General features: G+C 43.5%; 1 protein-coding gene across 2 annotated transcripts; it reads right to left on the bottom strand.

Annotated features, from left to right (window-relative positions):
• Positions 1-29164: 29164 nt before the first annotated feature.
• On the bottom strand, positions 29165-107551 carry Cab39 (calcium binding protein 39). Of its 2 annotated transcripts, none has more exons than XM_036173321.1 (9): positions 107143-107551; positions 73465-73621; positions 52868-53032; positions 50951-51069; positions 45001-45169; positions 38515-38574; positions 36004-36069; positions 32239-32382; positions 29165-31639 (listed from the first exon to the last, which is right to left on the bottom strand). In XM_036173321.1, the coding sequence occupies exons 2-9, from the start codon at positions 73576-73578 to the stop codon at positions 31451-31453; spliced, it is 1026 nt and encodes a 341-aa protein (XP_036029214.1). In that variant the 5' UTR covers positions 73579-73621; positions 107143-107551; the 3' UTR covers positions 29165-31450. The 2 variants fall into 2 exon arrangements, with proteins under 2 accessions (XP_036029214.1, XP_036029215.1); XM_036173322.1 differs by lacking the exon at positions 107143-107551 and adding an exon at positions 68453-68545 and having other exon boundaries at positions 73465-73512.
• Positions 107552-142183: the final 34632 nt, after the last annotated feature.

The following is a 142183-nucleotide window of genomic DNA, read 5'->3' as shown; positions in this document are numbered from 1 at the left end:
ATCTCTTGACATCAAAGCCCTGGATCTTTTCTCACTGTCCCTACTCCAGGCCGTGATAGCACCTAGCATGCGGTACTTGGTGTCCATTCTGCTATGGTTGCAGATAATGGAAGGCAGGGCATTTTGCCAGCTTATTGAGGACAGTTCAGTTCCGCTGACCTCACCCACCTGTCATGGCTTGGACAGTTGCCTTAGGCCTTTGGTGCCCAGGTGCTAGAACAGTATATCTTGGTTTAGATCTTGTATAAATCAGACAGTCCGGAAGACAGACTGCTCAAGGCAGTAGAATATGGCACTGGAGGAATTGAGAAAGAGAATGGAGAGGTGTATTACATGCAGGAAAGGCAAATCCATAACCAGAATAAGTATCTACCCCAGTAAGGACTAAACATTACCCTTTCCCACGAAGAAAGTTGTCCAATGTAATCAACCTGCCACTGGGGTGCTGGCTAGTTACCCCAGGCAATGGTGCTCAATGTTGGTCCCTGCTGCTAGCATATCTGGCATTCAGCCACAGCTCCAGCTAGATCGCTTTGATGAGCAGAAGTCCATGTGGCCAAGTGCAAGCATAGCCTCCATCTCTGTCACCATGGCCACTTTGTTCATGGGCCCATTGGGCATTGACAGGTATGTCTGGGTGTTGTAGAATATTATTTAAGGTGTGTTACTTTTATTTATGCTTTGGAATGTTTGTTTAATGAGGTAAAGATGTGTTTGATTAACTAAAATTCACCTATGGTCAGAAGGTTGAGTCTGCAACTAGCTAACAGGAAGTGGTAGGGAGGAGCCAGGGGAAAAAGGGTTTATAAGGAGGGGTGAGGAGAAGTATGAGGGCTTTTTGGAGGATGAGAGCAAGGAGAGGAGGTGAGCAGAATTCCACCTTAACCTTTGAATCTTGAGTTCTTTAGAGGGACAGAGGTTAAGTTCCCTTCATAGCTGTGAAAGAGCTGGAGCCTGAGGGAACAGAATTTCCTCAGGCTGTGGTTTTTACAGCCAAACCGCTGCTGGTAGCTTCTGAGTTGCAGTTGCTGATTTGGACAACCGTGCCTTAAAAGGCAGCAACAATTTAAAAAAGGACAGCAGCTGGGGAAAGAGGCTGACTGTCCACAGAACGGATCATCCTATCCACTAGATTACTGAACTCCTCCTCAGCTGAAGTCACCTTTTGATGAGCATTTACACAGAGCACAAGTATCTTCACATACTTTGTCCATTTGGAGAGATCTATCTACATCCTTCTTCCCCAGATGTCTTTCTCACCTATTTTCCAATCATGCTCTTTCCAAGTCCTTAGCCATGCAGCCAATCCACTGGCTACGGCCCATGAATCAGTGAAGAATCACACATTTGGCCTTTTCTCTTCCCAAACAAAATGTATGACTACTATGTGCACTGCCTGAAGTTCTGTCCTCTGTGAAGATTTCCCTTCCCTGGTATCTTTCAGAGTTGTCCCAAAAGGAGATTGTAATGATGCAGCTGCCCATTTCTAGTGCCTTATTTCGTGGAAAACTGTCTGTAAACAAGACTGTACTTGTCTCTCCTCCGTCTACCTGTCACAGGACACCACTGTAACTTGAGTAAGTTTGCCCTCTGGAGTCCACGCCAAGATTAAAATCACTAATGATGCATTTTCCAGGTGTGTTCCTATTGCTATGTGTGGCCTTCTGCGTTGCCTAGGGCTGGTGTAACAAAGTACCTTACCAGGAGACAGAGAGCATTAACAGACCATCCTCTTTCTTTGTCACAGCTTGTGCTCCAAGAGTAACCACTATGCTCATGCTCATCTCCTGCACATTATGAGCCTAGATTGTTTTAAAAACGTTTCATACACATGAATCTCATGGTATATGACTTTTGTGCATGTGTTTGGATCTTGAACACTAGGATTGTGGGAGTCTTTCATGTGGTGGGAATCAGTCGCCAGATCATTCTCATTGTGTGATATTCTATTGTGCTCCACAATTCGTTCCTCAGTTCCAGAACTGGGGGGGGGGGGTGTTTGGATTGTATCTAGGTTGAGACTACCACAAAAACTCTATCACAGACAGCTGTCACAGCTGGCCCTGGTTATCAATGAACATTTGGACAACCTCGCTGTGGGGCCCTTACCTGGAAACTGAGCCTCACTTTGTGACAGATGACTGTTCCATGCAGGTTTCCAGGCCTGAGTGATAGAGCAGGCCACTCACACTTCCCATTACCATCTTGTCTTGGGGCTAATCCACAGAGCTAGGCATGTGACTCTGGACTATCTGGTGAAAAGGCTTTAAAGAGGCGGGTATGGTGGCTGCCTGGAGATGGAAGATCAGATCTCTAGCCCCACCACTTCCTCACACAGGGGCCTCCTCACGAAGTTTCTTAATCTCACCGGAAGGCTAGCCTGTAGCAGTGATAGGCAACAGTCCACAGACCCCCATTGCTCTGAGGGAAAAGCCCCAGGCAAACAGTTCCCTTCACAGTGGTGACTACAATGTAACATTTCTTAGAATTGTTTTTATTTTATTTTATTAATAAGTGAGTGAATGGGGGGGGGCGGCTGTGTGCACACGAGTGTGTGATACATGTGTAGTATGAATGTATGTAGAAGCCGAAGATTGACCTTGGATGTCTTTCTTTATTACTCTTCCCTATTCTTTTAAGATGGGATCTCTAACTGGACCTGAAGCTGGCTGGTCAGTGAGTTCCCAGGAGTCATCTGTCTCTCTCCTCCTCCACTCAAATACTGGGTTTACAAACACATGCAGCATTTCACACGTGCTCTGGGGTTTTAAACTCAGGTCTTGATGCTTGTATAACAAGTGCTCTTACCCACTGAGCCATCTCCTTAGTCCAGTAATATACTTTATACCTAAGTTTTTTTTTTTTTTTTCTTTCGAGACAGGGTTTCTTTGTGTAGTTTTAGAGCCTGTCCTGGATCTCACTCTGTAGACCAGGCTGGCCTTGAACTCACAAAAATCTATCTGGCTCTGCCTCCTGAATACTGGGATTAAAGGCATGCACCACTGACTTCTAAGTTTTGTTTGTTTAGGTTGGTTGGTTTTCTTGTTTTGTTTTAGATTTTGTTGTTGTTGTTGTTGTTGTTTAAGACAGGATCTCTCTGTGTAGCTATGGCTGTTCTGGAACTCACTCTGTAGACCAGACTGGCCTTGAACTCACAGAGAATAACTTAAGTTTTTAAAAGGTGCAAAATTCCACCAAGGGTTTATAATTCAAGTGGGTGGAGAGACACCACATTCTTGGAAGGGAAGAAAATAAAATTGCTAGCTCTCTCTCTCAAAATAAGCAGATATGATCAAAACTCTAAAGGATTTGGGGGGGACAGACAAAGGGGAGAATGGGAATTCTATCTTGAAAAGCCACACACAACAGTTGTCAGGAACTGAAAGAAAATAAATTGTGGTGGCTATTCTTGGTCATCAGATTGACTACATCTGAAGTTAACTAAAACTCAAATGACTGGGTATACCTGTGAGGGATTTGATTTCTTCATTAAATCACTGGAAGGGAGAAGACCCATTTTTAACCTTGATGTTTTGAGGCAGGAAAATCTACCTTTAATCTGGGCTACACTATCTGCTGGCAGCCTGTATATAAAGGATAAAGAAGAAGGAAGCTTGCTCTCTTTGCCTGCTTGCCCTTGCTCTAGCTGGAAAGTTCATTTTCACTGGCCTTAGGCTTATTTCTTTGGGATTTTGGTGTGTACTGAAGACCAGCTGAGACATCCAGCCTCATGGACTGAACAACTACTGGATTCTTGGATCTTCCATTTGTAGACAGCCATTGTTGGATGAACTGGACCCCAACCTGTAAGCCATTTTAATGATTCCCCTTTATATGTGCACACACACACTCATACGCGCGCGCGCACACACCCACCCACCCACACACACACACACACACACGTATGTATGTATGTATCTATACATACATATAGATTTATATCGTTCCATTTCTCTAAAGAACTGACTAATGCAGAAGTATTAACGGCTGGAAATGCTGAGACAACCAAAGCAACAGTGTGAGAAGGAAATACCAAGAAGATAAAACACACACTGGGGACTTCCCAGTTTTACCAGAACTCATGATGGACACTTGAAATCTGAAGATACCGTGAATGACAGCCTTGCATTCTACAGGAACATGGTTAATACAGTGTACATGTAGTTTAGTGGTTCATGTGCTGGAGGCCTGGTCCCCCGTGTGGCAATGTTGGGGGGAGGGATAGGAATTTTAGGAAGTAGGGTCTGTGGGAGGTATTTAGGTCCTAACTGGGGGCATTGCTCTTTGTAGCTGCAAGTTTCTCTGGTGTCCCCCTCACCCCTGGTCCTGCCCAGCACCACAGTCCCACCCAGACCCACAGTCCCACAGCCATCTATAAAATAATCACTCAGAGGCTTATATTAATTACCAACTCTATCCTATGGCAGGCTTATTGCTAACTAGCTCCTTCATCTTAAATTAACCCATTTTTATTAATCCATGTATCACCACATGTTCTGTGGCTTTACTTGCGTCCCATTACATGTTGCTACTTGGATGGCGGTCTGCTGTCTCCCCCCACTCTTCTTTCTCCTCTCACTGTCTCTCTTGGATTTCCTGTCTGGCTCCATCCTGCCCTGCCATAGGCCAATGCAGCTTTATTTACTAATCAATGGGAATAGCATATATTCACAGCATACAGAAAGACATCCCACAGCACTTTCCCTTTTCTATCTAATAAAAAAGGAAGGTTTTAGGCTTTAATATAGTAAAATTATACATAGCAAAGCAGCTATCAAGTAAGAATTACAGTTATGGGGTTGGGGATTTAGCTCAGTGGTAGAGCGCTTGCCTAGCAAGCGTAAGGCCCTGGGTTTGGTCCTCAGCTCCGGGGGAAAAAAAAAGAATTACAGTTACAATATCTAGTCTATTTATATTTGGCAAAATTAGAAAATATTTTACCATCTAAAGACCAAAGTTTAGCGAACAAATTAAGGGCATTGTTCTGGAGGGCCTGGTAGACACAGGTGCAGATGTGATTATAATTACACTAAAATCATGGCACCTGAAATGGTCTCTTCAAGAGGTAGATGTCTAATTTCTAGGGATTGGAACCTTATCTCAGGTAAAACAAAGTTCGAGATGGGTTGACTGCATAGGGACAGAAGAACAGAGAGGAAAGCTGAAGCCATATGTGGAAAATGTAACAGTGAATCTTTGGGGCTGAGATCTGTTACAGCAATGGAATAGCCAGATTAAAATTTCTCCAAAATCAAAAGTAGAATACAGACCAATTCATGTTTCTTGGAATAATAGTATAAGATTAAAACAACAACAACAACAAAACAAATCCAGCCACCAACCATTCAAGCTGTATATAAACAGAGCACAACCATTGTGGAAATAATGTTGATTCTCAGAAATACTAACAGCCTTACCTTTAACATGGCTAACTGATAAACCTGTCTGTGTTGGACAATGATCTCTGACAAAAGAGAAGCTGCAAGCTTTAGAACAGTTGGTTCAAGAGCAGTTAAATACTCAACTACCAGTCCTTGGAATTCTCCTGTATTTGTTATTAAAAAGAAGTCTGGTAATTGGAGAATACTGACAGATCTGAGAGCCATTAATAAAGTAATTCAGCCTATGGGCTCCCTACAGAGAGGGATGCCCTTGCCCTATTACCAAAATAATGACCTGTTATAGTTATTGACTTAAAAGACTTTCTTTACCATACCTTTACAAGAAAAGGATAGAGAAAAATTTGCCTTCACAATACCTAATTATAATTCTCAGCCAGTCAAGAGATATCAATGGAAGGTCCTGCCACAGGGAGTGTTAAATATCCCTACCCTGTACCAATATTTTGTGCAAAAACCATTGGAAATAATTCATGTGAAATTTCTATAATCTATAATTTATCATTATATAGATGATATCTTATTAGCTGATCCAAAGTTAGGTACCTTAGAAAGCATGCTTGAAGAAGTAAAGAAAGTTTTACCTCACAAGGTTGTAGCTAGAACAGCTACCCACTACAGCTCTTAGGGGAATTTAGGTATGTCTTATGGGGCCCTCATCCTTTCTCAGGAGAAGGCTGTCAGGAAAGCCGGAACCTGGCTCTATTCAGTCTCTCTGGCTTTGGGTTTTCAAGATGCCTGGGTGCCCAGGAAGCCCTCACCATGAGCAATGACAGTGTCAGTTTTGATCCTCCAAAACTATGAGTTCAGTAAGTCTCCTTTCTTTGTGAAATTAGTCTGCCTCTGGTGTTTTGTTATAATAATAAAAAACAGACTAACGCAGTGGAACACTGGAAGAACTCATAAGTATATTGGATATGGAGTTCTTTTGAAAGAATCAACAAATGAGATAATCTCTAGAAAATATAATTAATAATGAGAGAAAATGTCAATACAAAGATAATGATTTTAAACCATAGGTATGGTTTAAATTATAAGGTCCTTTTACATACAGTCCTCTCTAATAAACATGAACATTGTAAAGTGAGTGATTCTTGTTTCAGAAAAGTATAAATGGCCAAAATGGAGCAGAGAAGAAGAAAATCATAATGGCTTATAGTAGAGGAAACTATTGAAAAACATTCTCAGGCAATTGTCTCTCCCCAAATGGCTCTGAACAGGCAAACCATTTAGCTGGATGCATCTCTCAGAGGGGAGGAACAGCTAATTCTTCTGATGTGTCAATTAATTTTAGGCAAAGATACATCTGACAGAAAAATCTGACAAATACAAAAGAAAAACACCAGCCTGTCTCTGTAGTGTGACACAGTCCTTGGACCAGGCAAAAGCATTAGGCAGGTCTCCTCCAAAAATGGCCACACACTTCATGTTTGAGAGTCTGCGTGGGGAGAAGTATTAGGATAAAACCCACAATAGCACTGTTTATAACACCTCATTGTTTTCCAATTAAAATTAAAATATTTTGAGACAGGCTGCATTTGCCCCAGCTGGCTTCAAACTTGCTAAATAGGGTAGAATGACCTTGAACTCAAAACATTAAAAGAAATTTTTTTACTGTTTTATGTGTGTGCATGTTTTGCCTGCACAAGTCTGTGCATCATGTCTATGCATTGTCTGAAGAGGCCAGAAAGGGATGTTGTATACCCTGGAACTGGAGTTACAGACCATTGGAAGCTACCATGTGGGTGCTGGAAATTGAACCCCATCCTCTGGAAGAGCAGGCAACACTCTTTGTTTGCTTGTTTGTTTGTTGTTTATTGTTTGAGGCAGGTGGATTGCTGTGAGTTTGAGGCCAGCCTGATCCACAGAGCAGCCAGCACTCTTAACCACTGAGTTCTCTTCAGCCCAAACCTTGAACTTTTTATCCTCTTGCCTCTCTACCGCTCGAACATTCGGACAACAGGTGTGCCACATATCCAGGTTTTATGTATGTTAGGGACTGAACTCAGGACTCCTGCATGCTAGGTAAACACTCTGCCAACTGGGACATGTCCTCAGCCCTCTAGGTTTTTTGTTGTTTGGGTTTTTTTGTTTGTTTGTTTTTTGTTTTTTTGTTTTTGTTTTGTTTTGTTTTGTTTTATTTTTTGAGACAGGGTTTCTCTGTGTAGCTTTAAACCTTCCCTGGAACTCACTCCATAGCCCAGGCTGGCCTTGAACTCACAGAGATCCGCCTGCCTCTGCCTCCCGAGTGCTGGGATTACAGGTGTGCGCCACCACCGCCCGGCCATCCTCTTGGATATATTTTTAAATATATTTATTTATTAAAATTTTTTTCATTTTACATATCAACCCCAGTTCCCCCTCCCTCCCCTTCTCCCACCTCCTCACCTCCCTCCCACTCTACCCCCATCCACTCCTCAGAGTGGGTAAGGCCTCCTCCCATGGTAGTCAACAAAGTCTGGCATACCAAGTTGAAGGAGAGCCTAGCCCCTCCCCATTGTATCAAGGCTGAGCACCTCTTGGATATTTTTAACTCTTCCCCATCATCATGTGTTTGTACACTGTTTTTAATAGAATTTGTGTGTGTGTGTGTGTGTGTGTGTGTGTGTGTGTGTGTAATTCCCCATCTTGGAGCTATTTTGATCTCCCCCATAGAGGACACTTAGCAATATTTAGACATTTTCAGTTGTCTCAGCTGGAATGTACCATGAATTAATTATCTCTCATGGGTAGTAGCCAAGAACATTGCTGAGCATCCTATAACGTGCAGGATGGTTCCCAGAGCAAAGAATCATCCAGTCTAAAATGTCAATAGCTCCAAGGCCAAGGTACTCGAGTCAATGTCTTGGTCCTTTCCTCTGTAAGATGTCTCAGCCTCACCTGTATCCCTGCCCCACTCCCCTTCATGCTCGGCAGGCTCCTCTTCCCATGCTGTAGTCTCTGGAGCATGAGAAAACTGCATACGTCATTCACTCATGAAATTTAACAGGAGGCGAATAACCTACTGTAGCCAGGTAGATTCGCTCTTACCACACACACCCCTGAGGGCAGAGAAGCTTCTCTGGCCACAGTGAGGGACTAGGCAGAAGCCAGAGTGGAGAAGCCTGAGGGCTCCATGCTGTGTCACCTATATGAAGATGGATCCAGCAGGTGAGAGGATGGAGACACAATTGGCCAAGTGTGACCAGAAGTGACTCACTGACTCCTGGAAACTGGGGATCCATCACAGGCTTTTAAAAAAATATTACCATTTTTATCTTCAGAAATCTTTCTTCTCATTCGTTGTTTTAGCTTATCACCATATTTGAGTGACATAATTTAAAATACACATTTGTTAGGCATAGTGAGGCATCAGTAGTTCCACTGCTCCAGAGATTGAAGTAGGAGGATTATTTGACCTGGAGCTCAGGTATGAGCTCTGAATCTGCATCCATGTAGTGGGGCTTCCCAGGAGCAGGGACCCCCAAGTTGCCTAAGGAGGGGCGATTAAGTGATACAGTCAGAAACAGAGCAGGTCAAAACATGCCCTTCAATCTGACAACTTAAGACATACGTTGCTGTAATTCCAGCTAGTTGGGAGACTGAGGTAGAAGGACTGAAAATTCAAGGCTTGTCTGTCCTACAGAGTCCAGAGCCACCCTGGCAATTTAGTGAGATCCTAACCTGTGCACACCTTTTAAGGTGTGAGCCTCAGTGTCACAAACAAACAAACAGACAAACAACAAACACCCCTATCAATATTATACTACTTTTGTTTTGTTTGTTTTAGAGATAGGGTTTCTCTGTATAACAGCCTTGGCTGTCCTGGAACTCACTTTGTAGACCAGACTGGCCTAGAACTCACAGAGATCTATCTGCCTCTGCTTCCAGAGTGCTGGGATTTAAGACATGCACCACTGTGCCTGGCTGTGCTTTGTCATTTTTTTTTTTTTAATTAAAATTATTTAGCAGGGCGTTGGTGGTGCACGCCTTTAATCCCAGCACTCAGGAGGCAGAGGCAGGTAGATCTCTGTGTGTTCAAGGCTAGCCTGGTCTACAAAGCGAGTTCCAGGAAAGGCACAAAGCTACACAGAGAAACCCTGTCTCAAAAAACAAAAACAAAATCAAAACAAAACAAAAAATTTAAAGTGCCAGATATTTACAGATTTTATATATATATATATATATATATATATATATATATATATATATATATATATATATATATATATATATATATATATAAAACCAGTTTGGGGATTTATTGATTTTCTTTTCTGTTTTCTACAATTACTTCAGTTCTGCCATAAAATCTAATATTTTTTTTGTTCTATTCTCTTTTCCTAATTTAAAAAATTGTTTGGAGGGATGAACTTAAAACAAAAAATTAATCATATATACACAACAAAAAAACATGTTCACTAGGTCTCTGTTTACAGTCTGAAGAAAACATTTCTTATTTCATGAAATAATAGTATTAGCATTAAGCAAAAATAATAAACACCATTACAAGATGGGTCATCAGGTAAAGCACCTGCTGCCAAGCCTGAGGACCTGAGTTCAATCCTCAGGACCCACCATGGTGGAAGGAGAGAGCTACTGCCACAGGTTGTCACTCTCTGTGTTCCTCACAACAAACAAATAAATGTAATAAAATGTTCCACAAGGAAGGAAGGAAGGAAGGAAGGAAGGAAGGAAGGGAGGGAGGGAGGAAGGAAGGAAGGAAGGAAGGAAGGAAGGAAGGAAGGAAGGAAACGGGCATTAAAAAAATAAACAGCATAGAACTTGGAGGTTTAATAAACCACATAACTTCCTGTGTTGGTGTCTGGGCAGTTTCTAGATTTCACTATTGTAAACAACATTGCTATGGACGTCCTCATTAACCTTCACTGAGAGCATCCTGGTCAAACCCCCGTGCGGCGGCTGCTGGTCTCATTTCCTTCCTCTGCATCCCTCCCTCTCCCCGTAGTCTGTGAGTCTTTTTTTTTTCCACCCAATTTGAAACATTTAAAAAAACAAAAAAACCTGAAAATTTTAAATACTGCTCAGAAAACAAAAAAATATCACCCACAGGTATGGAAATTTAAAATACATTTTGAGGCAAGTGGTATTTTGTTTTTTTTGTTTTGTTTGTCTCCTTAAGTGAAATCAGAGGACTCAAGTTTAAATTAAAAATAATATTTAAATGGAAATAATTTCTTTTTCTGTGGATCGATTAAATGAGTGCACAGAACAGACTTTTCAGACTATGTGGAAGTCAGCTTAAATTGCTGAAGGCTCATAGGAGGGAAAGCCCACAAATCTGCAGATGATTTGTCTCTGAGCTGCAGTGTAAGCAGGGCAGGTCCTTCTCTTGCCTCTGGGGAGCCTCTCCCCGGCTTCCTGCTGCTGCTGCTGCTGCTGTTGCTGCTGCCGCCGCCACATTGTGAGTCCAGTGTTGCTGTGAAGCAGAGACACCTTGCCTCCATCGTCATCCTCCCAGTGTGTGTCCGGGACCCACTTTCTTAAGAACCTCGGTTGGGTTCAGGCTTTCTCTAAGAGCACTTTTAAAGCAAGGGCATTCTTAGGGCACTCAGAAGTCCTGGGGACTAGGACATCAGCATAGGAGCTGGGTGTTGAGAGAACTACACAGTGAGCATATTGCCTTACTCCCAAGGATGGCTGCTGTCTGCAGCCTCCTTCACAGATGCCGGGGTTTCTGTACACACTTCTGTCCACTTAGTTAAAAGAAACTGTACAGTTTCTTCCTCCCTCCCCTCATTTCTTCCTTCTCCACACCTTCCTGGTTTTTGTTCGTTTTCTTTTGTTTGACACAGAATCTGGCTATGTAACCCAGGCTACCTCAAACCCACAATCCTGCCCCAGCCTGCTGAGTTCTGGGATTACCGGCATGTGATACCAAGCTTGGCGAAGTTTCTCCATCTGCTTTTGTCACTTAACACAATGTTCTGAACACTTCTGTGTCATCAAATGTGACCTCTATTTTAATGAGCGTTCAGGCTTCTAATTTTTGATATGCTGTATTTTATTGACTTGAAGAATGCCCCTCGCAAATGCTTTCTCTGACAAGCGGAACAGCTGCGGAGATACCTGTGAACCTGTCATGTTCTTTTTTCCTAGCCTGCAGTTTTCCTAAGGTTTAAATTGCTGTTCAAGCTGGAGAGACATGCCCTTTAGATGTCTAGGAGTGACCCAGAATAGAAATGAAGGTTTGATTATCTATAGGTCCTGGGGTGCAACCGTGCCCATCCAGATGCTTCGTTCACATGTGCACACACAGTAAGGTCAGAGAGTACATGGGAGAGATACCCTGGGCTTTCCTGGGGTCCAGGAGGGAGAGCATAAGCCAAGGGAGCCACCCAGTGGCTTGAAGCAAGCTGACAGAAAACCCTTTCCTGCTAGGGCTGTTATCTTGAAATCCAACTGGCCTTGAGGCTGAGCATGTGAGTTCAGAAAGAGAGAGATGGAAAAAAAAAATCTAAGATGATAGCTCAACAGAAAGCAGATGTCAGTTCAGTGAATGTTCCAGAAATGCCAATGCAAGGCACATCTTGCAAAATATCTGACTGGTGTTGATGGTGTGTTCTTCAGAAGCCTTGGCTCGCCACACTTGCCTCCACTAAAGTCTTTCCCTCCACACCTGCTCCTGTCTCCACCTTTCCTATTTTAGGGAGCCAATTTAGTTGCTCTAGCAAACCTTGACATAGTTCTTGCTGCCTCTGTCTCCCACTCTCCACTCAATCTCCAAGCCTGTTTCCTGGACTTTGCCTCTTCCATCTATCCAGAGCGCCCACTTCTCACATCTTGGTCTTACTACATCATCTCTCTTGGACCATCTTTGCTGTTGTAAAACATCTCCCACCCAAAGCCTGTTCTTCTTGAAGCCGGGGGCTCATTTTAAAATGTAATTCAGCTCTGGGCAGATAGCTCAGTCAGAAAAGCACTCACCTGGTGAGCATGAAGACCCAAGTTTGGATCCCCAAAGCACACCAAGAGCTGGAAGTAGCACAGACTCTTGATATTCCAACAATGATAGGGTGGGAGGTAGGTGGACAGATCCCAGGACGCCCACTGGTCGCCTAGTCTAACCTAGCTGGCAAAGTCTAGGCCAATGAGAGACTGGGCCTCACACAAAAGCTAGCCAACGCCCAGAGCCACGTTGTCTTTTGACCTCTGCATGCACACACAAACCCACCTGAGGGGAACTCCTGCACATCGGGGACTCCCTTCCAGACCCCGGATTAGACACAAAACACACCCAAACACCTGTTTTCACAGAGAGATCGTTTATTAAGCAGGGAAGAAAAGTTGAAGTGACTGCTTTCTGACTCAGGCAGAAAACAGCAGCCAATGACCTTGCAGGTGTCATTCTTGAGGAGAGGAGAAGGGGAGTCTGTGGTAGAATGGGCTGGAGTGCAGTGGTAAAGGAGACAGAGGGTGAGGGAGAAGGGGAAGGAGGCAAGGGAGAGGGCTCAGGGATGTTTGTCCCAGAGGGCCAAAGGGCTGTCTCTGGATAGCAAGGAAACAGATGTAGCACATAAGCAAATGGCGGTTTATACAGGCAAAGGGGGAAACCCCATGATAGGATGGGATGTTTAATTTTGATCGGGAATGTTAATTAGGGGAGCCAAAGGGGCTTCTGATTGCTGGACTTCCAAAACTTTGGTAGCTGAACCTTGGTCAGCCTCAGAAACAGGAAGTGGCCAAATAAGGGACGAGGCCTTGGGGGCTAGCCTTAGGACTGTGATCTAACAGTTTTTAGCAAGGCAGAGGGAATGGGGGGAGAAGGGCAAGGCCGGTCAGAGCCACATGCTCAAGTGGGCTAGTGTCCCTTCATCACCCACAGGAACACAAACATACATTGATTGATTAATTCATAACAAAAATATGTTAGGCCAGGTCAGCCCTTGCCTCTGCCTAAACCCCACTCTATCTTTTCCTTTCCTTCAGAATAAATCCTAAGCCCCAGCCAGAGGACCCCAGACGCCACTCTGTCAGACCTGCTGACCCCAACCTTCTTCCTACCACCTTCTACCTCTGCACACTCTGGTTCCTCCTCTCCTGCTCAGGCTTGGCCCTGGGTCTGTATCTGGGCCTGTCACACCACACGGGGCTCTGCCTCTCTGGCTTTTGAACAATTTCTCTCTTCCATCCTGCAGCCCCCAGGGTAATTTCCCTTTAGCACCCTTTGTGCTCTAATGTGTTAATTTATTGACTTGGTTTCCCGTCTCCCTGCTGGACCTGCGTCTTTGGGATGTAAGCCCCTACAACAGGGCCTTCATCTTGCATGTTCTCACTGCCACCTCCCTGGTTTCTGATGAACCACCTCATGGCAGATGCTCATTAGAAAGGGGGAACTCACTATGTAGCCCAGGCTGGCTTTGGATTTGGCTTAATTCGGGGGACAATTAACATTTTGCAATTATCTCATTTAGAAATATGGTTTGTCTCTGTCATGGCTACTGTCATGTGTGCGTGTGTCTATATGTACATGGGGATGAGTGTGTGTGTGTGTGTGTGTGTGTGTGTGTGTGTGTGTGTGTATGTATAGGTAAGCATGAACGTGAGTGTGTGACTGCTGTGTGCGTGTGAATGAATGTGTGTCTGAGTTTCCCCTTGAGAAGTGCCTAGGATATCAGCTGAGTTCTGCTCTGGCTGTGTCTGTGATGGTGTTGCCAGAAAGAACAAGATCACAAGGGCTCTGATCTAATCAACAGTTTAATCTACCAGCAGATTCAGAATCAGATGTCATTATCAAGAGTTGGGAAGTGGGACCGGAAGTGGTAGGTCACTTGGGGCTTGTCCTTAGGGGCTGTGGCTGTCTTGGACTCTTCCTGTATCCCTCTCCTGTTTTCTTCCACCAAGAAGCAAACAGTTTTGGTCAGAACTCTCCTTGTCATGATGTTTTGCTCACTTACATGGGGCCATGGGACCTGTGAAACCATGGTCCATCCTTGTTTCTGTCAGGGATTTTGGTCAGCGACACAAAAATAATTAATACAGTCTATTGATCTTTAACCCTTGGTAAATCTTTGTGGCTTTATTTATTACAGTATATTGTCATTATTATTGACTTTTGTAATTTATCAGGGCACCCAGATGGTGCAGACACATCTGCTGACAATGGACTTGGAGACAGGGCAGGCAGCAGGAGACCTGGGCAGCACTGGGGTACCAACAGGATTTGCCTGCAATTGTTGGGTATCGCCCCCTTGTGGCACTTCTGGAGCCTGGCTTCTGCTAAGCTTTACGTCCACTCATTTCCTCCCTCCTTTCTGAGATACTCGAGTCACCTTCTAGGGCAGGTGGATGATTTTCAAGGCTTTGGATTCAGAAAACTCTAAACACAGCTTGAAAGATGAATGTTAAAACGGCCACTCGGAGGTCAAATCTACTCTTAGATACGTGGAAGTTTTTCTTCATCCATCCAACAGGCCTGGTACATCTGACCAGTCAGGCCTGTGGCATTCAGACGTGAACACTGACAGATGAAGAGTTCTACTGAAGGGAGCAGGTAAGCACCTTGGCCTGAATACTGCCATTTTTACTTCAGACTCTATTTTACCTGCAGGGTGAAAGAAAATTCAGGTTTCCAAGCCCTAGGGGAGCTGAGAACTTTCTAATGGCTGATCAGCCTCCTCCCTAAACCAGAGGAATAGTTGTTATACATCTTTAGTTCTTTAGAAACATCATGGCTGTTCCTGACCACAGAAGGAACAAATGAATCTGATGGGTTGGACTGAAAGGCTTGCATTGTATGTCGATTGACAGTGATGGAACGTTCAAGGAAGCCCCTAATCTCTAAATCCTGGTTGACGAAAATTGTAACCGTGACTTGGCAACAAATGTTTGTGAATTCTATGCATCTAAACCCTGCTTCTGCCCCTGCTCAGGGCTGTCAGGAGACACAAGGCTCCTGAGTCCTTGTCCTGCAGCTCTGCTGGATCAGCGACCCGCTTATGTGGTGAATTATTAAAATCTTTGGAAGCTGGAAGTGTTGAGTCTCTCCTTCCTCGTGACCTATAACTGGTAGGTGTGCCACCTCACTCCCTCGAGTTTACGTCCTAGCCAAAGAGTAAGCACACGGACAAGTGGTGTTGAGAGTGGCCTGGAGGGCAGACAAGAGTGACAGTGACAGAGGTCTGATGGTAGCGGCACTGGCAGCCATGGTGGGGTTGGCCTCTCTCTGGGGAGAAGCAGGAAAGTGGTAAGCAGAGGGAGGAGCCGGCATTTGAGGCGTGTGCAGGAGGGGAGCAGAGGATGCCCTAAGTGAGTGAAGTCCTGGGTGAATGAGTATTTTGATCTGGGCAAGACCTGTCAAGGACTCCAAGACCAATTGGCCTAGGGTAGGAAATTGACAAAGGCATTACCCATGCGGGCCAGGCTTGAGAGGAATGTCAACACTTTCCTTGGTGGTCTGAGTGTGGGTGTTTATGGATCAGTGTGGGGAAAGACTAGTGACTATGGCTTCCTGCTCCAGATGAGACGTCCTACAGAGACCAGCTAGCTCCTGTCCCTCTCGCACCTAAGGAACAGTAGAACCCCACCCAATCCTAGCTTCACTGTGTGTTTTCGGTGTGTGCATGTCCTTTTACATTCCCTCGTCACCCCTAGTCAGGGTTCTGGAACCCACCCACAGCGAAGATGGGGCTTCCCACATCAGCTAAGGTAAGCGAGACGATCTCTCACAAGCATTTCCAGCGGACCCAAGAACTCAGGTGCTCCCTGAGACGATGCATAGAAAACTTTGAATTTCAGATATGCAACAAATACTTTTTAGTATAAATGTCTTTTTGTTGTTTGTTTGTTTGTGACAGGGTTTCTCTGTGTAACAGCTCTGGCCATCCTGGAATTCACTCTGTAGACCAGACTGGCCTTGAATTCACGGAGATCTCTCTGCCTCTGCTCCCAAGTGCTGGGACTAAAGAAGTGTGCCACTACCACCCAGCTGAATATTTTCCTTTTTAATTGCTTACCAGTACTCAACCTGGCAACCCAACTGGCCTCTACCCAGAGACTATTTGGAGCATCAGGGATGCTGGCACTCTTAATTTCTTCCTTCTCTCCTCCTCCTGGTTCCCTTCCTCCTGTGTGTATGTGAAGGTCAGAGGTCAACTTTTGGTGTTGTTTTGTCTTTCACTTGGCCTTGGACTTGCCAATCAGGCTAGGCTGGCCATTCAAGCCAGGGATGCTGTCTCTGCCTCCATAGCTCTAAGATCACATGACATAGACCACTACACTTGGCTTTATCTGTGGGTTCTGCAGGTTGAATTCATGTCTTCCTGCCTGCACAGGCAACATTTTACCAGCTGACCCATCTCTACAGTGTTGATCCCACTGGGCAAGAATGAGACTACTACCACAAATTTTGAGCCAAATTCAAAGCAAGTTTTATTAAATACTGGCCAAGAAAATGGACACTTGCCAGGTCTGTACCAAGAATTGTCAGAGAATGGCTGCCAAATACATTAGTCAGGTGCTTATAAAGGCAAAACCCACAAGACTACCTACTTCCTGCCTTCATCCAATTGGGGACAAGCATACATCCTGCTGTCCTTCCTGTCTATGTGGTTCCTGCCTATGTGTGATCAAGTACATCCTGTGCAGTTGGGGCAAGCAAGCTTGTTTACAGAAGTGAAACACGGGACTTGTCATCTAACATGAACAACAGCCCCCAGAATTCCAGGAAGCTATCTGTCCTTGGGCAAGTGAGGCTTACAAATTAAGAGGCATTTTTGTTTTCTAGATCTCTTCATTTAAACTTAAACATAATTTTGGCCTTCACAGAAGCCCTTTTTTAAATTTAAATTATTTGATGTGTTTATTTAGTCCTACCGCCTAGCTTCTCTTCAACGACCAAGGTTCCCTGAAGCCTGAGGGGTTCACAGTCCATTCTCATGAGTTTTCTTCTCTCACAGGAAGCAGGCTTGCTTCAGGCACAGCTCATGCTTCATCTGAGTTTTCCTGACAGAACGTTGGATTGTGCTCTCGGGGTGTCCAGCATGGTTAATCTTACCATCTGCTTTGGAACTAGTCTCCTTCAGCATTAAAGGGTAAATTCTCTCTCCCTTGGGTATCTGGTGAGCATTCCATGCTTTTTTTTGAATCCAGTAAGGACTTGATGTTCCTGATGGAGCTGTTGCCTACCCCCACCACAGCCTCCCTCACAGACTTTACATAAGGCATCAGTTAGCTCGGCTGATTTCATGTTCGATTGGCGCCTTTTAAATTGTTTTAAAGGATCTCTTTGACTTGCATGTTCCTTCAAACGCCTCCTAGGAGGCATCCATTTTTGAACTGGCTACTTATAGCTGGTTCTAAGCTCCCACCATCTATGCTGTCTTTTCTCCCCCGCCAAGGCCTCCCAGTTGCTTAATACTTCCTTCTGATTTCTATCCCTGCTCACTCTCTCTTTGGCTGCATCCCTGGCGGTCACCCTTTCCACACCAACCCTTAACCCTAAGGGTCCTCTTCCCTTCCCCATACACCACAAAGGCTGTTCCAGATGCATTTTCTAAAGGTTTTGTAAGCTCAGGTTTTTTGTTTGTTTGTTTGTTTGCTTTCGGAGGGGATGGGGCTTCTCTGGCGCTCTAAAATTTGATCTCAAATCTGGTTTCCATGAAAGCTTTTGTTATTGTTTATGTTTTGAGACAGGGTTGTTGGTTGTTTCTGTCAACTTGACACAAAGAGGGAGAGATACCTGGCTCTATGGTTTAAATAATAATGTGCCCCAGAACAGTCACTAAGTAGCAGAGGATGCCCTTGAACTTCTGATCCTCTGCCTCCTCCATCTGAAGTACTGAGATTACAGGCATGTATCACCACACCCAGTTTTTAGTTTTCACAATGCTAGGCAAGCACTCCACCCATTGAGCCACACCCCCGCCCCATTAATGTTGACTCAAGGACTTTTTAATCATTTTTCACAAAATCGGCTTTGCAAACATTTGGTGTCTTTTCCCTAGGAAGGCAGAGACTCCAGTGGCCAATCTGTCTCTACCTGCATAATTAAACTCTATGACCCCCAGCAACTCTACCATGCCCAAAGGTCCCTGAGGAGCAGAGCCTGATCAAGGTCCCTTTGCACTGCTGCTGACACAGTGTGGGACTACACCTTTAGGATTAGTGTGATGCGGAGCATTATGGCCATCTGAAGAAACTATGTGGCCTTGTGTCTACTTTGGAGACTCACAGGACTCACAGGACACAGCAGATTGGGGTGCAAAGAGTGTTCCACATAGACCACACCAGCTGGTGTGACAGTGGCTGACTCCAATGGAGGAGAGACAAGAGATGAATAGAATGAGTGTGACTGATGCTCTGTCTTCTCAGGAGCCTCTGGAGGCCTCATCTTGCCCACCACAGATCCTGTAGCACTCCTGAAGCTCAGTTCCACCTTGGTCTTGAGGCAGCAAATCCTGAATATGTAGGGAGGAATGCAGGAGGGGCTGGGTGGGGGCCTTATAGTGGGTTTTGTTTCACATCACCAACTTCCCATTAAACACTAAGAAAGAAGTAAGTGAAATGCTCAATTTTTCTCTTTCAATAATGAACAAGGAAGAAATGAAATTTAACTCTGGTACAGTTCTAAGTCTGTTTTAATGGGTGCTCATCTGGGTAATTAGCATATAATTAGCATATTCTATTTAAGCCCTTTGCTTTAACTTCTACACATATCTGTCTATATAGTATTGTATGTGTACATGAGAATGCATTACATGTGACAAAAAAACAATGTCAACATCAGACTTTGGAACTAGAGCTGCAGCTGCCTGTGGTGCCGGGAACTGGACCAGAGTCCTCTGCAAGAGCAGCGAATGCTGCTAACTGCTGAATCTCCATCTCCACCCTTGTCTGTGCCTTTCTATTTAAAGGGCAACCATTGTACACAGAATAGAGCTGGGTCCCGCTTTGCCACCCTTGAGTGGAGTCTTAAGCGGCTTTCATCTGATAAGTAGTTGTGGTGGAGTGTTCGGGTATCGTCTTGCTAGGTGATTCGCCATCCATCTTTGGCCCTGGCCTGTAGTGAGAGTTTTCCTGCCTGGCCCACAGTCAGGACAAATCTCTCTTACACGCCAGGCCCACAGTCGCTCAGACCCAACCAAGTAAGCACACAGAGACTTATATTGTTTACAAACTGTATGGCCGTGGCAGGCTTCTTGTTATCTACTTCTTTTATCTTAAATTAACCCATTTCTATTAATCTATACTTTGCCACGTGGCTCGTGGCTTACCAGTACCTTATCTCTTTCTTGTCATGGCGGCTGGCTGGCAGAGTCTCTCCCCATCTCCCAGAATTCTCTTCTCTCTTGTCCCGCCTATACTTCCTGCCTGGCCACTGGCCAAACAGCATTTTATTTATACAGAGCGATATCCACAGCACTTCCCCTTTCTTTTTTTTTTAAAGGAAGGTTTTAACTTTTATATAGTAAAATTTTAGATAACAAAACAATTATCATGCAAGAATTGCAGTTACAATATTAAAGAAGATATCCTATCTATCTTATATTTGTGAGTCTAAAGTTTTATATCTAACTTATTTTTTATCATAATTGAGGAAATTATAGTTATCTAGTCTTCAACCACAACAAAGACCTCAGAAGGATATAATATTACCTAAGAAATGGGAGAAGTATGCAAACAACTTTTGGGAGTCCTGCAGGGTTGACAGAGACAGCTGGCAGCCTGGACAGTCACCCAATGTTCCTTTGTAAAGTTGGGGCATTTGTCTTCAGCCTACAGGGCTAGAGTCTCTCGGTGACTTCTCTCAGTGTCCTGTAGAATGTCTGGCAGTTTCCTCTGTGAAGCAGGAACCTAAAGGACCATTTTGTCAAGCAAAGTTCAGTGGTCACCTTTCTATGGGTCCTGCATGTCCAGTCGATCAAGCAGTCCAGGCAAGAACAGTTTCTTGCCCAAATGGCTATTTTTGCCAAGGTGAAGACAAACTCCATAAGAAGTGTCTTCAATGCCCATCCTCCTCTCTGAAGTAAATCAGTGCTGCCAGAAGCAGACATGTCTCACTGTCCAGAAAGTCTAAATTTTAAAAATATTTTAAATGCCATATTCTGTAGGTCTTTGAAGTATTTGAAGAATACCTATCTATCTGAAATATCTCTATGTATACCTAGAAGATTTAACTAACATGGCTATGAGTATGATTATCATAGATGACTAATTATTAATCTATTTTAAATTATCCATTACAATTTTAAATGAGCTGGAGAAACATAATACCTTAAACAAGCGTAGAAATATTCATACAGTATCACAAAATTAACTTTAAATTTGTATCAATAGACTAAAATCTATACCAATGTAAAACATTTTCCACATGTTGTTGTTCTTTAAAAGTAAGTTCACTAATCTACCCTTTCATCCTATTATATCTATATCATATGCCCTTTTTTATTTTAGAAAGAGATCACATTTATAATCAATGTGATTTAAATAAAAATATTGGTTTTTCTCTGTCCCATATCAGAGGGCTCTTCTGATTTGGGACACAAGAATCTCTTAACCATTTTTTTTTTTTTTAGCAGTATGTCTGGATTTAGAGCCAATTCCATCTCCAAAGCCATCTTGATAATTTTGGGAAATTGGGTGTAGTTTTTTTTTACTACTTCCTGCTGGAGGGGGGCGCTGTATCTTATGGGGACACAAAGAAAATTTTAGGATTATGGAGTAGTCCGTGAGGGTAAACCTCTGAGCCAGTTGCCTTGAAACCATTCTGGATGTTGGATCATCTGGGCCATTGTGTCATTGGAGACCTTTCAGGTGGTCTTGGCTGATCAAACCTGATGTATTTTAATCTGGAACAAATCCACAGCCTCTGACTTTCTGTGGAAACAGAAGCAGAGACTCTTTTCCAAAGCAACATATCCTTCGATCCAAATTTTGAAGTAAAGGTACCTTTAAAATTTATATATTTGTTTAACTCAACAGCTTTTACAATCAAATATTTTTCTGCAGTTAAAAATCCCAAAGACAACACAAACCAGATTTTCTGTGTAATATCCATCTTTGTAAGACTGAAACGCTGCTGTGGCTGCTGGCTCCGCCCACCTCAGCTTCCCAACATGGCGGTGGTACAGTTTACCGCCGGCTCTGGGTCTGGAGCCATGTGTACCATCAACTATCAGAAGCAGTTCTATCAAAGCAGCTCATAGCCCAGAAACCTTTTTTTTTTTTTTTTTTTTTTTTTTAACTAGCAAAGGCTAAATCCACCACACAGCAGAGTAAAGTGCCGCTTATAGACTCCTCATTCCACCACACTGCAGGTCAGACGCACAGGCCAGGAACCCGCCATAGTAGCTCAAACCGGCAGGCTGCCGCTAACTTGAGAGAGACAACTAGGAAGCTGTTTTTAGCTCCGTTTTAGAATCTTTTTTCTCAGGTTTTAGGTGGAAACTCTAGCCAACACATAGGACGCCATTTGTATTTAGAGTTTTCCTGCCTGGCCCACAGTCAAGACAAATTTCTCTTACCCGCCAGGCCCATAGATGCTCAGACCCAACCAAGTAAACACACAGAAATTACATTGTTTAGAAACTGTATGGCCATGGCAGGCTTCATGTTATCTACTTCTTCTATCTTAAATTAACCCATTTCTGTTAGTCTATACTTTGCCACGTGGCTCGTGGCTTACCAGTACCTTATCTCTTTCTTGTCATGGCGGCAGCTGGCAGTATCTCTCCCTACCTCCCAGAATTCTCTTCTCTCTTGTCCCGCCTATACTTCCTGCCTGGCCACTGGCCAAACAGCATTTTATTTATACAGAGTGATATCCACAGCACTGGCCAAATATAATTCACCAGCACTATGCTAAGGAAATACGTTATCATTATTAATTTCTCAATGAATTACATTTAGTCAATAGAAAAAAAGTACAAATTTCCTTTTTATGCAAAAGTGTTACCAGACCGAGACAGATGGGTAAAAGCAAATGAGTCTGTTAAATCTTTTAAAAAGTTTCAACTTGATGCTTTTTATTAAATTTGTAGAATTGAGAAACTATTTTTTAAATTCATGTTTGGAATGTCTTACTTGCTCCAAAATTTCTTCTCCCATCGTTTGTAGTTAATTTCTGGTTCTGCCCTCCAGATGCAGGCTCTGTCATATGAACGGTGGCTGAGATACACGGTCTCTGGCACCAAGATTCTCCCTTCATGCAATGCTTTTCAGGCCCCTCCATGTGGCAGCAGGTAGCAGTCACACAGTGTTCGCTGTAGGGACTGGGCACACTACAGTCGTGTGTCATTAGCTGTTGGACTCAGGACTGCTCAAGCCTGTGCTTCTGAAGAAGGCTGCCGCAGACACTCGGCGCACAGCTGGGGACCCAGCTTCTGTGTTCTTCAGCAGATCTCTTGGAATCTGGCCCTCCTAACCAACTATCAGCTAAGGGAATGCCCTGCAGAGGTCGCCACAAGCCAGTCTGATGGAGGTCCTTCCTCCCCAGAGAGCCCTCCCCCAGGTATGTATTGGGTGCTTGTCTGTTGCAGGCCACAGAGAGTTCCTGCTTCACTCTTTCCATGTTTCCCTTCCTCTATCATCCTGTTTGTCTTTTTTAATTTTTTTTTTTTTTTGAGATAAGGTCTCATTCTATAGCCCAGGTTGGTCTGAGACTGTTACATAGGCCAGATTGGCCTTAAACTCCATCATTTGTGTCTTTGGATCTGAAGAATGACTTTTTTTTAAAAAAAATAAAGATTTATTTATTATGTGTACAATGTTCTGTCTGCATTTATACCTGCAGGCCAGAAGAGGGCACCAGATTTCACTACAGATGGTTTGTGAGCCACCAGGTGGTTGCTGGGAATTGAACTCAGGACCTCTGGAAAAGCAACCAGTACTCTTAACCACTGAGCCTTCTCTCCAGCCCGAGGAATGACTCTTATGGGCAGAATATCATCACCACATCTGGCTTATTGGTCATGCCTTTCAGCTGGGGCACACTTTAAGACTGTTATTGATACTTGCTGTTGAGAGACGTTACCCCTTGTCTCTCCTCATTAGAAGCATCGTCTGTTTGCAATGGTTTTAGTGTCATTTTAACTCTTGACTTTTAAACAGCTTTGTTTGTTTGTTTGTTTTTTGGTTTTTCGAGACAGGGTTTCTCTGTGTAGCTTTGCACCTTTCCTGGAACGCACTTGGTAGCCCAGGCTGGCCTCAGACTCACAGAGATCTGCCTGGCTCTGCCTCCTGAGTGCTAGGATTAAAGGTGTGTTCTACCATGGCCCGGCTAAACAGCTTTCTTAAAAAGTGGTTACTGTAGATATCAGTATGCCTTTTACAATTTACTGAAGTTGGATGCTAACTCTATTGGGTCGAAATATGAAACTTTGCTCCACCATAAGTCAGCTCTGCCCCTTTCCTGTGTGCTATGATGTCATAGACACTAAACCTGCATGTTAACAAAACACTGCATACTCTACTTGTTTCTTTTGGAAGTTAGAGGAAAAGTATATTTATCTATTTCAAAACCTACATATTTGCCGGGCTGTGGTGGCACACACCTTTAATCCCAGCACCTTGGGAGGCAGAGGCAGGCAGATCTCTGTGAGTTTGTGGCCAGCCTGGTCTACAGAGTGAGCTCCAGGACATCCAGGACACAGAGAAACCCTGTCTCAACAAACAAAAACAACAAAAGCCAGAAAAACCCAAATATTCACCTTGGCTGGGGTTCTCCTTCCAGTCATTTCCTTAACACCTGCTTTTCTTTCTTTGGTCTAAAATCTCTCTCTAGTATTTATTTCTTCTGAGCAGTAGTCTCTATTGATTTGAAAATCTCATTTCACCTTTACTTTTAAATTGTTTTCAATTCCACTTATTTGCCTGTGCACGTGTGATCAGTTCCTCCTACCACCCTGTGTGTACCAAGGATCAAACTCAGCTGCCTTTACTGGCTGAGCCACCTCACTGGTTCCTGGGCATAGAATTCCTGGTTGATTGTTCTCTTTGCTTTGAGCTTTAGCACTCTAGGCACATTATTATTATTATTATTATTATTATTGTTGTTGTTGTTGTTATTTTACCTCCTCTGGCTCCTATCCCTCTAATTGAGAGAAACAGTTGTATCATTGTTGCCCTGAAACTTTTTTGTTGCTCTTTTTTTATTTTTAATTTTTGTTTTGAGACAGGATCTCACTATTTAGCCCAGCAGTCAGATCTGAAAGTCTCTCTCCATTCTCCTGCCTCAGCTTCCCAAATGTTGAGATCACAGGCAGGTGCCTCTGGCTCGTTTCTCCTTTTTGTAGCTCTGTCACAGTTGCAGGCCTGCTCTGGGGACCTCCGCACTGATCTATCTGAGAGTCCACTGAATGTCGTGGATGCGCTGAATAACAGTGTTGTTACATATGGGTGACTGGGGACCGACCTTCAGGTTAGAATGCAATCATCTAGACTTGGCTGTGGCTGTTAACTGTGCCCAGTGCCTGATAAGCAGTCTGCAGAGCTCCAACCTTGTGTTCTAGTTGAACCTGGAGTTGACCGTTTGCTATTTTTACCTCTTCTTGGTCCACCTTTGGATCTGATTCTGGCAGGACGGTAGGATCTACTCACCTCAGGAATGTTCTGGATTCTAAACTGGATGTGGTGGCATACATTTGTAATCCCAGCATCTGGGAGGCAGAAGCTGGAGGATGATGTAAGTTGCAGCCAGCCTGGATGACACAAGACCCCAAACAAACAAAACCAACAGCCAAGAATGTCCAGGATCTGCATTTCCTTCTACTGCCTGACTGCTACTTGCTTGGTAAAATGTGGAGGAGGCTGTTTCTAGGCCAAGTGTCTATTCTTTTTTTTCTTCTTCAAAGATTTATTTATCATGTATACAGTGTTCTGCCTGAATGTCAGAAGAGGGCGCCAGATCTCATTACAGATGTTTATGAGCCACCATGTGGTTGCTGGGAGTTGAACTCAGGACCTCTGGAAGAACAGCCCAAGTGTCTATTCTTATATTCAGGGCTCTTCCAGGCTCTAACCTGTCATATAAACCCACTCTGCTCCCTAGAGCCCAGCTGATTTTCCCTGTCTTTCCCAACTTCTCTATGCTCAGATAAAGCATTCCTTCACCAGGTGAAGCATTCAAGTGAAAGCCTCTGCCATTATGGGAATTCATTTGGCTCCCTTTGCCTCCACTTTCACTGGGTGAACAGACATATGTTGCTTGGGTTTCTCTTGTGAGCTCAAGACCAGAGCCTCAAACCGTCTGAACAGTGCTTGGAAGAGAGGCAGAATCCGGAGCTTCTTGAGTACAGTCATTCTGGCATGGTGATGTCCCCACTTACCTGGGGACATCTGACTCTGGGCAACAGTGCGACCCAATGAGCCACTGCAGACACTGTCTTAGTGCATTGACATGAGTGGCAGGTGTCGGTGTTCAGTCAACAGTACATGTCGCAGTGATAACAAAGCCATCACAAATGGCCAGTAAAGGGACTGGCTTTTTTGTTTTGTTGTTTGAGATGGGAACTCATGATGTAGTCTTGGCTTGCCAGGAACTCACTCTGTACACCAGGCTGTCCTTGCACTCACAGAGATCCACCTGCCTCTGCCTCCTGAGTGCTATGATTAAAAGCCAGTGTCACTGGGCTGGAGAGATGGCTCAGAGGTGAAGAGCACTGGCTGTTCTTCCAGAGGTCCTGAGTTCAATTCCCAGCAACCACATGGTGGCTCACAACCATCTGTAATGAGATCTGGTGCCCTCCTCTGGCCATGCAGACATAGCACTGTATACATAATAAATAAATAAATCTTAAAAAAAAAAAAAAAAAAAAAGCCAGTGTCACCAGACCCAGAAGGATTCATTTTTATCTCTGTAACCAGAGGATGAATCAAGGGAATATTCAAGGGTACTTGAAAACCCCACTGGGTTTTCCTACTGCTGGGCACTCTCCTCAGCCCCTCTAGAAAGCCCAAGAGTTGGCTCTTACCCTTCTCCCCATCTTGAACAGTCACGTGGCAAGGAAGGCCAGCAGCGGGGAGCAGAAGTGCAGCTAGGCAGTCTGGCTAGAGTAAGAAAACCTGTCCTGCCATGGCGCTTCACTTTTGCTCCCGGGTGAACTTGACATTTTGTCTCCTGTTTTCACAACCACAGCCAGACTTAAACTGACAGAACCTGACAAGTGAGACAGCTCTTAAAACCCTCACAACCGTAAGTCTGGGTCAAAATTCCACATGTTCCATGGGGAATAGAGGCAGTGAGTTGGAGGAGCTCTACAGATGCACCCTTTTGTGCCCATGAAGAGCAAACTGCCACCCAGATAGCCTGCTCTCACACCTATGGTTGCCTCCTTCTCTACAAGGATCCCAGGGACTCTGGGGGCTATTATTTAGATGCACATAAGATAAACTGCTGTGGATATCGCTCTGTATAAATAAAATGCTGTTTGGCCAGTGGCCAGGCAGGAAGTATAGGTGGGACAAGAGAAAAGAGAATTCTGGGAAGCAGAAGGCTGGGGCGGAGAGACACTGCCAGCAGCTCCCATGACAAGATGTAAGGTACTGGTAAGGCACGAGCCACGTGGCAAAGTATAGATTAATAGAAATGGGCTAAATATAGGAGTAAGAGTTGGACAATGGTACGCCTGAGCTAATGGCCAAATAATGTGTCCATATGATTATTTTATATGTGGGTTGTGGGACCGCAGGGGCTTAATGGCACCTGGAGAGAAGCTCTCCAACTATGGCTTTTCATAAGCCTCCTAGGGTATCAAGGCCTGGGATGTTTCCCCTGCTGTTCTTCAGTCCCTGGAGCTTTGTCTTCTATGTGTCGGGAGTAGGGCATAGGGACTATCCTACCTCCACAAGCAGCAGGCCCTGGCCTGTGGGGACCAATCCCAGAATCATAGCAGCCCAGGCTAACCTCTTAGTGTGGGTGCCATGAGACATTCAGAGAGGAGAGCATGTCCAGTCTCAGATGTTGTGGCCTTGTCCTCAGCCACTAGTGTGCGCTACAGGAGTATGTCCACATGTAGCCCACAGGAACACAGGCTGTTGGTTCCCTCTGCACTGCCCCAACACACTTGGAAAATGAGGAGGGCTTTCAGGGTTTGCCACTCAGACTCTTAAAAACCAAAGAACCATGTGGAGGCTTGACCCACTGCGAAGCCCATGTCAACACCACACACTCACTCAGGGCTTCCTCCACCCTGTTTCTATAATCCTGCCTACTCTCTCTCGATTGAAAACGCTGTTCAACCAGGAAGCTCCAGGCTGCCCAGCACAAGACTTCCCCAGGCTTCTGGATCTTTTCAGTCAATGCCTAGGTAAAGCAGCAGCAGCAAACCACGGAGCTACACTGCCCTCCAGTGGGTCTCAAGTGTGAAAGCAGCTCTGCTTGGGTCAGAGTGAATCAAAGCAGGTTACTATGGTGGATGCTGGGGCTTCAAACTCCAGAGGCAGGTGAACACTTCTGAGATTGAAAAGCTCTGGGTCTTTCTTTTCCCACCAGCCACAGCTGTCACCATCATTAGGACAGCTGCTAGGTAGTTACTCCTATACTTGGGGTCCAGAGGAGGGCTCTGTGACCATCACAATACAGGGAAGTACAAGGTATTGATGGTCCTAGACAGGTTGGTATCCAGCCCTGCCCACTGACTAAACCCAGCCAAGGAACTGCTGGAGAATGGCACCCGGGAGTTTCCAAGGGCTTGCCCTCATTGGCCACTTCACCTTGGCATCTCAACTGAAAGGAAGCCCCAGCCACTACACAGTGCATTCATTCCACTCCGACCTATGCGTCAGCTCCGGGGACCAATGAGATGTAGGTGGTAACAAGCTATTGCTAAGTTTTAAATTTAATTTTGATTAGCCAAAATTATACAACCTACCGCTTGTGTAGAAACGTGGAAGCATGTGTGGTGTCTGTAGACACCAACAAAAAGGGCACTTCTACGGCAGAAAGAAAAATAACTAGAGGATATAACCTCTTGTCTAGGAAGCTGAGGGGTGTGTGTGTGTGTGTGTGTGTGTGTGTGTGTGTGTGTGTATGTGTGTGTGTGTGTGCGCGCGCGCGCGCGCACATGACTGGGCTCTCCAGGACAGGCACAAAGGAAAATCAGACATTTAGGGTTCTGAGGTCTCTGTGGGTGACGGGTCACAATCACCTGGCCCCTCCAGGCAGTGTGAATGCGAGGAGACATCTGTGGAGGCCCAGACCTTCCAGGCCTTAGCAAATAGTCTCGGCCTCTAGTGCTGAGTTGGAGGCATGTGGGGAAGAAAAAAACCTTCCGAGAAAACGGATGGTCACACATGGCAGAAAGTGGAAGTGGACGTGTTCACACCACTTCCGAGGTCTTTCTAGCAGTTGAATTTTGGGGAGGCAGTTGGCTTTGGGAATCTTAACTCGTTCCCAATGGTCAGGAGAGGCAGTGTATCATGCTGTCCTCTTCCTCTAAAGGACCTCACTGGCATCTGTGCATCTGTGGGGTGACTATGGAACACTGCAGCCGTTGGGGACTCCATGATTATGAGCTCTTCTAGTTCTTTCAGACTAGGATGGAGGTAAGCAGCAGAGGGTGTCTGGTCGACCTGCAGCGTGTGTGTGTGTGTGTGTGTGTGTGTGTGTGTGTAACAGGGAGAGACAAGGAAGGGTGATGTGACGTGAACATCATGCTGTACAGAGGAGCAAGCTGGGAAACTGCATGGCGGGTGCATCAGCTCTTGAGTAGGCAAAGAGTGTGACTTAACTGTTTCCTGCCCAGTCTTTAACAAAATGTGTGCTTGTGTCTCTTGATGGGACTCTCCACAGTGACATAATGTGACTGTCTAAAGGACATCACAAGGCAGTTTCTCCAAAATTTTATTTTAATTTAAATTACAGGGCCAGCCAGATATTCTGATAAGAAATTCACTTTTCCTCAGGAGAAAGAAAACACTTCCATGTCATTAACAATTGTATACACCTCCCACTTTTTTTTAAAAGGGTTTTAAAAAAATTACATTAAGTAACTGCCTTAAGTAAAATTAACCCTTTATAACACCAAAGAAACCATACCCAGGAGAATTGTTTTGGTAATAGGAACCTAGTAAATGATCACACACCAAATTCAACTTTTCAATTTTGAATGTTTTCACATTGTTTTGTTTTAAAAACAATCCAGAAGTCTTCTCTGCCTCCAGCTTCCAATGCATTGGTAACACACATTTCTTTGACACACCGCACTTCATCTTGCACACCAGGGCTCTAGCACTATTTCATGTTTGCCCAAGTGGAAAATTCTTTTCTGCCTGAAGTTCTAAGAGCTAGCTGGCAAGGAGACACCCTTCCACTTGGTGTAAGGACTGCTGTCACACTAAATCCTAGTTCACAGCATTGGAGGGCAAGGACTGGGTCAGCTCGGCTGAGTCTGCCTCCTGCCAAGGATTTCTTTGTCCAGGAGATTGAATGCTTTCCCTCTTTCTACCAACATGAATTCTTCCTCTCCTCTCCCTCTCACACACACCCTGGTGGAGAGAGCCTTGGACACGCTTCATTGTAGACTGCCATCTCAATGAAACAGAACACACCTGTACCTTCTGGAGTGGTTTTCCTGACTTGTGTTCCTTGAAGGAAACCTTAAAACCTGCTAAAACCCCAGCTGGGAGGCTCCTTTTACTGGTCAATGAATCAGTTAGTAAGAGAGGCTAGCAAAGAATAACGATGTCAATTATTTAGTCAGCTACAGCCATGCTGCACTGGATCGGGCAAACTCTGATTTTAAGTTGTTAGTTGTGATCTGTGTGTCACGGAGACACCATTCTAGTCACTTTATGTAGATAGAGTCTAGGAGATATTGTTCTGCTGTGGTCACAGTCACAAAAAAGTGGTGCAAAATCAGTTGCTTTATAAATACTGATAATTTGCAGCATTAAGGAAAAGGACATTAAAACAATCAGTCTCCCCAGAGGACACCTAGGACTAGGGCTCTTCTTTTCCTAAGAGAAGCCAAAGTTTTAATTATTCAGTTTCATGACTACTGTACTGGATATTACTTACTCTAAGAAAGAAAGGGTGCTCTACAGAGGCCCCTCAACCCCACAAAGAATCAGCATTATTAGCATAATCTGTATCATTCATACATATGGCAATCTTAGGACTCATTTTAAATGAATAAGGCCAATATTCTGCAAGTCCATGTAGTGGACCGAGTTCCAGGTCTGTAGTTCCACCTGACAACAGCGCCCTACTGGTTCTTTTTCCTTTAGTGCTGTGATCCTTACATGGTAAAACCAGCATTTTCATGTGATCTCAAGTATTCAATTACATATGAGCATTTTTTTTTTTTTTTTTGCAAAACTCAGGTAATAGTTACATACTACTACAATAACATTCCTCTGCTGTACAAATTAAACGATTTAAAGGAAATGAGCATTCTAAGAATTATATACAAAAGGAACCTATAAGCAGTGTTGAAATGGAACGTAGGTGTCGCTGCTAGCTCTACTGTTTAAACCTCCTTTCAACACATCCAGGTTCACGAGTCTCAAGAAAATCAAATGTCAAAAAGTTCTAGAAAGCTGTGAAAAGCATATATACACTTTCCTTATGACCTTATGAAGCTCCACACTTGAGAAGTTGCTAAGTTTCAGTATCAATTTATTTGCATGTCAACTTTATGTTCCCCAAAGCTCACACTGGATACAGTTCCCCTCTGATCTCCAAAAATCTCTGTACACGCCATGTTCCTTTGGCGATGGTGGATGATCTGGTTCTGGGATGCCAGGTGTACCCATGCCATACTGCAGAGATCTGCAAAGAGCAGTGCCGATGTACAGGTGTCAGCTGATGTCGCTTTCATTGTACATTTGCCTTCATGAACCCAGCCATGTTTAGAACTCCTGGAGCAAATGGAGTCTGTGAGTTCTGAAATGACACAGAGATCAAGGGAAAGGCCACGTGCGCTCTAATGTGCAAGCAGCAGCAACAGCTACGTTCTCCAACCTGGACTGAAAAACAAAAAGGTAAAATGAAAACCGTTCACTTAACAGCAGATTAGCAGTAATGTTCCTCATGAATCGATAAGAGTGCCTGATGCTGAGTAGCTAACAGCAAGTGCTCAAGTTGGATGGGATACTGAAGGTGTTTATTGGAATTAGGCTTCTTGCTGAGCTGGTCTCTTCAAATCCCTGATCTGTTTGACTAAATAGGTCTTCTCATCGTTGAACTGCTCATCCTCCGTTCTGTCGTTCTGGAACTTGCTGAGGAACTCAATGAGTTTGGTCTGGTTCTTGAGGAGGATGTCTAGGATGGGCTGTGTCTTGTTGGGGTTGGCCACAAACACCTGTGTAAGAGAAAACCATGTCTGTCAGAGAAGCATTCAGGGAAGCATGCTCCTGGGCAGACAGAAACCTTACCTGGGCAGGTAATTGGTTTTTGATTTAGAAGAGCTTATTTTTACACGATACAGAGGAATAATAATGATTACATGTTTCAGCACAAAGACTGCCAAGCTCATTCTGCCAACGTAGTTAGGGAGACATAATGGCTTCGATTTTAAAATCAAATAAATTATTTCTGGGCACAAGACGCTAGATTAGATCTTAAGAGGAATCCCCTTCCATCCCCAAAGCATTACACAATACTTCTGGCTTTGCATTTGCCCTCAATCAGCTGCAGATAGCCTGTGACTGGGAGAGCAGCCTCAGATGGGGTGAGTGGGGGAGGAGGGCAGCAAGGGAAACACTTCTCTGAACAACCTTCTGTGCAAGCTGTTTCTACTCTACTTCCTTAGTCTCCAGTCCAAACGGCCCGCCCATTTCCAGGTCCCAGCTTCTGTCTAGACTCTGAACTGAGTACCACACTGGTCACCATCATCAGGCAGTCCTTTAGGAATTGTGATGAACAGCTTTGAAGGAGAGCACTGTTGGCAGTGTAGCCTACCTTGAACACGTGAAAGGCCTCAAACTGGATGTTTCGGCTCTTGTCTCGGAGGAGGTTCATCATTAATTTGAGGTTCTCAGGTTTACTGATGTATTTCGTCATAATTGTAAAGTTGTGTCTATCTAATAGCAGTTCACCAAGAAGCTGAGAACACATTTATTAAATCAGTAAGCCTTAAAGCAAATAAAAAATTGAACAACCCATTTTATAGTAATAGACTAGAGACAGGTTTCAAGAAACAGCAAAAATAAAAATGAACACCACAATAACCAGTACCCAAGAAAGTGGTCAGAACAAAGGGTACTAGGAATTTCTGTTCATTAATCTTAACTAAGCCCCTCTCCCAGACACATTTTAAATTATATTTAGCAGGGCTTTCCAAGAGGAAGGATGATGTCTGCCTAAACACATGCTAAAGTTTTCATTTTCTCACATCTGCCTCACAAAGCTGTATGTCCAGCGGAGGCTCCTCAACAATCCTGACTGTTAAGGAACTACAGCAGCGAGCTGAGACTATCTCTACCTGTTCCAGTGCTTCCTCGATAGACCATGTAAACTCACAGCGTGCCAACAGTTACTGCTCAGTTGAGATTTTCCTCCATGTGGTCTCATGCTGAGCTCAAGCTGAGGCCCAGTGTGTCCAGTGCTGTGTACCCTGCTAGGAGCAGGCATCAGCATCATCTTTGTGGACCGAGGCAGAGAGTAAAGCATGTCCTGTGCCAGCCTGCCTGGGTTCAGACATGTAACCTGGAGTGTTACTTGCCTTCTTTGTGCGTTATCTTCACTATGTATACAATGAGGTCGGGATGGTACTGACCTCTAGAGAATGCAGCCAGACACTCAAGTGTGATCATATGGGGAACATAAACACAGAACTGTGCCTCATGGCAGCTGCTTTTTTAGCAACCAACCTGGTTCCCAGATGAGCTCTAGATATTTGACATTTCCTAACAACTGACCTCTAGGTAAACAGCTTCTCATCTTACAAAAGACAAACACCAAAAACCAAGACTCAAAAACTGGGGTGCTGGAGACATGGCTCAGTGGTTAAGAATACTTGCTGTTCTTGCAGAGGTTCCTATCACCCATGTGGGCTGCTCATGACTGTCTGTAACCAAAGCTCCAGGAGGATTTCACATGTTCTCTTGGCCTCCCCTCCAGTACCTGTATTCATATCCCCACCCCAAATCTGTTGGTCAGGAAAACAAATCTATGCTACCTGAGATTCATAAAGAATTGATAAATGGCTCACTGGGTAAAGGCGCTTGCTATCAAGGCTCTGACAGCTTGAGTTCCATTCCTCAGGACCCATGTGGTGGAAGGAGAGAACTGACTGCCTAACTTGTCCCTGACCTCCACATGTGCCCCATTCCCCACATAACTGAAGTGCGGAAGTGCAGTGTGATAATTCTTGTCCAAGACCTCATTCTGTAGACCAGGCTGGCCTTGAACTCAAGAGATTCACCTGCCTCTGCATCCTGAGTGCTGGGACTAAAGGCTTGTGCCAGCAATATAATAATTTTTATAATTAACAACTAACTTCAGGCTTCATATCACTCTGAGTCCTATAATCACTAATTTTCAATTATGCCTGCCTGCATTCTATGAAGACTCACAGTGGGTGTTCCGGATGTGGCTTTCATTGTGTTCACAATCTATCACAGAAGCTATAGGCATTCTGAATCAAGACTAGCTGAAGTTTAATTATCTCAAACAAGATGACTGAGAACTCAAAGGCTTTGGACACTGAAAATGAAGTTTTATCCAGGGATATAAAGTTGCTGCCAGCAGGGAAGGAATAGTGTCTCATCAATACAAAATCAGGTACTTTTGAGGAATTCTGAGCAAAATGGAATTAAAAATATATCCAGTAAACATTTCAGTGAGATTCTAAATCCTTGGAATTCCACCTCCAGTTCCTGCAGAACTAACTTTCTGACAAAATTGGATGTATTGCTACATAGTTAATAACCACCATAAGACATACAGAGGTCTGCAGCTGTCCTGTAGAGTCAGACAACACACATTTTAAACTCTGTAGGCCATATGCTCTCTGTGACAACTACTCAAATCTGTTGATACAGTTTCAAACAGCCAAAGACGATGTATAAATAAATGTCTGTGTTCCTATAAAACTTTATTTACAAAAGCTGAGTTTGGACTATAGGCCATAGTTTGCCAGCTGTATGTGTGCAGTTTACAAACATGCTGATGTGTGTAGGCACACGTGTGGCTGTATATGGATAGGGGTGTGTGTGTGTGTGTGTGTGTGTGTGTGTGTGTGTGTGTGTGTGTAGGCCAAAGACCAATACTTGTGTCTCCCTTAGCTACTTTTCTACTTGCCATATTGACAGAATGCCTTACTCGAACCTGGAGTTTGTTGATTTGGTTTAGCAAGCCGGCTTGATCTAGGCTCCTGTCTCCACCACCCAAGCACAGGCTGACTGCCATGGCTGCCCAGCATTCATGTGGGTGCTGGGAATCTGACTCTAGTCCTCATGTTTGCACAGCAAGTGCTTGGCCCACTGAGCTACATTCCCAACGCCTTAGTTTGCCAACGATTCAATCTTACATTTAGCAGGATTAAGGTTCAAATGGAATTGTCCATATCCTGTGTTGATAAAAGCAAGCAAAGCTACGCATTTCAGTTTCACTATTCACATGCTGGCCCCCAACCCTTACTGACAAGTCTATACCACATGTGGTGTACGCCCAGAATGCTTTATCTAGTTGGCACGAATCCACTTAAAAGTATGTTTCTGCAAGGCATGATGGTCCACGTTGTGGGATGTTCTCTATGCTGTGAATGTATTGCTATGGTTGTTTGATAAATAAAACACTGATTGGCCAGTAGCCAGGCAGGAAGTATAGGCAGGACTAGCAGAGAGGTGAATTGGGGGAACAAGAAGGCGGAGAGGAGGAAATGCTGCCAGCTGCCACCATGAGGAGCAGGATGTAAAGTACCGGTAAGCCACGAGCCTCGTGACAAAGTATAGATTAATAGAAATGGGTTAATTTAAGATAGAAGAACTAGATAACAAGAAGCCTGCCACGGTCACAGTTTGTAAGCAATACAAGTCTCTGTGTGTTTACTCTGTTGGGTCTGAGCACCTGCAGGACTAGCGGGTGAGAGAGATTTGTCCTGACCGTGGGCCAAAAAGGACCGGAGAAAACTTCAGCTACAAGTCCATGCTTGTCATTTCACTAGGAGGCTTAGACAGAAGGATTCAAGCTCAATTTTAGTTATATAGCAGGACTCTGTCTCAAAACCAAAAATCAGCAAAAATTTCTTTTCTTGGGGGGTTTTTCGAGATAGGGTTTCATTGTGTAGCTATGGCTGTCCTGGAACTCAGAGAGATCCACCTGCCTCTGATTCCAGAGTGCTGGGATTAAAAAAGGCGCATGCCACCACTGCCCAGCACAATAAAAACCTCAATCCCTATGTTTCAGAATCTAAAACACTGCACTGTTAGGAGATAAAATCCTCCTCCATCTCCTGTCATATTCTCCTTTGATGCCTCTGCCTTACATGTGGGCATTTACCCCATATAGACTACTAATAAACCCCAAACTTGTGGGCATTTACCCCACATAAATCACTAATAAATCCCAGACTCTGCAAAAGTCCTGACTACTCGCAAATCACAAATGTATTTTCTCCTAAAGGTCTACAACCAACATTAGCATGTCCCTGATTCTCCAAATTCAAGTTGCAAATACACAATGAAGAGAAACAAATGACACAAGAAAGAGAATCAGACATACCTTCAGTGACTGTCTCTTTGTCACATAATTTTCTGAATGAAGTAGCTTCTCATATTCACTGAAAAACTGAGACCAGAAAACATACATCAAGGTTAAGGAAAAGGAGGAGAGATAACATTATAAAGTTCAGGGCCGGCTCTGAACATCAACAAAGGCCCGCGCTCTTACTGACACTGGTGTCAGACCTTCCTTCCTCTGTGCCGCTCCTCTATGCAGGGAGCTCAAGGGACTGGTCCCTCCAGGGTCTAGCAAGATCCAGAGACTGCTCTGACAAAGTCCTCCTCTGCACCCTAAATCATCTGCATAAAGCACTAACTCCTCCTCACAGTTTCCACACTCATTGCTCCGTGTTAGACCAGAAAATTCCTATTTATTTTATATACAGGGACTCAATTCATCTAAACAACAAAGAGAAAAATAACACTGTTCTTTCAAGGTATAAAGTTGAGGAAACCCCAGCAGTGTGTTAGGTAGCGGTCTGGGAAGGTGAGAACTGGGTTCCAATGTGAATGAAGCAGCACTGCTTAGAAACAGGCAGAGGAAAAGATATTCCTGGAAGAAACACAAGGAAGTCATCGCTTGAGAAACTGGAGAGTGCAAAGCTGTAAACCAGAGCTGACAAGAGCCCACCAGGTCTTCAAAGTGGCAACACCAACAAGAACATGTCACCAGGGTAGGAGCCATTAAAGCCAACCCATGCCAGGCAATCTGAGTCCCCTTCAAGAATGTCAACAGAAAATTTGGAGCAACCAGTACACATCTTTTGGTCTTTTAACTAATTGCTCTCCCCATGTTTTAGTCATTAAACAAGAACAAAAACAAAAACAAAACAAAACAAAAAAAAAACAAAAAAACCTAAGTGGTCAGATTTTAGGAGCATGTACTTTTTGTTGGGACTTCACATTCCTTCTCCCTCAGATCTGACTGTACTCCAAACACTTCTGCTAGTTGTCTCATATACTTCTTTCTAAAATCTTACTAGCTGATGTCACATCCACTAGGAAACTATTTTACTTCAACATTAAAACAGACTTCATCGCCTATAGGAAGTTTCTTTAAATAAGCTAGTCTGTGTGGGAGGTTTTAAATTAAGATAGTAACATGTAGTCATAAAGGTACTAATTACTAACGACTATAATGTTCTAGCATGAGCTTTCGCATCAGAAGGGCACACACTCTCAGTGGGCAGGTGCTATTCTGAGGTTAAAGAGGCCAGAGAGAGAAGAAAGCAGTTGCCTTTGGTCTTACTAGCACCTGAAACCAGACTCAGGCAGTTTGATAGAGGGAGAGCAGTGTTCTCAACCTTCCTAATGCTGTGACCCTTTAATACAGTTCCTCATGTGTGGTGACCCCCAACCATACAATTTTTGTTGTTATTTCATAACTGTAATTTTCCCACTGTTAGGAATCATAATGTAAACATCTGATAAGCAGGATATGTGGCAGCCCACAAGTTGAGAACCACTGTGTGAAAGCCTGTAAGTCCCCAATGCAATGAAGGCTGCTGCCTCAAACCAGACACACACAAAAGGAAACACCCATGTCCAAACACTCATGGCAGAAATAAAGTGCTGTCAATGTTTCTGTCATTTATTTATGAGGCTGCTTGCTCAGCTACCTGCCATGATGCTGCTGGGAGAGCGGGAGAGGCAGAAGAAACACACGAGGAAGCATGGACTCTGTCTCTAAAACCTTATCATGGAGTGGACTAGGAAAGCAAATGATGAACCATCCACAGTATTTAAAACAGCAAAGATTTAACTACTAGGAGAATTAAAAAACTAAGGCAAGTCTTGTGGGATGGACAAGAGGTTTAAGTGGACAGGTGTTCTAAGTCTCTAAATGCCCATCAGCTCTGGGAACAACTGTGGCACACACAGGGAGACGCCCTCCAGAGGGAGGCAGACGAGTAGGCATGAACACAGGCACTGTAGCCCTGGAGCAGCCGTGGGGCTGAAGGACAGGAAGTCGTCCAAGCACCTGGGATCACTGACAGCTCTCTGGAGGTCACTGGTGCTGCGTCTGACGACACTGACAGAGCTGGAAGCAATGTCCCCATTTTATGAATGAGGAGGATCTCTAAGCCCCCAAGCAGTAAGAGCCTTGGCCATGGCCACAAGGATTGTGCAGGGAGACAGGGGCAAAGCTGCTGTCCTGCCAACTCAGGCCAGCGCTGCTCAAATCCATCAGCTGCCGCCTCTTTCTGTTTGTAGAGAGTAACTGATGGAAGAAAAAGTTAAAAAAAGTCAGACTACATTCTCTGTGCATCTTAACTAGATTATCAGTCAGGAGCAAAAATGACCGTTTCCTCTTCTAAAATAAGAAAAGACGCAAGGGGCAGTGTATGAATCAAGACTTAGCCAGTACTCCACGTTGTTTCAGTAAAGCAGTAATTACCATTTACAAACACCGTAGAGTCAAATATTCTGATACAAAACCTACCTCAAATCTTCAGTTAATTTCTGTTAAAAAAAGGTTAGAAATGTTATTTAAAATATTTCACATACTTACTCTATCATAATGCTGTTCCAAAAATTCTGCACTGAGCAATTTATGTCTTGTGAGTAAATCCTAGGAAAAGAAAAAGATGTATTTTTATAGTTGTTCTCCATCAATGTTTTCCTAGCAAAGAGAATTCTAAACTATTCTGTGTCAAATTGTCTGAAAAACAGATGTTAAATATTAGTAGACAGTATTTAATATTTCATTATGAATTTTACTCAGGACCATAAAGTTAGCCCTGATACAACCTTGGTATCCCTGGGTTAGATACCTCATTTCGGCTCTCTGGAGCTTGCTCCAGCACATGGACAGCACTCCAGCTTGAGTTCCGTTGTGGAGATGTACTGGGACTCCTGATCTGCGGAGAACTAACTCATCTGTCGCTCACCTCCTGCTAACCTCGCTTCACAGAGGCTTTCTGCGTATCCAATCATCTGCTCCTGACCCCGAACTCTGACTTGACATCACTTCCTCAGAAAACCTTTGCTGACTGGTCATAGATGTGACTCTACATTTGTTTGTGGGGTTATTTAGAAAAGCCTGCCCCCCTTAATTAGACTGTCACTTCCATAAACACAAGGATCACGCTGATTTTTACAAGCTTTAAGTTTCTGGCACCTAAACACTACCCAGTAATAGCAACGGCTTAGTATTAAATAAATCAATGAACGAACCAGGAAAATCTGAAGACATGTCTGGGAAAGCATGACATTGAATGTTTTTCACAGTATGCTTTTTTTTTTTTTCTTCCCAAGACAGGGTTTCTCTGCACAGTATGCTTTTTAAGAAGGCTTCTAACCTCACCCCAAAGATTTACAGCTACTCAAACTGCTGGATAGGGTTTGTGCTGAATTCCCTCATTTAAATAAGGATGTTTAGGAAACTTTGGTCATTTCCCCCAAGTCTCCCATGAGAATTAAACAGGTAAAATAAAAAAGAATTCAGTTCCAGCATTTTTGGAGATGCAGTAATCACTTTATAGAGACCTTCAGTAAGTACACATCTGCTGCTCAGCCTGATTTTACATACAGGACCTCCACTTGGCAGATACCACAAACTCTGCTGTCATAGGCAAAACGGAAAGTAGTAGTGTGGCCAGTACTTTAGCAAGTACCAAGGGCAGCAATGAAGAAAGGAACACAATGACATCAAAGGGAGGTATTAATGGAGAAAACAGAAAGCCTGCCTGTCAAAGAGCATTCTCCACCCCTTAGCCTGCTACCATGCTTGGTACCACAAGGTAGGTAGGTACCACAGTGCTTAAATATATGAGCCACTGCTGAATCCCCAGACCTCAAAACAATACCTAACAAGGCAGCACTTAGAAACTGGATGGATGGATGGGTGAGTGTAAGAAGAAATTAATGTGTCTGTACACAGTGCGTGCGTGCGTGCGTGCGTGTGTGTGTGTGTGTGTGTGTGTCTGTGTCTGTCTGAATAATTCTTGTGGACAATTTGAGTAAGTGCAGCCAGAGCCCACTGCTCTCTGGTCACAGTCGACAGAAGACTAATGGAGAGGGCATCTAAGAGGTGCTGACATTCAACCCAGCCTGCTTGTACTGAACAGGTCAATACAAAGTATTTGCTCTAAGATGCAAAGGTCTAGAGTATAGAGGAGCAAGGGATCGACAAAAGGGCCACATGGCAGAAAGGGAGATCCCCAACATCTCTCTACCCACATGTTATCATCTGGGAACTCAGACTGTGGCCAATCTGGGAAATAAATTTCTATGGTGTCAGGGTGGATGGGACCGAAGGGGGTACTTTAGGCAGCTAAGGCAGGAGTTGAACCTTACGTATAACAGCATGAAACCCTTCTGTGAAGACGTCCAGGGCCTGAGGTGGCAGAGGATCTGTTGGAAACGAGTACTTGCTAAGAGCTGGCTAACATTACGGGGAGAAAGAAAGAGTCTCTGGCAGTACCTCCATCTCCCGGAACGAAGAAGGAACCTTAAACTGGGGTAAGATTAGGTGGTAGCAAAAGTGAAGGGAAAAGGACTGGTGGTCAGCGTGGGTCAGCATCTTAGAAAACTTGGTCTAACCTGAGGTACAGAGGGCGGTGGCGCACACCTTTGATCCCAGCACTCGGGAGGCAGATGCAGTCGGATCTCGGTGAGTTCGAGGCCAGCCTGGTCTACAGAGGGAGTTCTAGGACAGCCAGGACTGTTTCAGAGAAACCCTGTCTTTAAAAAAAGAACCGAACCAAACCAAACCAAAACCCAAAAAAAGAATCCATCCCCAACATAACTTGGGGAAAAGGGTATGTGGATTGTGTCTGGTGTCTTGCAGAGAAGAGAGAGCAGGCAACTTTTAAGATGGGCTAAACCACAAAGCGTCCCTTAACTCCAGGCAGCAGGTGACAGAGATGATCCTGGAGCTCCTGGAAGAGCTGTTACTTCCCAGAAGGGGTGCTTATTTTCAAAGAGCCTTGGCAAGTAAGATGGCCCTAGGTCCCACTTAATGCTTGACTATGTCCAAGAACATGGAATTCAGTTCTACCTGTGCAGTTCACCCCTTCGAGGTCACAGGGTCATAAAGTTCTCTGAGCTAGGGTTAAACTTGTCCCTGCGTTATTGTCAGAAACTGCTGGAGCAGACAGACTGAGTGTACTCTACTTTCTACAAGACCCCACTTCAAATACAAAAGCGTCTCATGGCAGGTCCCCATTCCTTTAGCCACTCCTTGAATGACAGGGTTCTGAGTCCCTAATCACTTTCTAAAAGTCACTTATTTGTCTAAGCATACCTGGGAATAATGTGGAAAGAAATATTTATTCGAAAGTGAGACAATGGACTGCTCCTGATGTCATTCACCTGTGGTTACTCTGGGGATGCCACCACATTGTATGATTTCACTGGGCATATTCAGAATTTTTAAAAGTGGGTTCTGCAGTCTACGTGGGTTCAAATTCTGGCCTCTGCACTTACTGTCTGACTACCACTATTTCCAGGTTCAGTTTTCTCACAAAGATGATAATACTCTTGTCTTGATAGGGGTAACTATAGTCTCGTTACAACCGTACTTGGTAATTATTTCACTTAGTACTACTACTATTATGCTTTACCTCTCTGGGTCAAGGAGTGAGCAGTGTAAGGAAAGCCATAGAATGGCAGAAGACCCTTAAAAATGTCTATTACTGCAGAGAGTACGTGGTTTGTGCTTGTTTGGCACTGCTTTTAAATGCTTTATTTAGTATAATGTTGAAATAGCAGATTTTACTCACAATTCTGAATCTCTGACTTCTCTAATAATTTGTGTCTGTATTTCTTGGCCCCTCAGCTGGTGCAAAACAACCACCAAGTTTTTTATAAGGTTAGATACTCAAGTTATCTGCAAGTTTCATCCTGGTCTATACTGGCTTCTCAAGATCTTCAGCAATCTTAGGATCTAGTTTCCTGCCAGTGTCTACATACTTGATGAGTATAGTCACCCTTTGGTTATTAACAAAGTTCAGCTGAGTCGGGCGGTGGTAGCGCACGCCTTTAATCCCAGCACTCGGGAGGCAGAGCCAGGTGGATCTCTGTGAGTTCAAGGCCAGCCCGGGCTAGAGTGAGTTCCAGGAAAGGCACAAAGCTATACAGAGAAACGCTGTCTCAAAAACCAAAAAAGTTCAGCTGAGCTGGATGGCAGAACCCATAGAGATGTTACATAACTCACCTTGAGTGGTAGCGCTTAGTTTATCAATGCTATGGACAAGCATTTGCTCCGTTAGTTGTAAGCTTGCCTCCCTATCTATCTCCTTAGAACTCCTGTAGGGCTAGTAACTACCCATCATGCCCTCAAGCTTCTCAGGAAGGAGTCAACAGCAACTTTCTTGCTCTCTATACACCACGGCAGTGCTATGTACTTGTAACTTTTAACTAGCAAATAAAACCCCTGGCATTCTTGACCTGGGGGCTCTTAGCATTAGCAGACTAAACTCCCTCTTAGTGAGCCATGCATGCCATCAGCAAATAGGTTCCCTTTCAATGCTTACAAATCATCTCTCTGGAAACACTCTAGACCTGTCACAGGTGTAATCTCAAGCTCCAAGCTCTACTGTGTCTTCCTGTGCTCCTTTAGTCTGAAAAATACAAGTATCTGTCAGCTTCAAACATCTCTCTCCATCTCTTTCATCCCCAAAATAAACCCCTGCTGGTCATTAGCAGGTATTTGGCCACCTGGTTTGCTAGCTCAGTACTCATTCAAGCTCTGGATCCTGGACACTTTTAGAAAGGATGGTTTTAAGTCAGGTGTCGGTGGCACATGCCTTTAATCCTAGCACTCAGGAGCCAGAGGCAGGCAGATCTCTGTAAATTTAAGGCCTGCGTGGCCTACAAAGAGAGTTCCAGGACAGGCTCCAAAGCTACACAGAGAAACCTTGTCTCAAAAAACTGGGGGTGCGGGGGTGGGATGGGGTTGGGGGATGGGGATGGTTTTAGGGTGAAGACACAGCACCTGTTACACAAGCTCCATGTCTGAAAACTGTGTAGAGTATCTTTTCTCAAAGGACAACATGCAGAAAGCCACCTCTGCAGAGGGATACCCACAAATAGGAAAAGGAAAAGCCCTGCTCACTTCTCACAGGCACCTTCGCTGGGAAAGTGCTGGGCTGTCCCTGAGGGAGGGGTTCTCCTGCTCTGACCAGAATTATCGTCAGGGAATAAGGTAGCTTGGATCTGTTTGGTACTTAGCTAGTCTGAGATTAGATGGTAGGTCTCTCTCTTCCTTGCAAATATATGGTCTTGCCTATAGGCTATGCTCTGTTCACTATTTAGAGCCTCTCATGAGCTCTCTCTTTCTGTGTTACCAGGAACACTGGAATCTAGAGCCAGACTGGCTCAGAGCTGTTTTCTGGAGTGCAACCTCTGAATCCAAAGTGGTTTTTGAAATTTCTTTTCTTCTAGGAGGCACCACCTGCCTGGCTCTGCCAGACCTTTCCCTTTCTTGCTAGCCTAACCTGAGAGGGCTGTGTTACCCACAGTGGCTCCATCACCACCTTCTCCTTGAGGAGAGTTAAATGGAAGAAGCAAACCTAACTGAGATGAAATGACCAGCAAGGCCACACAAGACCGTCAGGTTTCACACTTCCGGCATGTAGCCAGCACATTATTTCTCACCTTGGAGCCAGTTTGGCCATCTATGCCCGGAGCATGTCATCCATATCCTCCACGTGGTCAGGAGGCTGGCTGCATTCGCCCACACCACCGCTGCTCCTCAATCCTCTTCCCTTACCCTCCTGCGCCCAGAGTGCTGCCACTCTTGGGATCCTGGCTGTCTTTCCACACTGGGTACTCTCCTTGACACAGGTGCTGCTACTACACCTCCCTTCATGCTGGGTTGCTGTTTCTGAAAGGGACACTCCCTTCCATCGATGCATTCTAATCACGAGTCCTATCCTACCACTGCGGTGACACCTAAGACATCATAGTGACCCCTCCATGTTATGATCTCAAATTCACTGCATTTTGCTTTGTACATGACAATTACATATATGTATCTGAGGTCTTACCTAAAGCTTCTGTAGAAGTTGTACTGATTCTGGGAGATAAACCCTTGGCACCACTCACACTGTGACACTATTCTCAGCCAGGGTGAACCCTACTGGCCAGTTCCCAGGCCTTCATCCTGTCCTAATGTATTCATCACCCTCACACATGTACTTTACCCAGAGCCCAAGTCCTTACCTCAGGTGCTCTTTATTAAAAAGCTGAGCTCTTACTAGGGAAGTGAGCTTTTCTCACTGTCTAAGTGTTCATTGGCTTCTGAGTGTGGGTGAGCTACAGGTAAGTATACTAAACACGAATTCAACAACTGATAAGGTCATTTAAGGGGATATAATATATCAAGGGGAAAAAAGAAAATACAAGATTGCTGCTTCATTTTTATACCATAAACTACAGAAACTGGTGTGGTCACACACATGCATTCAGTATATGAAAAGGCATAGGGAGGTAAGTAAGGCAGACGGGGACAGAAGGATCAGCAGAGATGATCCTGCTCCTTTGCTGTGACTCAGTTATGCTCTGGTGTGAGGAAGTGAACCCTGCCGTGGGCCTGTCAACAACAGTGGGTTTCTCCATCCGGAACGTGGTTCTTATATTTAATAACATATATTCCAAAAAACATGGCCTCTGAGCAGAGGCAATCACATCACCTCATCTAGTGCTAACCAAAGGGAGTACTGCAGAGAATTCCCCTATCACAAGAGAAAGCCTGGCTGTTGGGTATTCTGTGTATTATCCATGCCACATTTAGTGGATGATTTAACAGGAAAGTGCAATTTTTGACCTTACAGGACTTTTGCCTTTCCAATAAGATTTGAGAATTTATTTTTCCACCTTTTTAGGCTGTTCTGGTTTGTGTGTAAGGGGGGGGGGGGCGCGTTTACTACAAATTCATATAAAATCATTTTTTATTTCCACTAGAGGGCAGTCGTGTACAGAGTAGGGAGACAAAGACTGGGAAACTGCAAAGCTGATCTGACTTGCAAGGGTATTTAGAATTCAATGTTACCTTGAACGTGGCAAATGCATCTGAAGCTATGTCAAATGTTGACATTTCAACATATCTGAAGAAATCATAAAACTGTTCCGACCACAAAATGATTTTTGCAAGTGGTTCATGTCTGATGCATTCTCTTAACATTATTCCACAATTAAGAGCTATTTCTGGAGATTCATACCTGTAAAAACAAAACAAAGCAAATAAAAGCCATATATGATTGATCTTTCAAAACAGCAAAAGTGAGCATTTCAAACTTTCTCAACAGAAGTTTCAGACACTCCTAACTAAGTGACCACACAGCAGGTTACAAAAGGTATTTCTCTCAAGAGTACACATCAGGGTCACTTAATCTGGACCCTGTAGCTGTGTGCAAAGATGGACAGCTGCCTTCAATGAAGAAAAACCAGCTATGGCAGAGACCACAAGAGCAGAAGTTCTGTGTCTGAAAATATCTGCCTGGACCATTCGATCCATGCGCTTAGCGCTTAGCTTTTACCTACTGTGCTCACATCAACCAGAAGAACCAAAAAACTGAATAGAAGAGTAATACAGACTACTCTTTCCAAATTCAGGAATTCAGTATAAACATAGGTCCATCAAATATACAGCATTAATACTTCATTGTTTCAACACTCAAAACAGTACTTCCAGACTCTTATAAACATGTAAATTCTATAAAACTGCAAGCCTCATTCCAAGAATTTTACAGAGCATCTCCACCACAGAGAACCTGGGGACCATAAGAATACACAGGGGACCCCAAGACCCTGGAGCCTCCTCAACAACTCTCCAAACCCAGCCTTTCCCTTTCTTCTCAGCTCCGCCTCGCCGTTCCTTCTTCCTGCTCAAGCACACCGCTGCCTTCCGCAGGCTAATACCTGCTCAGACAGGCTGCTCTCATCTTCCATGCTACACTCACTGGCTCTAGCTCTTTGCCACTGACAAGCTCCCATAGGTTTTTTGTTTGGTTGGTTTTTGGTAGTCAGCATTTCCCAATGCTCTAGTGAAATAATTATTTGGCCAGCAGAGACTTCCTCTTGGCTAAAACAGGACTAACCAAGCTCCATCTGTGTAATGTCCTGATCTTTGCTTGCCTTTCTCTTTTTGGTTTTGGTTGATCAAACCCAAAGACCCGTGAATGCTGGGTAAGTATTTATTCTATCACCAGGTTACCCCACCCCCACCCCAGCACTAACTATTCCACCTCTGAAAAAATAGGATAGAACTCTTCCCAGTTCTCCTTTTTATCTCCCTGATGGTTCCCCTTTCTTTCTGCTGAGGTCTTCCCCTGCTAAGGAGCACCCACAATGTCATGGCCCCCACCACCACGATGAGTCTCCTTCCCTCAGTCCTCTCTCTGAACAGTGGCTGGCTATTTCCCAACGTCTGTCTCTGACAGCCTCAAGTAAAGGTCTACACAAGCTAAATGTATCTAAATCTCATCCCTCCATTCCAAACCAAGACCCACTCCCCAGCCCCCAGGTCTCATTTTGGCAGCACTGCTTTGTCACTAACACCTGGTCTAATAGACCGTCCACGATGGTGGGATGTCCATTATGTTGGCTACTAAGCCATGAGCATTTGAAATGTGGCTAGTGCGAAAGAGGGATGGAATTGCCAAAATTTAAAATTAAGTCATTACATATGGTTAATAACTACTCCATTAGACAGTGCAGTTAAACTTCCTTTCTTCCTATCCTAGCTCCAAATCTCCAACTTTCAAGACTTCCTATTTTTGCAATCATCTGGACTCTTCATCCTTTTTTTAAAGTCTCTTAGTTGTATTTCCTTCTGTCTATTCCCACTGCTGCCTTCACTCAGGAAGGTTCTAACCAGCCGCACATTTGCTCAAGTGCTGCCTTAAATCACCCACCCAACAAACAAGTTTACCGCCAGCATTTCTAGTTTAGCAATTCAAAACTACAGCCAAACAGACTGCTGGGCTCACTGTCCAGTCTTTCCCCTCAATGGATCCATTGCTCTGGGACAGGCCATCTCCTAGCCTGGCATAAAATGCTGCTGATCACATGGTATTCATTCCTGCCCTGGACCTTTACACCAGAGATATGCTATCAGGATGCTTTTTTCTTTCTACGTAAACTCCAATTGTAAGATCCTTTCCTTTTACCGACCCTTGCAAACTCACGGACCCTGAGATCCTGCAGTCTTAACTTGTTGCCTAGCAGCCCTACCCTTGTCCTTTTATTATACATATGCTCACGGATCCTCAACCAGAGCAGGCCTGCCTTCCTCTGCCTCACTTAGGGTACGGTACTCAGCATGCTGACTGGCTCTTATTTGATTGAAATTTCTGTTCACAAAATAATAGCTGATCACACCATTAATCTTGCTTATCTCTAATAAACAGGAGACTAGCAGGACAAGTAATGCAGTCGGGTACAAGTTTGGCAGGTTTTGATGGGAGTTTGTCAAGCTTGTCTCAATGATTAAACCATAAGCCAGTGAGTACAAGGCAAACAGTTACTCTGTACAACCTGTTAACATTAGACTAGAGATCACAGTAGATTAAATAGCCAGTAAAATTCTACTGTTTCCAAATCCAGGCCAATGCTGGTATGCACACTAGAACTAGCAGCACAACCAGCCAATGACAGGTATCTTAAAAGGTGGCTTACAGTGCTGCTTAAAGAATGCTACCTCCCAGGTCTGACAGGAATCATATAAAATGCGTAAGGGAGCAAAAAGCAAAGAAGTCATCACAGGACAATTGGACTCTACCAAAAGAACAAAGAGCCAACCAAATGAGCATACAGTGGCCTAAGATGAGACAACTTAAATTTAAAAAAGTAATGTTCACAATGGACCACATGTTTGTGATGGTTAATATACTGACAGTCCACAAGAATCATCTAAGAGGCAAGCCTCTCAGCATACCTGCGAGGAACAATCAGGTTAGTCTCTGGACATGCTTGTGAAGGAGGATTTTGATTGTGTGAAGTGGGAAGACTGCCTCAGCTATGGTCAACACCATGCTAGGAGCTAGGTCTGCAGTCTTGGACTAAATAAAACGGTGAAAGTGAGCGAAGCATTTGTCACTTCCTGATTGTGGTGCAACGTGACCAGCGGCTTCCAGCTCCTTCCACCATGGCTTCCCACTACATCCTCCAACTGTGATCACAAAGTCAAACCCTTCCTTCCTAAGTTGCTTTCATCAGGATTATTTTAGTATAGCAACAGGAAAGTGCCTGATACAACACCCAATATCTATTTTGAGTTAATAACAAGGCTTATCAAAGAATGGCACTGGCTTTCCCCAGACAGACTGTATCAGGAGCTAGCCAAGTCATCACTGTCAAAAGAGGTTCTACTTTATGGGGTTTGGGGTGGGGGGGAGACATGGGACCAAAAAAAAAACCCAAAAACATTTAATTAGAAGAAACAATACCAGAATCTACAGTGAACTCTCATTTATTTATTTACTTATTGATTGATTGATTGGAGGCAGGGACTTGCTATAGAGCCCAGGCTGGCATCAAACTCATGGAGATCTACCTGCCTCTGCCTCCCAAGTGCTATGATTAAAGGCCTGTGACACCACATCTGGCATAGTAAACTGGTGTTTTAAATCAGGATAATATCCTTGGTAGATATAAAAATCATATAAAAGTCCAAGGTGAAAGTTTGATAGCAAATTTCAAAATGGACAGACAGGACCTGTATCCAACCAATGATTACTCCCAATTTCATTTTCAGTGGGAGATTGGGTGCCTGTAACATGTGACAGGCAGTACATGGCATCACCCATGATGCTTTGCTCAACGTGAATCTAAATCTTACCCATCAGTTCCAAGGGATAAGAGATGGTGAAATATGCTAAATAAAATCATAGGACTGGGGCTGGAGAGATGGCTCGGGGGTTAAGAGCACTGGCTGCCTTCCAGAGGTCCTGAGTTCAATTCCCAGCAACCACATGGTGGCTCACAACCATCTGTAATGAGATCTGGTGCCCTCATCTGGCCTGCAGGGATACATGCAGGCAGAACACTGTATACATAATAAATAAATAAATCTTAAAAATGTAAATTTAAAATATAAGACAAAAATAATTTTTCAGAGACAGTCTCACTATGGAGCTCAGGCTGACCTATTGAACTTTCTATGCAGCACAACAAAGTGACTGACCCTGGGGGAGCCTCCTGCTTTTGCTTCCTAAGTGATGGGTTAGACGTGTCATCACATTCAAGTAAAATAAGTAGCTTTCCACAGACCAAATGACCCAGTTGCTTAAAAAATGGCATACATTTTTTTTAAATGAGGGGATTAACTATTATAGATTAGCTAAGAGTTTTATCTATAAAAATTCAGTTTGTAAACCTTGTTTAAAAAAAAGAAAACCAATTTAAACAAACTCATTTTGTTAAAATCAAGGAAATACAGAAGCTGAGCCCCGGGTTGTAGCAGGTATATAGAAGGTACTGCGGTTTTCCCAGCCTGCATGGTACACACACTATATGTGCATGATGGTCATGGATGAACATGGATGAACATGGATGAACTGTGTGTAAGGAAGAAAGAGTGAGGACCATAGCAAGCAGGAATGGCGTAAGGTTAATGGCTCTGGTGAGGTGTTCTGGGTGGGAAGGTCTGCCGTCTTTTCTTTATGGTTATATGTTCAGTTCCCTAATAAGTGCAGTGGAAGGAATGCGGGTGTGGGTCCCAAGCCAAGCTCCACTCTTAGGTCTGTCCTTGCTGAGGATTCTGCTCTGACCAGCTCAGGTGAGAGCTTTAAACTATCCTTCAAAAATCTTATTTTAGCTTAGAGTAGCAGATCACACTTTTAATCCTAACATTTAGAAAGCAAAGGTAGGTGAATCTTTTAAGTTCAAGGCCAGCGAGGTTACACAATGAGACACTAGTTGTGTGTGTGTGTGTGTGTGTGTGTGTGTGTGTGTGTGATTTAAATTTTATATACTGTCTAAAATCTATTTACATCAAAGTTGTCATGAAAGAATAGGAAGTGGTAACTAATTCATAGATTTTTAATAAACCTCTGGCTTTTATGGCAAAGGAAATTCTGGCTTCAATAACACAGTTTTAAGAACACCCAAATTTCAGGCTACTCACACAGCACATTTCCACAGGGACACTGGACTCATACAACAAAAATTCTGTACAGCAATATATGAAGAAGCAACATGGATGGGTAGAAACAGAAAGGAGGAAGCAGGACGCTGGCATGTGACATGCCACTGACTCATGCTTTGTCTAAGCAAGTCTGAACTTGGGAGAAGTGTTAAACCATGGAGATACAAATCCTCATGAGGTAAGCTGTAAAGCTAGAGGGATGGGAGCAAGCTGATTCACGCCAGCAGTCATGCCAGGAACATGCTTGCCCACTAGTTTAGCTGAACACTGACAGTGCTGGGATGGTCCAGAGAGCTGGCAAGCACTGCTGGTGTGGAGCAGGAGACTGACTACCTTGTTAGCCAGGTGGGCTCAGTCCTGAGAAAGAACTTTCACTTTTTCTGAAATGGACAACTACCCAAATCAGATGCCTGCATGCTTAGTGCAGGATAACTCCTGGAAGACGCGCAGTGATGACCCATAGCGCACGCTCTGCTGAGTGAGTGAGGAGCAAGCGTACCCCACCTAGGATTCTTTTGCTGCTGCCAGGTGCAGAGGAGGCGTCTTTGGACTCAACTTGGCTGGGATTTCAATGGACTTCAACCATTTCAACATTACAGACAGAAATAGGCTCTATGTCTTTCCTAAGGGTTCACAATTCACCCAACTTTAAGCTTACATCTACAGGGCATGTTTGTGTTAGTTTACAGGTCAAAACTTTAAAAGGGCAGTATGTTCAAGAGCTACAGCAAAGTGAGCTAAAACTATACAGAAAAATCTTCCCATACTCACCGGCCTGGTTATCTATCCCCACCCAAACCATTTTCCTTTTCATTTTCAACTAAGAATATAAACTTTATCACATTGTACATACCCTTTCAATAACATGAACAAAATATTCTGTTGGGTGCAGATGTATTCAACAGTAGGAGTTCTTGTACCAATTTGTCTTCTGAGAATATTGTTGAAAATTTGAGCCACGTCTTTTTTGCCCTATTAGGAATACAATCATTAAAATTTTTACCTGTCTAAATATGAAAATGTCCATCCACCCTTCAATATAAAGTCAAAGAGCCATTGTGTATTAGTTATGACTGAGTATCTGACTTTACAACATTTGTAGACATTAAAATTCTTATTGTATCTAGTTATAATCCTGAATTTTTGGTTTTAATAGTGTACAATTCTTAAACACAATTTTATCGACAATGTGAAATCTCATTACAATCCATACGTAATGACAACCACTAAGGCTCAAAAGCACACTGACTCATTATGGAGAACAGATGTTGATAGTACACTTACAACCTTACACAAGTGGATACTTCTGTTGTGAATAATACAAAGTGTACATTTTCTTCTACAGAAATGGAAAGGGAAGAGATTGTACTCTCAGTGTAATGACTTCAGAGAATTATGTAAAAAGCTGTTTTAATAGCAAGTAGATAATCTCCTCTATTAAGTTCAGTCACTTAGGAAACACTTAAACTATATTAATAAGGAAAGCACTAAGTTCAGAGATGAGAACTTTCCAACACCACTGCACAAAACAGACAGATCACCTACTGAACCTTAACAATCAGAAAGCTGCCTAAGAAATTAATCATGGACAACCGGTCTTCAAGATGTTTCAGAACAGCCACTGTCACAAGGCTGAGAAACCCCAGAAAGCACTGAAGCCCATGGACTTGGGGCCTGTGTTGGCTCCGGTGCAGTAATGGTAATTTCTCCAAATCAGTCCCATGGCACACACTTCAAACAAACAAACAAACAAACAAAAATCCTTGGTGTCTCTAAAGTCTCAAATGGGGAACAAAATGGGTAGAGACAAAGGAGAAGGATCAGATATCCCAAGTGCACCCTCAAGTTAGCAGAGAAAATAAACTTAGAATTTGATGAACTATTAAAAATACATAAAATCAGATGTATAAATACATAAAATCAGTTCTATCTTCTCTATAGTAGGACAAAAATGTTTTTCTTTATTTTAAGGATTACTGAAGTATCCACCCTTCCCTTCTTCAAACTATATCATATCACCCTCTCCCCGACAAAACCTGCATAGACATCTAGTCACTTGGGCTGATAGACACTGAGACTTAAAGCACACTCATGATGGGCAAAGAGGCTGCTTGTGACCATGTAAAGTTCTTTGTATGTATGTTTTTCAGGCTGAAATCAAGGGCTATCATCTTCATGAATTCACTATATACCTAACACACGTCATGATCCAATTGTGTAAGTTGAGGCAACAAAACGGGGTGGGGAGGGGTAGGGTAGGGTGGGATGGGGGGGTAAAGTAGAAATGGCAAGCTGTGCTGTCTGCTGCTAGACCAAGAGTGAATGGCTTGTGGTTGTTCTGCTCCAGCTGAGGGCTAATGAGTACAGACAGACCCAATATTACCAGAGACAATTTTACAGAAGTCAAAAATGCAGAATTGTCAATACAATCTGCTGTTTCAACACTATACTAAATATTTTAAAATAGTGCCAAGCAAGCACAAAACACAAAATACATGATCTCTGCTCTAACAGATGTTTTTTTAGGCTCTTCTAACATTCTACAACTTTCTTTAGACTGCTCATTCCTTGGCCCAGAAAGCAGCTGTTCATGAAATACAACCTAAATGAAAGGGTATCACAAACACCCAAGAAACTTCACATACACTGTGGTGAAATGTGAAGGTCAGGAGCCCCTGGGTCAACAGGGATCTTAAAATGTCCCAAAGGATAGACTGGACAGAAGGGGACCACAAACATGCTTCTGAAAACCGAGAAGCAGATTTCTTACCTCAAAGTCAATGAGCTGTAGGTCAGCCACCAGAGTGCTAAGGAGTCCACTATTGTACAGCTCTTGAGCCAGCTGGGCTACCGCTTCCGTCTGAGGCTCTTTTTCATTGGTGCCGTACAGAATTTCTTTCATGGCAACCAAATTTTTGGAAACTTCTTCTGTAGCCTGATTTTGGGAGGAAGGTACAGAAGAGAAAAACAATTCATTTAACAAACAAATAGACATCACATCTGTGTTAGCTAAAAATCCATTTTCTATACTATGTACCCTCAGACCTATGTGCAAGCTCCATCTCTGTCTTCAGGAGCTGGATACTGTACACGTGTAAATGAAAGAGAACAGCGTGCATTCCCCATAGGAAGGACGATGTGTACTGAGTATAAAATGGAAAGCCAACTAATGTATAGTAGAAACAGGGATGACAAGGCTGGGTTCCTCCTCACACTCAGAAAATACTGCAGAGAGCCTGTGAGCTGATAGGGTGGGGTGTGTGACTAACAACCACGTGTCAGGGAGCATGAGCAGTACAGGGTAGAGACGAGGAAGAAGAAAAAGGACAGGGTCTGTAGTATTATAGTTTGGATCTCAAGTATCCCAAAGACTCATGGGTGGAAAGCTTGATTGTAGTTGGTAGGCTTTAGGGTAATGACTGGATCAAAAGGGTTCTAATCCCTTAAGAAATCAATCCACTGATAGATAATTTGATGGCATTTTTGAGAAACTAAGGCCTACTTGGGGGTGGGGGGAGGTTACTGAGAATGTGCCTTGTCCCTAGACCCACCCCTCTTTTCTTACTATTTATGATTCCTGACTGCCACAAGGCAGATTTCCACCAGGGTTATGTTTCTGGCTTGCCTCAAGTCTAAAAGCAATGAACCTCTGAAACTGTAAACCTGTCTGGTTAGTTTTTGTCAGCCTTATACAAGCTGGAGTCATCTGGGAAGAAGGAGTCTTAATTGAGAAAATGTCTCCATTAAACAGGCCCTTGGGGACATTTTCTTGATTAATGATCCATGTGAGGGCCCAGCCCACAGAGGGTGGTGCCACCTCTGGGTGTGTACCTTCGTGGGGTGTAAGAAAGTAAACTGAGCAAACCATGAGAGCAAGCCATTAAGCAGCATTACTCCATGGCCTCTGCATGAGGTTCAGCTGATTTCCCTTCATGGTGGACTGTGAGCTGCAAGATGAAATGAAGTCTTTCCTTTCCAAGTCAAAGGGCACCAAGCAGAACACTTAAGATGGCTTACCTCAGTAGTTACACAAAAGGAGCCTAGCCTACATTCTGCTTTCATCTCACCCAACAAAGTTTAACATCCAGTTCGGAGAGAGAAATTAGAAATACAAGCAACCAAAAGAAAGGACAGATAATAGACTGCAAAAGAACAAAACAAAAATTAACTATAGCCACACATTCATGAAAAACCAAGAATATTAAATAGAGAAATTGAAGACATAAAGACTTAGAAACAGAAACTGTAATATTTGAGGTTAAAACTACAGTGGATATTAGCAGCAGATGAGACATTGAAGAAGAAAATGTTGCTAAGGTGAGTAGCTATCCAAAAATGAATCATGAGAGTGAAGTACCGGGGACGTCACATTTGTGACCTGCAGGGTAACTTTAGTAATATGTATAACTACAGTCCCCAAAGCAGGGCAAAAGGCAGACAAAATATTTGAAAATGTGATGAATGAAAACAATTCTGAATTTGCCAGGTGCACACCTTTAATCTTAGCACTTGGGAGGCAGAGCCAGGCAGATGTCTGTGAGTTCGAGACCAGCTACCTCTACACAGCTCCAGGATAGTGAGAACTATATAGAGGGATCCTGTCTAAAAAAACAAAACAAAAAGCTCTAAACAAACAAAAAATATGAATTTAATTAAAAACTGTCAAAATAAATATTGATAAAAGGTATATAAATCTCAAGTGTAAGAAATAGGAATAAGGTGGCTGGAGAGATGGCTCACCAGTTAAGAGCACTGGCTACTCTTCTAGAGGACCCAGGTTTGAGTTCTAGCCCCAGTCTGGTAACTCCAGTTATAGGTGATATGATGCCCTCTTCTGGCCTCTCGGGCACCAAGCATGTGTGTGGTACACAGACATACACACAGGCAAAACACCCTTACACATTTAAAAAAGTAAAAAGAAATGAGACTATATTTAAGATTACAGGCTAAAGAGATGGCTGTGGTTAACAGCATTTGTTTTGCAATAATGACTGAAATTCAGATCCTACCACCCACCCACATTATGCCTTTAGCTCCAACTCAGAGGGCTCCAACACATTCTTCAAGCCTCCACATGTACACATGTGTACGTGTTATAGGGTATTTGTACATTGTGTGAAGATGTATTTGCTGTGATTGGTGTAATAAAAATCTGAATGGCCAATAACTAGGCAGGAGGTATAGGTGGGATTTCCAGGGAGAGAAAAGAAAAGATGAATCTAGGCATGCGAGACACCAGGAAACAAGGAAGAAGCAGGATGCAGATTACTAGAAATGGATTAATTTAAGTTATAAGAGCCAGGTAAAAACCAAGCCTAAGCTAAGGCCAAGCTTTCATAATTAATAATAAGTCTCCGTGTTATTATTTGTGAGCTGACAGCCCAAAGAAAAAAATCTGTGTAAACACATGTACTGAGACACAGATACAGACCCAGAGGTGTGCACAGATATGCAGAACAATGCAATGTTTTAATGTGGTGATAGAGAAAATCTTAAAAGTAGCTGTGTGGGGGTGAAGGGAGTGGTGAGGGGAACCACAGACAAAGAAAAGCAAAGAATGACAACAGACTTCTTGGCAGAAACACGTAAGCTAAAAGATAGTGGAGAATTGCTTGAACTATGGAGAAAAACATACAACCAAGCTATCATCCTAGAATTTTATACTCCAAAGAAAATGTTTCAAAAATAAAGATAATTCTACATAGTGAGTTCTAGAACAGACAGAGCTACCTAGAGAGCCCATTTCAAAATAAAACAACAACAAGAAAATAAGTTTTTGAGATGTATTAAAGTTAAAAGATACAAATGAGGAGAAGAAAATGTGAGTAAGGGCTGGAGAGATGGCTCAGAGGTTAAGAGCACTGGATACTCTACCAGAGGTCCTGAGTTCAATTCCCAGCAACCACATGGTGGCTCACAACCATCTGTAATGAGATCTGGTGCCCTCTTCTGGCCCGCAGGCAGAACACTCACTGTATACATAATAAATAAATCTTAAAAAAAAAAAAAAAAAGGCCAGGTGGTGGTGGCAAACGCCTTTAGTCCCAGCACTTGGGAGGCAGAGGCAGGTGGATCTCTGTGAGTTTGAGGCCAGCCTGGTGGTCTACAGAGCGAGATCCAGGAAAGGCGCAAAGCTACAGAGAGAAACCCTGTCTCAAAACAAAACAAAACAAAAAGAAAAAGGAAAAAAGAAATAAAGAAAATTTGGTTGTTTAAAGCAAAAATGGTATATTCTAAGGTTACTGCATGCAGAACAAAAAAGAACGACAGCGATAGCTCGAGAGGTATGACCAACGCAGAACCCCATTTCCTATAGACGGGTTGTTACAAGCCAGAGATGTTATGAACACATGCCTTAAAGCAAACACTTAAAGAAAAACCCCACACAGATAAAGGTGGTAGCAAATGCTTATGATCCACTACTTGGGAATCCAAGGCGGGAGGATTGAGGGTTCAAGACCAGCCTGAGCTACAGTGAATTCAGGGCCAGCTTATATTGTTACATGGGATGAAGCTGTCTCATACAAACAAACAAGCAAACAAACAAAAGCTAAACCCACCAAAATATAGAGGGCTTGCTATAGATCAACAAAAAGGCCCCTTAAATGGATTGAACAGTAAAAAGCTACATAAAAAGAAACTAGAAATAAACCTCAGAGGTCAAGTTAATTCAGATTTATAAGACACCAGCCTGTGACAGTATTCAGAAAACTTATCCAGTCCCCAGGAATCCCTTTACAACCAACCATGAAAACTTCTTACCAAATGATCACACAACTTCACCGTGCCTATTGACTGCCTCCGGTAATGCTGTATTAGCAGATCTCAGAACCAGACAAACATGGCCTCAGTATATTGTCTGATGTCCCAAGCAATAACCTCTCTTCCACTCAAAGGTCTATTTGCAGTAGTATGCCCGTCTTCCTTTAAATTATCATCTCCAGAAAACCTCTTCTCTACTTTGTGAATTACTCTTCTAAGAAAGGGAGGGTAATGAACATCCCAACCCTGGCCCCGATGAAATGATACAGAAGATCTTGCACATGGCACAGCACGGCTTCCCTGACAGATGCTGACCCAGCTTATGGGCATCTTTAAAACTCTGGGCAATCTCATAAAATGCAGGGAAGAACTTAGCATGGAGTGAACCTCTTTGCCTCTCATGGCTGCTACAAGTTAAGGCCGACTGCAGTCCACGAGACTGCACCGTGAGGCTTCCGTTTTCCCCACGGCACCATTCAGCTGCAGTACCATCAGCCCCACCCCGGCTGCGAAGACACCTCTGTTCTGAAGAACACTCAGTAAATTGCCTATTACACTACTCTTAGAGTTGAATCATCTGTCTAGTTATGCCTCTGTGGCCTGCCTAAATTGCTAGCCAAAACATCTAGAAGGAAAGAACCACAATTGGGCCTATTATCATATCTTTGAACTACCCGCTCTTTTCAGTAATGATTTAATAATTTAGGGGTATGGCTACTCAGCACTATTTGCAAATGGTATTTATAAAGATTTTTGTTAACTATCTTGATAAAATGGCATTTCTTTCATATTCTGACTGCAAGAAAATAAAATGAAGCTAATGTAATAAAATCTTTGCACTAAATCATTTTGACCAGGTGCAGTGGTTCGCACCTTTAATCCTGGCAGAGGGAGGCAGATCTTTTTGAGTCCCAGGCCAGCTTAGTCTACATAGCAAGCTTCAGGCCAGGTAGGGTTGTATAGTGTGACTCTGACTTAAAAAGTAACTATCAAACCTATCCTGATTACTAAGGCTTTCCTTCCCCTGTAAATGCTTACAAATTGCCCTTCATCAATCCTACTATGAAATCTATGTATCTATGTTCAGTTTGGTCCGGTATCTACCTTACTATCTACAGTACTTAGATTTCTGAATAGTTCAACACCTCATATGTAATAAGGAACCCTGCTGTGGGATGTCTTTCTGTATGTTGTGAATATGTGTGGCTCCCACTGGATAATGAAGCTGTTTTGGCCTATGGCAAGAAATCTTACAGCCAGGTGGGAAATCCCAGCAGAGATACAGAGAGAAGAAGGGTGGAGTCAAGAGATGCCAGCTGCTGTAGGAGGAGCAGCAAGATGCCAGCAGACTAGGAATGCCATGGCCATGCGGCAACATATAGATTAATAGGAATGGGCTACTCAAGAAGAAAGAGTCAGCTAGCAAGAAGCTGAAGCCATCCACCATATTGTTTGTAATTAATAAGCCTCTGAGTGATTATTTTATTAAGTGGCTGTGGGACTGCAGAGCCAGGCGGGACCGAGAAACTTCTGACCACAGAACCCCAAATGTAATTTTTCTGGACAAAGAGAAAATGTTTAACAGCAGGACTGACTCTATTGTAATCTGTTTATATGCCTTTTCAGTTCCATCTCATTAACCTTTATTCCAAGTGATTCTCAATGACAAGGAAAAAACCTGCACTTACTAAGGTTTCTGAATGTACTCCTTGGTAGTTTTATGCCCGTGATCCTAAATGGCAGGCCTCCTTTAGCCTCCTTTGCTTTCTGGTTAGACTCAAGTTCTAATGCTCTTTCTTAGAAACTCTTAGTTCGTCCATTTTGAAATCATTATGATTTTAAAATTTGAATTCAGGTCAAATCCCATACTTTCTTCTGACGGCAACAGGTGCCTAAGAAAGGAGTAACAGTTAAAGGGCAATAGTTTCATTGTGAGGTGATGAAATGCTCTAGAATTGACTGCAGTTATGGTCATATCTATCCATAAATAAACTAAAAGGACATGGAATTATATACCTTAAATGGGTGAACTGCACAGCATGCAAATTCTATCGCAATAAAGCTGTCTTTACACAAGAGAAGAAACAAAATAGGAGCTTCTGAGCCGAAAGCTCCTTCCTTTTCAGAAGACACACTACCTGCCACATGGTGGGTGGGGAGCCAATGACAATGGAATTGCACCTGTCCACCTCTCAATGCTCACTTGCTTTTGGATTCTGATGCCCTCCTGCCCTCTTGGGACAACCTGTTTTATCTTTTCTTCTTAAACACCAATTCCCAGTTCATCCACTGTTCAGTTTTTACACATGGTCAAGCCTCCCTTAACAGAACCAAGCAAGCTCTTCCTGGACACAACTCCTCCCAGCTACACTCCCCATAAGTAAGTCTCTCAAATGTTTGTCCATGTTTGCCACAATCCACATCTCTTTCCTTATTCACTCTCCTCCCAATCCCACATGACTCCTACACCTAATACCCGAATGCTTTTGGCTAACCCGACAGTGACTTACACACCCGTCTTCATTATGCCTGGCCTCCTGCAGCATTTGTGCTTGATGCTTACTAAACCCTTCCCCATCTCTCTAGTTGCTTCTCGGTCTCCTTTCCAGGTTGTCCCCCTGAACTAATCCCACGAGGCCAGGTATGAGGCCTTCCTTCCTTGTCATTCTGCAGTCTTTCTCCAAATGATCTCATCTACACCCACTGCTTTAATTCATTCCTAAAGGCAGATGCTATCTCCAGTTCTCCCAGGCGTTGCCATTTAGCAGTCTATACAAAATGTCTCCATTTAGATGTCTTATGGTACAGTGCCTACCTCAAACCCAATGTACCTGAAACAACTCACGCCGCTGTCCACTGCCTGGTATTCTTCCCTTGTCCTTAGCTCAAGTAGCAATACAGGTGCTTCTGCACATGTCAGAAACTTAAGGGTCATTACCAACCCTTCCTCCCTCCGAACTAACCCAATGGCTAAGTCTCTAACTCCCCTAGACCCAGGGCTGTTTCCTGTCGTCACCATCGAAGCCCTGTGAGCTACCCCACAGCCTACTGACTGACTGCCTTGCATTCCTGTTGGACTCCACATGCTTTTCCACATCCTAACACAAATGACAAAGATATTCTATTTAAAATGCTCCAATGACTACTCTTCTTAGAATAGTGTTACAAAGTCTGGCCTTACTGTCTAACCTAATTTCTCTCCCATCTACCCACAATGTTCTGGACATAGGTGTCTTCCCCTCAGAGTCTTGTGTATGTGGTTTCACCTAGGCTCGTGTATCCTTTGCACCCACCTCTTGGCCAACTCCCTTTCTCCTGCAGTGTTTAGCTCGGTATGGTACAAGATCACTTTTTCACAAGTTTTCCCAGGTAAAGTCTGTCACATACTCACCTCCTATCAAGTTTTCCCACATATTCTTTCCCACAGCTGTGTGATTCTTCTGTTCCTTGTAATTTCCCAGTTACTGTTCCCTTTTGCTACACTGAGAGCTTGTAGGTGCTCCATACCTGCAGCAGATAGATACAGGACCTCAAGGGCACAGCAACCCTGTAAAACCCCACTGAGAAGGCATAAGGAAGAGTGCGTAAAGGCAGCAGCCTAGATTGTGAAAAACTATTTAGCTGGGGGGGGGGGGGCGCACCTTGTTTGGTTTACTTCTTCAAAGAATCCACTAAATTCAGGCGCCCCCACTTAACTTCCCCAGCACTACTGTTTCAACAAATAGGCAAAGCAAGTTAACAGTTAAGCTAATCTTTAAGGAAGAAAGGAAGACAGTACTAAAATTAGGAATCAAATGCTGTCTGGTACTGGATGAGAACAGACTTGACTTTAATGATGAACAAAGAAACAAATCATCTGTGATGTGGGGGGTAAAAAAGAACTGCAATCAATGGAAGGGAGTCAACAAATTAATTATAGCAGTATCTGCCTGACCAAGTTACAGTGTGATCAAGGACCAGACATGCTGACAACCAGGCTGCCATTTCGCTTAAGGACTAAGTACTCTAAACTTGGCTCCTGGTGTGCATATACTCAGTGTGGACACCTCCCCAAGCTAACCCCAAGGAAAGCCAATTTCTGTATCTGGTACTCAACTAACTGAAGAAAGAACAGTTTGTTTCCATGCTGGCTGTTTTGGAAATCTTGAGTCACAGCACACTCACACTGTGTATTTCTCTGTATGAGAAACCAGTAAGTTCAAAGGTAAGTGTGCCTTTTGCCCAATTTACAACCTAGTTCCTATAACTGCAGTCTAAAACAATGGTTCTTAACCTTTGGGTCATGACTCCTTGGGGATCGAGTATTAGATACTCTGCATATCAAATACTTACATTATGATTTATAATAGTAGCAAAAGTACAGTTATGAAGTAAAAATGAAATAATTTTATGGTTGGGGCTCACCACAACCTGTATTCAAGGGTCATGGCATCAGGAAGATTGAGAGCTACTAGTCTAAAGGAACACACACCAAGTTGAGTACCATCTGCCTCCTCTACTTTTTACTCACACACTCACTCTTTCAGACTTCTGCCAATTTATCACTTATTTATTTATTTTATCTATTTATTGTTTGAGTATTCACTGATGCAGTGGGGATCAAAGCCAGGGTCTTTTAATTATTTCAACTATGTTTGGTTTCTTGAACAATTTCCAACTGATTAAAAGAAACAAGCAACCCCGGTCCTCACTCCATGGTAATGGTGTTTACAAGGCTAGGTAATTCAGCAAGCATTTACTTGTCTTAAGATGCCAGAGAGAAAGCTGGCAGTGGTGGTATGTGCCTTTGATCCCAGCACTCAGGAGGCAGAGGCAGGTAGATCTGAGTTTGAGGTCAGCCTGATTTACAGAGTGAGTTTCAGAACAGCCAGGGCTACATAGAGAAACCATGGGGGCTAGGGGGTGCCACAGAAAGAACTGGTTGGTCATGTTTGATCTGACTGGTGTCCTTATTGTGGCCACACCCAACTCTCTGGAGGGTTTCCACTAGTCAGTATGTTGTCTGCTTTTCTCACCACATCTCTCTTGCTCATGTCCTCACACTTACAGAGAGTAGCTATTCATACTTGCAGCACCTCTAAACACTCCCTGCTTCAAGCTGCTGAAATCCCGTGTCACCTAATCCACTGGCCCCTTACTGACTGCATCACCTGAGTGCTAACGCTGTGTTTCAATGCTGCCCCCCCACCCCCCCCAAGAGATCATTGCCTCTGGATCCTGGATAATTTACCCACAACTTTCCTGCCCCAGGTTCCGGAGTTGTAATTGTAAAGGTGATGGAACCCATGCATATTTGGTTTACTAATGATTTGTGCTGCTTGTCTGACTTCAATCCAGCTCAAGCATTCCTGTCAGCTGGACTGATTTCCAAGTACTTAACTCTGAGGAGTAGACATTTCAAAACAGCTGCACTTTCCTCCAGAGTTTTATTTAGTATCCTACTCTGGATATACACACCTAATGCAGTGAAAAGGGGCCAGCCAAAGAAACCCACCCTAGCCCTGAGACCTGAGCCCTGAGCCAGTGAATGAAACACGTTAGCCCTGAACCCAGAACCTAAGAAACACACACTGACCCTGAAACCAGTGCCAAAGAAACACACTTTGTCCCAAAACCAGAGCCAGTGAAAGAAATACACCTTGGTCTTAAAACTAGAGCCAAAAGGCTGAAAGAACCAGTGAGTGAGTATGCTACCTTCTTGTGTGCAGCCACGTGTACTGGCGTGTACGTGGGGGGTCTGTATTGTGGTCTATAACTGGAGTGAGTAAAATAGGTCTTACCTGTTGGGAAAAAAAGAATAGGGCATTGGACCCCTAGAACTGGAGTGGTTTTGATCTGCTACATGGATTCTGGGAATCAAACTCAGGTCCTCTGGAAGAGGAGCCAGTACTCTTAACTGGGGAAACATCACTCTAGCCCCATTAGTAGATTCTCAAACAAAAAGTTCAACAAATTAATAAATTTGTCCACTTATTTACTTTAAAAAAAAAAAAAAAAAAAGAACCAGTGAACAGTTTGGCGCTGACATCAGGGCCATCTCTGCCCCTGACCAACTGACCAACAAAACCAACTTATCTCTGAACAGGAAAACTAACCAATCCTTGAGCAGGAAGTCTTCTCTCTGAAGACACTCCACCCCTAAGAAGCCCTGTGCTTTCCCACCCTGGCAGGGAGAACCACTCTCCTGAACACCCCCTTCCCAAATAAATCTCTTTCTCAAAAGAGTCTTGGGTGAAGTTCTTCATTTATCAGCACAGAAAAAAAGAACCTTGCTGAGATGTCCCTTAGGGGAATGAGTAAGGCGGAGCAGAAAAAAGTAACTTTTCACTGGAGCCAGGAAGAAGCAACATCTTGAGCCAGAGAGAAGCAGCAGATCTGCTGGGAAGCCCCCTTAAGGGGAGGGGGGAGCAAAGCTTCTCTAGGAGAGGAGCAGGATTTGCTATATCCTGCTGGAAGTCCATCCCCCACGGAACAGCACCCCAGCTTCAGATATTGCCTGACTTCTGAGACAGTAAGGATACCTCTCCCTCCGGGACTGACCTCCCCTATGCAGCTCCAGCCCTCCAGAGCTGCCCTACTGCAGATCCAGCCTCCAGAGCTCCCCTATGCAGCTCCAGCCCTCCAGAGCTGCCCTATGCAGCTCCAGCCTCCAGAGCTTGCCCTACTGCAGATCCAGGTTCTAGGGATAGCCTGGCTTCCCGACAAGTACGGATCCCTTTCCCTCCCAGAGCGGTAACTCTCGCACCTAGCTTTACTCCTCTCTGATGGGACCTTCCCATGGAAACTTTCCAAAGTGTGTTCCATATTGATACATTCCTTTTTACTCAGTCCTGAATACATGCTGTCCTCACAAGACTCTTTCTTGTTTTGAGACATGGCCTCACTCTGCAGTGCTGGCTGACCTGGAATATATAGTCTAAATAAACTTAAAACTGACAGCAATTTCCTGCCTCACCCTCCTGGGATCATAGGCATATACCACCATGTTTGGCCTAAAACACACAAGCCCCACCTCCAGTACGAGAGACTGAACCCAGTTAAGTACTCTACCACTGAACTTATAACCCCAGCATACTTACTAACTACAAAAACAAAATAACAGTTTTACACTGTGAAACCACTTTGACCAAGTGCTGTTATGAACATTACCAGTTATAAAATATATTGGATCAATTATCTCCTAATAGGATGCCCTTCACAGGGCACATTAGTTCTGTGGAGCTCTTGCTAAACTGTCCAACCTACACTAGATCGTGAAGAAACACCAGCAAGACCAAAATCAGTGATCATTCTATAAACATTCAAATATTTAAGTCACAAAGATTAAAGAAAGACTGAGAAGCTGTTACAGATTGAAGCAGCTGGGGAGATACAATTAAATGCAACATGTGACCCTGAACTGGACTGTGGTCCAGAAGGTTATCTGAAGACTGCATCCATTAACATTACTGCATCACATTACTCTGGATTTCTGTTTCCTTCTGTGGTGATGTTGAATGTGGCCTTCATGGAAGTGGGAAGAGTCTAACAGATTTACTGTCCTCTCATTTTGCGTTTTCTTCTCAGGTAGGGGCATCTCATTTCAGTCCTAAAATCTATGGCTCTGTCTCTGTGTGCTGCAGAAATGGCTTTTAAACAGGGGCCTCAAGGATATCCTTTGTGCCTTAGAGGGTCACCTGATCCAAATGACTTCAGAACGCAAATAAAGATCTTCAATTATTTTTTAAAGATATAATTTATTTTTATTTTATGTTCACTGGTGTTTTGCCTGCATGTGTATCTGTGTGAGGATGTCAGAAGCCCTGGAACGGGAGTTACAGACAGGGATGAGCTGCCATTGGGTGCTGGGAACTGAACCCTGGTCACCTGGAAGAGCGGCCAGTACTTTCTCCGGTCCCCGGTCTTCAATTCTTTTGTGCTGCCATCTACTTTCATTCTCACCTTGGACATCTTCATCTCTTCTCCAGGTTCACACTCTTCCCTTTCTCTTCTAGGTGTGTTCCAAGGCTGCCCTGCTCGCTTGCTCGCCCTCCCTCCCGGCACCCCCTCCTTCCTTCCCTCCCAGAGCCCCATTCTCCCCTGATATCTACCAGCAGCTGTGTCTTCCTCCAGTTGCCAGTCTTGCAGGACTGTTCCTTGTTACTGCCTCTCATTTCCTGAACAACCTGAGAGTTTTGGAAAGGGCTCACTCACAGTCCGAGCTCTACCTGCATTCGTGTCCAACAGCAATTCACACATGGAATGACCTCTGATTTTGTTAGCTGTCAGAACACTCTTCAAGTGTTCATCAGTTGGACATGGTGTTCCAAGGCACAGATGCTACTCCTGCATGACCAGGGAGCCTCATATTAGGTTTCACAGGCAGACTGCTTTATTAACTGTAGCCAACTGTTAATACCTAGTCAAGAATATCCCTTGTGACAAGCTACTGGAAAATGAAGTCACACGTCCCTCACTGCTTTTAGCGCCTTTAGTCTCAGCCCTTGGGAGGTAGAGACAGGCAAAACTTTGTATGTTCAAAACCAGTCTTGTCTACACAGCAAGTTCCAGGACAGTTAGACCCACACAGAAAGACCCTGTCTAAAAACAGAAGGGGTGGGGCGATCAAAGTTCTTATATAGAAAGATATGAAGATAAGACAAAGATGTAAAATGGGATCTAAACATAAACTAAGGTTAGCAAGGCGGCTTATCACATACAGAAGCTTGTGCGCAGGCCTGAAAACCTGAGTTGAAGCTCTGAATCCCACAATTTGGCAGAGGAACCAACTTCTGAGGCTTGTCCTCTCATCTGCATGGCATGTGCCTTCTCTCTCTCTTACACACACACACACACACACACACACACACACACACACACACACACACACGAAATTGGTAGATGGTCATGAGTGATTTATTCATGCATCTGGTTATTTCCTGATGGGCTATTACACATAAAACTTCTATAAACATTCACAAGTCATTGTACAGATATATATTTCATGTTTTCTTGGGTATATTCTTAGGAGTAGAATGGTTAGATCATATGGTTGATATAAATTCAGCTCTTTAAGAACCTGCCTGTCGAGGCTGGAGTGATAGCTCAGGGGTTAAGAGCACTGCCTATTCTTCCAAAGGTCCTGAGTTTAATTCCCATGGTATCTCACGACCACCTATAATGAGATCTGGTGCCCTCTTCTGGCCTGCAGGCAGACATTCAAGCAGAATACTGTATATATAAAAGAAATAAATCTTTAAATCTGCCTGTTTACTAAAGTGGCTGTACCATCTCATACTTCCAGCAGCTCCATTTGCTTTGTATTCAACATCTGCCATAGTAAATATGTCCCATATTAAACATTCTAAAGCTCTCTGGTAACTAATTTTTCTTTGGTGTCTGATTTCATTCATCCATAGTTTTCTATTCTCCCTGTCAATCAAACTACTAGTTACAGTTTTGATTCCCCTCAGATAAATTAATCACAATTTAAATTCAGGGTTGAGGTCTATATCTTGCAGAAGATCACAGGAACCTTGAGATTAAACTCTGATTCAGAGTTACTGGGCATATTATTCTATATATCTAATCATGAAAAATATTTTCTGATCATCCTTAACTACATACAGGGAGAGAAATGGACACTGTGGTGGTCTCAATGAGAACACCCCCTCCCCGCCAAAGACTCATATATTTGCATGCTGGTAACCAGTTAGTGGAACTGATTGATAAGGATTAGAATGTATGACCTTGTTGGAGGAAGTGTTTCAACGGGGGTGGTCTTTAAGCCTTTAAAAACTCCTAGTGTTGTTCTCTGCTCCTGCTTGGGGATCAAGATGTGAGCTCTTAGCTGCTGTACCAGCCACCTGTCACCATGTTTTCATTCCACCATTATAGACTCTAACTCCCTAGTATCATGAGCTCAGTTAAACACTTTCTTTTGTAAGTTGACTTGACTGTGGTGTTTTGTCACAGCAACAGTGAAGCAATCAAGACAGGGATAGAACTCAGCAGAGATACTAGCACAAGACACAGCTCTCGGTGGCAGCATATTTCAAGAGAAATATGGCTCTTGGCCATCTTTAATTGATCCAAGGAATCACTTGCTTACAGCTCCTTATTGTTAGTTACACACTAAATGTGGGCATTTTATCACATTCAGCAGTCACTAAAGGCTACATGAGAGAAAGGTGGTAGCAGTTTGCTTTAACTCTGTTTTCTATTTAGTCTTCAATAAATACAAGTATTTACTGAGGTCTATCTTTGGAAGGCTTACATTCTACTGAGGAAGAAACATAATTACATATATTATACAAGAAAGAGAGAGCAAAGTAAGACGGCAGGGTTCCATTTCAAATAGTAAACTGGGTGAAAAGGTGAGCAAACAAGGAAGAAGATCCTTAAGAAAGGGAAGAGTCAAATGCAAAGGCTTAAGGCAGGACTGTGAGGAGATCAAGAAGGAAAGCGACTAACGTGTGTGTGTGTGTGTGTGTGTGTGTGTGTGTGTGTGTGTGTGTGTTAGGGCACTAAGCTCAGACCTCAGTGTAATAGGTCAGGGACAGCATTATTTTCTGTAAATGTGAAAGTGTTAACCTTCAGGTTTACAGGACACATACAAGTTCTATGTCATGTACTTGGCTTTGTTTGTTCATTCAAGACAGATTCTCACACAATCCTGGCTGTCCTGTAACTCTAGGCTGGCTTCAAACTCACAAAGATCTGCCTGCCTCTGGAGTGCTGGGAAAACAGGCTGAATTACCAATTCTTAAAAATGTAAAAACTACCCTTTGTTCAAAAGTCTTATAAAAATAGATTTAGACAAGATATGGCTGCAGAAAATAATTTAGGGCCATGTAAGGACTTAATTTAAAATAAATATTATTCAACTTACTTTGAAAAGATCACAATGGTTATAAACACTGTAGAAATCCTAAACAGAGTGAAGGATGGCTCACATAAAAGATAGGATTAGATTCTGGGTTTAAAAATTATTTTCATCATTGGGGCTGGAGAGATGGCTCAGTGGTTAAGAACAACGGCTGCTCTTCCAAAGGATGAGGGTTCAAATCCCTGCACCCACCTGTCTGTAACTACAATTCCAGGGAATGACACCCTCACACAGATAAGACATTCAGGCAAAACATCAAAGACATAAAATAAAAATCGATAAATCATTAAAAACAAATAAAAAAACAACTCTTTAAAAATTATTTTCATCATTGGGGCTGGAGAGATGGCTCAGAGGTTAAGAGCACCGACTGCTCTTCCAGAGGTCCTGAGTTCAATTCCCAGCATCCACATGGTGGCTCACAACCATCTGTAATGAGATCTGGCACCCTCTCCTGTATACATATTAAATAAATAAATCTTTAAAAAAATTATTTTCTTCAAACAACTGATTTGGGAAGAACAATGGGTGCTTTTTGACCTGTGCCTACAAGATGGAGTCATGCACAAGGACTGTGAAAACTAAACGTAAGAGCGTTGGGAGCATGCTTTCTTTCAGAGTGGAGTCTATTTGTCAAGTCTCCAAAAATTCTGTTATGATCTGAATAAAACTGTTTTAGACTCAAAAATGGCATAGGGAAGAAATGGCATCTGAAGTGCATCTCACCTCCTTATCCGTAACATGGATCCAGCATTCTGTGCTTCTGAATAGGGTTCAGCATACTTCCTGATTAATGTATTCCTGGACAGTCTGTACTTTCTGTTATAGTGAATGAGACAGACAGATGACACTGATATGGACATACACACACTCTTTTCTGCAGCTAACATTTAAAGAAGGCTGGATAGTCTACTCACTTAGCAGTCCTAACTTTTCCTACCATCTCTTGCATTTTGTTTGTTTATTTGTTTGAGACGGAGTCTCTCTATATAACCTGGAATTCACTAGGTAGATCAGGCTGGCATCAAATAGAGCCTCCCCCATCTGCTAGTATAAAAAGGTGTCTGTTACCATGCCTGCACTTCTGGCCTAGCTCTTCTTGCATTTTGTCAACATTTATTAATAGCTTACTATAGTTAATGCCCCATCTTTATCTGCAATAGTTATATTTTACATTGGAACACCATTTCTTTGTGTGTGGCCTAGAATCTCTAGTACAATGTTGAAAGGTTCCATCCAGTTCCCTAGTTTAATGCCTCAGCATTGTACTAACAGTGTGTTGAGCTCACAGTTTTTTGTTTTTTTGGTTTTTCGAGACAGGGTTTCTTTGTGTAGCTTTGCGCCTTTCCTGGATCTCACTTGGTAGCCCACCCTGGCCTTGAACTCACAGAGATCCGCCCGGCTCTGCCTCCCAGTGCTGGGATTACAGGTGTGCGCCCCACCGCCCGGCTGAGCTTGGCTTTAACACTCAGCACTCATCTTGCTCTACTTTCATGTCTCGGTTCTCTCCTTCACCACGTGCACTAGTTGCCATTTCCTTTTAGACACTGACAAATCAGTTGGAAATCTTACGGGTTTCTCCTCTACTCTTAATCTGTTTCACAATAAGTAATTTACATGGAGTTATTCTTCAGAAATCCCTATGTTTGTTTTTAATCACAGCAGGTCTATTCTTGTGTAATGCTGGCTTACAGTGGGAGTGCTCAACCTCCACACTAATGACATTTTGCTGGGTAATTCTTTGTTACTGTTCTAATTTTAGCATCCCTGGCTTTACTAACTGAATGCCAGTAGCAGCCTTCCCCTCGTGCTATCAACAAAAAATGATCTGGGTATTCCAACTATTCTCTTAGAGAACAAAACAGTCATTGAGTCAGTCATGCAGAGGCTATGGATTCCATCACTTTCTTCTACTACTTCCGTCAGACCACTGTCTTGGTTAACATTTTTCTCTGGAACCTTATCTACATTAGGATAGCCCCCATCTCTGTAGCCAATTCCCTCCCTGCCATAATTCCCAATAACTATCACAGTACATTGTGACTCTTGGACTCCACGAGACCATCCCACAACGTCTGAGGTTTTCACATCAATGATAAGATACCATTTGCCTTGTCCCCAGTGCACTGTTATTGACATTAAAGGGTTAATACTCCAGCACACAGCAAGGAGGTGCTAACAAAATACAGTAGAGTTACTTAAACCTGCACGAATACATACTTAGTCAAAAAAGATGTCTGGTTTCACTCAAGAATGCATAGGAGACCTGTGCACAGAGGCATATACTTGTAATCTTAGTGCTAAGGAAGTCTGGTGGTGGAGGGTCACAAGTGTGAGGAAAGTATAGGCTAACGAGGAAGGTGGAGGGAGAGAAGGAAGAAAGGAATACCGATGAAGTATTACAAAGTCATTAATGCTATTTAATTTTGTCCTTTAAGTACATAATTTGGTATGAAAGATGAGAAATGTGTTTGGTTCTTTATAAATATGACAGAGTAATAAGGAAAATTAAGCGGCAATTATCAAATTCTCATGTGGTATCAAACATTCAAAATGATCTGAAATGCTATTAAAACAGCTTTCTCTCTTAAAATTTTTCTTTTAAAAAATGTATATTTCATGTATGTGCATGAGTTTACCATATGTATGCAGGAGCCCACAACAGAGATCTGGAAGGGGTGTCAGGTCCCCTGGAACTGGAATTACAGATGGTTCTGAGATGCCAGGTGAGTGCTGGGAATGGACCCTGGTTCCTCTGCAAGAGTATCAAGTGATGAGCTAACCCTAGGCTTCTCTTTTTCATAAGCGGTTTGATACCTATGTAAGTCTATGAGGGGATAGATTTTTCTTTATACTTAAACCAACACAATGTGTATGCGAGCAATGCCAGTCCAAGCATGGGGATCCAATGGCTTTCTAACGGCACAGTAGAAGAGATTTTTAAAAACTGCTTCCAAACAGTGCTACTCTTCTCCCTGAATTTTTCATTTCAGATGATATGGTTTATTTCCATAAAAATATTATTTGTTAAACTGGAATGTGTATATTACTTTTGAATTGAGTATTTAAAACTTTCTTAGCCTGGTGTGGTGGTACACACCTTTAATCCCAGCACTCAGAAGGCAGAGAAAGGCAGATTTCTGAGTTCAATGCCAGCCTGGTCTATAGAGCAAGTCCTAGGCTACAGACAGGGTTTTGGAAACCCTGTTTAAAAAAAAAGAAAAACCCAAGAAAACAAAACAAAAGAAATAAAACAAAAACTTTCTTGATTTTAATTTCTAGTGGGGTAATATCAATATCCCACTTACATGAAGTTTTTTAAGGTCTTAATAATTTAAGAGTATAAAGGTGTCGAGAACAAAAAGCTTAAGAACTATTAGTCTGTCAGTCCATCTTATTGCTTTTGTGAAACGTATTTCTTACTACTCCTGAAATTCTGGTTTCGTATGTGTCCATCATCCATCCTTCTTAACTAGAATGGAAGCTCTAAAAAGCAGAGAGACCTTGCCCATCTTGTATATACAACGTTCCTAGTGCAGAAAATGGAGTAAGTTTGATGAGAGGCTGTAGTGTAGCTCAGTGGCAGAGTTACTTGCCCAACACTTGCAAAGCCCTGACTCAATCCCCAGCATTACATGCACGCACACACACACTCAATTTGATGAACAGAATGAGTTTAAGGAATGGACTGTATCTTTAAGGAACAAACACAAGAAGAATCATTTTATGGAACACACACATACTTTCAATGATGAATAATTTAAGGATGAAGGAACAGCCACTGAGGATGATGATACAGGTATGAGTCACTCGTCGATGGGGTCTGTTCTCCTTCACATGGCCTTCTAAGACAAGCTGGCCAGCTCATGTGCCAGCCACAGGTGTCAGCTCTGCTTCTTGCTAGCTGTAGCTACTTCTACCTCATGTTGGACCCTGTGTATTATCAGTACTGCTGGCCGTTTTGTATGTAGTGAGAGAGAGGCCAGAGTATGCAAGCTTACCTTCTGCACTGCAAGTGTTGCTGTGGTTCTGCTAACTGCCCCTTCTAATTTCCTGAGGATACCTGTTCCCATTGTCTGGAACTAGACTTCTACTTTTACATCTTATGAGACACTTTAGTAAGAAGGGACAGCTCTGCATTCTGTGTACATGCTAGCACTTACCTTATCCAGCAGTTCTTTTAGACAGACAGACAGACAGACAGACAACTTTAAATCAGTTTGGTTTCTTGGTCCAAAGGACAATGGAAATATTAAATAGAGAGAAAACAAAAGGAGATGGGATAAGGCTAAGATCAGTGAGCCATATACCAGAAGACACTGGTAAAGCCACAGAGGAAAACAGAGCAGAAATGCTGGTTCACAGCCAAAGATTCTGGGGTTATGTAAGATTTATGTTATTTTTACTTATGTGTTTGTGTGAATAAGTATGTGCATGTTTGAGTGTAGGTGGCAACAAAACCCCTAGAGCTGGAGTTACAGCCAATTGTGAGTGGTCAGATTCGGACGCAGTAAGTGCTCTTAAACACTGGGCCATCTCAGCCTCTCTAGAACCAGTCAGAATAGGAAGAATCAGCCACATGTTCTACAGATTGACCTAAAAACATCCATAATATACTGTAACATAATATTTGAGAGTAAGAATCAAATCAAACAATGATTACATTATTCTATCTTAAAAACAAAGGTAAACTCTAAAGCCTTACTGCTTTAAGAAAACAAACAAAAAAGTAGTAGCTAAGTAACCTAACTTTCATCCCTAGACAGGAAATAATTTCTTAAATAAAGATAAGGTGAAAGATTTTATCTCACCACTCACTCATAAATGATGGGTATTGAGGCCGTTAGAGTAAGGAAGGCATCCTACGGAGCATAAGTGGACAGTAAAGACAGTGCTCAGAGCTCTCAGACTAGCAAGGAGGACAAAATACAAGTTAACAAGTTGAAGATGGTGGCAGTTCTGACATTTCAAGACAGGTGCCCAAATGGTGGAGCCTTGTTTTAGTGGCAGGAGTGGGATGAAGGGAGAGTCTGAGACTATTCTGAGAAAAGGAAATGTTCTCAAGGATGAATGGGGCTTTGGTGTAAATGGATGAAGGAAAACAACAAGACAAAGGCACTACAAACAATCTATTTGATTATCTGACCTCACGGAGGCTGGAACAACTGCTAAGGTCTGTGAGATAGATTACAAAGATTGTCTTCAAGAAAAAGTGGAACTCAGGCTCTAGTCTAAGCCCTTTAGGGAGCAGAACACACAGGATTCTTCTGAGAAGAGTGGGTGGGTAAGGCCTGACTGGGATCAAAGCTAGGCTTTAGACTATAGTGATTAGGTAGATGGAGATGCTACGGGTTGAGAGGAAAACAAAACAAAACAAAAAAACTAGAAAACAAGGAGCAGAAAATGTGACTCAGTAGTAGAGCACTTGCCCAGGACGCCTATATGTAGCTGTGAGTTTAATGCTCAGTCCCGTCTGGTGGAAACACTGCTTTCCAGAATCAGATCACTAATAATTCAAGAGTGGAGTAAATGAATGCTGGTTGCGTGGCTCACACCAGCAATCACATTCCAGCACTCAAAAGACTGCCCCACATTCCAGACCAGCTTGAGCTACAGAGTGAAACACTATTTAAAAAATAAACCCAACTACATCCAAATGGGAATTTATTGGTTTTCAAGTTATCTCATAGTCTGCCTTCTATTTGTTCCTTAACAAAGGAGTTAAGCCAGATGCATACCTTTTCTGCTTTTTTGTCAGAAATGTCCTGCTTTTCCAAAACAGCCATGCTCTCCTTCAAGTTCTTCACAATATCTGCTGGAGATTTGTGAGACTTGCCGAACGGGAACGGCATGACGGCAGCACCAGAGGTTTCCACTGCACTCTGCCTTATAGACCTGTAATACAGCACAAAGATCATAAGAGAGAAGTAGGGCCAACAGAAGACACACTTCACATTCTAATCTGTAAATAAAGCCATAGTGGGGGCCAGAGACAGCTCAGCATCTAAGAGCATTTGCTGCTCTTCCTGAAGACAGGGCTTGGTTCCCAGCACTCACAACTATCTGATACCCTGTTCTGGCCTCCTCGGACACATGGTGTATAGACAGACATACATGCAAGCAAAACCCCCATACACATAAAATAAATTTTTTTCAAAGATTTATTTTATTTATTATGTACACAGAAGAGGGTGCCACCATGTGGGTGCTGGGAATTGAACTCAGGGCCTCTGGAAGAGCAGCCAGTGCTCTTAACCTCTGAGCCATCTCTCCAGCCCAAAATAATTTTTTTGAAAACTGAACACTCACTCTTAGCTTTTTAAGCACCATTTTATCCCCCCCCCCCCAATCTTCTGTTTGTCTAACCACCCAAACAGGTGCCTGTGGATGCTTCTGACATGTACGGCAGCAGAATGTACATCTGACAGGGCAACCACTACTATTGGATCCAATGCTAAGTACTTTAATCATTCAGATGAGGTTAGTAAGGTTGACAATCTGGCTCAAGGTAAAACAAGCTCCAGTTCCTACCGACCTTGTCCTTAATTGTAATACTATGCCTCCAATTGACAGTGTCTATTCTACAGCTGAGGAAAGCAAGACAAAAAGCCAGAGATGGAGCTCAACTAAATAGCAGCAGCAGGAGCAAATATGCGCTTATCCCAGAGATTATGTTGCTCCACAAAAACACCCCAGCAGCCTTGTCTGATGTGCATGTACTTCTTTGGATCTGAGTATCTCAGAGCTGGAGGGAACCTTGACAACACCTTATGTCAGTCTCCATCAGATCCTTGAGGGTGTTCCATCATGGACTTTCTGCTCTTCTAGTGCAGATGTGACCATCCTTGATCAAAGGTTTGTGATGGGTTGTAGTAGTGGAAACATTTCAACTATACAAATCACAATGTTGCTTTATCTGAAGAAGGGCTACAGCTATCTAAAAGCTACCGCAAAGAAACTCAAGAGGACAGCCTAGCCCACTCATAATTTCAGCACCTGGGAGGGAGGCAGGAGAAGCTAGACTGATTCTCACAGAAGCTCCAGGCAGTCAGGGCTACAGAGTGAGCTGCTGTCAAAACAAACAATGCATGGTAACATGTTGGAAGTCACTGGTTTTTTTTGTTTGCTTTTTCATTAAAAGGACTGAAAAGAAGAGCTGGGAGTGGGTATAGCTCAGTGGTAGAAAACGGGTCTATTATTTGCAAATATTTGCAAAACCCTGGGTTCAATTCCCAGTGATGGGAAAAATAAATAAAAATTTCAAAGTTGAACCAAAGGCATTAATGGACATTAAATAAGTTCATATCAAATATAATACTGCAGCCTAGTTTTGTGATTTTCTTTGGAAACATGCATATTACATTAATACCTCCACTGCACGGCGTCTTAACACTTCCTTTGACTTTTGATGATTCGTTTGAAAATTTTGAACTTTTCCCCCCAATATGACAGAAAAATGCATATCTGTTTACAAAGAACAAATAGGGTAAAGAACATGTAGGTTTGCTGCTTAATATTAAGCCTACAATTAAATCATAAATACATTATTTCTCAACAAGTTTTTTTTTTTTTTTCTTTTTCTTTTTTTTTTTTCTAGTTTTTGTTTTTAGAGAGAGGGTTTCTCTGTGTAGCTTTGCACCTTTCCTGGGACTCGCTCTGTAGACCAGGCTGTACTTTAACTCACAGAGATCTGCCTGGCTCTGCCTCCGAGTGCTGGGATTAAAGGTGTGCGCCACCACTGCCCAGCTCAAATCCTATTCTGAGCCAGGTGGGGTGAGGGTGGTGGTAGTGGTGGTGGTGGTGGGGTGAGGGTGGTGGTGGTGGTGGTGGTAGTGGTGGTGGTGGGGTGAGGGTAGTGGTGGTGGTGGTGGTGGTGGTGGTGGGGTGAGAGTAGTGGTGGTGGTGGTGGAGGTGGTGGTGGTGGTGGTGGTGGTGGTGGTGTGAGGGTAGTGGTGGTGGAGGTGGTAGTGGTGGTGGTGGGGTGAGGGTAGTGGTGGTAGTGGTAGTGGTGGTGGTGGTGGTGTGGTGGTGGTGGTGGTGGGGTGAGGGTGGTGGTGGTGTGGCGGTGGTGCTGGTGGGGTGAGGGTGGTGGTGTGGCGGTGGTGGTGGTGGGGTGGTGGTGGTGGAGGCGGTGGTGGTGGAGGTGGTAGTGGTGGTGGTGGAGGTGGTGGTGGTGGTGGTGGAGGTGGTGGTGGTGGTGGTGGTGGAGGTGGTGGTGGAGGTGGTGGTGGTGGAGGCGGTGGTGGTGGTGGAGGTGGTGTAGTAACACCTTTAATCCCAGCACTCCAGAGGCAGAAGCAGGTGGGTCTCTAAGTTTGAGGCTAGCCTGGTCTACAGAGTGAGTTCCAGGACAGCCAGGGCTACACAGAGAAATCCTGTGGTGGGGGGAAAACAAAACAAACCCCCACCCCCCAAAAAACTCAAATCCTATTTTGATCAAATTAAAATGATATCTTCATTAACCAAAGAAACAGTTTAACACATGTCCTTCATCATGGGTTCTCACAACTCAAATCCACTTCTAAGCATCTTTTTTAAATAAGAAGTTGTGGGTGACTGCTATGCTGTCTCTGATTCCCGATCATTTTCTTCTACCATTCCCTTAAACCCTTTTTTTGGCGTAGGAGCAAACTGGCTATCTCTGCATACACAAAAGGACACATAATACAGTCTCTGAAAAGATTATCTTTCTGTACCTGCATTCTGTATCTGGAATTGTGCAGGAAGTGCTATGGAGCTATGCAAATGTTTTCGGCTCTGGCTAGACCATGGAAGAGGTGATTAGGTTAAAGGAGGTTTAACAGAGTCCTATAGGGTGTTGGTCACAACACAAAACACAGCTGCCAGGGAGATCATGTATATAAAATTCCTCTGTTCAGGAAAGGTTATGAAATAATTCTTCTTCTTAATTGATCTACCAAACAAGAACATAAAAACAAATCCAATGTACTGACATGTACTCAAGAGAACAAGCAGATATTCCACGAAGGACCCAATCACATCAGGAAACTTACTCATGATGGACAAAACTCCTTTATATATTATCATTAAGTTTTTAAAACTCAAGCTAGAGTAAAAGTATAGGTGCCTATTTGTGACAGTAATCAGTGATGTGTGCTTGAATCCTAAGGATCTGGAGGCCAAGGGCGATTTGAAAAGGGTGGTACAATTTAACACATCACTTCGTGCCACAGGGAACGTGTCGAGCACTGGAGGCTCAGCTTGGGACTGCATCTGCTACTTCCTGCTTTGCCTTCTTTTTCCCACCAGTGGCCTTCCTCTGCATTTATTACTTTTCTGAAATTAATTCAATGACTCATCTTTGCTCTGATGTTAATGTCCTTCAAGGTTCTGGCTGTCTCCCTTGCCCTCATTTGCTCTGTCAGCCTCATCTATAGTTTCAACAACCGATACGTGCATGTCATCCTAACACCCAACTCTGTCATGTCATCCTAACACCCAACTCTCACCCAGCAAGGCCTGCTTCTTGATTCTTGTGACACAGCATCCCACCCCATTCCATCACAACACTTGGCCATGATAGCAGACGCCACTTGCTTAACTCTCCCATATGATCAGATCACAATTTTGAGTCAATTCTATTTTGTAAATCTCTTTTTTTAGGACTCTCGCCATTCTTCATATACGCCAGAGGCTGCAATGGAATCAACAGTTCTCGTAGGACCTGGTATGAGAACTCGTATGCTGCAAACTTAATCCTCCATGCACATAATGAGGCTGAAACTTAAATGGGAGGTTTTCATGTCATGAGGATGGAGCCTCACATGCCTTTTTTATAAGAGTTTGCACTTTCTTTTGCATGTGAGGATACAGACCTCACCACTTGTTCAGCCTAGAAACCTGTTATGGGATTTAGCCTCCGGAACTGTCACAGCAGTACACAATAGAGTAAGACATGGATGATAAGAGTGTTGGTTGTCATGATGACTGAGGCATTACCTGACCTATGAAAAAAGTACTGCCATTGTTGAAAAGGAAGCATTGTTTTTTGGTTGGTGTCCACATAAGCCTAATCCTGTAAATTTGCATATTCTTAGATGAGGTATAAGTGAGAATAATGAATATTTCCTATCTGTTGCCATATCTAAGTCCATCACTTAGAAATAAACATCTAGCTTTTAAAGAAACGGTTCTATTGTTCATTCTGTGAAACTCTACCATTAAGGTTTACCTAAGGAACAATGAGAAGCTATTAGTGGGTCAAAATGTATTCTCTTAATTTCTTGCTTTTATATTTGTACTTGTTTACACTGGTATCCACCCTCTTCCCCCAAATAGATGGGCAACCAGAAGATACTAGAAATGATCACTTCTGCTTGAAACTTTACTAAAAAAATATCCACACCAAGTTAGGACTGTTAGGTACTACCACTTTGGCAATTGGATTGCTCTGGTTTATGCACCACACTCCTATTTACCCACATGCTAATAAATACTGAAAAAAAAATCAGACGACCCATAAGTCAGTATCAGGACACATTCATTCAATAATATATCCTACCAACTTAAGGCATCTCATCTAGTGCTTGCTTTACAGACAAATTTCTGGTGTGCATGGATGTGGGTGTGTGTTTTGGAGACAATAATGAAAACTGCTAAATGACAACACATTCCTAGACAGCTGACTTCATAAAACTCTATATTAACATATGTGTGAGATCTGACTCATCAACCTGGTGGTCAAATGCAAACAGTAAAAATGGGGGGGGGGGATAAAGCCACACATTGTAAGGTGATTGCATCCCAAGGGCCATTAGGGTCCCCGATTAAGTGTGCAGTCATGGAAAGTGTGAATGCAGTATAAACTCTTATGACCCAATCCTATACTACCATGGTTAATGCTACTTTATACATGGTAGTATATAATCCATGGATTTTTAAAGACGGTCTGAGACTAGAGTCAAATCTTGATTTTACCGGACCTCAACTTAACACTAAGCACCCTTCCCTTACATATGAAATGTGAAAAACAGCAGCTACTAATGTGATATACAAATAAAAATACTTCAAACATGGACTGGAGAGATGGCTGAAAGGTTAGGAGCCCTGGCTGCTCTTCTAAAGGTCCTGAATTCAATTCCCAGCAACCACATGGTGGCTCACAACCATCTGTAATGAGATCTGGTGCCCTCTTCTGGCCCGCAGGCATACATGCAGGCAGAACACTGTATACATAATAAATAAATACATCTTTAAAAAAAAATACTTCAAACACAAGTATTTCCATTTGCACATCACGGGCTGGAGAGATGGGTCAGTGATTAAGAGCATGTGCTGCTCCTCCAGGACTGGAGTTCAATTCTCATCACCATACCAGGTGGTTCACAAGTACCCATAACTCCATCTCCAAGGGCATCTGAAACCCTTGGCCTCTGTCAGCATGTGCACTCATGTATGCATGTGAACACACACAACAGAGGCATACATATAATTCAAAAAATAATAAAAAATTTAATCTGTACACACTGTAAAGTAGCTGTTGTTTGAAACACATAAAAAAATTTGAATAGAAGAGGCTAGCTACCTACCCTTGCCTCTAAACTCTGATTCATGACTAATTCCAGAATAAAAACAAATAGGTTATTATCTATTACAGTGTAACAAAGCGAGAGTGTATATCCTCCCCTTTTGTGCTTGTAACTAGAAAAAACTCCTTTCACCTTTTGGAAGGAAGGTAGGCCTTCCTTTCTCAAATAAAATTAAAATTAAACCAGGTAGATCTTTAAGAAGCCCGCTGAAGCCTTGGTTAATTACCAAAGCCACCAGAAGCGTTAACTCTAAAATAACTATACCAAAACTAAACCAAATCTCAGGAGACACTGGATTGAGTGGGTTTGGCAACTAATAGAGACTTTTCAGGCCTAGGCATGGTAGCCTACACATTTAATCCTAGAACTTGAGAGGTAGATGTAGTAACTTTGAGATCAGCCTACATAGTCTCTGTCTCTCTCTGTCTCTCTGTCTCTGTCTCTGTCTCTGTCTCTCTCTCTCTCACACACACACACACACACACACACACACACTCACGGGTGGGGAGGGTTGGTTCTTTCCTGGCCAATGCTAATTAATAATTAACACTTGACAGTGAAATTTTACAGCCTAGATAAGAACTGGATTGTGGTAGGAATGGCCACAGTCGCAAGAATATTTAAAACAATGTAGCACTTCTCCTAACTGTTGCTTCTCTGTCTAACCTCTATTTCCACCTAATGACTTAGCATTTCATTCAATAAAGCTGACTTCACCAAGATTACAAAACTCCTCTCTAGGCTCCTCTCCCTTACTCTAGGCTTTTGTTACACTCACTTTGACATTTCTAGATTGAACCCAGATATTTTCCACATTTTGCACACAAATAACCCAAACACCATGGCTTTCTTTTCTTTTATCCACGTCTGTACAAATGACATCGGATTACAAAGGCTCAGATCAAGGTGTATGGCTATCCACACCTACAATCCCCACTGTTCAGGAGGAGGCAGCGGAACCATGAGTTTGCAGTCAGCCTTGTCTCAAAAACAAAAATGGCGCTGGGAGTGTGCCTCACTGACACAGTACTTGTTCAGCTTGCAATGCAGCCCTGGGTTCAAATCCCAGGGCTAAAAAGGTAAACAAACAAGCATTTAAAATGCAAGAATGCGTGCACACACACCCACCCGCTCACCTTTTGTTGTTTCCAAAAAAGCCTTCTCTCCTTATCTTTCCAGATCTTATATAACCTGACATCAATGTGTATATGTGTTGTATTCATGTTTGAATGTGTGGTGAGTACATGTGTGTGCATTCATAAAGGCCTGCAGTTGATGATGTAGGGACTCATACTTAATGCTCTTCAACTTTATTCACAGAAGCCCAGAGCTCACTGATAAGGCTAGTCTTACTAGCCAGCTTGCTCTGCAAATCCTCCTGCCGCAGGGATCCAAACCTGGAATTCCAGGGAGGCCACCTCAGCCACCCAGCATTTATGTGCAGCGTGGGACCTGAAGGCCAGTCCTCACTGTGCTTGCACGGCAGCTCTTTCATCACTGAGCCGTCTCCCCAGGCCTTGTATCATACATATAAATAGAGTATTTCTTCTAATTCTTGAAACATCAGAGTGCTGTTCTGATACTTCCTTCCTAAGACAGATCCTATTTGATTTCTAGTCTATTCTATATAATATGACTAAGAGGGCTCAAAAAGCACTAGCTGAAGCTGAGACTGGGGTTATGTACCTGTAATCCTAGCATTTGGAAGCAGAATCAGGGGAACTGCTACCAATTCAAGGCTAGTTGCTGTACATATGGAGTTCCAAGCCAGACAGGATAATATGGCAAGACTCTGCTCTCACCCCAACGAAAAGACAGAGGAAAAAAAAACAAAAAACAAAAAACAAAAAACCAAAAAAAACCACACAACTGAATGGCTTTCCAAATATCATTAAGTCAGAAAAGGAGAAGACCTGGGCATTACGAATTAGGTCCTGGGGGGAGGACAGGGGAACCCATGGCTGATGTATAAAATTAAAACACATAATAATAATAATAATAATAATAATAATAATAATTAAAAAAAAAAAGAATTAGGTCCTAACCAACTTTTTACAATACTTATCAGCCTATCGAGTATCTTACATGTTATAAACATCTATTCATTATTTATCAATAATCTTAGGAATATCCCACTCTTAAATCTAAAAACTCCCTTATCTATAGTTTATGTACAAAGATACTGACATTTCTTTAAATCAGTCAGAGTAGAATTCTCAAAACTAGAGCCAAATGCTGGGAAATCTGGAATTATTTAAATAAAAATGTTTACTGGGCAGTAGTGGCATATGCCTTCAATCCCGGCACTCGGAGGCAGAGGCAGGTGAAATCTCTGAGTTTGAGTCCAGCCTGATCTACAGAATGAATTCAAGGACAGCCAGAGCTACACAGAAAAACCAGCCCTCACTCTCAACCCCCCTGCAAAAAACACAAGTTTAAAATATAAAACTACGCATATACTATAATCCTACTTGTGATATTTATGTGGGGGAGAGGAGGTATGCATGGGAATGCTACAGCATACATGTATTACAAGTCAGAGGACAACTTGAAGGAGTAAATTCTCTTTATCATATGACTCAAACTCGATCACCAGGCCTGGCAGCCAAGTGACCCCACACACTAACCTGCTGTGGATATCGCTCTGTGTAAATAAAGTGCTGTTTGGCCAGTGGCCAGGCAGGAAGTATAGGCGGGACAAGAGAGAAGAGAATTCTGGGAAGTAGAAGGCTGGGGAGAGACACCGCCAGCCCCCGCCATGACAAGCAACATGTAAAGACACTGGTAAGCCACAAGCCACGTGGCAAAGTATAGACTAATAGAAATGGGTTAATTTAAGATAGAAGTAGATAACAAGAAGCCTGCCACGGCCATACAGTTTCTAAACAATGTAAGTTTCTGTGTGCTTTCTTGGTTGGGTCTGAGTGACTGTGGGACTGGTGGGTGAGAGAGATTTGTCCTGACTGGGCCAGGCAGGACAACTCTAACTACACTAACCCATCTTGCTAGCCTTCCAACTGTGATCTTTACATTCAGAGGCATATGCTGGCTGAAAAGAACACAAAAGCATAGTAATAGGTGATAAGAACTACCGGTTTTCATTAAAGTTAGAAATTTATCGTGTACAACATAACTTCTACAAAAAGATTTGTATGTGTGAAGGTATCCATAGAAGCCAGAAGAGGGTATCAGATCCCCCTGGTGGTGGCTGCTAGGTGCTAGGAAGTGAATGTAAGTCCTCTAGAAGAGCAGGAAGCACCCTTAATCAATGAGCCATCTTTCTAACCTATATGTAACATTGATATAGTAATTATTTCAAGATCATTTCTCACTAGAAGGAACTAGAGAAATACTAATGAAAGAGTGGAAAATAGGCAACAATGGGCCTGGGACATGCCAAAACAGATGTACAGGCCTAGGATTTCAGGTCACTTTGGGCGTAAAAATAAAATAATACTAATGCATTGACATGTAATAATGCACTGACATGCAAATTAAACACCTGCATATACAAAATATATATTTAAAAGCAATACAAGTAAGCCGGGCGGTGGTGGCACACACCTTTAATCCCAGCACTTGAGGCAGGCAGATCTCTGTGAGTTCAAGGCCAGCCTGGTCTACAGAGTGAGTTCCAGGAAAGGCGCAAAGCTACACAGAGAAACCCTATCTCACAAAAAAACAAAACAAAACAAAAAAAGCAATACAAGTACAACAGTGAAATTCATTATAAGTATGAGCAAGGCTGGGGAGGTAACTGAGTTGAAGAACCTGCAGCTGAACCCTGTGGACAGCAAGGTGGAGTGGGAACTGGACACAGGAGAAGCTCCTGTGAGTCCTGGCATAAGTGACCCTCACACATAAGCACATACAAAGAAACAACAGTTAAAAAAAAAAAAAAAAGTACTAAAAACCTTAGGGCTCAAGCCAGGCAGTAAGGGTGAAACCTTTAATCTAGCACCCAGGAGGCAGAGGCAGGCGATCTCTGAGTTCCGGTCTACAGAGTGAGTTCTAGGACAGCCGGTGCTACACAGAGAAACCCTGTCTTGAAAAACCAAAGAGGGGGTGGGGGGAGAGATAAATAAAAAGGAAGCAATATCACATTTATTCTTCCTTTTTTGTACAGTCCATTATTTCAGGCCTGACAAAGTTCTTTAAAGACAATCCACAGCTAATAAACTACTGTAATCTTTGCTGGGTTACATTAACACAATGGTTCTAACAACACTTACCAGGGTCATTAAGCCCTAGCCAACTGTACTGTGTCTTAGGTACAGTATAGTCTCCCTGGAGTCCCTGAGTGAGTGGAGACAAGAATCTGAAATCTCATCCTCTTCACAGCCAGTCTGAGTCACTGAGTTGATGTCAGCTTCCTGGCCTTTATAAAAATTGAGGAAATGATTCCTGACCTGCCCTCCTAGAAATCGGTTCCTAAGAAATGACTAAACAAAGGGCTATCTGGTCAGAGAAAGTTCTGTATACCAACTGAAGCCATGGGAGAGCGTGAAAGGAATTCAGATAAGCAGCATTTTGAGACTATCAAAATAAGTTTATGACTATAACCCCAGCACTTTGTGGGCTGAGGCAGGAGATCACAAGTTCAAGCCAGTCTGGCCTAGAGTAAATTCCCAGGTCTATAGACCTAAAGCATGAGACCATCTCAACAAAAGCTTTGAGCTCCCTCGGCTTTCCACCCCTCTAACCAATTCCTTTGACCCTATTACCCACTATCTTTTCTCATGGATCTGTGAAATACTGTGCACCTCCCTTTTATTTTTACAAATATGCTCTCGTCTGTCATCTGTACATCAACTTAATATCACCTAATGTACAAGGTTTTCATTTTCTTTAAAATTTCATCTATGTGTGAATGTGAAGTTCCAGGTCAGTTTGAAAAAAACTGTCTAAAAAAACCAACGAACCAACCAACCGACCGACTGACCGACCCAACAGACAAATGTCACCAAAGAGTACTTACTTACTGTTAACAGGTAAAACTATACTGTCTAATTTTGTTATTTTATCATAATTTTATACTTTCACTCTGTTTTCTGTTTTCTTCCATCCTACTCCTTCTAAAGGCTGGTGTAACTCACATTAAGATGATTTCTCAACCTACCGATGAGACCTGAAATAAGCAAAACAAAGATTGGAAATCCTTCTGAAGGTCTAGAAAAATGGCTCAGAAGTTAAGAACCCACACTGCTCCCCTACAGAACCCCAGCTCAGCTCCTAATACTTATGTCAGGAGCGGGGAGAATATGATCACATCTTCTGGCCTCAGCAGACACTGACACATATATGGCATACACATGCATATTATACATGTGTGCATACATGTATACACACACCAAGTAAATAAATGGAAATAAAAACAAAAACAATTCTTTTTTTTTGTTTTTTTTGTTTTTTTGTTTTTTTTGTTTTTTCGAGACAGGGTTTCTCTGTGTAGCTCTGCACCTTTCCTGGATCTCACTCTGTAGGCCAGGCTGGCCTCAAACTCACAGAGATCCACCTGCCTCTGCCTCCTGAGTGCTGGGATTAAAGGTGTGCGCCACTACCGCCCGGCCAAAAACAATTCTTTAAAAGTCAATCTGAAAAAGCTTTGACAGATTTCTTTTTCATATGCTGGACTTCTCAACCAACCATAGAGATTTTATATAATGAGCCTGGAAATTATATATTACAAACTATTATTTATAAACATCTGTAATACATGACTGGTTTCTTTGATTTTTTTAAATCAATAAAAATGATTCATAGATATAATAAGGAATTAAAGCTACAGTATTGTTATTTTAGAAATAATTTCAAAAATGTGAATTTCAACTATTTCTAAACAAATCAGTAGTATACTTTTAGTAGGTAAACCAATGCCCACATTTAAGAAAGAAAAACCAAAAAAAAGAGAGAGAGAGAGAGAGAAAGAAAGAAAAGAAAAGAGAAAAAAATGAAAAGCTGGGCACAGGGTGGTACATGCCTTTAATCCCAGCACTCAGGAGGATATCTGTGAATCTCTACCTCGTGAGTTCCAGGACAGCCAGAACTACACAGCGAAACAAACAAAGAAACTTGGGGCTGGAGAGATTGACCCAGCAGTTAAGAGCACTTGCTGCTCTTGCAGAAGATTCAGATTCAGTTCCCAGCACCACAGTGTAGCTCACAATCATCTGCAACTTCAGCTCCAGGGACTCTAACACCTTCTTTAGGTGCCAAGAGCCACCAGGCAGCCACATAGTACATACACATAATACACATGTAGGCAAAATACTCATACACATGAAATAAAAAAGAATGAGACACTGGGCCAATGAGATGACTCAGTGGGTAAAGGCACTTGTCACCAATCCTGACAAGCCCATGTGTCATCCAAAGAACCCACACAGTAGAAGCTTCTGCAAGCTGTCCTTTGGCCTGTGCATATACAAAGTGAGATCGATGTAATAAAGTAGTGAAGAAATTTATTTATTAAAAAAAGAGAGAAGTATTCATGTTCCTTCAAGAAAGGAACTGCAATCTACCTTTTTTCAAGGTAAACTTCTTACTTGCTCTGCCTGCCACAAGGCTGTGCAAACACAGTCCATATGATCATGGGCAAACACCATGGTCTCGCCCACATTTTTGTAAATAAGAACAGCAAATAGCCCTGCCCTTTAGAAAGCGGATTCCTGAAGAAGGATGCAATAATCAAACTTGACCGTAACAGATGAGAAAAACCTGAAACAAATTTCAAGTATGGTCAGACAGAACTACCTTTTAGAAGATTTTTTTTAAAAAATATATTGAAGAAGTAATAGTGTATTAGAAACGTGTGACTTTAAAAAGCCATACCTGCAAAGGCAATTTCTAAAATTTGTCTTTAGTCATTCTAATGAAAAAGTGTATTTTTAAAAAGAACTTAAACTCACGGCTTTAATGTCTACAGACTCAGACATACACTTGGGAAGTCGCTCTCCTTCAGGGTCTGGCATTACTATTTTTGTTCTGGCCAAATGCCCACAAAGCACAAACATACTGCAAAACCTGCCCAGGCTGCAGCACCATAGCTACAGATTCACACATTTGTTTTCTTTTTAACTACCTGAAGGCTGTCAAATAGTGGTATTTAGTGTAAATAAACTTGTTTCAGCAAAAATATTTGGAGAAAGAATGTACAACTGCATGGTACTTTAGACTTAAGATCTCAACCTTCCTAATGCTCTGGCCCTTAAATACAGTTCCTCATGTTGTGGTGACCCCCAGCCATACAATTATTTTCATTGCTACTTTATAACTGCAATTTTATTACTGTTACAAATCATAATCTGATATGCGTCCCCAAAGGGGTCGCAACCCAAAGTTTGAGAACTATTTAGGTAGAACCACATCCTACCCAAGACAACCTTTCTCCTACCCAGACACCACATCCTTTCTACCCTCCATGTCAACACATTAACTGGCATATGAAGGCTTGATCCTAGGTTGAGAGAAGAGTTCTCAATGAAACAATGAGGTTAACAGTGTTTAACATCAGAGGAAGCAACTAGATCTTGCAGCTGTCACTAGCTGCCAGGATCACACAGAAGCTGGTGGTTGCTTGTGCTTTTCTGGAGGAAATAAAACGTTCTACCACATACTAACAACTCAGCTCAAGGATCTAGAAAGATGAGATCATGGTATGAACTAGAATAAGGAGAGGTATACACAAAGCAGACTTCAAATCTACAGAACACCAACAAACAACCCATTACTATATCCTAAGTAAAAAACCCTTACCAGTACCAAGTTCAGAGGACAAGCAAGGCATACTGCACACTAAAGGCAGGTATCAAGGTGAAGATGCTCCCTGAACCAGCTCTTAGACACTGATACTTTTGTTTTTATAAATAAAATTGTTTTTATTTATTTGTTTGATTTTGACTACATGCATGTCTGTGTGAGGGTGTCAGATCTTGGAGTTACAGACAGTTGTCAGCTGCTATATGGGTGCTGGGAATTGAAACTAGGTCCTAAGGAAGAGCAGTTGGTGCTCTTAATCACTGAACCATCTCTCCAGCCTGGTTTATTTTTTTTTAACTCTTCCAAATATTGAGACTATTTGTTAAAGTGTCTGAATAATCGTGGTTTGAACAGGAAGTCACACTGATTAAAACTGGATTCCCACTGATATTCTAGGAGTGAAGCAAATAGGGTAAGCTTGTTTCAAAACAATAGGAGAGGGCGGGAGAGATGGCTCAGCGGTTAAGAGCACTGGCTGCTCTTCCCGAGGTCCTGAGTTCAATTCCCAACAACCACATGGTGGCTCACAACCATCTGTAATGAGATCAGGTGCCCTCTTCTGGCCTGCAGAGATATGTGCAGACAGAACACTGTATCATAATAAATAAATAAATCTTTAAAAAAACAACAATGGGAGATAAATGGTGCGGGCTCAGAGATGTCTTCGGACTGAAATGGTGTTAGCTACAGTGCTAACCGCAGCTTTCAAACTGTACTAGCTGAGTTCTGGAGTGAGAGGTCAATATACTCCAGCCAAACTATTTTATTCCTATGTTTTACATAGTGGACTTCTATGTCGTGACTAGAACATAATCTGTTTTCAAACCAAAACCTTAAGTATCTAACCTCTCAAACTCATTACCCTCTTACTCTGCCTTCCAAGTACTGGGATTACAGGCAGATGCCAGGACCTAGCCCTTCAATCGATGTGGGCACCTAGTTTGAAATCAAGCTCTGGGCAAGCTCTTTTCTTTTCAGAGGCAGCTATTTGTACTGTCCACTAGGACTAGCCAATTGTTAAAGCCAGAACCTAAGAGTATAACCTTGAACCTTTCTGGTATCTAACTTTACTCAGACATTCAGAGGCATGGTTGAAAGGCCACTATGACAGGTCCAGAACATCATAAAACCAATGACTTTAGCATGTATAGTGGTATAAGCCTACAATCCCAGAACTCCAGAGGCTGAGGTAGAAGAATCACAACTGGGTCAGTCAGAAAAAATACTGATTTAATAATACTGCACTACAGGCCAATAGTATCTTTTAGGTTTTAAACTAAAATATCTTACACTTAAGCCTGAATAGTTAAATAGACATTATACTGACATCCTTAATTCCTGGAAGTCATACTTCTTTTAAATGACCAGTTTGTTTTGTGTCTTACAGTCTTGCTTGGAACTGAGTCCTTATTCTAGCTACCCAACTCAAAGCCAAATGTGGGATTTCACCTAACAGTATACAAAAATGTGTTTATTTGTGTATTAACCCTTACTCAAGTCGATTTGTCCTGTTTTCCTACATTCCTTATCTTGTTTCCTATGGATAGTAGTCAGTAAAGAGAGAGAAGAAAAAATACTCCTAATTTTTTCCATTTCCTAAAATGATAATAGCTGCCTGGTCAGCTTTTCATCACTGTAACAAAACTGCCTGAGTCAGGCTAACTTAAGAAATGTTTATTCAGCTCACAGTTTCAGAGGTTCAAGGGCATAGCATCAGTGCAATTTTAATGAGGCCTCTTCAATGGTGTCACACTAACTGTATGTATTGGGTGAAACAGCAGTTACTGGTGACATCTCTAACAAGGACTTCAGCCCTTCACTGGGAGCACTAGGTCCACTTCTTGGTGGTCTGACTTAAGATCCATTGAGGATCATGTCTTCCACACGTCTTCCATTTGGATACTTGAGGACTACATCAAATCCAAACCATAGCAGTGAGGGACAAAAGAATCTAAGCTTAGCATATGGGTGCAAACATAAGCTGTTAATCTTAGCACCATTACAAATTTGCTTAATACTACATAATCCAGTGTGTTAGTTATCTCCCTGAGGTGAGATTTAGAAACAATGCTAAGAAGATCCTAGGTCAAAAAAGAGAAAGCACATTAAGGCAATTGATATGTATGGTTTACGCAAAATCAAAACATGGAACTGTGTTTTCTTAAGAGTCAAATTCTGGCTCTGAGAGTGGTCCAGCCTCCTCAGTGTAAAAGGGCAGCACCAGCACTTAGTGTACTACTCATTGATGTATGTGTTTACTTCCCATCAATCTCCTTTTTGGTTAAGAAAAAACACAAGTATTTCCAAGCTGCTGTTACACGGAAGTCACTGAAGAAACTGAGTTTTAAATGTCTGCTTTCATAGAAAATTATTTTTACCAGGAATACAAAATATATTCTATTCAAGCAGTATAAAAATTTCCATTCATAAATTAAAATAACAGCTAAAGTGTACTTGCATATCATTTTCATAGTCTCTTCCCATCTCATCAAGGACATTAAGGCAGTACCAAGAATATAAATGAAGATGGGGTGGCAAGCAATAGGCAAAGAACACAATGTAAATGGAAACAACAGACAGATGATGAGGTAAACAAAAATGCAGCCCAATCAACAAATACTGGTTTCAACCAAAGAGTTCACCTTCCAGTCCCTCCTGCTACACTACCAGGAACACTGAGTAAAAATGTAAATCCTGTGACTTTTTAGTGATGGTAGTAGATGAAGGGACTGAGTACCTGTGATTACATATGGTCCATTCTTTGTATACTCCCCGGAGACCTTGAAGATATAGGCACTTATAAAACAAAGCCTGCTTTTAAGGTTAAAATCTGAGATAAAGAACAAGTAAGTAGTCTGGGGCAGATAAATAACCAAGAAATCTATTACACTATTATCCTAGACACCTAAACAAGCCAGATTAACAACCCTTGGCTAGAAAGGTCATAGGTCACTATTTTTTAATTTTATTATTATTATTTGTTTGTTTCTAAGATAGGGTTTCTCTGTGCAGAGAATTGGCTGTTCTGGAATTCATTCTGTAGACCAGGCTGGCTACAACTCAGAGATCCACCTGCCTTTGTCTTTCGGGTGCTGAGATTAAAGGTGTGCGCCTCTATTCCTGATTCGTAGTCACTCTGTATCATCCACTTATGTCCTTCTACCAATCCCTCCCGTCTCAGCTCCAGTGGTACGCTGCACAGAACTGGAGGAGGCAAACTGGATGTTTAACCTGGGAGACCAGCCCCTACCCAGAAACCACTTATAAAACGCAAGTGACCAGGTAAAAACTCTGTACAAGATGGAATAAGCAGAGAAATGCAGTAAAAACAGACTACCTGAATGTTTATGGCCTGCTTCAGCTGTTTGTGGGAATCCAGGTACATCTGTTTTTTCCATGCCCTAAGTATTTAAGTTTCATTTTCCAAGATAAAATCTTACTAAAATCCCTGCTTTGTTGGAAGAAACGAGGTTCCAATTTGTGGGTGGGGGGCGCTCGCTCTCTCTCTCTCTCTCTCTCACACACACACACACACACACACACACACACACACACACACACACACACTCCTCTAGGTTTCACTACCATGGACAGCTTTCCTTAGAAGGGCAGCTCTAAGCACAGGTTTAGCACTTCTCTGAACCTCAGAGATACAAACTGGCCTAGGTGACAGTGGCATCATCTTTGGCTCTCCCATATAATCGGTATACTCACTTTGTGGCCTAAAGATGTGTCATTAAAGTTGCGGAAAACAAAACAGGCTGGGCTTGGGGCTCAGTGGTAGTGTTTGTCTGGAATGTTGTTCAAGCTCCAGTGCTGAACCAATAAATACAAACAAAAAACTACTATTGTCCGCTTATTTTCACAAAGTAAAAGAATATCGTTCAAGATATAAAGAAATGCAATTTTTCCCTCATGATCATCCTAAACTTAACTCTGAAAATGACCTTGTAAATACATACCCTTTGGACATATTTGCTTACAGATTCAGATGATATACAGACTAATCAACTGAAAATTATATAAATATGTAGGTAGGTGAATACAGGCACAAGCAATTATTTGTAAGAGTTACAAGGTATCAATAAGAACCATTTGAAAACTGGCATTATTACACTTGCCACTTGGAAAGTTGGGGAAGGAAGTATCCTGAGTTTGAGACTAGCTTAGCCTCCATAGGAAAATTCTGCCTCTAAACTGTGGGCCGTGGCAGGCTTTCTGTTATCTATTTTTTGTCTTCAATTAATCCATTTTTGTAGTCTATAAGTTGTCTCGTGGCTCACCGGTGCCTCATAGCTCACTTGTCACGGCAGTGGCTGCGGCATCTTTTTGTCTCGGCCTTCCACTTCCCAATTCCTTTTTGTTTGCCCTGTCTATATTTTCTGTCTGGCTACTGGCCAATCAGTGTTTTATTTATTAACCAATCAGCAACACATCTGACATAGAGAACATCCCACAGCAACAAGGAGAGACAGGCAGACACCTAGAGCTCACTGGCCAGCTACTATACCAAGTCAATGAGTGCTGAGGCTTCAGTGAAGTCTCTTTCTCAAAACAAAGTGGAATGAAGCCAATCTGGTCTAAATAGTGAAGCCAGGCAGGACTACACAGTAAAACCCCACCTTTAAAACAAACAAACAAACAAAAAAGCCGGGCGTTGGTGGCGAAAGCCTTTAATCCCCAGCAGGAGGATCTCTGTGAGTTTGAGGCCAGCCCGGGCTACAGAGTGAGTTCGGGACAGGCTCCAAAGCTACACAGAGAAACCCTGTCTCGAAAAACCAAAACAAACAAACAAACAAACAAAACCCCTCCACTCCACTTCACTCTCAAAATACATATAATGCAGATTAATGAGGAAGACACCTGAAACTGACATATGGCCCCCAACCCTCCAAGAGCATGTGAACATGCGTGAGGGTGAAGGTGAGGGAGAGGGACAGAGAGAGAGAAACTCACACTTAGCCTACATATACATACACAAAATTACAAACAAGATAAATAAACAGGGGTTGGGGATTTAGCTCAGTGGTAGAGCGCTTGCCTAGCAAGCACAAGGCCCTGGGTTCGGTCCTCAGCTCTGGGGGGAAAAAAGATAAATAAACAAAAGTAATCAACAACAGAAACACTATAATCTCCAAATTCTCTTTGTAACAATTCCTGAGAAGGATGCAAAACCAATGGAAGACAGAATACAGGCAGTTCCTTAAAATTTCTTCTTTCAAGATTGAAAGAGCTAGGCAGAACATTTTATAGTGAGACATACTGTAACGTCACAGTTTTCATTCTGAGAAGTGAATCTCTTAAAAGCTGCTTTGGTTTCAAAGGACTTATGAGTAGACTGACCCCAGAATTAATGCCTTAGAGTGGAACTAGGTGGAGACAGCAGTACTCTTGCATCACTGAATGGTAGAGGAAACTCTCTTCTAAACCAGGGCAATCTGGGGAGAGAGATTAACTGAGCAACTGTTTGAGGACAAACACAAAGGCATACTTTCCCTGAGAAATTATGGCATTTGTTTATCCCCTACCAACTACCTTGATCTAGCCAACTTGCCCATTCTGTTCCACCAACAAAGCCAGGGTGACACAAGTTGGAAAACTATTTCTCAAATATCTTTAACAATGGAAATACTTAAAAAGTCAAACCATCTTCTTCCACTTAGCACCTAAAACCACATATTTTGAAATAACAGTTTTACTGAGATAATCACAACTTACCCATTTAAAGCACACAATTTAGTAATTTTCAACACATTCAGAGTTAAACTACAACCCCACAACCAGTAAGAATTTTTATAAGTGGACTTTTAATTGGCAGTCATTTATAGTATGAAAAATAAAATGTATTTTACTGGTTTACATGAAATGAATATCTTAACAACCTGTACACACACTAGGCTGTAGTAGTTCCCAAAAAACAGCTGTCAAGTCCCTGGGACGCACACATGGAAGGAGAGAACCAACTCCTCCACTGTGCCTTCTATCTCCACAGGCACACCATGGCATGTGTGTGTCCAAGTGTTTACTCACATAAATCGAATGCATGTACACTAAATAAATACAATTTAATGCACAAATATGAAATATTTTTCTTGCTTAGTCTTCCCATTTTTTCTTAGGATTGTATAGCTTCTTAAGAGTTTGGTTTTTCAGCAATTCCAAATATTTCATATTTAGACATCTCATTTTTTTCATAGCCAGAGTATTTCTGTTCTGACATTTATAATACTGCTAATAAGAAATCAATATCTTTGTATAAAATATGGCTACTGGGCTGAACTCTTTAGCTCTTTAAGGACTGTATTCATTTTACTAAGTTTAGGATTATAACTAGCTGAGTGCAGTGAAACATGCTGATAATCCCAGCACTTTCCAAAAGGGCTCTAGAAACTATAACATACCATCAAGTTTAGTTAAACAGGGAACTGTTAAGAGGGTAACAACTGGTATTTACTGTGTGCTTGGTTCTGGTCTACTCATTTCACACGTACTACCTCACAGCAAGCCCGAGAAGATTATTATTCTAGTCACACAAACAGAGAAATTCCGAGTAAGAGCTTTAGATGTAAGCCACCGAGCCTGGGTCTGGCACTAGCAGCAGACATTTAACCTCAGGGTTTCTCAGGCTGGCATTCTCTGAGAAGAGAGTGCTAACTAGACCATTCTTCCTGCCCACAGCTCTTAGAAAACAAGCAGGATATAAGGAACACAGCTGGTGCCTACTGCTGTCCTGCTGTCCCGGCCAGTTAGGGAGGAAACAGCAATACTGGAAGAGTTTCCTTTTAAAAGTAAAATCTCACTGCAACCCAGGCTGACCTCAATCCAGTGATCCCCCTGCTTCAGTCTCCCAAGTGCTGGGAAAAGGCCTCACAGATATGACTAAAGGCTAATCTGGTTTATGAGGGCATTTTCTCAATTGAGGTTTCTTCTTCCCAGATAGCCCTAGCTTGTCTCAAGTTGACAAAACAAACAAACAAAAACAAGTAAACAAAAAACCCAAAAACCTAACTAGTAAAAGATAATTACTTCATTAAAACATCAAAAATATTCCAACTTAAAACCATCTGGAGCCTGGCGATGGTGGTGCACACCTTTAATCCCAGCACTCGGGAGGCAGAGCCAGGCGGATCTTTGTGAGTTCAAAGCCAGCCTAGGCTACAGATACACAGAGAAACCCTGTCTCGAAAAACCAAAAAAAAAAAAAAAAAAAAAAAAGAGGGCCCTGGGCTTGATCCTCAGCACCCCCCCCCAAAAAAGAAAAAACCCCCTGAATGTTTTCCTTACTCAGAATTCTGAAAGAAGGAAAACAGCCAATGGCCTGGGGCTTCTAGAAATCAGCACCTGGCTATGGCACTCAGCGACTGTACCAAGTTCCAGCTCTGTGGTTTATAGACTTCACCTTTCCATTCAGTGGAAGAACAGCACTTGACCTTCTCTAGTCTTCCTGTAAGACTCCATCGCTTCTCAGCTCCTTAGTCAGCACTGATGGTAACTCAGTAACACACTGCCTGACCAGAAGGCTTGGCTATGTGTTCCAGGATGGGTCTACAGCCCATCAAGACAAAACTATACCATGTACACAAGGCTAAGCTCTGCACCAGAGTTCTGAATGTAGGGCCCTTTCTAGATTTACAACTGAGGCTATTGTTTCCTTGATTAAACACATGAAAACACTGGGTTCTTATAAATGGGCTGAATACTTACATAGGTCTTGACAATGTACCAGCAACTGGTATACATGTGTAGGTTGGCAATGACTTTGTATCTCGATTTTCCATGCTTGCGCCCGCACAGAATCCAGGTGCTTGCTATTTTCATACTGAACCAGCATGTGTCGAGGTGCTGCCTGCTGCTCTTAGCTTAGCACCTCTCGCATACCCCAGACTGGTGACTCTCCACTGACCACTCGCTGTATTTAACAGAGAAGCCCTTCTCAGGTGCACCCGACCTCCATAAAAAATGTTTACCAGGGGTCTAGAGAGATGGCTTAGCAGCTAAGAGGCCCTGCTGCTCTTGAAGAGGACTTGAGTTCAGTTCCCAGCACCATGTTAGGTGGTTCACAACCCCTTGTAACTCTAGCTCTAAGTGTTTCTTTACCTCTGCCCCAGGAAGGCACTTGAACCTACGCGCACACTCCAACATTCAAACACACTACAGGTGAAACATATTTTTCCCCCTGAGACAGGGTCTCACCATGCAGCTCTGGCTGTCCAGGCACTTTATGTAGAACAGGCTGGCCCCAAACTCAGAGATCCACCTGCTTCTCAAGTGCTGGGATGAAAAACATGTGCCACCACGCCTGACCTTTTTTTGGGGGGGGGGGTGGGGTGGGGATGGAACTTAATTTTTTTAAAGTCCAGGAAAAAAAAGTCAAGCAAGGAGGAATTTACTCTGGGCTAGAACACTCAAATGTGTTATGGGTCACATAAATACATGAAGTAGTCAGCTATGTTTGTTTAAGACAATAGTTGATTTGGCTTCCACCATTACTGATCTCCTCTGTCTCTTTTCTTGGCTTAAGGCCCCAGTGACAGTAGAAATATTAAGAATAGGAGAGGGGTTGGGATTTAGCTCAGTGGTAGAGCGCTTGTGTAGCAAGGGCAAGGCCCTGGGTTCTGTCCTCAGCTCTGGAAAAAAAAAAAAAAAAACAACTTATGACATTTCATTGGGTGGTGGTGGTGCCCACCTGTAATCCCAGCACTCGGGAGGCAGAGCCAGGCAGATCTCTGTGAGTTCGCGGCCAGCCTGGGCTACCAAGTGAGTTCCAGGAAAGGCGCAAAGCTACACAGAGAAACCCTGTCTCAAAAAACAAAAACAACAACAACAACAAAAAATAACAACAACAACAACAACAACAAAAAGAATAGAACTAAAAATAACCTGTAGAAATGGGAATAAAACAAGAAACATCAACTTTTATTTTTATTTTAGTGAATTAGAACTACAAGAAACGGGGTTGGGGATAATTTGATGGTTAAGAAAGAGTACTGGCTGCTCTTCCAGAGGACCTGGGTTCAATTCCCAACACCCACATGGCAGCTCACAACTGTAACTCCAGTTCAAGGGGATCCCAACTTCAGGAGATCTACACCCTCTTTTGGCCTCCCTGGTACCTATAGACACATACTCAAACACCATTCAACTATTACCTGCCACATGGCTGGAACAATCACACCTCCATGAAATCCTGTCAGTTAAGCTGGAGAAAGAGAGATGGCCAGATACCCTCACACAGACATACATCCAGGCAAAACATCAATGCACATAAAATAAAAATAAATAAATCATAAAAAAACTATAAGAAATTAATCATTGTAGCAAGCATACACACTGTTTAGACAAGGTCTCACTATTGTAGCCCAGGCTAAATTCAAATGTGTAAACCTGCCTCCTGCCTCAACATCCTGAGAGCTAGGATTACAGGCATGAACCATAATGCTGGGCTAGATGGATATGTTTGTATTTAATTACATGCTTATTGAAGGAATTGTGTAAAAGAAACTTTTAATTGTGTAATACTGTACCATAAAGCTCATAACTAGGAGATGAAACTTTTAAGTGTGTCCTCTCTGCTGACACCACAACAAATGACACACATTCAACTACAGATCAAAGAGTAGGCTACTTAGAGAATTTCCAGTCATAAAATGTTCTCAACACATACATGGCACAGAAAAAGAGCTCTGAGGGGTCAGTCACTGTAACAGCTACTATGTGCTTGGAACATGCCAGATACTGAACAACGTTTTCTTATCGAACCTTCCCAGCTTCTTTACAGACAGCAGTCTACTCTTACTATTTGATGAACAGGAAAGTAGGGAAGAATGGGCCTACAATATGATAAGCTAGGACTTAAGTCCTTTCTCACGGCCTTTCACACTGAGCTTTTGAGCTGCTTACTACAGAACTCTCTCTATAGTACAGCGTCACTATTATCTCCTGCGTTTGTAACCCATGTAACTTAAAAATGCAGTATATCAAATTGCATGGTGAACTGTTTCTAATAGCTTATAACAAGCATTAATAAATCTTCATGGGCTGCAGATATGGCACAGTGTTCTTCCAAAGGACCAGGGTTTGATTTCCAGCATCTACATGTATCTTTGGTTCTAGGGATTCTGACACCTTCTTCTGGACTCCATGGACACTAGGTATGCATGTGGTACACATACATGTAGGCAAAATACTCATTTCAAAACAAAAATTTTAATTCTGATAAAAAGTTATCATCTCCCAGCTGGGCGTGGTAGCACACACACACCTGTAAACCTGTCACTCAGAAGCAAGAAACAAAAACTGCCAGCCAGGTGTTGGTGGCGCATGCCTCTAATCCCAGCACTGGGAGGCAGAACCAGGCAGATCTCTGTGAGTTCAAGGCCAGCTGGGTCTAGAGAGCGAGATCCAGGACAGGTACCAAAGCTACACAGAGGAATTCTGTCTCGAAAAACAAAAAAACAAAACAAAAGAAACAAAAATTGCCAACAAAAGTTCTAGGCCAGCCTAGTCTACCTACCTAGCAAGTCCCAGGCCAACCAGAGCCAAAGCAAAATTACTATTTAAAAAAAAAAATTAGCCGGGCAGTGGTGGTGCACGCCTTTAATCCCATCACTCCGGAGGCAGCGGCAGGTGGATCTCTGTGAGTTCAAGGCCAGCCCGCTCTACAAAGCAAGTTCCAGGACAGGATCCAAAGCTACAGAGAAACCCTGTCTTGGAAAAACAAGAGCAACAACAACAACAACAACAACAAATCTGAGGGTAAGGCTAAAGCCTGAGGATTGAGCATCCATCTAGAATGCATGAAGCCCTGAGATCAATCATTAAAACAAAACAAAATAAACAAACAACTGTGGTACATGCTTGTAACCAACACCTGGGAAGCAGAGCAGAAAAATCAGGAATGTAAGGTCATCCTCAGTTATACAGAAAATTCAAGGCCCGCCTGGACATGAGACCCTGCCCCCGCCCCAAGACCCACAATAACAGCTACTGAGCTATCAAAGACTAATAATAGTCCACAAAACACAACTTGATAAACTTACCGGGAAAGGAGAATCCTTTAACTTTCTACTACAATCTCTTCTATTATGTAAATAACTAACAAGTGCAAATACAGCAGGGATAGACAGGTGGACAGGAAAATGCACTTTGGGTAAGCAGTTCATCTCAGCTGACTACAAATTTTATCACACCATCATATGCCTGTATCATTGATTATTTACAGAAACATTTTATTCCCTAAAAATACAAAGTAAAGCAAGAAGAGACCTTAAAAAGTTTTTCAAGCTGGACGTGGTGGCACATCCCAGAACTTGGGAGGTAGAGGCAGGAGGATCCCCTTGTTTGAGGCCAGCATGGTCTACCTAGTGAGTTCCTGGACAACTAAAGCTGTTATACAGAGAAACCCTGTCTCAAAACACCAAAAAAGGTTTTCAAAAGTGAGAACAAACACCAAAAATTTCAATTCCAACTTACAACCAATATACCTAATATAAAGGCTGAACAAAGGATAAAGCCATCTTGTAAAGGGGTTGAGAACCAGATTTGCATAGATTGTACCAGTGAGTCAAGTTCCTGTCTGACTATCAGAAGTATCTAGAAAACAGTTTGCCATTAAAGCAGAAAAGAGTTGTTTAGATAGATTAACAATTTCCTGAGGCCAGGCACTTAAAAATAGCAAAGTTTATAGCATGTGAGTCAAACAAAAGTCACCAAGGAGTTTGTTACTCGCTTGTGTCACCCTGTCTTTTCTACTGGTATAACCCTAGTTTGGCAAGGAGTGGTGCTCAGGTGGTGCAGAAGCTTTACAAAGGTAGACATCTGCCAGGAACCGCCTCAGGACTGACCTTGCTATCTCCAACCTGACCCTCCAGATCTGATCCTTCCTTCCACTCTCTGCCTCTGGTTCAGGTCCCCCGCCTCCCGCCCCCCAGCTCATAGGACTTCATGATTATGACAGTGCAGCTCATGGGAGGCCTTGAGAACTAGCTTGTTAATCATGATCGGATTGACTGAGCTTGCACTTTACCACCATGTTTAACTACTAAGGTAGAGAATTAGAAAACAGACTTCTTGTTCACCTTCACCCTATGAAGAGGCCTTAAAGAGTGTGAGATACTCTAGGCACCTGACCCACTGGGAGAGACTATGTGCCAGGGCAGTTAGTCACCCGCCTTTACCGTTCTGATAGAGAAACAGCCTTCAAGACCACACAAATCCCCAGAGGGAAAAAGGTAAGGCATACCCCCACAACACCATCATAAAAAATACAGGCAATACAGACTTGAGGGGTTTCCAACCCAGGCCTCTTGGTAGAATCAAGGATGACTGAAGCCCACATGCCTCTCATCCTCACAGGAGTAACATAAAAAATAAATGCTACCCACTGGACTAACTAAACTATAAACTACTAAGCAATTATAACTATACAACTAAACCATTTGAATCCAACCATCTTTTTGGGGATTATAACATGTGGCTATTGTTTAAAAATGTATCAAAAATCCTCAACTGCCTTTATTAATGATAAACCTTCATTTAAAAACACTAACTCTAAAATGCTCAACAAGAAACAAAATCCTTACTGAGAAAAAAACAATTTCAGATGATGAAGTAATGCTTAGTCCAGAGAGTTCCTGTTTTGAGTGGGGTGGGCCTGGTTTCCAATCCCAGTTCAACTGTAGTATTTGTATGCTTAGAAAAGCTCCAATTTGGTTTCCCATCTGTAATGATGGAGACAATAAACACTATGGAAGCTTGTCTGACATTTCAACAGGTACGGTAGTCATGTGAAGTTTACCTAGTAATTTTTATTCATCTCCCTTGATTCTCTATTTCACCTTTAATCTTCATACTGCCACCCCAAACATAATAATGAACTCTTGTATGCTAAAACCAAAAAAAAAAAAAAAAAAGCATATTATGTGCTAAAGAACATTTTTAAAAAATAGGTTCAAAAAAGACATTACTGCATAAAGTACCAAAATTTCACTAAAGCAATCTCCATGAAGAACAAAGCAACCCAGCTCAGGTTGTGGGGAGAATTCCCACAGAGCTACACCTGATTTGACTCCAGAGTGTTAGCTCCTAGCCTTAATCTGCCTTTTGTGATTGCTACCTTTTGTTTCTTGGTATCCTCTATTGATTCTGGTCTGAGTCTTCTGAAGATGCAAAGCCTATGTAAATTTGGCTGAAGAAGAACCAGGAACACTGCAGGCATTCTTTGGCCAAGGAATTTGCATTTGGCATTGTCCCTTTGGGAAGCTTATATGTGAAGTGTTGGGGTGCAAATTGGAGAACAATAAGAGTCCTTTGCTAAACTACAGTGGTTCAGTCCAAAGAGAGACCTCCTGAAGCTGGAATGGACTAGAATCATCCTTGAGATGCCTCTGTCTCTTGAGTCCATGAACCTTTGTGAACCTACCCCCACACCTGTCATACACCAGTTCCAGTCCCACAGCTCATAAGCTGTACAACCCTGGGCAAATGGCTGCACTTCCCAGAAAACCCTACCTGCAAAGTTAACCAAACACTGCCTCCAGTTACGGTGAGTTTCAGTGTTTCCATCCGCAGAAAGAACCATTCTGACTAGACGTTTCTGAAGTTCTAAGGTTTCTTCCACCCAGAAGAGTCTATTATTAATTAGCATCACAAAACTTAAGATGTCTGGACAGTTAGTAGGTGCCAGGCCCACCACCCCTACAAGCCTTTCAGATGTAGTCCTACCATTCCTATCTAAGGAACCTAAGCTAAAAGGGAGTTCAGGAACTTGCTTTTAACCCCAGAATTAGCCCTGCCCTCCAAATCCCATAAACCCAAGAATGGGCCCACATAGACTTATAAACCACAACCTGTTGAGGTTGTCTTCCCCTGCACTTAATACAGCAGGTTTGTAATCTGTGGAGGAAGAACAGCACCCTGTTAGAAGGCAAACTATTGGCCATTAGACAAGGCTATAAAAGCAGCAACTTAACACCAAGCCACAAAACCTAAAATTAATCAATGAGTTGTACTTCCTTGGTCAACAATATACCCACTGGATAATGCACCAAAGAATGATTGCTCAATAAAATCAGGCTGCTACTAAACATTGGTTAATTAGTTAACCAGGCTTCCTTTCTTTGAAACATGCACTGAAAATGCTCTCGCTCTCTCTCTCACACACACACACACACACACACACACACACACACACAGAGAGAGAGAGAGAGAGAGAGAGAGAGAGAGAGAGAGAAAGTGGAGTGTGGTGGTACATGCCTGTAAGCCAGTACTTAGAAAACTAAGGGAGGAAGCTAGACTGGTCTAACAGTGAACTGGAGGCCAACCTAGGCCAGAAGGAGACCCTGTCCCCACTCTCCCCAAAACATATACCTATAAACAAGCAAACATAGACCAACAGCTTAAAACAATCCACTGGCTCTGAGTACCAAGAGTAACAAGGTCTCAAGTTAGAAGAAATAATCAAGGAATAGGTATGCGATGAACACAGTCTACATAAATGGCCTGAGCAGGCTTGACCACTCTCCTTCAGGGCTACTTCACACCTGACTGACCTCTTGCAATTCTTTGCATGCCATTCCCCGTCCTCTGCCAGTTTAAATGCACAGCTGCTACAGACCACAAGTCTATCTTCTTCTGCCTCTGCCTTCCCGAGGAAAGTTAAAATGACAGCAAAGTAAGTTCTGTACGATCAAAAATGGCAGAACTATCCACACCAACACACGCACCCTGCACACACGCTGCAGGTGGCAATGAGCCATTAACCTTCAATCTAAACTCTGTTACCAAGAACCTCAAGAACTCTCCTCATAATCCTTGGGTGGTCTGAGAAGTAGAAGCAAAACATTTCCCATTTTATTCCAGACTAGTCTACAAAGAGAAAACAGTGCCTCCATGGGCTCCCTCCACCTTGTCCCTGGATTGACCGGTGATGAAACCAGGTGTGCTGGCTCCTGCCTTTAATCTCAGCACTCACTTTAATCTCAACCCTAGGGAGGCAGAGGCAGGCACATCTCTGTTTAGTTTGAGGCCAGCCTGGCCTAGGTTACAAGACAGCCAGTGCTATGCATAAAAACCCATTCTCAAAACAACAAAAACAAAAACAAACAAACAAACAAACCAGTTCCATAGTCAAGACTACTCAGGCACAATAGCACACCGCATGTCAAGCACCCAAGCACTCCAAGGAGGACGAAGCACAAGGACCATGTGAGGCCACATACCTGGACCCCAGATAAAACAAACAAAAAGCACAAAAATAAAACCACACAAAGTTTATCACAGGGGTTTCTCTGTGTAACAGCTCTGTAGCCCAGGCTGGCCCGGTCTACAGAGGTCCACCTGCCTCTGCCTCCAGTGCTGGATTAAAGGCGTGCACTGCCACCGCCATCGCCTAGCTCTCAGACTCCTTTTACTAGAGGTTCAGAATCAAGTCTTCTCTGACAAAAAAAAAAAAAGACCATGTACCCTTGTGACAATTCAGCTTCTTGGATTGCTCTGCACACAAATACAGTATTTTCACACCTCTGGAACGAAACATCCAAAGTCAGAAGTGATCTAGTCCAGGGATCCATGGAGATTTCCTTTTCCCAAACTTTATCCCATGACAAAATTTTGTCTACAAAAATAAAAATGTGGGGTTGGGGATTTAGCTCCGTGGTAGAGTGCTTGCCTAGCGAGTGCACGGCCCTGGGTTCGGTCCTCAGCTCTGGAAACATTTTTGCTACTATCCATATTACCTATGCCACTCTTATTTACATACCACAAAAGAGTGCCCATAAAGCAAACACCTTACTAAAAGGACCAACGGAAAAGAAGCAAATGGATTTTTTTAAAGGTACGCTTTCAAATTTCAATAATGGTAACCAAAAGACACCACCTGAAATTCTGCTCTACTACTGGATTTTATCTTTTTTTTAAAAAATTTATTTTATTTGTCATATACACAGTGTTCTGTCTGCATGTGTCCCTGCAGGCCAGAAGAGGGCACCAGATCTCATTACAGATGGTTGTGAGCCACCATGTGGTTGCTGGGAACTGAACTCAGGACCTCTGGAAGAGCAGCCAGTGTTGTTAACCTCTGAGCCATCTCTCCAGTCCCCGGATTTTATCTTTTATGCTTGTGGGGAGGAGAGAGTGATTTCGTGTGTCTGCATCTATACTTAAATATTTATACAGCCAGCAGGACAAGTATCAACAGTCAGTGATGAACTTCTCAGGAAAATTATGCCCTTGGTAAAATATAGTAATTGCTATAAAAATCTATACTTGACCAAAAGAAAATCTTTGAGTATTAGAAAATAACAAAGATGCTATATACATTTGCATATAGATACATATAAATGTATATATATGTATACATATAAATGTATATACATTTACAATACAGAATAAAGATTCACATAAGACAAATTATAAAACCAAACCCAATAACTAACTGAAAATTTCAAACTATTTCATATTAATCTTATGAAAACTCAGATCTGCAGTGGTGGCACACATCTGTAATCCCAGCATCTGTTTAAAGCTGAAAGATCACCACAAGTTCTAGGCCAGCCTAGGCTACAAAGTTAAGTTTAAGCCCCTCAGTATAAATGTGACTCTGTCTCAAAAAACAGGAACAAAGCCAGGTGGTGGTGGTGCATGCCTTTAATCCCAGCACCTAGGAGGCAGAGGTAGGCAGATCTGAGTTCAAGGCCAGGCTGGTCTTTTAAAAAGAAAAAAAAAAAAAGAATGAAAGAAAAAAAAGGAAAAAAAGAAAGAAAGAAACAACAAATCCAGTCTACTTTATCATCTCATTTTCTATGATGTTAGAAAAAGAAACAGGGACTGTGTAAATACATTTTAGAATGTAAAACACAAAAGGAATAACCGATTTAATAATACAAGGACCTAGTCTAAAATGCCAATAAATTAAACTATCTTGAAATTAAAAAAAATAAAATACCCCCCATTAACTGGATAGCACATATCATTTCACTAAGAAATTTTGTATGCCAACAGGAAATATATTCAGCCTGAAGCTTTCTAATGGCATGCTCAAAAAGCAGTTACCTCTGTGGACAGCCCTAATATAGAGACTATTTTCTAGTAGTAGTAGGTGGAGGGTAGGAAGGGCCACAACATTATAATATTCTTGAGACAGTGTATCAGCCACGAATGTAATCTTTCACAGTGCCCTTTCTCTTAAAATTTTTTTCTAAAAATTGTATACACATGTAGGTATGTGAACATGAGTTCTAGTGTCAGTGGAAGACAGGAATGTGTGGAGCTAGCTGCTAGAGCTACACAGGCAGTTGTGAACCAACCTGGATTCTGGAAACCCAACAGGAACAGAACTCAGGTCCTCTGCAAGAACAGTATACACTCTTAACCACTGAGCCACCTTTCCAGGCCCTCAGTGCCCTTCTAAAAGCACCTCTGATGTGTGTTCTCCATTCCTCATGATCATATACATGCATTCTGCCAAATAAAACCATACTCAACAAGCAGCAATGGGGTCCACACTTTGAAGAGAAGCTAATAAATATACTCCAAACAAGAAACCGTAAATAACAATGCAACCTTGTAAGTAAAAGGCAAACAAAACACTTAAGGAAAACTTCCAGACTGGTGCTATTGGTTCATGCTTGAAATCCCAGCATTTAGAAGGCTAAGTCAGGAAAACTACCTGGAGTTTTGAAGCTAGTCTGGCCTCCACAGCAAGTTCCAGGACAGCTTGGGCCAGAGTAAGATGCTGTCTCAAAATGCCAATAAACAATAAATAATGTACATAGTATCTCTATCTCTCTCTCTTTTTTTTTTTTGTTTTGTTTTTTGAGACAGGGTTTCTCTGTAGCTTTGGAGCCTGTCCTGGACTAGCTCTGTAGACCAGGTTGGCTTCGAACTCACAGAGATCCACCTGCCTCTGCCTCCCCAGGGCTGGGATTACAGGCGTGCACCACCACTGCCCGGCCGTATATCTCTTTATGTAATATAAATATACACAGAAAAAGACCAAAAAGGAACTATGCAAACAAAATCTAAGAGGTAAGAATAAGAAAATAACTTTAAAAAAATCCAGTTGTTTTTGTAATCCGAGCACTTGGAAGCCCAAAACAGGAGAATGGCAAATTGGAGAAGGACCTGAGCTACCCAATGAGACCCTGTTTCAAAAGATGGGGGAGCCAGGCAGCAGAGGTGCACACCTTTAATCCCAGCACTTAGGAGGCAAAGGCAGGTGGATCTCTCTGAATTCAGGGCCAGCCTGGGCTACAGATGGAGATCCAGGACAGGAACCCAACACTACACAAGGAAACCCTGTCTCAAAAAACAAAACAAACAAACAAAAAAGCCAAACCAAAACGAAAAAAGATGGGGTAAGGTGGGGGAGTTGAGGGAAGTGGAGAAAGGAGAGATGGACTCCTACTTCCACATTTCAAAGAGCATAACTTAGTTTGAAAGAAAGGAAAAAAGACAGGGTCTCACTGTAAATCTATCTGGCTGGTCTGGAGTTCCTTATGCAGACTATGTTCCTTACGCTCACAGAGATCCAGTATCTGCCAACCAAGTGCTGGACTAAAAGTGTACACACCACCACCACCTAGATCATGTCTTACTTTAATAAAGAAAAGTGTAAAACTGAAAAAATGGTATTTCCTTGTTCATACAAGAGTTTACAAAACCAATACTAAGTTCTAAGTCAGTTTCACAAGTCACATATTAGCAGCTACTAATTATTTGCTAGGTTTTTATTATTAACCTATGAAAACTTTCACTTTTGGCTCTCCAATATTTGCATAACTAAAAACTAACAAAAATTTTACCCTTTTAAGCAGAGTGTATGTTCAAACAATTGCTATGGTTTTGTTTTGTTTTTTTTAATTTTTATACATTGGCAGTTTAAATTTCAATTCCAACACACAGGTCCAGAAGTTCTGATGCAATTTTAAAGAACTCACCAACACCAACACCTTGTGTTCGTGCGCAGGGGAGGTTAACTTAGGCACCTCTTTCCATAACTTTTAACAATCACGTATCTAGTGACACTTTCGGCAAAAGGTATTTTCCTTGGCTTTGGACATAGATTTGCTTAAATATCCTGGTAGCTGTCAAAATCGATCTCAAACTGCATTATACTTAAGGAACAATGTCAACTCCTGACTGTGGCTTTCTTTGCTCTCCTGTCTTTCACAAGAGTGTCTTTAATATGCCCTAGCATACATTTCCGGCTTCATGAGTCACTGAAAAATGAGTTCTAAGTTTTCCGTGGAAGGTCGCTCAAACACCTCCTCTACACCATTCAAAGATCCGACCCCCAACTGCCTCTTGACTGCCTCCCCAATCCCGGCACTCGAGGATGGAATCAGCAACATTCCCATGCTCTTTGTACCTTTGTCCTCTACAGCCTGGTTGCCCCTCCACGCCCTTCTCTGCAACCTCCTTCTCCTCCCAAATCCAATCGAGCCTTCCAGACCCAGTTTAGCACCGCCTCGCCCAGGAAACCTCCCAGATTCGTGGGAAGGCGGAAACCAACGATCGACAGGTCTGGTCTTTCCCGAGCACCTTTCCAGCAATTGGTAGTTCCTAAACAGGACTCATCCATTCCCTCCTGCCTGGTAGCGGGGTTATTTGTGTACTCGTCTTATCTCTCACATCACAACGTTAAAGCTCCCCAGGGGAGGCCACCTCCCGGCCAGGTTCACCTCGGGAGTCGCTACGGCACCAGTACGCAGCCGGCGCTTCGGACGGCTCCAACCGAACCCGGGAACGCGCCGACCGCACAATTCCTAGCCCGAAATCAGTTAGGCATTTCCCCGAAAGGTTCCCTTTAAAAGACAGTGTCTGTGTCCTGCTAACAGGGAGGCTGCGCGGGGCTCGGGAGCTAGGTACTCCAAGTCCCCGGCGCGGCGGGAGTGACAGCTGGCTGGACTAGCTCTCCCCTGCTCAGCTGCAGCCCCCGCCGGCCGGCAGGCCCCGGGAGCCTAGGACCGGCGAGCACAGGGGCGGTGCCCAGGACTCCGGCTGACCCGGGCCGCTCCCGCCGCCGCCGCCACCCGGGAAAATGGAGGCGGACCGGGCGGAAGCCGGCGGGCGTCCGCGTCGCGAGCAGGGCCGGGCCGGGGGGTCACTCACGGGGCTGGGCCGAGCCAGGGAGCTCCCTCTCCGTGTCGTCGCCGTCCCCTTCCTCGGCCGCCGCCGCCTCGGGCTGCTCGCTCGGTCCCCGCAGCGTGGCTCGGGCGCTCCGGCCCTCCGTTGTCCTCCGCCCGCAGCTGCTCCGGGCGACGGGCTCCCGCGGCGGCGGCGGCGGCGGCTGCGCGGGCGGACGGTGGCCCAGGGGGTTCCCGCGGTGGCCGCCGCGCTGCTGCGCTCGGTCCGGTTGCGGCTGTGGCTTTGAGGCCCGGCACCGCCTTCGCCGCCGAGGTGTCCTCAGCCTTCGCGCGGCTACTGAAGCCCCGGACTCTCTCAGGCCGCGCGGCTCCTGGCGCCCCGCGCCCAGCTCCGGCTCGAACCCGGCTTTGACGTGCGCACTGCGCAGCCGCCGAAGGTGCGACGTCGGGCGGCGCCGCAACGCCCTCTGCAGCCTCAGGCGCCCCCGGTGGCCGGGAGGACTCAAGCGTGCCTGAATCGCAGGCTAGAGAATTGCTGGGGGCGCAGGAAGAGGCAGCAGCCGAGTTGCTCCCACTTGCTGATTGGTACTCAGTCCCTCCTGGGCGTCTGAGCCGTTTTCCTGGAGGAACACACGCCCGCCGCCTCAAGTCTTAAAACTTCACTTCAGTGGAGGGCTCGAAAATGTTCAAACTATTTCTTTCATGCTTGGGAAGAGCCTGCAACTTCATTTTTGCATCTCCTGACAGAAAAAAAATAAAGTGATAGGATATTCCAAAGAAATAGGCGAGTAGAGGTGCATGGTGGTAATCCCAGCACTTGGAAGTGAACTCGAAGGACTAGGAGTTCAAGGTCATCCTATGCTGCAAAGGTCCAGGCCAGCCTGGGCTGTGTGAAACCCTGTCTCTAAAATAAAATTTAAAATAATAAAATAAAATAAATATAAAGTAAAATAAATATAAAATAAAATAAAAATAAAAATGCAATGATGCAGTAGTAACTGCCGTGAGTATACTCAGGAATAAAATAATACATTACAAAGGTCTGATGATAGAGTCTGGTATACAAAATGCCACATATGTGCCTCTTTGCTTTAGATTTGTAATTTAACAGGATAGCTGAACAGCTACAGTGTGCTAGGGACTAATCTAGGTGGGGGAGGAGGGTTGGGCCTTAAGCAGTCCTTGCTCCTGTGAGAAAGTGAAAATGAGCAAAGCAATAATATGTACTAAGGAACAGTTTAAAGCACAGGATGAGGAGGGAAGGAGGTGGATGTTGCTATTTCCAGTGGCGCCCCAAAAGAAAGGAAGGTGATGTGAGTCTCCTGTGAGGGCTTCTCGTAGTGAGGAAGGGAACCCATTTGTAGGGTTTGGAGCAGGGAAGGGGCTTGGACATTTTTAAAGGGTTTTTTGATCACTGTGACTGTGGTACAAAGGACCAGAAGGAAGGGCCTGAGGAACTCCACCAGAACAATAGTTAGCTGCTGAAGCCCTCCAGTAGGGCTGGAGGTATAGCTCAAGTGTTGAGTGCTTGTCTTGTTCAATATGTGGTAGGGTCAAAGAGCTGAGACGGAGATGTGGGAGCAGAGAGGGCAACACATGCCTGTTGTGAGGAATCCACCAAAGAGTACCACTCGGACATGGGTTCAAGCCAGTAGAAAGTCTCTGTAAGGAGCTGGTGACTACTGTGGGTGTTCAGGACCCAAGTGCAGTCCCCAGCCAGCTTTTAAGAACAAAAATCCTATCCTGGATTGACACACCTCAGTTAACAAGCCAGAAACAGAACTACAGAAGCCAAGAAGCAAGGCTAGTACATTTACGGACTTCAGAACTATGGACTTTGATGGATTAGGTCTTTGTTCTCATTGTGGCAGACGTTGCTGCCTATGTCCTGGGTTTCAAGGCCTGAATACTACTTCCATCATGGTGTCAGTCATGCTAAGGTCTGGGGACCTGTTTTATTATAATCCCAGTTCTAAGGAGGTAGAGGCTGCAAATCTGAGGCCAGCATGATCTACATAGTGAGTTCCAGGGTTCCAAGACCACATAGCAAAATCTTGTCTCACACCACCCCTCAATGTGTGTGTGTGTGTGTGTGTGTGTGTGTGTGTGTGTGTGTGTAAGCCAGGTATAGTATGCACACCTATAATCCCAGCACTTAACAGTGGCAGGAGGGATGAAGAATTGATGTTATTCTTGGTGTTGCTAGGTAGCCATATCTCAAAAAACAAACAAATAAAAAATCAGCATATTAACACTTAAAATCCATTCAACCAAGCATAGTTCATCTCAAACACCCTGAAAGCTTCTTAGGAAAACTAGCTAGATTCTCTAAGAGGCCTCCAAGTTTGGAGAGGCAGCTGACCAACCTCCTCTCTGTAACTGTTGAAGGGTGGAAGGTGGATACAGCCTCTGGCCCTTTGCAAGTGAAATGCAAGGTAGAGCAAATTACCTAATTCTGAAACTCAGTTCACCAAAGACTTTGCCTCCCACATGGTTCTGGGTTTGTTGTTGCTGGTGTTTGTTTATAAGGCTTTTGTCAATAGCGTTTGTTTGTTTGGTTTTGTTTGTTTGTTGAGACAAGGTCTTATTTCACAGCCCTAGCTGGTCTCAAATTTACTATGTAGACTAGGCTGGCCTTGAACTCACGGTGCTGGGAATCACAAAGTGCACCATCCTATAAACTCTCTTCTGATTTGCTTGGTTGCTTTGTTGTTGTTGTTGTTTCGTTTTGTTTGAGACAGGGTTTCCCTATGTGGCCCTGAATACCCTGGTCACTCTGTAGCCTAGGCAGGCCTCAAACTCACAGAGATCTGCCTGCCTCTGCCTCCCAAGTGGTGGGATTAAAGGCGTGTACTGCCAGGTGGTGGCAGCACACGCCTTTAATCCCAGCACTTGGGAGGCAGAGGCAGGCGGATCTCTGAGTTCGAGGCCTGCCTAGGCTACAAAGTGAGTTCCAGGAAAGGCGCAAAGAAACCCTGTCTCGAAGGGAAAAAAAAAAAAAAAGGTCTGCACCACCACTGCCTGGCCCAACTCTCTTTAAGATAAGAGTCATTTTTCATCTTAGTTGTCTCCATAAAAACATGCCAAGACCCAATTTCCCACAGAACAAAAGAATGCATAGGGTGGGTACTTCCATGTGCAGAGCTGTGAGTCCTTTGCTTGGCAGGTCAGACTAGCATCCCTTATTAACTTCTTAGCTTGGATAAACCTACAACAGCTGAGAATTATACCATCAAGACAGTAGAAATTTCCAGAACAGGTATTGTTAAAAAATTCTAGTTTGGGGGTTGGGGATTTAGCAAAGTGGTAGAGCGCTTGTCTAGCGAGCGCAAGGCCCTGGGTTCGATCCTCAGCTCCACATTAAAAAAAAAAAAAACTTCTAGTTTGAATTTACACTGGGAAGGTATTTTCCATATTCAGTGGGGGGGGTCTCTGGAAAGCTCTTTTACTAGACTATTTCCTTGTACATGCTAACACTCTCTGGAAAGTTCTCTATCTTCATCCTAAACTTTCTCAGGGGCCCTTCATTTTCCTGTGCTGTGTCCACAGAGCACCAGTGTCAGGAGGCTGAGTTGTTGCTGTTGTCTCCCCAGAGTCAATGATGATGCTGTACAAACCTTCCATCATCCCATCTCTTCCTCTTCCTCTCTGAGGCTGGGCTACAGGATGGAGGTACTTCCCTGCCTTAATTAGACCATCTAGGAAAGAACTTTGGAGCCTGACTCAGAGCTTCCCTCCCACCCCACCCAGTGCCTTCATTCACCTGGCTGGGTCACCGAGACTCCTCTTATTGGATACAGTCCCTCACGTGCTGGGCCTTGACCTTCACTTCCATTCCACTTCAGCAGCCCCGCCCTGACACTGCAGTTTCCAGATTGGCTCTGCTCTTGAAGTTTGAACCCTACAGCACTCCTGTTTGCTTCCCTTCTCATCCGCCCACCTGACCACACCCTCAGACTCACCAAACCTGCTCTAAATCTCATTAGAATGTGTTTATTTGAGATAATGGTTCTGGAGAGTAAATAATAACCTCCAATGATGGGAACAAAGCATTGGCATCTGATACATAGTTCCACTTAGCGTCCAGCAAAGACACTTGGGGCAAATGGGCAATTATAGGGGAGCGAGACACAAAGTCTGTAAGAGATCTAGTAAGTTGAATGGTGGGGTTAAAGTTCAAGGCAAAACATGCAAGTAGCTCTAAAAGCATGGTGAGTTTGAGGACCTGCTGATGTACAACTAGTTGTGTATGTAGAGCTTGGAGTTGGGGACAGGAAGATAGGAATAGATAAAATTAGAAAGATAAGCAATTGTCATGAAAAGCTTTGTCCTCCATGCTAAGGGACCTGGACTTTAGTGTAGATGTACTGGGAAGGTGGGTAGGTATACACTGAAACTTTATGCCATTGAATGCCATGTTCAGATGTGGGGTTTGGGGGGGGGTTGTTTGTTTGTTTGGGGTTTGTTTGTTCATTTTTGCCCTCAGTGCAGTATTTGGGGTCAAATCCAAGGCATTGTCCATGCTGAGCAAGCAGTGTACCACTGAGCTATATCCCAAAACCACTTTCAGATGTGTACTTTGGAATTCCGAACACCTCTCTAATCAGACATACACAAAATGCCAGGAGGGCAAGATTACAGATGGTGAGGCCAGTAGGCAGCTACTCTCATTCAGGCAAGTGATAATGGAGGTCTGAGCTAGGCTGGCTATTTTTAAAGGGCAGTAGATAATGATTCGATGAAGATAAGAAGGAACAAGACTCCAGGAAGAAAACCGGCTTTGCTCTGGAAAACTGTTTGGATAAATACGGCTATTTACTTAGATGGGCTTTATCTGGGAGCAATCAGAAGCCAGGAGGAAAACCAGGAAAGCATGTGTCACACAGGCGTGACTCAGGCAAAGCCTAATTAATGGGCAATGTAAAGCTCCTAGAAGGGGAAGAGCTAGAGGGTGTGAGGAGAACCCGCTGGGGCAGCGACAGCTTCAGGGTAGAGTCCCGAGTGAAGAACACCTGATGTGGAGGGGAGATGTGAGAGAGAAACAACAGAGGATGTCCATGATAGAAAAGTGTGGAGTACAGCTGGAGAGGACGCCTTGCTAAGAATGTTCTCAATGTGACGGAGGGCTCACCGATTCTCTAAGGAAGGAGGGGGCTGCAATAGCAGAGAAAAAGAGAACGAAGTTCAACCTGAGGGGACTGTGTGGAACAAAGGGAAAGGACCTGGGGGGAAAAGAGCAGTACTTTTGTCCTGATGTGAATGACTAGTTCCAGAATGAGGAAAGGCGCAGAACACAACATGTAGAAAGTTACAGAAGATTCTGGGAAAGGAAATGTTTGTCATGGTCAACTCTAGCTAAGGTTTTAATATATTTCTTTTTGAGAGACACAACATGTTTTATTTATGTTTTATTCAGTGTGTGTGTGTGTGTGTGTGTGTGTGTGTGTGTGTGTGTGTGTGTGTGTGTGTGTGCATGTGCACGCCCACGCACGGCTGCACTGATGTAGACGTTTTCTATGATGCACATGTGGAGGTCAGAGGATAGTTTGCATTGGTCAGTTCTCTCCTTCCACTGTGACAGTCCTGGTGGAGCTGAGATCCTCAGCCTTGGTGGCAGGTGCTGAGACCTCTCACTGGCTTTATTTATAAGACTTAAAAAGAACTTTAGGGGTTAGACAGATGGCTCAGCAGTTACGAGCACTTGATGCTATTTCAGAGTGTTGGGTCTTAAACCGGGAACGAATGGCTGACTTGCCATTTAACATAGCAAAAAGGACCTGGCCTCCTGGTTCTCCCAGCATCCCCAAGTCCCTACCTGTTACAGGATGTGGCTGGCATACCACTCCCTTATCAGAACTCTCCAGCCCAGGGGCTAGGCTGTCCTTTTCTATATAATCTAGACATTTTGGTCACCAGGCCCTTTTCTCTACCCTTTACCCTCCTGGATTCTTGGTCTTCTGGTCTCCTGGCTCTTCCTTCTCCCTTCCCTGCTCTCCTCACATGGCCCAGCTCAGGGTCATGTTCACTCTGGACTCTCCCAGATGTCTCTGCCTCTGGCTGTGCTCTCCCCCATATCTACAGTAAACCATCTGCTCCACCATACCTAGGAACAATCATGTCCTCCTTTTTTGTTTCTTTTTTTCCATTCACAGAGGACCTGGGTTCAATTCTCAGCACCCAGTGGCTCATAACTATCATAACTTCAGTTCCAAAGGATCCAATTGCCCTCTTCTGACCAGGCACACACATGGTTCACATACATGCGTGCATTCATATGCATACACATAAAATAAAATAAAAATGTAAAATGAGCTTTAGTCTCACATCTGCTGATGCAAAGCTATTATTTGGATGTCTCTTGTTAAAATGAGAACATATTGGTTCTGCCTAAATGTGGTTCTCCACCCACAGATGTCCAAGCCCTCAACTCTGGAATATGAAGATACCTTATATAGTAAAAAGAAACTTTGGAGATGTTAAGGATCTTGAGGTAGGGTTCTCTTCTCAGGCCCGCAGGAGTGTGTCCTGCTGCTGCTCCATGTTAGTTCAGGGGAGCTGACCTTGGTCATATAGTCCAATCACTCATGTAGTGAGTGTGTGTTGTTTGAAGCCTGGAGATACCTAGTGATTTGATATATGAGCAAAAGGAAATGAACAGAAGTTTCTGAAAGGTTTTTTTTTTTTTTTTTTTTTTCTGTGCAGTTTGCCCAAGGACAAAAATCCTGTGTTTTATACAAATGATATTTGTTGGTTTTGACTAACTTTGTGGTTTTCTTGGTTACTTAAGAGTAACCAAAAATCATCTGAGGAAAAATTGGGACTCTTCATGATGTTATCTCCCACATTTATTTAAAAATATTGTATCCCTTGGGCTGGAGAGATGGCTCAGCCGTTAAAGGCTAGGCTCACAACCAAAAATATGAGTTCGGTTCCCAGCACCCACGACTGTCTCTCTAGCCACCTTTTTAGCCAGGCGGTGGTGGCGCAGGCCTTTAATCCCAGCACTCGGGAGACAGAGGCTTGCAGATCTCTGTGAGTTCAAGGCCAGCCTGGGCTACAGAGTGAGCTCCAGGAAAGGCGCAAAACTACACAGAGAAACCCTGTCTCGAAAAACCAAAAATAAATAAATAAATAAAATTGTATCCCGACTTGAAATAGTCAAGTATTGGTTTACAGTAACTGGTAATCTTGCCTGGCTCAAGAGTCTATGTCACCTGGTAATTTCTGGTACTTTACATTTTTCAATTTGATTTTTTTTTTTTTTTTTTTTTTTGAGACAAGGTCTCACTATGTAGCTCTGGCTGTCTTGGAACTCACTATGTAGACCAGGCTTCCCCAAACTCAAGAGAGATCTGCCTGTGTCTCTTTCCTTCGTACTGGGATTAAAGGCATGTGCCACCACACCCGGCTTTTTGTACATGTGTTTTTTGTTTTGAGACAAGGCTTTCTTGTGTTGCCTTAGCTAATTTGGAACTTGCTGTGTAGACCAGGCTGGCCTTGACCTCCTTCTGCCTCTGCCTCCCATATTCTGGAACTGAAGGGGCATGCTGCTAAGTCCAACCTTTCCATAGTGATCCTTTTTTTGTTTTGGTTTTCAAGACAGGACTTCTTTGTGTTAGGAGCACTTGCTGCTCTTGCAGATGACTCAAATGTCAGCAGAAGGTGGTTTACAACCATCCTAACTCCAGGTCCAGGGAAAATGATGCCCTCTTCTGACTTTCAAGAGCACCAGGCATGCACACATGGTGCATAGATATACATGCTCATACACATAAAATAAATAAATCTAAAGAAACTTTTTCAAAGGAACAAAATGCTAGAAATAATTGGGTTTGGTTGATACATTGCTGTAGATAGAGTGCGTAGAAAGAGCTGTCAATTCTAGGGACCTGGCCTTCCCTGGCTAGATGTCTAGACTGTGTTGTAAGGGGCTATGGAAGAAAAAGATATCTGAGGAATTATTTGCTGTCTGAGAGGTTCCTGTGTCTTTTTTAAACATCTTCATTGTCCATGATGTAGTTTTAGGTTTTTTATTTGTTTTGAGATGAGCTCTCCCTCTGTAGCCCAGGCTGCCTGGAAATCAATGTGTAGCCCAGAGTGGCCTCAAATTCACAGCAGTCCTCCTGCCTCAGCCTCCTGATTGCTGAGATTACAGGCATGAGACATCACACTGAGCTCATGACAGGTTTATTCATTCTGCTTTTCCTGGTATTAGACAACCACAGCATGGTGCTATGATTGCAGTTTCCACCATTTCTTAAAATATAATTTAATATAATTTATTTTAATCAGACTTTATTGATACTGGGCCATTCATTTTCAGTTGGGAGCACACATCATTCACCTATGGAGTTAAATGGTTAGGGCCTATTCCAGATCTTGTAGAATCTCTTTTCTTAATGTTCTTTGTATATGCTTAGTATATTTTCACAATATATTTGGTCTGATGACAGTACTTAACTGCATGTTAGATTTGAATATTTTCCTCTGTGAAGACTGTGTTCCCTCATTTTAATAAATGAGAACTAACATTTGTTATTCTTCTTTGGAAATAGGGCTTTTTCCTATGTTTACTGGCATTTTGTCTAAAACATTAAAAAATTTTCTTATTTATTTTTGAGACAGTGAGTGTTTCACTCTGTAGCCCTGGCTGACCTGGAACTCATTAAGTAAACTGGGCTGGCCTTGAACTCATAAAGATCTTCCTGCTTCTGCCTCCTGAGTGCTAGGACTAAAGATGTGCACTATGATGCCCGGATATTTATTTAGAAAGCGTGTGTGTGTGTGTGTGTGTGTGTGTGTGGTGGTGTGGGTGGGAGACTGTGGGAGCATGTGTAGAGACAGGAAGATTAGAAATTTGACTTCATCCTCAACTACATAAAGAGCTTGAGGCTATCCTGGGCCATATGCGATTTAAAAACCCAAATAAGAAAGTACAGTTTGAGATTGTTTATTGAGGTTGCCAGGCAAATCAAACTTAAGACTATATGATAAATCTCTGTGCTTCCTGTTTCTGGGAAACAGTGACCCAAACTAAGGAGAAAAGCCTTAGTTTGTGATGGAGAAGAATCTTTCAGATGGCCTTCATCAAAAGAAAAAAGAATCTGTGTTTCAATGCACAGTCATGGGACACCGGTGCTGCTAATGAATCTCAGAGTCTCCTGTTTCTCTTCATACACTGCAGTAGTTGATGATGGACTGTCTTGCCTGATGAGACTTAATTGACTCCTTCCCCCACTCCTCAAGGAAAAACCTGTTTGGTTTTTCTCTCTTGAAACTGGACTGCATCCAGTTTCCATGCTCGAGTGTCCATCCGCACCAAATTTCCCATTTCTCCAGTTTTCTTTCATATTTCGCTCCCATCCCCTAATTCAGTGTTTTACTTTCCCTCCCCCTGGCCTCGACTGGCATCATCAGGAATTAGAACCCAGATCCCTAGCAAGAGTTTCGGTTTTCTTGCAGCTGGCATGTCTCCCAGAACCTATGGGGGTGTGCAAATGGAAACTCTGACCTGGTGTTAACCTTAACAGATGAAACACCTCGGCAGACCACGAATGGCAGGCAAGAATTCTCCCTGAACAAGTCACTGTCTGGATCACTAAGGAATCCAGCCAAAATCTCAGGTCATGAATGCCTCATATGAGAAGAAGCATGACCAGGGACATCCTCAAGGATGTCACATCTCAAACTCAAGGAATGCTATTGGGATATTTTTTTCTTCTGCTGATTCAATATTACTACTAATTCTCAGGGTCCAACTACTGGATTTTGTTGTAAATTACCTCTTTTTAAATTATTTATTACTATAATTGTGTGTGTGTGTGTGTGTGTGTGTGTGTGTGTGTCTGTCTGTCTGTCTGTCTGTCTGACTGTCTGTGCTTATATGCCATAGTGCATGTGGGAAAGTGAGAGGACAGCTTTGGGGTGTCAGTTCTCTTGTCCTATTGTGGATCCTAGGAATTGAACCAAGGCAGTCAGGGTTGCATAGCAGGCTTTTATCCTCAGAGCCATCTTTCCAGCGCGGTAATCGATCTTTTGTATTATTATTTCTCCATCTCAGGCATCCCCCTTTCTTTTATCTTATTATGTGTTTATTTTGAGACCATGTCTAGCCCAGGCTGGTGTTAAACTCGTAATGATCCTCCTGTCTCAGTGTCCCAAGTACTGGGATTATAGTAAAAGTCCTTACTCCCAGACAGGCATCCACCTCTAAAACCTCAAAACAACTCACTTCTCAATAGATGGTTCAACTGGTCTTTAAAGGAGACATACCAACAAGAGAGAGCCTGGGTATCATGGTACATTCTTGCAATGTCAGGACTGGGGAGGATGAGGCAGGAGGATTGTAAATTCCAAGGACCAGGGATATAGTTCAGAGGTAGAGTGCTTTCTGAGTATGTACGAAATTCTGAATTCAGTCTTCAGAACCGAAGTCAAACAAACACACAAACTCACAGAGAGATTGTTTCTTAGGCCTACTCAGTCCTTGAACACACTCAGGAGGTTTATGTCCATAGGAGATGTTCACTGATGGAAGACACTCACCTTGACAGAGGTTGCACCTGTCAGTGTTGTACTTTATAGGACTCTTAAGCAATTTTGGCACTCATGGTTAAGAAATGCCTCTGCACTTGTATATTTCAGAAATGATGAACTGTCTGACTACAAGAGCCGTATAGAACCCACAATTCTAGTCAGAAAACCCATTTGCGTCCTTCCTCATGACTTCCTCTGTAGCCTGAGGGTTGATGCCTCTACAAACCCTGGGCTCTCTTTGAGGTACTCCTCAATAAAGAATGGTATCGGATCATCCCAGCCTGAATAAAATCACCTCCTTAATTATCAGCTGATTGTGTCTATTACAGCACCATGGAGGACTGCATTTAATGGCAGCCAATAGTCATCCGGGCTGTCTTGCTGGAGTGACAGCTGTCTTGCCCTGAAGCTCTTTTTCAGTCATCCTGTGGTTTAACCCTGGGGACTACAGTCCCTTCACCATTCCCAGGGTCAAACAGATTACAGAAAGATGGTGCTGGCACTACAGATGGCTCAGTGGGCGAGGTACTGGCTGTTCAAGTATGAGGAGCTGGCTTTGGATCCTTGGCATCCACGTAAAAAGCTGAGCGTGTTGATGCACACCTGTAATCAATGTAATCACAATGGACATGGTGCTGGTGCAAGGGAGGCTGAGATAGGGGGATCCCTGGAGCTTGCTGGCCAAGCCAGTCATGCCCAACTGATAAGGTCCAGGTTCAGTGAGAGACCCTGTAACAAAAAATAAAGCAGAAGAGTTCTGGGGATGCAGCTCAGTTGTTAGAATGCTTGTTTAGCATATATGAAACACTGGGTTTGAGACCTAATACTACATAATACTTTGTGTATAGGTGCAGCCTATAATCCAAGCACTTGGGAGGTAGAGGCGAGAGGATCAGCAGCTCAAGATTACCCTTGACTACATAGCAAGTTTGAGTTTAGTTGTAGTTACATGAGACCCTGTGTCTCAGTCAGTGTTCTATTGCTGTGAAGAGACACCATGACCACGGCGACTCTTATAAAGGGAAGCATTTAACTGGGGGCTGGCTTACACTTCAGAGGTTTAGTTCATTATTGTCATGGTGCAACATGATGGCATGCATGCAGACTTGGTGCTGGGGAAGAAGCTGAGAGTTCTACGTCCAAGCACCTGGGAGATACAGGCAGCAGAAAGGGACACTGGGCCTGACCACACACACACAAACACTTCCTTCAACAAGGCCACACCTCCTGATAGTGCCACTTCCTATGAGCCTATGGGGGCCATTTTTTTTTTTTTCCAAACCTCCATACCTTTCCAAAACAAAGCAGAGGAAGACTATGTTAATGTCTGGCCTTAATACAATTGTGCATATATGTGACTTTACATCTCATACATGTCCACACAAATGAATCTGTATGTACACAAACACCATACAAAAAAAGAGAAAAAGGAATCTCTATATTCTGTTGGGATCTGAGATGCCTCTGACCTGAAATAGTGTTAGAACACCTAGCAATACTTCTATTAGAAGGAGGAAGTAATATCCAGGCCTCTGAAGTCTGGTCTGGACAGGCACTGGGCAGAAGGCAGGCTGAGGTGAGCTACACAAGAGCAAGATGGCTTAGTGACCATCTGAAGAACAAGGGTGAGCCTTGAGCAGGCTCTAAAAACTGGAGGTGGAGAGGCCATAAAGGGCCAAATAATATAAATAAAAAGACATGTATGACTTTAACCTGACTCCACCTCCTTGTTTTACTTGGCAGCGTAGTAAGAGTTGGCAAAGAAGGTCCTATGGGACAGAATGTGTGCAGTCAGGAATGTTTGAAGGCAGTGAGCAAAGGGAACACTACCTCAACTGTACTGGGATCTCTCTCCTCTTGGTCAAATAAGAATATTTGGAACTAGGTCCTAGGGACTAGCTGATCACCAGAGAACCCTTGAGAACTCCCAGTATCCTTGGGTAGCCTATGCTGTGTCTTCTCAGGCCCAGACCAGTGCTGGTAGCAAGGATTTCATGATGATAGAGAATCTGAGCTCACGGTGGAAAGTGTTTTCTGGACCATAAAAGAATGACAAAGCGGGAAGACAGGACAGAGGCGGGCAGGGGAATGGGTCATGCTGATCGTGTGTCATTGCCAGGGGTGATATTGAAAATATTTTTTCCAAAGTTAATAACTAGGGCAATGCAGACAACTGCTGAGCAGAGGGAATTCCAGCTGAAGAGGGACAGTATCTGTCAATGGTGGACACTCTTAGGAACCTGGGTCACTTAATACTTTGACAAAACAGAGATAAAAAGGCAGATTAGCTGGGTGGTGGTGGCACATGCCTTTAATCCCAGCACTTTAATCCCAGAGGCAGAGCTAGGAGGATCTCTGTGAGTTCGAGGCCAGCCTGGTCTACAGAGCGAGATCCAGGACAGGTGCCAAAACTACGCGGAGAAACCCTGTCTTGGAAACCTCCCCACCCCTGCCAAAAGACACACACACACACACACACACACACACACACACACACACAGAGAGAGAGAGAGAGAGAGAGAGAGAGAGAGAGAGAGAGAGAGAGAGAAAGAGAGATTAGTACGCATCATTAGTACACAGATTAATACACATGGACCATGACTCTAGAATTGGAGTGCTAACCAAGGCCACTGGAGAGTTGATGATTTAGAACATCCCTTGACAGATGGGGACACAGTGGCCGAAAATGAGCTACAGGAGGTGTCCCACGGCATTTCAAATTGTTTGGCCCAAGTGTGCCTGGAAGGTTTTCTTCACTGGCCGACAGGCCCTCACCTGAGCTATCTGCCCTCAGAAGTTCAGTTTTATTAATGGACTGCATCGTCTGTGCTGATGCTACAAATTGAAAATTTTCACCAGTGAGTGACAGTCTCTTAGTGTGATGGACCTGATTAAGGCAACAGACAAGGTTTGGGGACTGGGGAGAATAACTGAGTTGTTGTTATTATTATTATTTGTTTGTTTTATTTGTTTATTTTATGTGCATTGGTGTTTTGCCTGTATGTATGTCTGTGTGACAGTGTCAGAGTCCCTGGAACTGGAACTACCAATTGTTGTGAGCTGCCATATAGGTGCTAGAAATTGAACCCAAGTCCTCTGGAAGAACAGCCAGTGCCTTAACCACTGAGCCACCTCTCCAGCCCCCTGTTGTTGATGTTGTTGTTCTTGAGACAACAATTCGCTGTTTTAAAACAGCCATCTGGCCTAGAACTCACTATGTAGATCAAGCTGGCTTTGAACTCTGAGAGATTCTCCTACATCTGCCTCCTAAGTGCTGGATCTAAGTATCTACCTGGGGTTGGATGAATGTGCAATATATCAAGCTCCCCATTTCCCTTCCAAATGGACTTCTCTTGTCTTGGAATACCCCTTCTCTGATTCTAGGCAGTTAAGATTTAGATGAAGTTTTCTGTTTTCTTTCTTTACAAAGACATCAGTACCTCCTGGGCATGGTCACACGCTAGCTAATTCCTCTAGTAAGTTTTTTCCCCAATTGCCTTGGATGGAAGATCTGAACTTCAAAAGATTGATATGACTGTTTTATCTATCCTAGTATGATCAGGATAGAGCACACCTCCTCAGATGATGTTGAACATCTTGACATCTGCAAGAAGTCAGATGATGCTTCATATCCATACGTAAGGGTGCTACCAAGAGCATCTGAAGCGTAGACAACACCAACAGTGGTGAGATGTCCATCAGGAGATACAGGTGGCAGTTTAGGAAATCCGTGGTACCCTTCTTGGTGGCAGTGAAGCGTCTCAGAGCACGGATTCAACTGTGCTATCTATTGGCTATCTAGTGGGACACAGTACTCAGAAGTCTCCCAACACAAAGATTATAGCTCCACAGATAGCTGGGTCTTTTCTGCTCTGCTCTGGGTATCAGGGATGAGTTTTGATTACTATTAAGCAGAACAATATATCATGGTCCTCTTAGATGTTGGCCCATTTGGATAGTTTGCCCAATGTTATGGCTTTGATCTTAAATGTCTCTCAGAGGTCCATATTTGAAAGGCTTGGTCATGAGCCTGTGATGCTATTAGAAGATGGAGCCTTTAGAAAGGGGGCCTAGTGGAAGAAAATTAGGTCATTAAGATCAGGACCCCAATATATCTTTCCTCCTTTTTTTTTGTTTTTGTTTTTCTTTTTTCTTTTTTTAATTTTTTTTTATTTTATTTTTTTTTTTGAGACAGGGTTTCTCTGTGAACTTTTGGAGCCTGTCCTGGAACTCACAGAGATCCGCCTGCCTCTGCCTCCCAAGTGCTGGGATTAAAGGCATGCGCCACCACCGCCCGCCCAGCTATCTTTCCTCTTTTTACATTGATTTTTCTCAAGTATTTTGTCACAGCAGTGGTTGGTCTAGATTGTCAACTTGAAGGAATTTAGAATTACCAGAACACACATCTCTGGGCATGTCTGAAGGGAGATCAGCTCTCAAAGTAGAAAGCACCTTCCAGTGGGTGGCTCTGCTAAAGAGACCCAAGGAAAAAGCAGCATGCATCCATCTGTCTTTACAGCTTCTGGAGCACATGCACTTATCCCGGCTGCTGCTGCTGCTGCTGCTGCTGCTGCTGCTGCTGCTGCTGCTGTCCTCGGCTGCCATTAGATGCCAGCTTCTTCAGCCTTCCTGTGCGGATTCATTGCCAGCTACTCTTCAGGGAGCATCAGGCAGGATTCAGGCTGCTGAGGCATCTAGCCTCATTGTGTGAGAAGCTACTCAGTTCTCTGTCTCTCCAGTGTACAGACAGCTATTGTTGTCTTCCTAGTTCCTAGTGTGTAAGCCCATCTCTTAAACCTGCTCTTAAGCTGGACACAGTGGTGCATGCCTGTTATTCTAGTGCTGCAAAGCAGAAACAGGAGGGTGCTAGGATCTTGCTGACTGCCTGATTTAACATTATTGGTGAGCCTCAGATCTGGTGAGAGCCTGTCTCCAAAAAAAATCAAGATAGAGAGAGACAGAGGAAGACACCCACCATCAACCTCTGGCTTCTTCTGTTCATGTACACTACATACCCTTTTATAGTATATAATAACTCTATTAGCTCGGTTCCATTGGAGAACCCTGGTGATACAGGTAGTTTGCCCATTGGTGAGGATGTATTCTGGGGGAACGCACACAGGTGAGTGAATGTGTGTGACAGAGATACATTGAGATGAAGCCCACAGCACGCAGACAGAAAGTTCACCAGCCTATGCCAAACAGTACTTGCTGGGCTAGTCGGGAAAGGAAAGGGAGGTAAAACTCCATTAACCTGCATCTTCCACTCAGTTTATTCCCCACTGAGAAAAAAAGATGAAAGGCATTGAGTTGAGACTTCTAGGTGGGATAAGTCCCAGTGCAGGCTCACCTGGTGACCAGTGGCCTCTGCCGGCATGTATAGTGACTCACCTTCTAGAAGGAGGTAGCCCAGGGATCAGAGCCCTGCAGAGAATGGGATGGAGATGTCATGTCCTGACGCTCAAGCAGCAGCTGCAGCTTGGCCTTCAGCCAGCTCATGATTAAGCTACAGTGGAAGAGAGCCCAGGGAAGCTGCCAGCCACCATGATTTAGCCCCAATGCTTCCAGAAAAGATTATTCAGACCTACCTGGAGGTGCAGGCAAGGATCTGTCTAGTCCAGGCATGGTCTGGGCAGACAGCATGTAATGACTCAGGTCTGGACGGTGCAGTGAGGACGCAGCTGATGCACATGGCATTAGCCTCTCCTTGCCAGCAGGGCATGAGAAGGAACAGCGATGTCTCCAGCTATTTTAGGCTCGATGCGGAAGATGTTATTTGTATTGTCATGGTGTCTGAGGGGACAGTACGTTACAGTATGCAAGGTACATGAAGTATGCTGGAGGTGACCCAGAACAAACCCTTGAAAATAAAGCTTGATTCATTCAGGCTGGGGAGTCCTGCATCTACTACATGTATTACACCATCCCTGGGATCGTTACAATAAATCCCCAGCCATTTCTGAATTCAGCCTAAAGATGAGTGACTATTCAATAAACGAGCTACAGATTAAAAGAGGTAAATATTTCTTTCATGAGATATAAAGTACTAACAATGTAACATCTTTATTAAAATTATAGTCTGTTTTTATATCTGAGTTGATCACTGGTGTGCATTGGCCCAGGCTTATTTTATGATGATTATACCACAAATTACCCCAGAATGCAAAGCAAAATTATAAATAGATGAGACACTTAAAAAAAAAACAACATAAAATCCCAATGAATTCACCAATAAACATTGTGTGTCCTGGTTAAAACTACCAAGCAAATTAACCCTAATAGCATGGAATGTTTCCAATTAATAGTACACTAAAAGAACTCAGTTTTGAACTCAGCATTTCAAATTAAATTCCATTATCGATTGCTTCAACAAAATTCTTCTCTACAGGAATCTTGATTGAATTAAAGGACAAATTACATCATAGATATTTATAAACCTGTGAGTAATTGCAGAGCTATCTTTTGCTTTGTTCTTTGAAATGGGATCTTATGTAGTTCAAGCTGGCCTTGAACTTGCTTTGTTGATGAGGATGACTGAATTTCTGATCCTCCTACCTCTATCTCCCTATGGTTACCTTCATTCACTAATTCATAGAACCATATGTGGAACTGTATACAAAACCAAACAATTTCACATTTGATTTACCCTATCACAAAGGTAACACGTATGTTGCAGAATATCCTTTTACACTGTGTGAAGATGTGTCACTGTGATTGGTTTAATAAAGAGCTGAATGGTCAATAGCTAGGCAGGAAGAGGTTAGGCAGGACTTCTGGGGACAGAGAGGTCTCAAAGAAGAAGAAAGGAGGAGTTACCAGCCGAATGTAGGGGAAACAAGATATGCAGGAAGAGAGGTAAGAGCCACAAGCCATGTGGCAGCACATAGATGAATAAAAATGGGCTAATTTAAGTTTCAAGGGCTAGTTAGAAACAAGCCTAAGCTAAGGCCAAACTTTAATAATTAATAACAAGTCTCTGTGTCATGATTTGTGGGGCTGGCAATCTAAAAATAAAATCTTGCAACACACATAATTGAAAATTCTATCCAAAAGTAATTCATTAATATTTCCCTTCACAGAAAAAAAGGCTTGTAATAGTGGTTGGTGGGGAGATCTTGAGCTTTAGAATGAACCAGGATTTTAGGTAGTCTAAATCTGTCTATCTGTCTGTCTATTCTATCATCTTTCTATCTCTCTCTCTTTATATGTATATATGTACATATATATGTTTTGAAAATGTTTTCTCATATTTTGATCCTGTTTCCCATCCAATTCTTCCCAGATCCTCTCCATCTCCCTACCCATCCAACTTTTTTTTTTTTTTTTGTCTATCTCTTTAAAACAAAAACAAAATAACAACAATAAGACAAGAAACACACATACACACACCTCACAGAAACACAAAAAAAAATGGAAATTAAAGTAAACCAAAGGCTAATAAGACAAAAAGTCTGCAAAAATACTACCAAGGTTGAGACAGTCCAAATTTTTTATGTTTTGTTTGTTTGAGACAGGGTTTCTCTGCATAGCCCTGGTTGTCCTAGAACTTACTATGTAGAACATGCTGGCCTCAGAATCTCAAAGATCTGCCTGCCTCTTCCTGTGAGTGCTGGGTTTAAAGGTGTGCACTGCCATGCCTGGCTTTGTAGTCTGAATCTTTTGTTTTGTTTTATGTTTGTTTTGTCTTTTGTTTTTTCAAGACAGGGTTTCTTTGTGTAGTTTTGGTGCCTGTCCTGGATCTCTCTCTGTAGACCAGGCTGGCCTCAAACTCATAGAGATCTGCCTGTCTCTGCCTCCCAAGTGCTGGGATTAAAGGTGTGTGCCACCATGGCCCAGCAGCTGTAGTCTGAATCTTAATGATATTTTTCTTTTAGTTTTGCACTAAGCAATAGCCTCCAGCTTTCCAGATTAAAACATAAAGGGACTTTGACACCTGGCTTTCAACTCTACAATGATGAGAATTCATGGTTTAACAATTCTTTCACATTCCCAACCCTCTGTGGCTAAGGATACTTCTTCTGGATGCTCTCCTTCACTCTTGCGGGGCAGAGGCATCCATGAGCCTCATTCAGACTCACACCTGTGCTTCCCCAGACTTGGAATTAGCATCTCTGACCCTTTCCTTTCAATCAAAGTTCCAACAAGGTGACAGATTAATGTCCACCTTTAGTGTCTTCTGTTTCTGTGTGTCTTCTATGAGTCTCTATCTTATCAAGTTCTCCCTCTCTGTTTTTCTGTCTTTGGGCTCATGTTTTGTAGCCTATTTTCCAATCCCACCTACCAAGCCAGCACACTTAGCTACTGTTCTTTTTTGTTTTCCTTGCTTTTTCGAGACAGGGTTTCTCTGTGAAGCTTTGAGCCTTTCCTGGAACTCACCTGGTAGCCCAGGCTGACCTCGAACTCACAGAGATCCATCTGGCTCTGCCTCCCAAGTGCTGGGACTAAAAGCGTGTGCCACCACCACCTGGCCTGTTAATATTCTGACCTGACCTGCATCCTGATGTAGAAGCCTCATTCTAAGGAAAAACTCCTTCTCTTCCTCTCCCTCTCTTCTGCTTTTCCTCCCACGAGGTGTGCACCCTTGACCTCTCTCTCTCTTTCTCCTCTCTCTTTCCTATCTTTCTCTTCATCTGTCTATTATAATAAACTCTCCATGTGGATGCAGTGTCTGAGTTGTGAATTACTGGCCACCACCACCACCATGCTCAAATGGTGTGCATCTGCCCACTATGTTTCCCTGCACATGTGGGATACCCTTGAGGGTCCCCCCCTCTCCACACAGCTATTACAAGGATACCTCTGAGGCCTAGAAGGACAATTGTACAGTCTGAGAGTAGACATCTAACAACTCAAAATTTCCTTAAAGAATTGTATTTATTTATTTACTTTATTATTTATTTCTATGCATGTGTCTGGGTTTATATGTGGGTTTGTGAGCCTGTATGAGGGTGCCTGAGTAGATCAGAAGAGGGCATTGGGTACCCTGGAGCTAGAGTGACAGGTGGTTGTGAGACGCCCAATATGGGTCCTGGGAATGAAACCCATGTCCTCTGCAAGAGCAGCAAGTGCTCTAACAGTTGAGTCATCTGTTCTCCCTGAGGACTGTGCTCTAATATCTAATTTCTAGATTCAAAGGTTGGGAATTCAAGATATAGATCTTGATAAGCCACAGTATGCACGTCTGATGCTTAGCATTCAGTGTGCCTTTGCTTGTATTACTTCTGGTCCTAAAACAAAAGGGAAATGCTGTATTTCATGGAATCCAGACACTTGGCTGTAAGATTCTTTATTGCTTAACCTTAAAAGGGGGGAGCCCTGTGGATGATGCTGTAACCTGCCACTGCTTGCATTCTTTTCATTTTTTTTAGTTTTTTGAGACAGGGTTTCTCTGTGTAGCTCTGGCTGTCTTGGAACTCGCTTTGTAGACCAGGCTAGCCGGACCTCACAAAGATCCTTCTGCCTCTGCCTCCCAAGTGCTGGGGTTAAAGGTGTGCGCCACCACTGTTCGGCTACTACGTGCGTTCCCTCCCTCCTCCTGCCATCTATGCGAGGACGTTAGCATAAGAAACAAAGTCCGTTTCCGAATTGGTAAAGAAGGGATTAGAGATATAGCTCAGGAGTACAGTGCTTGCCCTAGATGCAGTCTCAATTAGCGCGCGCACACACACGCACACACACGCGCACACACACGCGTACACACACACACATACACACACGCTCACACACGCGCACACACGCGTACACACACACATACACACACATACACACACATACACACACACATACACACACATACACACACACAACATACACACACATACATACACATACACACACATACACACACACATACACACATACACACATACACATACACACACACACATACACACACACATACACACACATACACACACATACATACACATACATACACACACATACACACATACACACACATACACACACACATACACACACATATACACACACACACACACATACACACACATACACACACACACATACACACACACACACACACACACACACACACACACACACACACACCACACGATGAAAAAACAAAACAAAACACAACAACCCTGAAACCCACGTACTACATCTCCAGCTGCCCCGTGAACAGTGAGTGTGTCCTGTGGCAGACCACCAAGTTCTTCAAGAGGCCATGAGCACCTCGGCTGGATCCTGCCTTTTCTCCGTGTTCACTCCCAGTGTAGTCACTTAGGAGCCAAGGCCTCACCCCTCTGAGCTCTGACACAAGCAGTGGAATATCACTCCCACTGTTGACCCTCTGCAATTCCTCTCACGCCCAGATCCCTTCTCAGGCGTTGCTCCTCACGGGAAGCTCTCCCTGTTTGGTGGCCTCAGGTGGGGGGGGGGGGGGGGTGGGGGGGGGGGGAGCGCTCAGGCTCAGCATTTATCACAACACAGATCTCAAGGGCAATTTTTCTCTCTTTGAGACTGTCCTCAAGGTTAAGGACCTTGGGACCCTGTTTAGATATCTTGCATCCCCAGCACAGTGCCTGAAGCAGAGAGGATAAGAACTACCTCTGTGAACGTGCTGTCCCTGTGGCATGGTGCATCTCTCGTGTCTAGTCAGTTACAGAATAGTTTTCACAACCAGAATTAGTCTAACTAGTCCATTTAACTTGTGTGCTTGAACAAAACAGAGCTGGTCATTGTTATAATATGATGTGGGTTCTCTTCTTCCATGTTGGCATCCTGTCTTTCTGTCCCCAGCTTTTAAAATAAAGCTTCATCTGAATAAATGGATGTTGGTCAGGTTGTGTTGAATCTGTAGGTCTCGGGTGAGAGGCTCGGACTTGGACCAAGTTCTCTGGGTTGGTAGAAGGGCTTGTGATGCACTCCAGATAGAGTTCTGGGGACCTTCTGCAGCATCAGCTGGTGCTTTCTGCAAGTTCAGGTTCCCAGGAGTCTTTTTGTTAGAACCCTCGATATCCAGGCCCTGCACTGAGCATTTTCCTAAGAGCTCTGGGAGGCTCTAGTGAGTACTCAAAGCCAGGACCACTTGGGGAAGGAAGTGAAGACCGAGTTCACGGGCCTCTGACTCACTGTGGCCTCTGGGGCCTGGGCTGAAAGCTATGTCCTGTTTTTTCAACTCTCCAGTTGTCATGCTACTGGTGGCATCTTCTGTCTTTTGAGATCTAAGTGGGATAACTACTGTGTCAATTTACAAAATATCAAATAATTCATGTATGTGATTTGTTAGTACTATTTATTTTGACACATTTAATTTTTTTTTTTTTTAAGTTACATACTGGGCTGGAACTTAGGAAGGCCAAGATGGCCTTGAACTCAGGACAATCCTTCTATATCAGTCTCTCAAGTTTTCAAGTGCTGACATTATAAGTGTGAGTTACATGCTCGCTCTCTCTCTGTCTGTCTGTCTGTCTGCTGTAGAGATTGAAACCAGGGTCTTGGACATGCTCGGCAAGCATTCTACCATAAATCTACATCTCCAACCCCATTAATTGACCTACATTTCTGTCTCAGTTAGGGTTATTATCGCTGTGATGAAATACCATGACCAAATCAACTTGGGGAGGAAAGGGTTCATTTGGCTTACACTTCCACATAGCTGTTCATCATCAAAGGAGGTCAGGACAGGGACTCACACAGTAGGAACCTGGAGGCAGGAGCTGATGCAAAGGAGGGAGCTGCTTACTGGCTTGCTCTCTATGGCTTGCTCAGTCTGCATTCTTATAGACCCCAGGACCACCAGCCCAGGGATGGCACCACCCACAGTGGGCTGGGCCCTCCCCCATCAATTACTAATTAAGAAAATGCCCTACAGCTGGACTTTACAGAGACATTTTTCTCAGTTGAGGTTCCCTCCCTTCAGATAACTTCAGTTTGTGCCAAATTAACATTAAACCAGCCAGGACAACCTCCAAGCCCAGTTTTGTCTGTTTCAGTCAACTAATGAATAAGTTTGAGAGCCCTGAAGTGCTCTTAGGACAGAACAGGTGAAAAACAACCATTTATCAAGTACATTAAATCCTCACTGTGCATTCTCAGCACTTAGATCAATTCCACACACGTATTAGGTGATTTAAAAACAAAACTGTAAGGATTCTGTCCTTAATTACGTCATCCGCCTGGGACAGTGGCCCAGCCTAAAAAGCAGGTGGGCCCTCTGTGTGTCTCCCTTTTCTCTTTCTGCTCTCTTCCCTCCACGTGGTCTCTCTGTTTCTCTGGTCTTCTCTCTCTCTCTCTCTCTCTCTCTCTCTCTCTCTCTCTCTCCTCCCCCCTTTCTCCCTCTCTCCCTCTCCCTCTCTCTCCCAATAAAGCTCTAGAAAGTCATGGCTTGTGACTTTCCTCCAGCACTCTCCTCTGTTGGCATGGCCACCGCTGGCAGCCAGCCACAAGCAGCACCGGTTTAACCAACAAAAACTTCGTTGAACAGATACTCATTGGGCAAGCACACCTAGTTATTCTCCCAACACTGTATACTCAAGCTGATACTGTGCTTGCTACAATAGACTGATCTCTTTTTTTGGTTTTTTGAGACAGGGTTTCTCTGGGTAGTTTTGTCTGTCCTGGATCTCGCTCTGTAAGCCAGGCTGGCCTCAAACTCATAGAGATCCACCTGCTGCTGCCTCCCAAGTGCTGGGATTAAAGGTGTACACCATCATCGCCAAGACTAGACTGAGCACTTTCTCTTGATGTTTGAGCTCCAAGTCAACTGGGGCTTGTATCTATGTAAGGAATGGTGGCTTTAGGGTATTTGGGCGTGTGTGTGTGTGTGTGTGTGTGTGTGTGTGTGTGTGTGTGTGTGTGTGATGGTTTTAAAAATGATAGATAGGCAGTGCTAGATACTGGCACTGGTTACCATGAGGAAAGGTCACGAGCCACGGCAAAACCCAGTGGTCAGTATCAGAGCTTTACTAGGAGCAAGAGAGAGAGACAAAAGAACCAGGCCTGGGGGGAAGTACATGCAGAGAGCAGAGAGAAGGAGCAAGATAGAGATGGAGGGCAGGGAGAACAGAACAGAGAGAGAGGGTGGGGTCTGTGTCCGGCTCTTGAAGGCACAGGTGGGCTTGTGGAGCTATGCCACATAGGCTCAGATTGCTTATGATGCAAGACCCCTTGCCTAGCTCCTGAACTGCAGATGTGCAGTCATGCAGCTGGAGTGCAGCAGAATCCCAACAGGGTGTTTTTATATTTCCTCAGACCTTGTCATAGCATAAGAACACAGATCAAGATAGACTATGAAAAGCTGGCTGCCATCTTTTTCGCACCCCCTCGTGGCTCTTTTTATTAATTTGCTATGAAGTAGATGGTAGAAGTCTACATGATAAGTCATGGAAACCTCAGATCTGCTTGCAAGCTTGGAAGTGAGCCTATGAGCCTGGAAGTGGACCCTTCCCAGCTGATCCTTTAGGTGAGACCCTGGTCCCAGCTGGTACCTTGAATTTAACCGAGTGAGAGACCATGGAGCCAAGGACCCTAGATTGTGACAGATCTGTCTCAGAAAACAAGGTGGATGGCACTGAAGAGGAAATGACACTTGAGGTCCTTATCTGGCCTCAAGTACACACACACACATACACACACACACACACACACACACACACACACACAAATATGAAAAGCCTGGCACACTCCCAGTACTTGAGAGATAGAAGCAGGGAGATCAGAAATTTGAAGTTATTTTTGGCTACAAACAGGCTTGAGGCAGCTTGTACTACACAATGTCCTGTCTCAAAACAACAACAACAACAACAACAAAACAAACAAACAAATATAAAAATGGGGGCTGGGCCGGGCAGTGGTGGCACACGCCTGTAATCCCAGCACTCGGGAGGCAGAGGCAGGTGGATTTCTGTGAGTTCGAGGCCAGCCTGGTCTACAGAGCTAGTCCAGGACAGGTTCCAAAGAAACCCTGTCTCAAAAAACAAACAAACAACAACAAAAAAAACAACAAAACAAAAAAAAAAGGGGGGTAGCTGGAGTTGTATCTCAGTTGGTAGAGTATTTTCCTGGGTTCAATCCCCAGCACTGCACAAACTTGGGCAGTGGAGGCAGGAAGACCAGAAGTTCAAGGCCAGTCTGGGATACATGACACTGTCTCAAAAAAGAGGAGGAGGGATATGAAAATAACTTCTCTGAAAGTAGCATTAAAGGTGACCCTGTCAGACAGATCCCTGAACAGATTAAGTAATAAGTAGAAAAGAGAAGGCTTGCAGGTATAGTGGTACATGCCTATATAGCTTCCCAGGAGGTGGTCTCTGGCCACCTGTCATTAAGGTTGCGTTTCTATCCTTATATATGTTGAATCTGTGTCCATTGCTCCTTTGTCTTCAGGAGCCTTCTTTGAGGCTCAAAGCTGTATGCATGTTCCTCAGACCTGTCTTTAAGAAAGCCTGGGCTGGTGGGTACCAGTTGGGCAGTTGGTTTGACCTACTGAACCCTCACTCTGGGTGACTGGTAGGGAGCTCTCTGGAGGGATGGTGCAGACACCCAAGGAATCCCTGGGATCTTGTGGGGCAAGTGGTCACACATGTTCCACCTCTGGGGAGCCTACAATGGGGAACCTGCCCTGGTCAGCAGGCCCAAAGAGAAACATTCAGAATGTGTTGTCTTCTGGTACCTGTAGCTGTAAGATGCCCTGTCCCCCATCCATTTTCTGTCTCCTTTGTCTTCAGTGAACTTGAGGCTGACCTTATATTATTATCACTGTCCCTCCCACATGCTCTAGAATGGAAACTCTCCGGGGACAGGGATGTTGTTTTGTCTCTTGTTCACTGCTGCACTCTTGGTACCTAGCAGACACTAAGTGTTCATTGACTGACTGACTGAACGAATGAAACACCAGGATCAAGGTCAGTGCAGGGTGTTGGAGTTTGGTCCTCACTAGAGATTCAGGTAGTTTTTCTGAAGCTGGGATGCCTGAGTTGAGGAACCAAGTGTTGGTCAGGAGATGCAGAGGAGAGAAGGCAATGTAGGTGTGTGCTTAGAAGACAGGAACAGGCTGCTGGTGCTGGAGGGGTACCTCAGTGTAGAAAGGCTTGGGGATGTGGATGGAGCTGGAATTGACAGGCACTGTCAGGGGAGGGTATGAGGAGGTCTTAGTGAAGAACTGAGAAGGAGATGGTGGCCTTTGGTTCTGGTCTTTTTAAATTGGAAAGCTGAATCACTCTGTAGTTCAGAAGACTGTCCCACAGAGCCTAGCTGGCATTTGGGGACTTACTCTTTTTTTTTTTTTTTTTTTGAGACAGGGTTTCTCCGTGTAGCTTTGCACCTTTTTCCTGGAACTCACTTGGTAGCCCAGGCTGGCCTCAAACTCACAGAGATCTGCCTAGCTCTGCCTCCCAAGTGCTGGGATTAAAGGTGTGAGCCACCACCGCCCGGCTAGGGACTTACTCTGTAATGGGAGAGAGGCTTAGGAGTGGGGTCAGCCTCGGGACTGTCAGGGCTAGGACCTGATGAAAAGCACTCCAGAAGATGGGACATGGTTCACAGTCTTGGCAGCTCAGTGAGTGAATGGGGCCTTCAGGAGGACACACTCTGGTCTGTCCCGGCCCCACACACACACACCCACTCTAGCCCTGCTGCTGGGAGCTGCTGCTCTAAGAAGGGGTTCTGAGTGGAAGAAGGGCCACTTGTTCTCTGCTGGGACGATGCCTGCCTGTTCTGCTTTTAGCCCCGGCACCCCACCCTTGGCCTGCTGAGGTGTGAGCGCTCAGTTTACAACCTCCACCCCCACCCCACCTCCAGCTGCTGTGGGCTCTGAAGGCCATTCCCAGAGAACTATGTCTGCCCACAAACTAAGCCCTGAATTCTAAGCCCTAGTGTTGGACCTCCACCCAAGTCTGGGAGCCTGTTCTCTTCAGAGGCCCATGCTGGCTAGTTAGTCAACTTGACAAAAGCTAGAGTTATTTGAAGGGAGGCTAACCTCAATTGACAAAATGCCTCTGTAGGGTCCAGCTGTAAGGCATTTTCTTAATTAGTGATTGATAGGAGAAGACCCAACCCTGGGTTCTATAAGAAAACAGGTGGAATAAGCCATGAGGACCAAGCCAATAAGCAGCACCCCTCCATGGCCTCTGCATCTGCTCCTGTCTCCAGGTTCCTGCCCTCACTGCTTATGATGATTATGTGGAACTGTGTGTGAAATAAGCCTTTTCATCTCCAAGACAGAAGCTGAATTTTTGTTTGTTTGTTTGTTTTATTTATTTGTTTTCAAGGCAGGGGCTCACTATGTAGATATGGTTATCCTTGAACTTGCTATGTAGACCAGGCTGGCTTAGATCTCACAGAGATCACAGAGAGCCATCTGTCCCTGCCTCCCAAATACTGGGACTAAAGGCTTGTACTCCTATCTATGCCCCACTAATTTTTCTTTCTTTCTTTCCTTCTTTTTTTTTTTTTTTTTTTTTTTTTTTTCTTTGTTTTTTTTTTTTTTTTTTGTGTGGAGCTGAGGATCGAACCCAGGGCCTTGTGCTTGCTAGGCAAGCACTCTATCACTGAGCTAAATCCCCAACTCTAATTTTTGTTTCTTAATTCAACTTTTTAAACACATCTTAAAAGTGTCCCCAAGCAAATGGAACAGAAGCTCAAGGCAGAGCCTCAAGGTTTCATTAATATTTTTCAAATCCATGGGGCTGGGGATGTTGCTTTGTTGACAGAGTGCATGCCTAGCAATCATAACACCCTGAGTTTGGGCCCCAGCACTGTATGCATCAAGTGCATGCCTGTAATCCTAGCACTTCTAAGGTGGAGGCGGGAAGATCAACCCTGGCTACATAGCAAGTTAAGGACCAGCCTGGGCTACATGAGATCTTGTCTCAAAACAAGTAAAATTTCCTACTTATTCGTCCTTCCCAAACACACACAGAGTTTTTGCAAGAAAACAAAAACTTTTTTCTGACCATTTGAGAAGAAGAACCAAGCGTTCTTTCTTTCTTCCTATTTTCTGAATCACAAACACTTCATAGAAGTCAGGTCTTTGTTTCATCTCCTTTCTGAAGTTCCAGCAACCCCATGCAGGCCATTTCTGGCTTCTCTCTGGAACCCACACAGCTGTCTTACATATTATGGAAGAATGTGAAGTATCTTCCTCTGGTCATCTGTTGTGAGGGGAAAAAAAAGATATTCCCCTGGAGACAATGCCAGGGTCTCAGGACACAACCTGAGCAGCCGAGAGCAAGACTCCTTCCTCACAGTTGTTCTCAGAGGGCCGCGGAAAGGTCAACAGGATGCCAACGGTTGGGCTGCGGCATTCCTGGGCTCTGCCATCTGGACATCTGCACAGTGGGGAAGATGAAGGAGATATAAATTATACTTCTGTCTACCTGCCTGGGTCCCTGAGTGCTTATGGGGACTGTTATGTGAAATCCGAGGAGAAGGCTGGAGAGAAAATCCAGTCCTCTGCTCTGAGGGACTGTCTGGGATAGGGGGTAGAGTTCAGTGCCACCACAGCTGGCTCTGTGCACTCAGCCCTGCACCATAATCTTCCTGACCTCCATATGCCCTAATTTGCTTAGTAACCTACACGGGCCCTTTTTGCCCTGCAGACCATCTCTATCACTTGAAAGGGGACACAACCGGGAACTGCTGAACATCCCTGCTACTTCCAAGCTGTGTGACTTTTGGTCATCTCTAGGAGTCCCAGAACCCCCATCTGTTAACTAGGAATCATATTTGTATGAATTTCGAGGTTTCATGAATATTAAATTATGTTTGAAAGGGCTTCTTAGCCCAGAACCCACCACTCCAAGAGATCAGGCTTCTGGGATAATTCTGACCTTTAGAAGCCTAGAGCCAACCAGCAGATTCTGCCTGTACGCTCTGTGGCAAGGAGGAAAGAAGAGCACTTAGGCTGTGTTTGGGGAGATAAGAGGAGTCCAGAGAGAAAATGGTGGACCAAGCTGTGGCTGAGCTGTAGTACTATTGCTGTGGTTTAGATATGGGCTAGCCTTGTTGTCCTGGGTTTGGCAATAATGCCGGAAGTGGTTGGAAGCCCAGGAGAGGTGTTTAGGTCACTCTTGTGTGGACTGATGTTGTTCTCATGGAACTTGGGTAAGTTCTTGGGTGTGTGTGTGGGGGGGTGTGTGTTACAGAAGATGCAAGTCCAGCCCCTCAGGCCCTCTTGCTTCCTGCATTGCCACTGCTCCTAGCCCCAGCATGTACTCCCACCCTGATGTAACCCTAACCCTACAGCCCCGTGATATAGCCAGAAGACACTCATCAGAGGCAAGCTCTCAGACTCTAAGGCTACAGGAACTTGACAACACCCAGCCTTTGATGTTTTGTTTTTGTAACAGAAAAAGGACAAATGCACAAGGGATAAATAAATTAGGGGTGGATATAAGAAGGGAAGATTGGCCAGGAAAGTCTTCTCAGAGCAGCTAAATTAAAGGTCTTTTTTTTGTTTTTTTTTTTTTGAAACAGGGTTTCTCTGTGTAGCCCTAGAACTCACTCTGTAGCCCAGGCCCGCCTCGAACTCACAGAGATTCACCTGCCTCTGCCTTCTGAGTGCTGGGCTTGAAGGCATGTGCCGACGCCACCACCACCCTGCTGTAGAGTTAGGGTCTTGATGGGACAAGAGGACATGTCTTATGGGTAAGTAAAGCCATCTTTTGGAGGCTCAGTTTGGGTTTATTCAGGATGAGCTAGCCTTGAGCAGGCCCAAATAGGGTAGTATGGGCTTTGGGACTTTCTGCTGCCATGAAGGCTAGGTTCATATTTGGATTTAGTAAGCACCTACTATGTGAGAATCTCCCCATGTATGGAAAAGATCTAGTAACACAAGGTGCCATTGTGGGAAACAAATATGTGCCTGGGAGCCTTGCCATTTTTAATATGTATCATTCTAAAAGCTTCCTGGGGAGATGCTTGGCAGAGCTGAAAGCTCACTTGTTTTCTTCTGATGAGAACCCAATTTAGACATTTTTTCAGAGAAGATCTGGATTTGGGTTGGTCTGGGTTAGCTCTAATCTCTGACCCTCCTTTATTATTCAAATATCCACGACTGAAATCTATGGCTCTGTGGTTATGTAGGAGTGCACAATTCTTAGGAGAGGCAGCTGAAAAGTTTGGGGCTGACATGTCCCAGTGTCTCCAGCTCACCCTGGAATCCTCAAACACAGCTCAAGAGGGAAGATAGTCAACACAGATGGTCACTAAGCAGAGATGGGGTGGGGGGCTCATGAGCATCTGGGGTACTTTAGTGTCCACTTTTTTCTTATGTTTTGGAAATTGGTAAATAAGAGGCAGGGAAACTGACTGAGCTGGAGAGGGAAAATGAGGAAAAGAGACTCCTCACAGCCAATAGAACGACTTCAGCCACTGATCCTCCTGCCTCTACTTCCCAAGCTGCTGGCTCACAGTCCACCTCGCTTGACTCTGGTTGGTCTTTTATGGATTTAGCTTTGGGTACCCCCTCTTTTGCCTGGATCCCGAGAGGGTCTTTTCACTGTATGTTTTCATGGCTCTTCACACTTTTATGCTCTTCAGCACTGAAGCATTACAGACATATCCTAAAGGCTTCGTTTCTAGTCTCTGCCTTGGGGGTGCCCCCTCTCTGCCTCTGGTTTCATTCTCTCTCTCTCTGTCTCTCTTCCTTTGTTTTTTGTGGTGTGTGTGTGTGAGAGAGAGAGAGAGAGAAAGAGAAAGAGAGAAAGAGAGAGACAGAGAGAGACAGAGAGACAGAGAGACAGAGAGACAGAGAGACAGAGAGAGAGGTTTTTCTGTGTAGCTCTGGCTGTTCTGGAACTCGATTTGTAGGCCAGGCTGGCCTCGAACTCACAGAGAATGCCTGCCTCTGCTTCCTGAGTGCTGGGATTAAAGGCGTGCACCAGCATCTGGCCTGGTTTCATTCTTTAGATTATCTGAGGCTCTATGCCCTAGCTGCTGTGGAAGCAGAGGGGCAGCCCCTGAAGGAGGATGACAGTGCAAAGCCTCATACAGTCTCCAGGTGTGTGTCAGAATGGTTAAGCTGAACAAAACAAGTGACAGTGTATGCTGGTGAGGATGTGGAGCAAGAGGAACACTCCTCCATTGCTGATGAGTGCCAACTTGTATAGCCACTACGAAAATCAGTGTGGCATTTCCTCAGGAAGATCAGAATAGATCTTCCTCAAGATCCAGCTATACCACTCTTGGGCATATACCCCAAAGACACTTCATCTTATCACAAAGACACTTGTTTGTTCAATTATGTTCATTGCTGCTCTATTTGTAATAGCCAGAAATTGAAAACAACCTAGATGTAGCTCAACAGAAGAATGGATAAAGAAAATGTGGTACATTTATACAATGGAGTATTACTCAGCTATTAAAAATGACATTATTAAATTGCAAGTAAATGGATGGAACTAGAAAAAACAAAAACAAAACAAAACAAAACAAAAAACAAAACAAAACAACAACAACAAAAAAACCAATCCCGTGTGAGGTATCCCAGACCCAGAAAGAAAAATACGCTATGTATTAGCGTACATGTGGATATTAGCTGTCAAATCAATGATAACCAAACTATAATCTGTAGAAACACAGAGGGTAGGTATAGAAAAAGGGACTAGAGAGAACAGATCTTGTTAGGAAAGAAAAATAGGATGGATGGTTATGGATGGATAGATGGGGCTGGAATGGGAGGATATGGAGAGAGACAGCTAAAACTAAGGGTCATTTGAGGGGTTGTATAGGAACCTAATGCAGTAGAAATTTCCTAAAATATAAACATATATGAGATGATTTCAGTGAAATCACCAAATAATGGGGGATGGGCAGAATCCCAACTGGCCATCTCTTGTCAACAAATGAAGCCTCCAGTGCCAGGATTTGGTTAAATCTATTTGAGTTATTGGCCAAAGGGGTTCCATGGGAACCCCCAAACAACCCATGCTGTTGCCAAGACTATAGGTTGCTCTGCACAAACTGACAGCAAGGCCCCATTGCTGAAGACAACACCCACACAACTCATTGAACATGGAGAGTTTGTGCTGGTGTCTACCCAGGGCCTTCACCCTACCTTCTAGTGTCTTTGGTACAGGAAGCTACTCTGCGTGCTACTAACAGGGAAATGTGAACACCAAGTGAGCCTCATACCCTTGATCTGCAATGGCATCCTGCCTACAAGATATGCTAGGACAGTGGTGGCACAAAGCTTGTAGGAGTAACCAACCAAATTCTGAGTTGGCTTAAGGTTCCCTCCAGGAGATGGAACTCATACCTGACACTGCTTGGGTGACCAAGAACCAGAAACTAGATAGCCCAGGGACCTAGGGTAAAACCAAAACCCAAATACTGCTGGTCTAAAACTACAAGACAACAGCAAACAGTGAGAAAGTGACTCCTAATGACACCCTCCTAAACTTATAGATCAGTGCCTTGCTCGGCCATCATCAGAGAAGCCTCCTCCTGCAGCAGATGGGAATAAATGCAGAGACCCACAGCCAGACATGACATAGAGAGTGAGAGGCCTTGGAACACTCAGCCCTAAATGGGATGTCTCCATCAAACCCCTTCCCTCAGAGGCCAGGGAGCCCTGTGGAAGAGGAAGCGAAAAGAGCGTCAGAGCCCGAGGGGATGGAGGACACCAGGGGAACAGGGCCTGCCTTCTGCAGGTCAAAGACTGGGAATGAGATGCTGGGTCAGCCAGGAAAACCGGCAGGCTTCTTTCCTGAGGGTAAAGCTGCTTCTTTGATTTGTTCTTCTTGTCCCTGTTCTACTCTGTCCTTCTTGTCCTGCCCTGATGTTTCCGTTCCTCTGCAGTCCCCATGACTTCCTTCTGCACCACTTCCTGATGTCTTCCCTTACATCCTTCCTTCTACATCTTCCCTGGCATTTCCTTCTCTTTTATTTCTTCCCTTACAGCTTAGATCCCCCAGCAGAATCTTTCAAGCAATGTAAAAGTTACAATGTGGTTACATTTTGTTTTTGTTTGTTTGTTTATTTTTGTTTTGTATTTTTTTGAGACAGGATTTCTCTGTGTAACAGTCCTGGCTGTCTTGGGTCTCGCTCTGTAGACCAGGCTGGCCTTGAACTCACAAAGATCTGCCTGCCTCTGCCTCCCAAGCGCTGGGATTAAAGGCATGAGCCACCGTCACCGGCTACATTTTGTTTAAGTGAATGATTACAATGAATACAAGTAAGAAACAACATGCTTTCCATACCCTTACAGGATTGGGCATTTTACATGTTACAGGTGAAAACAGGACTTCTCATAGACCAGGAGCCTTCCAGCCGTAACAGTCTACACAGGCAGTGGTTTTTATAATTACCAGAACCAGGCCACTCGTCCCACTTTTCATATTTCAGTCTTGTCCAATTCTCTTAACTAACCATCAAGTTTGTTTTCTAGTTACATGAAGTCAATTGTTTAAAGCTTTGTTTTAGCTATGATGCACACAGAAACCTGTGAACACATTTCCCAATATCAGAAAGAACTTGAACTAACTCCTGAGACTCAATTGTTTTCCTTAATCATTAACCTAAACCATAGTCTATATGGCTCCTCAAGAGAAACTCCTAAGCCTTAGCTGTGTGACACTTCCTTGTTCTTATTTTCTATCCTCTGTAGCCCTTGCTTTATCAGGGGCAGGACAACACTTTAAACACTACAGCTTAAGAGGAAATCATCTTCACAATAATCTGTAGGTAAAAATGCCCAACAGAACAGGATGTTTCCATGAGATAATCACACTCCATTAAATCACACTACAGTGGAGATCCCCCCACACCCATTCACACTATGCCAGCTACCAGAGAAAAATGGCAGCAGCAAACATGTAAAGGCACAGCAGCGAATCCCCAGGGGAGACCTTGCCTTGGAGGAGGTGGGAATGGGGGGGTGAATTGGGGGGGAATACTGGGGGGTGGGAGGAGGGAGGACAGGGGAATCTGTGGTTGATATGTAAAAGTAAATTAATTATAAAATAAAAATATAAAACAGCAACAACAAAACCACAAGCAGACAAACCATAAAGGTGATTAGTTTTTCATAGAAAATTACACACAATATGGGAAGTCTTTTGGAATTTGAACACACATGGAATAAACTACTGTACGTAATGGAGGATCTTGGGGTTCAGAAATAATTTTTTTAAATAAAATTACATAACTTCTCTTCACATCAATCCCCCACTTTCCTTCCCTTCTCCATCAGGTTCAAATTTGTAGTCTCTTATTTTTGTTATTGTTTTATATTTATGCAAATAAATATGTAAATGCAAACAAAAAAGGGGGGGCACAGCAGCAAGAGACATTCTGGAGTCCTTGCCTGTCTGAGATTCACTGTCAGCGCCTTGCGCTCTGGTGGACCCAACTCCTGAATTCAAATGCCACCAGCTGTGACCTCACAGGGACTGAGGCAGCATGGGTTTGTCTGCGCAAATCCGCGCCAGGTTCTCTGAGTTCATATTACCGCTTCCAGTTTAGTGTTTTTATGGGATAGCTGAGTGTGGAAACAAGTGGTCTCTGATTCTTTTCTTCTTTGTCTTGTCCTGCCCAAGTTGAGTGTGATTTTTTTTTAATCTTATTATATTTTCATATCATCTCTTAGAAGCCTGTTCTTTTCCAATGAGAGACGTAAAGGGAGACTAGATCCAGATGGGAGGTGGTGGTGGGGAGGGACTGGGAGGAGTAGAGGGAGGGAAAAATCACAATCAGAATATATTGTGTAAGGAAAGAATCTATTTACAATAAAAGGAAAATAAAAGACAAATTCAATTAAAAAAAGAGTTCTCAATGTGGGTTCTTTAGGGGACACAAGACATGAACATCAAGACCACTTGAGCAAGCAATTGCAGTGCTGAATCTGAGGCAGAGGGCTGCTGGGGGTGAGAGAACAGGGCCCTCTCAGGAGGCTGGGGGTCAGAGGCAGGACTCGCCAAGAGACTGTCAGTCCAGGGAGCTGCCTTCTTGATGGAGTTCAAGGGTGATTTAAAGCCTGGGCTCTTTTAACCTTCCAGCATTTGCTAACTTCAGCCTTAGCCTGCAGTAGTATTTCATGGCAGTGCATATTAAAGTACCCATTCATTAATTCCACCCAGGCTCACTGCGTACTTATTTTGGTCCGAGCACTGTGCCAGGGCTGGGACACAGGGCTTCACTGTGACTTCCAAACCCAGGATCTTTGTGAGGTAGCAGCTAGGGGAGAGAGGGAGGTGAATGGGAGACAGAAATTAGAGGGGGCACTTGGAGGGGACTGAAGTGGAGGACACCTTGAACGAAAGTACCCACTAATCCAAATACACACGCATTTTCTGGGGTAGAGGAGCTTAATGGGCTTTGTTTGGACTGGGAAAAATTTATAATTAGCCCAACCAGCTGGCCCAGGCTGGATGGGACTCCCCCCTCACTCCTTTTGCCTTCTCTGGTTTCAGAAACAGCAAGTTCATGCAGGCATGGTCTGCTTTGCCCAGGCAGAGCAAACTACCCAGGACTGGCTGGCCGGGCATGCAGGTCCCGGCAGGGATGTGGGCTCCCACCGGGGGTTGGGGGGGATCCCCAGTCCTGCAGTGTCTGGTAAAAAAGAA

Source organism: Onychomys torridus, chromosome 23, assembly GCF_903995425.1.
Source record: "Onychomys torridus chromosome 23, mOncTor1.1, whole genome shotgun sequence".
Taxonomy (NCBI): Eukaryota; Metazoa; Chordata; class Mammalia; order Rodentia; family Cricetidae; genus Onychomys; species Onychomys torridus.
Note: the sequence above shows the minus strand (reverse complement) of the source record. Positions and strands in the feature narration are given on the sequence as shown.

Bases quoted from the DNA above. Each gene is read 5' to 3' on its own strand.
- Cab39 (XM_036173321.1), bottom strand. From the start codon at position 73,578: ATGCCGTTCCCGTTCGGCAAGTCTCACAAATCTCCAGCAGATATTGTG. The intron at 53,033-73,464 runs GTATGCATCTGG...TCCCAAAATCAG, and splicing joins CTGACAAAAAAGCAGAAAAG to GCTACAGAAGAAGTTTCCAA. The intron at 31,640-32,238 runs GTAGGCTACACT...TCTCTTACACAG, and splicing joins AGGCCTTTCACGTGTTCAAG to GTGTTTGTGGCCAACCCCAA.